The sequence below is a fragment of the Peromyscus leucopus genome, chromosome 4 (genome assembly GCF_004664715.2).
Source record: "Peromyscus leucopus breed LL Stock chromosome 4, UCI_PerLeu_2.1, whole genome shotgun sequence".
In the NCBI taxonomy this organism is placed as follows: domain Eukaryota; kingdom Metazoa; phylum Chordata; class Mammalia; order Rodentia; family Cricetidae; genus Peromyscus; species Peromyscus leucopus.
Window position 1 is genome coordinate 146,056,510 of NC_051066.1, and position 109,758 is coordinate 146,166,267.

Below are 109,758 nucleotides of genomic sequence, written 5' to 3' on the forward strand. Positions count from 1 at the left end.
AGCACCAAGGAGGCAGAGACAGCCTAACCTAATCAGTGAAACCCAAGTCCTAGTGAGACCTTGTCTCAAAAAGCAAGGTGGATAGCTCCTGAGCAACATCTAAGGTCAGCACACATAAGAAGAGAATGTAGAGTGCCAGGGCTCTTGTCCCCAGTACAAGGAGGTAGTCCTGAACAGAAGGGTGTATCTCCACACTAGACAGTTGTTTTCAAGACCTAGCCCTTGAGCATGGACATGGAGTACAGCACCTGAGCACAGCTCATAGGACACACCTGGGATTCTGAGAACTACAAACAAGTCATCAAGAAAGCAGAAAGCAGAGTTCACTTGGAACAGTGAACGCCTGTCTGTACAGGGCTGGGTATGTACATGGCAACCATGAGTCACTGCCAACCTGATCTTTGGGGACAGTCACAGGTCGACTTGACACCCTGCATTTGCTCTCTGATCAGCTAAACTGCTTCTGCTGTTGTTAGGCAATTGGACAGCTGCTGCTTGGTTTCCTCCTCCAAACCACGGCTCGGTGTCTGGTATGTCACTGTGAGTGAAGCGTTGTTTGAAGAAGCTCCTGGAACTGTCAGCAAATCCTTGTCTGGAAGCAAAGCCCAGTTCCAGCCATGAAAAGGAAAGGCCCATGCTTGGCAGGCATCCACACACAGAGGACAGAACTCACTGTGAAGGGGGCCCAGCCAAGCCAACTCATCCACATCTGGGTAGAAACCAGATGTCTACAGGGCTTAGAGGGCAGTTCCTCTGCAGTCTGGGGGCTTACTGGTAGAATCTGCACACTGTGTTTTTCAAGACAAAATCATTCCTCTCTTCAATGCCCAACCTTGAGGGTCCTGTAACATACTCAGCTCCACAGAGGAACACGTCCTTAAACTCAAACACACAAACACTGTTCTAAGAAAATAGTTGGTATTTCTGGAGCTGGCCCACTGGATAAGCATCTGGCAAGCTTCTGACACTCAGAACTCATGTCTAAGCCTTCTAAACCTGTGTCTCCTGTTAAACAGTGGCCCAAAGCTTGCCAAGATCAAGGTACAGACTGTATCCTGAGGCTTTGTCTAAGGATTGGCTGATGGATGGGAGGCTGAGAGTCACTGCCTGCAGCTGGACCAGCCATGGTCCCCAGCCTTCCATACTCACTAGATAAGGTCTCACTCTGCCAAACCTTAGCCAGTGAACATCAGTACCCACAAATCTTTGTGTCTAGTGACCCAAATCCATACCCAACCAAGAACATCACTCATGTATTATGGACAAGGAAACTGAAGTCCAGAATCTGGAACAAGTCAGTGGAAGAGGGGCCATCCAGAACCCTCAGTCCCTACCCTGTCATCCTTCACCCCTGAGAGGTGACAAGAGTCCCCTGCCAACCCTACCTCCAGCAGCGTTCACACAAAGGTGCATACTTTGTGGATGGAGAACACGGTTACATGGCAAGGTGGTCTGCCTCCCTCAGCACTGTAAGCGACATCAGAGCTTACTCTCCTTCCAAAATGGAGCCCACTAATGTAACTTCAGCCTTTAAAGGATATGACCAGGATCAGGGCCAGGGCCATCCCTTCCATCCAACTGCAAGGATGCACAGATGGCACGGAGCACATGCCACATCCCTTCTCCATTCTTTCACACGTCAATTCAGCCCTCATATGCTCGAGTCCAGCTGTTAGTACACTCCACAAAGTTCTCCAAAGAGCCCTTGGTTCTAAAGACTTGCCCATTTCCCTAGATTCAACCCTACAGTAAGTAGTGGACTCACTGTTCCCACTTCGAGGTACTGAGGAACACACCAGCCCTGCTTTCTCAATAACAGGGGTCAGAACACCTCACCCAGGGTGTAATGACATAGATCAAAAGGATCTACAAAAGCCTGTGTATTTTGCTCATTGGAAGACACTAAGTACCCCACATTCACCACTGGGTTCCATCTGTACTCAGACACTGTCCCTGGCTTCTTGAAAGCACTCCAGACTCAAGTACTTTCAGAATCAGACATAGGCCTCCTATCTACAAGGCCAGCACCTGGGAGCATTCCCAGCACCTAGCAGTCTCCATGTCAAATTTCTTCAGGCTGGTGGCCTTCTGAGTCTCCTTATAGATGACTTTACATATCTGACTCATGCTGGTGTCCACAAAAATGAGGTTTCTCTGCTCTCATCTGCAATGCTACCCAGACAGCTCTCTGCCTACTTGCTAATTCATTGTTTCTTTACAGATGCAAGGGTGTTTAAAGATTTACTCTATGCATAACCAGGGCAGAGGGACTGCAATTGTTCTATCTTTTCAGTGTCATTTAAGTTATTGCTGAGGGTTAGAAACTGTGAGCAGGCCTAGGAAGAAACATAGGTTTCCCTGGAAACCACAACTCTCTGAGGTATTCCCATCTTTTGGGAAATTTCCATAAGATTTTCTGAATCTCAATCAATGAGGCTGCAAGAAGACCTGCTACTTGAGAAAAGCTGAGCACATGCTACCATTCAGTGATCAGGGTTCTTCTCCAAATGCTACATACCATACAGTCAGAGACCAGACCTTGGGACTCCAAGTGAACACCTCTCCTGTCTGCCTCAGGTGAGGACTAGGCCTATATCTACTCCTCAAATGACCTGCCAACTCCAACTTCCAAGGCTCTTATCAGTCTTGGAGCTAAAAGTAATTAAGGGGGATGAGAAATAGCTACAAGACAGCCTAGATACCATTCTACTGGAGAAGGGGCCTATCTGGGCCCAAGGCACCCAAAGACCCTTGAACAAGGCCCTGACCCTGGATGTTGCTCTTTATGAAATGGGAGGTGACACCTAGTTGTACAGCCTCTGGCAATGACTTTGGGACTTCTAGGGCCCTAACAGAGCTATCTAGACACTGTGGACAGAGAGGCCTTGGTGATCAGCCCTAAGATGAGCCACAGGCAAGCCCAGAACCCACAGTCTAAACCCTTATGACTTGGTTTTCCACTTAGCTGTTTCAAATACCATCTTTTTCTAGCTGCCCACTGGCCTGGATGTTGGAAAGGCCAAGTTGTCTACACTGTCAGCTCTCAGTTCTAAGGCAGGCCACCTCTCTGCTGACACAGGGAAACCTTCTCAGTCTCGGTTTCCCCATCATGCCCCTCTGTCCATCAGGCAATAAGGCTAGCCTGTGGTAGGGGCATCATGACCCAGCAACCTTTCCCTACGTTCCTGAGTTACTTGGAGCTCCCGTTCAGCTCTCTTGAGCACAACAGATGGACATGATTCCTCTAAGGCCCCCACAATACTCCCATCTCTGCCTAGATTTGTCTTTGCTGTGGCTCACCCTTGAGAAGAGCTGGGCAATCCACAGTGTCTCTGTCTGGGTGATCCCCACCCCGCCTGGCTGAGTACAGAGCTGTTTCTGAAAATAATTCTCACAAGCAGTACATAGTGGCATCACTTCATAAAAGGCATACTGCAGAGCCCTGTGGATATTGGGTCTGACCAGGGTCCAAACCAAGGGTGGTCACCTCCCTCCTGACTCTGGACAGTGGCTGACCTTCAGAGATCCAGCATGACTGGCCAAGAGGCTGGTACAACTGGACCTCTCACAGATGAGGCTTTGATGGCCAATGGCAGAAGGAAAGTGGCCCAGGAAAACCCAGCACTGCTTAGATGAGGAACTCACTTCTATGTGCCTTGACTCTATCCCCCCGCTAGATCCCAGGAGGGGCTGCATCTTCTTTGCTAACTAGTGAACAAATCAAATACTGATTAACACACAGCATGCCTAGTACATGAGGGGTCAACTGTCAACACAAGGGCTGACCACATGCTCAGGAATCTCAAGCCACTGGACTACCTAAATCAGACAGGGGTCAGTGTGGAGGATTCCATGTCTTGAAACTGGGGGGATGGGTCACGAGCAACAAAGGCAGTCGGATCACTGTTCACAATGGGACTAATAGGCAGCCTAGAAAATATCAGTTGGTCTTTACAAAGTCCAGAGAGCCAGGAGTAGCTGTTACCACCTTACTGATGAAAAGATAAAGCTGTCAGGGGTTCTGAGACTAGACACGTGTGCCTGGCCCCAAGTTAGCAACCAGAGACTCTCTGTTCTTCAATGCTCTCCCTCCTGCCCCAAACCCCAAGACACCTCCCTGCAAGCCCCAGCCACAAAATAAAGGAGCCAAGGGACCTGCAGCAAGCTGAAGCAGGAATGCCTTCATGCTAAAGGTCTAAACCCTAAAATCTGGCACACTTCAGGGACAGGGGTTGCTCTATGATGAACTAGGGCTGACTTGGGGATATGTAGGTGGGAAGAAGACACAGAGCCCATAAAGCAAGGGCCTCCCACACTGGACTCTGAGCTCTGGATGCTGCTGCTTTTAGGAAACAGGATGTAGGCAGCAGAAACAGAGAAGCTGACAAGTCAGACCCAGGGACAGGACAGGGTCCCATAGAGGCTACAGACTCAAAAAAGAATCCTAGATAATGCTGCCAGTCTGGAGCCCTGTGGACAAAGGATTCCATCCTATCTGTGTCCCAGGAGTCACCTCGGGCCAGGATCTGGCTATCTACAGTCAACCACAGTAGAAACCCTTGGGCTCCAAAATAGGTACAGAGAAGGTGGGTACAGCAGAAGGACTGTAGGGGTACATGAACTCTTCCTTGGAGTAAAGAGAAACACAGGACCCTGGGCAGGGGAAAATCAAATCTACCTCTCTGGAGGGGATGGGGGCTGACACCAGGGCTGCTCCCCTTGGCAAGCCTATCTGGAAAAACCTCCACCCTGGGGAATCTCAGAACTGTCCACAGGAGCCCCCCACAAACACACACACACACACACACACACACACACACACACACACACACACACACACACCAGTTGTGGCTACCCCCAGCACATCATTCTGCAGGCAGCCCAGAATTTCCCCCTATGGACCTTCCCTTGTCCCCAAACCTATCCAAATCACATACAGAACATTCCCAGACACACAATGGCCCACTCACAGGACACATACCCTGCCAAGGCCAGGACTGGTGGGCACCTTGATAGGGACTTTTCCTGAACATGGGTCTCACTCCCATCCCCAAATGCTTCTCATACAAAATGGCCGAGTCTCAGTGCTCCTCCTCTGTCCCTGGTTCCACTGAAATGGGAGAGCCAGCGTACTTGTACTGGGAGGTTATGCATACTAACACACACACACACACACACACACACACACACACACACACACAACACAGGGTTGCCCCTTGCCAGCTTGCCTACTGAGGAGTCCCAGACTTGGGGACAAGGGCCAGCCCCTTCCAGGCCCAAAGCTGGCAGTGCTGGGGGACAACAGCGTACCTACTGCTGGCCTCCACTTAGGGATTTAGAGCCCAGAATGTGTAGAGGGGCCATCAGCAGGTGCAAATGGTCTGCTTGGAGTGTAGAGGACAAGGAAAGTGAGCCTTCAGGGATGGGTGCAGGCAGCTGCCCTCAGCCCAGGGCTGAGGTGATGTGATGTTCGGTCCCCTCCCCATTTCTGCAACCCGGAAGCTCAGATGGGCAGCAAGAGGTTAGGAGGATGGATGAGAAGAGGCCAGCCCTCTTCACCACCCTTACTTGGTCGTCGGGGAGACCCATGGGTGCAAAAGAGCGGATGAGTTCAAACCTAGAGCCTAGCCGCCCTCCCTCCTTGCCGGCCCTTTGTTCCGCGATGCGGGCCGTGGGGAGGGGCCTCTCCGGCTGAGGGGGGCTGGGGCACCAGCACATCCCGTCCTGCGGGGGAAGGGCTGGTACAACCCAGCCAGGAGGCCAGAAACCCCCCCCCCGCGCCAAAAAAAAGAACAGTGACTCCAGAATGATCTCCAAAGTCACTCTCTAATCTCTGTCCTTCGCTTTAACCAGAGACTGCAGTGCCTTGACCCAAACCCCACGCCCACAACGCGACCCTGGCGCGCGCGCGGACACGCACACCAAGGGCCCCTCAGTCTACCGCAGCTGCGCCCGCAATCAACCCCGGCCGGGCTAGGGTCTTTCAGGCCCACCGCGCACCGCATCGCTGGCCACTTACACGTAGGCGTGGTAAATGAACGCCCAGCCGCGGGGCCGCTCCAGCACGTTATAGAGGAAATTCTGCAGCTTGCGGTAGAAGGCGTTGCGCTTCGGGGGCTTCCCCGCTCCCGCGCCGCCCGCGCGCGGCTTGCTCAAAACGCTGCCACGCTTGGGGGCTTCGGAGCCCGCGATGAGCAGCGCGCCGTCGCGAGTGGAGTCTGGCGCGCCAGGGTCCAGCCCCACGAAGCCCACCTTGAGCTTCTTCTCCCCGCTAGTGCCGGGGTACACGCCACCGTTGCGCGACTTCTGCACCATGGTGCCTGCTGCGCCCAGTCGGGCGCGGGCTCAGCGGGGGCGGCGCGCGGGGGGTGGCGCGGGCCCCAGCCCAGGCCTCCGGTCCGGCAGCCGCATGGCCGAGGCGGCTGCGGCTCCGCGTTCCTACCTGGCCCGGCCGCGCGCGGGGACGCAGCAGCCACCCGGTTCCGCGCGCGCCTCGGTGCCTGGCCCGCTTCCGAGAGGGCTCCGCCCGCCGCCCCGCCCCTCATGGCTTAACCCCTACAACGCCATTGCAGAGGCTAGCAAGGTCCAGACAAGCCGTCACCAGGCAACCCTTCCCACTCTCCTAACCTGGTGATCCTTAACAGGGAGTCCAACCTGCTGTCACCTCTGAGAAGGGCAAAGCTACGCAAGAAAGCCCTGTAAGTCAGCTCCAGCAGTCTGAGGAATCCCAAAGTGGGGCCAGAGTCGACCTAGGGCCGAGAAGTGGATACTTTTCAGAGAGGAGGATACTGGCCATTGTCAAGTTCTGAGTTAAAGATCAGCCCACCGAGACCTTCTCTTAGCATCAAGTGGACCAGGCATCGGGCTCCATCTCTTCAATAGGTGTGCAGGGAAGTCTGTAGGTGCTCTCCAAGATATAGCCTGAGCAATACCTAGAGCAGAATCCTTGCCCACTTCAGGCCTACTGAGCCAACTGGTTAAGGGAGGAGGCACCAGCCCAACCCATTCAGTCAGAGGAGGTCTTGAGTATTCAGGGGAGAAGAGTACTGCCCACTCCCTGTGCAGACGGGCTTTATCATGACCTCTGGGTCATCCTCTCCATTCAAGTCTCTGTAAATGAACTACTAAGTCGGGCTGGACAGATAGCTCAGTAGTTAAGAGCACTGGCTGCTCTTCCAGAGGACCTGGTTTTGGTTTCCAGCACCCACATGGCTGTTAACAATTGTCTGTAACTCCATTTCCAGGGGACTCAATACCCTTTTCTGGCCTCCTTGGGCTCTGCAAACATGTAGTACACATACATACAGGCAAAACATACATACACATAACATAAAAATAAACATCTTAATACTTTTAAAAATAACTAGGCAAGTGACTACAGCTCATAGATGTCAACTGGGAAGGACCCAGGCCCAGCCCATCTCATCCCTCCTCCTGGATGTTTTTCCAATTAGAAGTCAAAAACCTGAGGGACAAAAGATCCTGGTTCCCAAGAAGCGAAATGTGTTCCAAGGGGAGGCACTGAGAGGAGGGCAAGGTTCAAGATTGTCTGGACTTCTGGAACATCAACAGAGACAAACTTGTTCATCTTCTCTTGCAGGAAAAAAAAATGGGGACATATCCTTGAGGTTATTAGGAGCCATCAGTTAGCCCTACTAATTCCCTGATGCTGCAGAGTAAGAACACACAAACACACACACACACACACACACACACACACACACACACACACACAATGGGAAAGCTCATGGGGAGTCAGCTTGGTGCAGATACCATTGCATCTCTGTTCTCTCCTCTAACAATGTTGCTTGTACCGACAGCTTTGTCACATTTTAGAAGATTCTAGAAAGTGACTCCTTCATCGTGGCTTATAACTCCCTGCTTTCTCTGCTTAGGATGTCTTCCCAGCAAGATGGCTCATTAATCATTTTTTTAATATCATACCTTGCATACCTGTGGGCCATGCACTGTCAGCAGCTCGGTTACCAGCATGCCACTTGGCCTCCCCAAGACCCAAGAAAGTGGGTCATGAACACCCAGTCAGGCAAACAACAGGAATTTCATTTGATTTAAAAGTAGATGGGAAAAGCTTACAGGCTCGGGCCATCTTTGCCAAGACTGCATCGACAGGATTCTAGAGTGCAGCGGGGGGAGGGGGTGGATGGAAAAATTCAGATGCACATGATACCCAGCTCCAGCTGAGGAGAGCTCTGGTCCAGGGTGCAGGCACCAGCAATGTCATCCTTCAGCCAGGCGCTGTCCCTTCAGCACCTCCTTCACAACCTGCCTGCTCAGCCTGTTCTCTCCTGCTCCTTCGGTCAGGAACGCTAAGGGGCGTGGCTTTCCCCTGCTCTGCTCTCAGTGAGCTACATGAAGCAGGCAGAGATTTTGGACCATCAAAACACGGCATCACATTGGCTCCTGCTATATCAAAGAGCAGTTTGAAGTTCTTGCCAATCCCCATTGCCCTTGAAGTTCCCCTTCACATTCCTTCCTGCACAAAACAAACGACTGGGGACAGGGGATGGTGATAAAGTGCTTTCTTAGCATGCACAAAGTCCTGGGTTCCATTCCCAGAACCTTTTTAAAATTAATGTATTTAGCCAGGCATAGTGGCTCACACTTGTAATTCCAGCACCTGGGAGCTAAGACAGGAGGAGCATCAAAAGTTTAAGGCCAGAAAGACTGTCTCAAGAAACAAGCAATAAATGGAGCTGGAGATATATATAAAAAATCTTAAATGAGAGAGAGAGAGAGAGAGAGAGAGAGAGAGAGAGAGAGAGAGAAGAGAGAAAGAAAGAAAGAAAGAAAGAAAGAAAGAAAGAAAGAAAGAAAGAAAGAAAGAAAAAGAAACAAGGAATAAAATCCAAGAGGCTATGGCCACATATTTTCTGTCTGGGTCTTCCTGAGCTTGTATCTTTGTCCTGCTGTCCCAGAGCCTGGCATGGGTGAGGGTCTATAAGCCATGGGTATTGTGGCTACTCATGATGGAAGCCCACCCACATATCACCTCTCCGGAGAGCTACACACGGCAATACAGGTCAGAGGAATCCCAGTGCTTTCTGAATGGAAACCTACCGCTCCCCGCCCCCTCCACCTGAGGTTGGGATTCTGGTCTCACAGATGCCAAGCACAGGGAATGTGAGTGGAAAGAATATTCAGCTTCCATAGTCTGTGCTGGCCACACTGTCAGAAGCTTCCAGCAAAGCCACAGAGAATATGTGCAGACAGTTGCCACCATCTGAAACCCCTGCTAGGAAGCCCAGCTTCATACTTTCGGCACACCTGACTGTTACATAATAGCATTCACACCCAGGAGTTTAGTCACCCTCCTTCTAAGGGTCAGTGATCACAGTTAACAGTACATGAGGATGCTCCCCACTGCAGCCTTCCAACAGAGACCTAATTCCAAGCAAGATCTCGGGAAGACAGAGCAGCTGCTGAGGACCAGAAGGGAAAATGCTGCCAGCCGGGAAACAGACTCAATTTGGGGAAATGAGAAGAGACAGGTTCTCAGTCACTCTGGCTGGGCAGAGCTGTGGTTGTTTTAATCCTATAATTTGGACAACAGGAAGTGCCTACCCAGGCAGAAAGGCCCCCCTCAAAGGAATTTTCCACTATTAAGAAGTACTGTTGGCTAGATCATGGAGAGCAATGGAGTGAGGAAAAGAAAAGATACGCAAGTGTTGTGCTTTTGTTTTTTTGTTTTGTTTTGTTTTGTTTTGTTTTTATCTGACAGAAACACTTACTGGTTGAAGTCAATAGGAATTTAATTTATAGTTGTTGCATTTTTTAAAGGACCAGAGCTCTCAACAAGCTGCCCTAGCCCCTGGCAAACTAGCTAATTACATGAGGAAGTGAACTTGTACTTCCCAGCCACTGATAATTTCACTGCGGCTGTCCCCACTGTGGTGACAGATAGAGATGGCCAGGGAATGGTGGCAGCTCTAGAAGTGTCCAACCAGGCCCCAAGACAAGCTTTCCAGGCTTCTGGAAAGCTCCGATTGCCCTCTTCTATGGCAGCCTTATGTCTTTGTATACCTCCTTCTTCATTTCTGGACCACAGAAACCTAAGTACAACCTACACACCCCTTATCACACCCAGACAAGCAAAGAAGCTGTGGCAACTTTTCCCTGTTCCATTGAAGATAAAAGGTGAGAAATACAGAGGCCCCTTGACCCAGTGATAGCGTGATACAGGCTCCACTGTGGAGCAGTCCATGGTACACTGCCAGGGCACATTTGTGCTGAGTATTTTCCAACTCATGGCCACTCATCTGTGAGACCAGCCCTGCCACTCCCTCTCAGAACCTTCCAACCTCTGTGCTCAGACACTAGCCAAGCACAGCACCCCAGTGCTATCACACAGTTGCAGGCCCTGTACTCTCAGTCTAAAATGCTGTTCCCTGACCTGGTATTGGATGGACAGTGTGTCAGGAAAGCCTTGAAGTCAGATATCCCCATTCCACTGCCTTCTCTCCCAACCCTAGTTCCTTGTCAGTCTGAAACTATCACTCATTTGCCTACCACATGCTCATCTTCCCTGTGCAGTAAGCTTGGCTCGATGCCTTATGGCCCTTCATAGTCCACAGCCTAATCCACAGGAGGGACTTGTCCACTTTCATCAGTGAATGGTCACTTTGGCCTAGGGCTGATGTCACTTCCAGCCACATGAGCCCTGGAGGGCAGCCCAGGAATTGCATGGCTTGGAGCCCTTGGAGTGTACCCTGGGAGGGTGTGGGTGGCTGGAACTCTGTTCTCCAGAGATGCTCCTGCTGGCAGAGTGGTCAGCACCTGCCCACGCACAAGTCATCTGCTGCTGGCTCCTGCCTACAGCCAGCCCAGGCTTGCTAGGGTGCCTTGCTTGACCAGTAGGCTTGAATAGCACTTTCCAGCCTGGGGAAGGGCTCATAGGCCTTTGAGGTTTCTTCTGCAACTGACTCTTACCCTTAGACAAAGTTAGCAAATGCCCCACCAGCAGGTGACTTGGGAATACTCAACAGGAGCTTCAGCCTTTTCCTGTGACCCCTGCGGCTACATCCCAGCATCAAGCTCACCTTCCTCTTTTGTCAAAGCCAAGGTGGTGTTAAGGGCAGGGCCATGCCTGTTACAGAGTGTGACCCCCAGGGGCCCTGTAGCTCTTGCAAGTTGGATGATCTTGAGCAGTCTAAGGCCTAGACTCAAGGCCTTAGATTTGTTTGAGCAAATCCTGGACTAGGCTCAATTTGTTTGTGTCTCCCAAATTGATTTGTTGGGTTCCTACCCCAAAGTGATGGTGTATGTTCAGGGCATCTGGGGAAGAGTAAATGGTGAGGATGGAGCCCCATGCTCCAGTCCAAGGCTAGGGAGCGAGCGGCAGCCTAAGCACCTTCTCTGCTCCCTCCCACATGAGACCACAGAGAAGGTTGCAGGCCCAGAGGCAGATCCTCCCCATACACCTCAGTCCTGGATTTGTGCCTCCAAAGCTGAGAAATAGACTTCTCTGTTTGAGTCCAGGCTTTGGGTGATTCTGCCACAGCTGCTAACAAAGCCCCCAATCTTCCTCTGGCAGAAGGAGAATCACAGCCTCCTCTTAGAACAGGACAAATGGCAACACAGCCTGACCTTCCTAGCTGTGTCCAGCTGCTTAATAACAGGAGAGTGGCCACAATGACCCAAGTACCCACCTCTCCCATGGCTCCAACACAGATCTTCCAATGGCTACAGAAGAAGAGTGAATGCTACATAACCCAAGGCTGGCTCTGAGGAGCAAGACAGTAAAATGTGCACTACAGAGAGGCTACCTGTCCCCAAAACTAGTGTAACACACTTAATATGGTGCCACAGTGTAAACACACTACCCCACAAGACAATTATCCAGCCCAAATGTCGTTGGTGCTAAAGTTAAGAAATTTGGGTTAACCATATTCTTCCTTTTTCTGTTGTTTTGGGTTTTTTTCTTTATTTTTGAAATTGTAATATAATTAAATCATTTCCCCCTCCTTTTCCTCCCTCCAAAGCCTCTCTTATAGCCCTTCTTGCTCTCTTTCAAATGGTAGCTTTCATGGTTCAAGAGAGCACCATGGCAGTTTCCAAAGGAAGCAACCAACAGTTAGTCCCACCCAGCTATGACGCCTATGAAACACAATAATGACCCTAGGGTGCAGCTGTAATAGTGTCATGCATGCCTTGGCGGTAACCAACAGCTCTCTTATTGGACTTAGAACCCATTCAACAAGAAGGGAATCGTGCTTGGTGTTGGAAACCTAGCCAGTTGCCCAGGGCTAGTGAAGTCATGGGCTTGGAGGAGCACCTACAGCAATCATTTTACTAAAGTACCATAATCCCTAGCTACATTCTAAATATTTGTCCTTATCCCCAAGGGTAAGTGCAGTTCTCACACTTCATCAAGGAAACATCTCTTTGTAACAGATGGACACCATTATGGAAAACCACAACCAATGAAATTGAAGAGTTCAAACCCCAGTCCCAGAGGAGAGTTCTACAAAACATTCCTGCACCTAAGGGTCAGGCAACATGGTGGAAAGGGGGTGAAAAGATTGCAGGAACCAGAGGAATATGGAGTTTTCCATGAGACTGTATCTCCTAGAAATGTCAGAAACATATCCTTTCTTTAAATGCACCTGTTTGTGGTATGTAACCTTTTGCAACCCAGCACGAAACAGCCAAAATAAACAGATCTTCTCTCAGCGCCCCTCTCAACATTGCTCTGAGCACACCAAAGCCAAGAGATGATAATGTTCTTGAGGAAGGAGGGCAGAGTGGAGGCACATGAAAGAAGACTACCTATCCCTAGGAAGGGCTTTTAGGACATCCAGAGTATTGGCATGAGCCCAGCATCCAGCTTCAGGGAAGCAACTTTGTTGTTTCTGTTCTCAGATGGTAGGATAATGCTCCTTTGAGAGTGCTGCAGGACAGTGGGGGTCACTGCCTGTGTCTCATCTGTAAGCTTAACTTCCAGGAGTGGGGAGGTATCTGAGTCTGTGCCTTTGTTTCTTTATCTATAATGGGAATAAGACAATCACACTGCAGGATTCGATGACAGTGGAATGAGATTTGTGGAGCGTTGAAACGATGCCGCACAGTGTTATATAAGTGTTAAGGTAAAAATAAATGAGCCGACTCCAGCGGGCTAGGCGCATCTCTGCCAGGCTTGTCTCTGCCAAGCTCATCTCTGCCAGGCTCTGCCTTCCTCAGCAATCAAGACAAAAACTGAGGCCGTCAGGGATGCATCAGGGAAGCAGTGAGAGGGTACCAAAAAGACAGCCAAAGGGCCAGTTGGAAGCAGCCTCAACCTTCTAGGAGGTGGGACTACAAGGAAGAGCCCTTCATGCCTATGACCCATGCCACACCCTGCACAGGCCTGGGCTGGAAGATTCCCTCCCACTCAGGATGTTGACACCTAGAGCAAGGCAGGGTGGCAGCCTTTTTTGGCATCTTCAGGGAGATAACCAGAGAATGTGAACTTCTCCCTGCTCCACAAATCCCTCCTCAGACTCATTATACAAGCTCTGCCTATAGCTGCATCTCCAGCTCCAGCCACACCCCAAGATCCTGCTACACCCCCAGTTCCTTCTGTACCCCCAGCCTCTGCTACACCTCCAGCTCCTACTATAGCCCCCAGCTGTGCTGTGTCCTACTCCTGCTACACCCCCAGCTCTACTACAGCCCCCAGCTCCTTATGCACCCTAGTTCTTGGTCCACCCTCAGATCCTGCTATTTGCCCCAGGTTACACTGAATCTGTGTTGTAGCATCTTCCAAAGAACGAAGTGAGCCAGTGCCGAGAAGAATAGGGAGCGGCCTGTGGCCAGATAGTGGCCCACCCCTACACTGTAGCCAGGACAAACGCCTCATCGCCTGCCCTCTTTCCAGACGCTTGGAGACAAAGAAGGAATAAATAGGGCCATATACTATCTCACACTATCCCAGTTTCTGTGTCTCCTGTCACTCAGACCCTCCATCCAAATTCTGACTCTGATTTGATGGGACTAAGTTGACCAACACACCAGCAGGAGCCATGACCAATGCCACACCTGAGCAGCTCTCAGCCTCATGCAGCCTCAATGGCCTTGTTGCTGCCCATGGCCCTCTTCTGCCAAACAACCCCAAACGAAACATCAGACACAGCAAAGGAAGCCAGAACTGAGCCCGCACCTCAGGCTCCCCAGATCTCATTTAGGGTCCTCATTCACCATCTCTAGGGAAGAGATTTCCCTCACACCAATAAACAGAGTCTAGAAGTGGCCACCAGTCCCGTGCATGTGCTAGTACAGTCCTGGTGATTAACACTTGCTCCATACATGACAGAAAGAGCTTCCCCGGGGCTGTTTTGGTCCAGCCACCCAGAAGGCCCCTCCTGGACAGTCAGCCCCAACCCAGCAGCAAGCCAGCAGCAGAGGCAGAGCTAAAACACAGGCATGAAACCAGTCTCTCTGTGTGTGCACACACATATATACAAAGCATATACTGGTAAGCAAGCACGTTCACACAAGCATATACATGTGCATATATAAGCTACCTCTAACATCTCTGAGACATTCCTTCAGGTTCTCTGCTACACAGCCCCACATGTGTGCAGTTCCACACCCAGGCTACACCCACACAGTCCCAGGCCTACATAAGCACACATTGGCAAACACTAATCCTCACACCCACAATCCCATTCAGAAGCTCCGATGGGTACCCACAGCTATCCTCAAAGAAGGTCATTACTATAACACAGAATGTGGAAAGCTCCAGGCTCCCAAAGCTGCCACAAGGCTCAGTCCTTAAAGTGGGCTCAGAAGCCACCATTAGATGACATATTGTCACCCTCAGGATCCCAGGGAAGGAAATAAAGTTCCCTCTACAAACATTTACAGGAGGGTGCAGCAACCCTGGGGAGGCCAGGCAAGAGACAAATCATATTTGGCCAGCTCAGCAACCTACTGTGACGTCCCACTGTTGATGCCTCATGAATCTTTCAAAGGCCTTCAAAGTATGTATGGAGGCTGCTGGTCAGCATTGGTGGAGTCTGCTGTAAATTATTCACTAACCCAGCATAGGGTGGCATTCCCTGACCCTCACCCCACCCCATACACTGCCTTCAGAAATGTGCCTCAGGACTGTGTTCCCTACCCTGGAGGCTGCCATCATGGACACCCTCCTAGGCCTGGGATCCCCTTCAGGCAAACAACAACCCCAGCCTTGATCCTGTCACCCCTGCCAGGCCCATGGGCATTCTCAGCTATGGTAATACATCATTAATCCACAACCTTCCTGTCTAGCTGCCTGCTACTCACCCCAAGCCAGTGTCCAGGGGCCAGCCTCCAGTCTCCCTGTGTGTGCTGCCTTTCCTCAGCTCCCACGTGCCCTGAGTTCTCTCTGCTCTAAGTTCCCCTCCATCTCAGCTCTGGCTCAGGCAACAGCAAAGGCACGTACAATGGTCACTGGGTGCTCATACTTCAAACCAGTGCTGAGCATTCCTCAGGCAAGCAGATGCATCTCTTACCCCTTTATCTTTCAGCTCTGATATGTGGTCAGTGGCTACTGTCCTCTGATGTCCCTCCTGGCCTAAGTGTGGGTAGCTCCTGGAACTCCCCAGAAACCCAATAGGAAGTGGAGAATCAGTCCCTGCCTTTGGAAGAGATATAGGTAGGATGGGCATAAGAAGCCCTAACTCAGAGGACAAAGGGAATGTCCTGGTGGTCTCAGAGGTGACTCTATGTGTTGACCCCACTGACTACAGACACCAGGAACTCAGTCCAGATTCTGTCTTCTCCAGTCTACCACGGAGTTCTGCCCTGAACTGAAGTAGAGACTACAGTAAGGTCCAGAACCCTTCAGGCCTCAGACCCAGGAATTTGTGCTTGCCTTCATCATCACTACACCCTTGAAGAGGGGCCCAAGGCTTAAAGACCTTCCCCAGAGGTTCCACCTTCTGGGCCGCCAGAGTCAGCAGACATTCATTTACCAATGACTCCAGTGGGAACCAGGAGTGCAACCCAGGGTATCCGTGGAATGTGTGTCTAGTGAAGGACAGTGTAGCCCAACACATGCCACTGTGACCAGCTAGCTGGGCAGAATTGGGACAACCTGTAGTGTTTGGGTAGCCAGGATTCCCAGAGGACACCAGAGTTTGCTACAGCAACCAGAGACAGGAGGATGAGGTAGGGTCTGCCTAGAGGGCTTCCTTTAATTCTAGCCAGGGGCTGTTTCTTTACATTTGTCCTGTCTCACTCAGGCTAATGAATTTTCTTAATTTGACCCCAATTCAAAGAGGACTAAGTGTTAAAACAGCTTTCTTAAAAAAAAACAAAAAACAAAAAACAAAAAAAAACCACTTCCTGAGCTAACAGCTAACACACTCTACCTGATCCCTCCTGCCAATAATGGTGACCCAGGAAAGACCCAGAATTAGCCAGAAGTCCAGGAGATACCTAGTGTCCTTGGATAGAGCCATCAGACAAAATACAGGACACCCAAATCAGAATTCCAGATAAACAATCAACTCATTTTTACTATAAATGTCTCAAATCTTTTATATTAAAAAGTATCTGCCAGGTGGTAGTATCGCACACCTTTAATCCCAGCACTTGGGAGGCAGAGGCAGGTGGATCTCTGTGAGTTTGAGACCAGCCTGGTCTACAGAGTGAGTTCCAGGACAGCCAGAGCCATTACACAGAGAAACCTTGTCTCAAAAAAAAAAAAAAGTATCTGATATCCATCTGAAGTTCAGATTCACCTGGGTGTCTGTATCCAACAGCCTTCCCTCAGAGGCCTGACATTCATTAGTTCAAACCCACCCTGTGTGGGTCTGCAGGCATTCAGCAGCCCTGAGGAACCACTTTCCCAAACACATCAATTCCCAGCCATGCAGGTCTTCTCCCTTCCTATCCTGCCTTCATGGATACTGAGGTGAGAACTCGGACTGTGTGCCCATTTCGCTGGATGTCAGAATTGCCCATCACAGCTGCATTCTCTGTCTTCATCTAGCATAGAGGCTGAATGTATTGAGGGTATCAGGAACCTGACACCTGAAACCTAGAACAGCAAATATGTGTCAGGAAGGATTTTGAAGATGCATTTGAGAAGGTGGAAGCTTATCCGGGTTCTCCAGATATACTCTGAGTACAGCCACAGGTGTCCTTACAGGAGAGAGATTTCACACTCTCAGAAAAGATGAAGCTACGTGAAAAAGCAGACTGCAGTAGTTGGGCCATTAGCCCAAACATGCCAATGAAGCCAGGAGAGGAGAGGGCTACAACATTTCACCTCTGCCCAGTGGTGCTGATTGCACCATTATCTGGCTCCAAACTCACACTGTGTGTGGCCATTTGTTACAGTAGCCCTAGGAGATTGACACAATGGGACCTTGTGGGAATACTAAGGACCAGAACCCTTGCCTGAGGCTCCAGAGAGCTTTACTTTGACCCTGTGGAGGGAATCTGCTCACCCTACCCAACCCCTACCTGCAATAACAAGAACAGACCTTGAGAGGCGGGAAGTGGAGAGGGCAGCTTCCTGGGACAGCAGTGAGTGGAGCATAGTCCTACCATCTGCCTTGCCTGGCTGTCAAAGTCATGACATGTTCTAGGACAAATGGACCAATCCCAAACCACCTGACAAAAACCATTGGCCTCCTGGCTTCTGGAGCAGGTGTTGCTGCAGTTTAAAGAGTGAAGATCTGGGGTAAGGGGCAGCATGGACATGGGGCTGGCTCAGCAGGCAGGAGCGGGAGCAAGGTGGGCTTCTGTCAGAACCTTTCCCCGGAAACCTAGGGGAAAGAAGTGTGTACCCACACTCGTGGGGAGGCGCTCTCAGGTCTCACGGTTCCTTAGGGGGCCCTTCAGAACACCCAGCCACAGTTTGGGTTCTACGGTTGGTCTTGCACATCCCACCAAGGCACACAAAATGGGTCGTTTCCATCCTCACCTAGCTGGGCCCCACTGCCTACCCACGAAGCTTAGGAGGGCAGTTGGCTAGGTCACCTGGCAGTGTGTCACCTGAAATGTGCCAGATTGAACACCTTGGGTAACGGGACTTTGATAAACAGGGCCCCAGCAGTAGGCACACACGGCTCTGGGGTCGCTCAGTTTATTGGGAAAACCGGCACTGAGCGTGCGTGGTGAGCGCTGGTGCGGAAGCCTGGGGCGGGGGCGCTTTTCCTCTTGAAGAATTTCCACTGGACCTTGATGGCGAGCATCCAGTCGCTGACGTAGAGCCTCTTACAAGCGGAGGTGCAGACATGCGCCTGGCGGGGAGCCGGGGGGGAGGGACCACGCCTGGGGCGGGTGAGGGGGCGGGGCCAGTGCCGGGGGCGGGGCTGGGGGCGCGGCGCGGCGCCGTCGGGGAGGGCCACGCCGCGGGCGCCCGCGCTTCACTTGCCCGCTTTCTGCGCCTTCTGTGCGGACTTGGTGACCTTGCCGGCGCCGCCGCTCTTCTTCTCCACGTTCTTGATGACGCCCACGGCCACAGTCTGCCGCATGTCGCGCACGGCGAAGCGGCCTGTCGGGAGAGATGCGTAAACTGTGGGGGCGCCCAGGATGCAATGCGCAGGTGCATTGGGCATCGCAGAACAGCTTAACGCCGCTTAAGGGGTGTAAGGGGAAAATCATTCGACTTGCTGTTGGTGCCAGGGAAATCCCTTAGGGGTTCTTCCAAATAAAAGAAGCACTATCCCAGATCTGTCTGTCAATCAGGGAGGGGCGGTGGTGTGCGTTCGTGCGTGCGTGCGTCTGTCTGTCTGTCTGTCTATGTGTGTGTCTTTGTGTGTAATGAGACCTCCTACTAAACGCTGCACTTTGCTCAGTAGTTTGCCATGGTAAAGGAACCCCTGACCCTGCCCGCCAGCAATGTATCGACCCCAGCTTGGATCAACCACCATCTTGGGTTACACCTTGGATCACCCAGCTCACCGAGGGGTGGGTACTGTGAGAAGCTCTCCACACACATGGGTTTTCCAGGGACCATCTCAACAATGGCGGCATCACCAGACTTCAGGGACTTGGGATTGTCCTCCAGCTTCTTGCCAGAACGCCGGTCAATCTTCTCCTTCAGCTCCGCAAACTTGCAGGCAATGTGGGCCGTGTGACAGTCGATGACTGGCGAGTAGCCAGCGCTGATTTGCCCAGGGTGGTTCAGGATGATGACCTGAGAGCAGAGTTGAAGACAGCCATGAGTCAGGTCTCCTGGAACAGGGCCAGTGTTAGAAGGGGTGGCTCCAGTCACAGGGTCACCTCCCGATCCCTATGATTTTGTGCAGGGAATGCTCAGGCCACAGGGACCCCACTTCTGGGCTCATACCCCAACGTCTTGCTAAGCATGTGCAAACATGAGGCAGTCAGCAGATAGCTGCACCGTTTGAAAGGACCAGGACTGCACAGGCTAACCCTGACCAGAACCAAGGATGCCAGGACAAAGCTGAACCATAATTATAGTATTTCTATTACATGTCAATAAAACCGTTCTAAAATTGAGAGTGTGCAATGAGAATGTAGAGGGAGGTCAGCAAAATCACTCTAGGACCAAGGTGCTTGCTGCCAGGTCCTGAAGACCTGAGTTCAATCCCTGCAAGCCACATGATGGAGTAGAGAACTGATTCCAAGTTGCACTCTGACCTCCACACATGTACTGTGGCATGTACACACACACACACACACACACACACACACACACACACACACACTAAAATAAGTAGATTGTTTTGTTTTTTAGTTAAGAAAATAAAGTGCTACAGTGATACCCCAGGCAGCAAGTTAATAAAAGCATTTTTAAAGGGCAGATATCCCAGAGTAGGAGCCTTGAGGCTCTGCTTACCTGCTGTAACTCTGAGCACCCTTTGAACACTGAGTGGCCTTAGGGTGAAATGGAAGGCTTCCCCCTTCAGTGCCAGGGGATACCTCAGCCCACCTCTCCTCCGGTTCTCAGAAGGAATGTCCACACACACTGGTACAGCCACCAACCTGGGAGGTGAACTGGGCAGCCTCCTGAGGTGGGTCAGATCTGCTGTCCCCACAGACATTGCCCCGGCGAATATCCTTGACCGACACATTTTTCACATTGAAGCCGACGTTATCACCAGGGAGGGCCTCGCTGAGTGCCTCATGGTGCATTTCCACAGACTTCACCTCTGTGGTGATGTTTACTGGCGCAAAGGTCACCACCATACCAGGCCGAAGGATGCCAGTCTCCACTCGGCCCACAGGCACAGTCCCAATGCCTAGGCCGAGAGAGGGCACTGTGAGAGGCAGGCCAGAGAAGGGCAGGGCAAAGCAAAAAGCAGAGAGCCTGGAAGTAGACAGGGCTCAGGACTTGCTTCTCTCTGAAGGGGGTCAAGGAAAACAGACTCATAGAGGGAGAAAGGAGACAGGGGTCCCCAGACAAGCAGAGAGTGAGGTGATAGCAGGAGAGTCTCCCCTAAAGAGACTAGATCAGAGTTGCCAGAATTGAAGGATAAGGGACAGGGCAGTGGAAGGAAGACGGGGTGTCTCCCTGGGAGGGGGGCACCACAAGCATTCCCCTGTCTCTGAGGATCTCAGCCAGGCAAGGGCCAACTCACTAGGGTTGCTCTTGCTCACACCGGATTCCCAGGTCCTGCTGTAGCACTGTGGTTCTACCACTGAAGAGGCATCTAGCCCCAGCACTCCTGACAGGCCTGCCCACACTGACAGTGTGGCTGCCACAGGGATACCCTGAAGAGCAAGTGGCTGGGAGAGAGAGCACAGCCCTCCACCATCTCCTGGAAGCTTGGAGGTGGTGGCATTATGGGTGACAGAGAAAGGGCAGCAGTTGTCCTCTGTTTGGAGTGAGCATCAGCACGATATTCTCATTCTTCCCCCTTTGCTTGTCTCATATTTGGCTTTGGTATCTATTGACTAATGACTTGCATTTCTCACTCCTGGACTAGGACTGCTCCCATGAGACAGGCACACCTCACCTGCAGGTGAAGTCTCGGTTCAGTACACCCATCTAATGTCTCTAGCTCCTGGCTGAGCGCTTGGGGAAGTGGGGAGTGGGAAAGGAATCCAATTGAATGCTGGGTGAACTGATGGATGGGCAGAGGTGGGTGGGAGGGGTGACTGAGAGAGGTAGAGACAACCAGCCTGAGGGTTCCTTGTTGATGTCCTGGCCAAGGCTGGAGACAGAGCCTGCAGGCAACAATGAGCTCCAGTACTGAGACCTCACTCACCACCAATCTTGTACACATCCTGCAGTGGAAGGCGAAGGGGCTTGTCAGTGGGGCGAGTTGGGGGCAGGATTGTGTCCAGGGCTTCTAGCAGGGACACGCCACTTGCATTTCCTTCCTTGCGCTCTACTTTCCAGCCCTTGAACCATGGCATCTGGGCAGCAGAAAAAAGGTACCAATTATAGGGCAACCCATCTGACCACACCCTCAGCCTCAGATCTCCAAGATTCTGGGGGTGGCACCTGCCTAAGGGGTAGCCTGGGGAGGGAGATTCATTGTCCAAGCTGAATATCTTGCTCTTCACCCCCTTCTCACCTTCCCACCCTCACAGGGACCCTGAAGAAACACACCTTAGAAAAGAGGGAAGGAGCAACAAACAGAAACACCTCCCCAGACTGTGCTGTCATGTCATCAACACTTACAAATGAGGCCCCTCAACCTGGCCTGATACCCTAATCCCTCAGGGACCTGGTCAGTCACAGCCCTAGACAGGGTAAGAACCAGGGGAACGGGGCTCAAGTCTAGCCAATGGCCACATCAAGGATAAAGTCCAGCCTCTGCCCCAGCCCCAGAGGCTCTGCCGTCTCCAAGATCAGGGTCTACCACCACCACCACCATCACCACAAGGGCCTTTCTGGAGGATGACTTTAAGCCCTCCTGACAGAACTCCTCATGGTCTACCTGTCACAGACAAGAAGTAAATCCACCCAAGGGACTGTGTGTCCCCCTGCCTTTGTCTTTAGGTCAAAGTCTTAGGCACCTCAGGTCAGCAGAGCCCCAGAGCACAATAGAGCAGTAGGGAGCTGAGGGGGCAGGGGAGGACCTGCTGATCAAAGGTCTCCAGGGGATTCTAAGGCCCTGATAATCACACATCAGCGAGAGCAAGATGGAGTATCCCCTGCCTGCCCAACTCTGTCCCCATACACCGGGGTCCCCCAGCTGTCTCCAGAGAGGCTATCCTCATGCCGTTTCACTCATTGTGGGCAGCTGCAAGGCTGACTAAAGCTGAGTGCCCACCTTTCTAGGACAGGGGTCTCCTCTGGATAGACCAAGATCTAGGTCCCAAGCTCTCTCTGAAAAATGTCCTCCTCTTCACCCCCAACTCAGAGGCCCAGAGCTGCAGAAGCTTCAAGCTTCCCAGATGACCAGCCAAGAGACATTCCTCCACTCTCCAGGCCAGCCCAGGGACATGCTTCAGACCTCAGGGGAGGCAACTGAGGAGGACCTTTGTTGGTTACACACAGTATCCAAAGCCAGGACAGTGGCTTGAGAGAACTAAAAACTGATCTTCCCCCATAGTGAGATCCAGGACCCAACAGGCAGTAGCCAGAGAAGGAGCCTCATCTTCCTCTTTTCACCTCATGGGGAGGCTGAGCTAGAGGAGCCCAAGTGCAGATCCCTTACTAAGAGGTATCCCCAGAAGGCTGATACTTATCACTACAGTGCTCACAGAAATTCAGCTAGACCAAAGGAAGCTTGGCCCACCCTGACTTAGGGTCCTGGAGCCCTGGGCTCTTGGGAAGGTCAGCACTGCCCTCACCATACCTATCTTCACTCACATTGGGTGAAGGCTCCAGCATGTTGTCACCATGCCAGCCTGAGATGGGCACGAAGGGCACTGTGGCTGGGTTGTAGCCAATCTTCTTGATGTAGGCGCTGACCTCCTTGACAATCTCATCATAGCGCTTCTCACTGTAGGCTGGTTCTGTAGAGTCCATCTTGTTGACACCCACAATGAGCTGCTTCACACCCAGAGTGTAGGCCAGGAGTGCGTGTTCCCGGGTTTGCCCGTTCTTGGAGATGCCTGCCTCAAACTCGCCCACACCTGCTGCCACGATCAGCACTGCACAGTCGGCCTATCCAACAGGTCAGACACAGTAAGCCCCTGGCCCAGCCTTTTATGTAGCCCTACCACCCACAAAATGGGGCCTGGGCAGTTATCCTGGGGAGAGACTCAGGATCTCTGCCTCAAAGGTAGCAGGGGACTCCTCCACCAGGCTCTGAGTCAAGGAGGCCCAGAACTGGCCATCAGCTCCAGCACCAACAGGCCATGTGCCCTAGGGGGAGTCATTTGGCCTTTGGTTCTATTCTGATTGTTTGGTCTGACTGATTTTCTACCCACATCCATTGTTCCTAGTGTGGCCTCTTCTACAAGAATTTGTCTGTAAAGGACATGTCCACAATTTCCCCCTCTGTCTGTCTGCTGGCCCTAACAGTGGTGGGGTAACCCTGCAGGCATCCCATCTAGCTGAGATATAAGCCCTGACTCAGTTCTTGAGGGACTCTGTGTCAAGCAGGATGGAGGTGACCTGGGTGGGGCTCTGTCCTGGCAGGAAGTACAAGAGACACTGACACTGCAGGAGAGCTCTTGGGCCAGGTGCCCTCCCTGCACACCTGGGATGTGCCGGTGATCATGTTCTTGATGAAGTCCCGGTGGCCTGGGGCATCAATGATGGTAATGTAGTACTTGGTGGTCTCAAACTTCCAGAGGGAGATGTCAATGGTGATGCCGCGCTCCCGCTCTGCCTTCAGCTTGTCCAGCACCCAGGCATATTTAAAGGAGCCCTTTCCCATCTGAAAGGGTAGGGGCACAATTCAGGATAGGACCCAGGACTCAGAGGTCACATCCACGTGCCCTGGGCCATGGAAACAGCCATGGGAAACAACCCTAAACAGCCATTTAGGGCTGGGCTAAAGCACCTTGAATCAGGGACCTCTGTACCATTTCTCTGGTGCTGACACCCAAACTCTGCTCTGCCACAAAATGAAGCCACCTAGATCAGCCAGCCCCATTCCCCTCCTAAATGGTTGTGGACACACAAGTCCCCCAGTAGGGGGCATGAGCATCTGGAAGTTGCCAGACCTCATTAAACTCCTGTCTCTGGCAAAGGGTTCCTCACTACCTGAGGCTAAGATTCCACACCCTAGTCAGTTATAGGTCAATTATCTCATTGGACTTGGGGCTATTAAATTTTTTTAAAAAAACTGAGTTATTATTTCAAAAAAAGGAAAACTTTAAAAATAAATAAATTGGTCAAGGTTTTGAGAAAAGTCTTGCCTTCCAGCTCTTTCTGTAGCTGATGCATACTTCCAAATAGCTGAGGCATCACCTTCCCCCCTTCCACCAAAACAGGAGAAGAACACCCCCACTAAGAGCAGGCTGACTGCTTTCTGCCAACTTGTGCCAGAGTGAAACTCCTGGTGAGACTCCTTCAGCCTGGACCACAACTGTGGCCATTGCTCAGCTGAACACAACTCCCTACCAGAATCTCACAGGACAGCCTTCTGCACTCCAGGGATGCTGCCCAGTGTGAAGGAGCTGTCCAGACAGAACCACACAAAACCCAGCTAGGACCTGACCCAGGTGACCTTCAGTCCCTCAGCTCCTCCTACCACCTCCCCTCAGAACACTCCGGAAAGGGTAAAAGCTCAGGCCCATACACACAGAGTTGTGGCTCGAAACCCATGTACACACTGGAGCAGGAGTTCAGCACAGAGTTGCTGCCCTCAGGCCTGGCCTTATCCGAGAGCCAGCTCTTCTGAGGGCAGAGAAGAGAATTCAGTTACAACCACTGCCCATTTGTAGGTCTCAGCCAGGAACAGACTGCCGAGACCACCCCCCACCCCCACGCCCCCATCCCCCACTTCCAGGCACCATCCTGAACCAGCAACCTTCCCCAGCGTATCTGGAGAAAGTGGAGCTGGCAAGACTGCTGCCCATCAATCGGCTATTAATAGCATCCTTGAGCCCTGGCTGTTGCAAGACAAGTGAGGGCAGCACCACATCCAGCACAGCTTCAGCCCTGGGGAGCAAAAGGATAAGGATTGAAGGCACTCTGGCCCACTGAGGCTGAGAGCCCTCTGGTGGACCTGGGCAGGCACGAATTCTCCCTTCCTCAGTATGAAGCAAATCTCAGAGGGAGGCTGCCCTCCTCACCTCCATCCCCAGACACCCACATCCTATGCACTGAGGGAAGAAAACAGAGAAATGCAAGCACCAGGCCCATGGTGCTCACCTCTGCCGCCTCCTTCTCAAACTTCTCGATGGTCCGCTTGTCGATGCCCCCGCATTTGTAGATGAGATGGCCTGTCGTGGTGGACTTGCCTGAGTCCACATGGCCAATGACCACAATGTTGATGTGTGTCTTCTCCTTGCCCATTCTGCCTGGTTGAGGGAGGGGCTGGCACTGTGGGGGCTCTGGCTTGGGTTTGAGGGTATGCTGGGCAGGAACTCTGTGGGCCAGTGACAAGGGAGACAGGTGATTAGGAGGCCCAGCAGAGACCCCACACCATTCCTGCATTGTTTCGAGCTTGCCCTCACCCAGTCACCTGAGGTTGGATGAGGAAGAATGGTTGCCCCCTGGTCCTAGCCCAGTCCAGCCAGGTTGCACTCATAAGCCACCTGTTCCTCTACCTTAGCCCAAATGGTTCGTTAGAGTGTAAATGTTTGGAGAGTTGATTTGGAGGAAAGTTCCTTAAGGAAGGGTTAATCCTGTCGGGACATCACAGAGCAGCAGGCTGAGAGATCCTCTGGAGCAGTCAGGAGCCCTGTGATGAGTCACTGTGCCCAGCTCTCCAGTGCCTTGTCCTCCCTGTCCTCGATGCCGCCACCCCCCCCCCCACACACACACAGCCCAGGAAGGGACACTGCCCTACCCCCATCTGCTGCCACCATGAAGAAAGGCCAGCACTCCTCAGCCCCTCCTCAAGCGAGGGCGCCATCTTCCTCTCTCTGCCCACAGGCTGGCAGGGGAGACAGCTGGATGGTGCCCAGGCAAGGGCCCAGAATAGCTCCGGCCCTCCCCATACTCAAGCAGGAGGACAGCCATCAGGGCTGAGAGGTGAGTGTCCTGTTCTAGCCAGAGGAATAAAAATCTCACCCTGACCCAGCCTCAGAAAGTGCCCTCAGAGATGCCCTCACCCTCACTCTTACCATCTGGTCCAGGCCCTGGGTCTCAGTATCTGCGCATGGCAGAGGTCAACGGAGAAGCTGGGGCCCGCGGGGGGCGCGGGGGGGGCGAGCATCCTAGGGTGGAAGCCACGTAGGGCGGGGTAGGGGTCCTCAGGTTTCACCACCTCCCCTGCCCTTCTCTGACAAATCACTGACACCCCCAGAGCCCCGAACCACGCCAGCACCTGTACGGACCAGCCTGTCCAGCCCTGTAGCGCCTGGGAGAGCCCCAAGGTCACGGTGACAGCGTGATCGCAGGTTTCAGGAGAAGGCCCCCTGCCACTGTCACCAAGTAAACAATCACTTAGGGGACACACCGCCCGACTGCCACAGGACCCACCATGCCCAGTGTGGACCGAGAGACCCCAACCCAGGGGTGTAGCTCAGCTAGGTGCCGCGTGTCCCCCTCTACCTCGGGTTGGGTTCCCAAGGAGGCGAACCCTCGGTGGAAATCTAAGCTAGGGTCTCAGACAGGGATGTGCGTCCTTACCCAGAGCCGAAGTCTCAGTCAGAGGGACTGGCGACGGCAGCGGCGGCGGTTTTATCTCTCCAGGAGGGGGTCCACCTATTGACGGTGCCGGCGCAATGCACTGCGCCCCTGCAGTACGGCAATGCGGTACCGGCGGGGGGAGGCGGGCTCCGGGAGGCTGGCGGATGGGGTGCGAGCAATGCACGGACGCAGGGACCGCGCACCCACGGGCGCGGGCCGGCGTAACAAGGATCCGAGGGGATGCAGCTGCAAAGGTGCACTGGAGCAAGCGAGAGAATCAGACAGCTAGAGCGCAGACCAGGAGAGAAAAACAGGCAAAAGGGCGGGGAGCGCGCAGAGGTGGGGGCAGGGAACAGAGCCAGGAAGGGAGGGGCAGGGATGGAGAGAAGGGAAAGAAGCAGCAGAGAGAAGAGCTGGGATAGCAGAGACAGTGGTTGCTGGAGAGCAGAAAAAAAGGCACATCCAACGTAAAGATGTCCCCAGGAAGGTGGAACACAAGACAGGGAGCCAGTGGGAATGGCGCGGGGGGGGGGGGGGGCCGCGGGGGAAGAGGCCCAGGCCCAGGTGACAGTCCTTGCAAGTCCTGATGTGGGCATCCAGTGCTGTCCCTGTTCATGGCTGAGTCTCAGTGAATATGAAGTTCAATTTCCAGAGGTTTTCCATGTTCTGATCCCCCGTACAGTGCCCCTACGCTTGTTTACATGAGCCCAACATGGCAGGCACTTGAAGCTCTCAGCAAGTCCAGCCCCGACCCAGCCTTGTTCTGAAGCCCTGCAAAGAGGCTTTTTCTACTTGTTCCCTTAGGTGTGGAGAATACATGGAGCCCATTAAAGCTCAGGCACACTCCTGATTGTATTCCTGGTCAGACCGTCTTAGCTAAGACCATCAAGCACATCCAAACAGAGTTAAGACACCCCGCCCCCACACTAGTCCAGTGTTGAACACCAGCCTCCTTCAGGACCCGTGGGTAGGCAGTAGGGAGCCCTTGAGGATTCTGGGGAAGATGAGGATAACCAAAATAGGCCTTAAGGGAGTTGTGACCACTGTGTGTCACCAGAGGCTTCTTCAGAGACCCCTATCTTGTCATCTCAACGCAGACATTCCTATTTTCCAATGCTGCCACCAGTCTTTGTCACTGCAGGGTATGGCAGGAAGCAAAGGTTCCTTGGGTGTTTGTGCTGAATGGCAGCAGGCCTACGCCTGTCCCTTCCACATAGAAGGCCCACATCAGGGCCCAGCACCTCCTACTGAGGCAGTGCTCACAAGGAGCCCCTGGAGTGGGTGCCCTGGAGTGGGTGCCCTGGAGTGGGTGCCCTGGAGTGGGTGCCCTGGAGTGGGTGCCCTGGAGGACAGGCGGCTAGCAAGTATGAAGAAGGAGTAAAGATGAAGCCTGAGGGTCTGTCTGGCAGAGGGCTGCCAGAGACTTAGGCAGGCCTCTCAGATGACCTGGCACTTCTGAAGACTGCTGATACTGTCAACTGGGAGCCAGGAATTAAAAATAAATTCCTGGCAAGACATTAGCATTTACCCTACCCGCTTGCCCAACTCATCTCTCCACTGAATGCCTTCCTTCTTACACGGAGATCAGGCCTGGTTTGGGATTCAGGAGGCTGGGTGGACGCAATAGAAGGGTCCAGAGTTCAGGATGCTTAGGAATAGCCACCAGTCCTTCAGCTTTGGAGTTTTCATCAGACACCCCTTCCCTGCATAGTCTTCCTCTGTGTGCATCTGACCCAAGGCCAGAAGCTTGCCCACCTAGAGAACTGACCACCGATGGCAAGAGGTCATATCCTGCCTGAAACACCTATACATTGACCTAGGGAAGGCAGGCCAAAAGTACCCCCCTATCATTAGGACATACTTTGCCTACCAGTACAAATCCCTGAAACCTCTGTTGGCATGGAAGACCCTGGGAATGTGCAGAAAAACAAGCCTTCAAGAGATAACAGTGCTGAGCAATAACACACTAACCCCACTGAGCAGCCTTGAGGCCAGCAGTCCTAAGAGACTCCTAACTCAGCAGCATTAAGCAATTGCCAGACACTCAATAGCTCCTGCAACTGAGAAGCTATTGTTTCCATCTGTATGTATCCCCCAAGTTCAGTGTTAGGACTGAATCCCAAGGCAATAGTGCTGGGATGGGACTTTCAGGGGGAATTTAGGTCCTGAGGGCTCTGGCCTTATCCATGGATTAAATGCTACCATAAAAATTGCCTATGGAGGACTCTCCTGCCTTCCACTTTCCAGTGTAGGGCCTGGTGAGCATCTTGCCAGAATTTTGGGCTTTTTTCTAGCCTCTTCAACTGCATAGTTAGTAGTACTTAAACAACTAAGAAGTTGGCAATACTAAATAAAAGAAGGTCCTATAAGTAGGCCCAGGGACCCCAAAAACTATGAGGAAACTGGGCAAAGAAAAGCTAAGTCCACTGCCTGAGATCACACAGCAAGTAGATGACTCAAAACACTAGAACCATGGGCAGTACGACTTCCAGATTGAAGACTGGATCTCACCTGTGGCCTGCTTCTCAGTTACTGATCACAGTGACCCTGAGAAGCTGCCAGAGGTGGGGCAGGGCAAGCAAGGAGAGGCTACAGGAAAATGGGATTCTTCCTAGGGGCAGTGTGGAGGATAGGATATCAGCTCTGTCCCTCTTCAGCTCCTCCAGAAGCCCTCAGGTGCCATCTTCAAGCTGTTTGGGGAGACAGCATCCCCCTCTTTGGCTGGCGGGGGTTTCACAAATGTTGGGAATGAAGATCCAGCTAAAATTAACCGTTATCAAGCTGCCAGCCCTGCAAATAAACCTGCCTCCCATTGGCTGCTGGTGATGTCACTGTCAGGTTAATAATAGCTGCAGTGCCCAGCTAACCACCTGTGTGGGTGCCTTCTGTGAGCCATGGCCAGGCCAGCCTCCTGGAGTTAATGTCCAACAGATGTGTGTCACTTGGCCCAAGGTGGCTTATACAGGGTCTTGGGGACAGGGTGAGGGTCTGGGGACATCTTCTAGCCAGAGAGTTTCCAGGGAGCTCCACCTGGTTTAGGCTGCCAGATGCCTTCTGGTCCCAAAGCACAGTCCTTGGGCTTGGAGCCCTTCACTACTCATTTACCTGAGCCTGAGTCCTGGGCAGCCACTGAAACAAGGCCCTCCTTTGAGATCAGCTACCAGGCAGGTACCAGGAGACTGAGTGAGCTCCTGAGGCAGCAAATAAACTGTCTACATGATGAGGGGAGTTCTGGGCTCTGGGGCCAATCTTTGACAAACATTCAGTACCTTCCTGACTTAGAGCAGTTGGGCAGGGGGCAGGTGAACTGCAGACCTGGAAAACAACTGGATTTCAGGCTAGCCAGGACCCCAAATATACTATCCTCCAAGGCATGGGGCCTGTAAGGTCTGAGACATCCTGAGTCTGTCAGGGAGCCCAGAGCCACAGGGAGCTGTTGCCATGGTGAGCAGCAGCTCAGCAGGCAGGAGGCTCCTCCTTCCTCCTCCGGGGAGCCCAGCCCTACATCATCCAAACAGCAGAGAGCTGTTCATCCTCTGGAAACCAGTAAGATTATGACGGACACTGTGGGACACACGTCACATTCCACCGATGCCTCACAGCAGACCCATTTCTGGGGTAAGGGCAGGGTGCTACATCCAGAAACAGAAGGGAAGACCAGAAGCGTCTTCAGGTCACAGAGCGCAGTCATTTCATTAAGAGGAAAGTACATCAGCCAAGTCACTCACCACAGCCAAGTCTAGCAGTAGGATGGAGGGGGTCCTGGGTATGTGGTTAGGTCTTCTCAGGACTCACTGGAAGCAAAGCTCACTTCAGTGGCCCTATCTTTAGTTCAGGAAAGGGCACCACAGCACCTGTGTATTTGACACATGTTTGTTTGTTTTGTTTTGTTTTGTTTTGAGACAGGGTTTCTCTGTGTAGCTTAGCGCCTTTCCTAGAACTCACTCTGTAGCCCAGGCTGACCTTGAACTCAAGATCTGCCTGCCTCTGCCTCCTGAGTGCTGGGATTAAAGGCGTGCACCACCACCGCCCGGCTCTTGACACATGTTCTTTAGGGCCTGACTACCCAAGGAACAGTGCTCACAAGTGCCTGTAGGAACTCTCACCCCTTGAAAAGAATTGCCTTACATTAGGCAGGGACCCTGCAGGGAACAGCCAACCTTAGGAGTAACCATGGTCTACATGATCCAGGAGAATCCCTGGGAGGCCATCATCCATGCCACCAAGAGTCACATCTGAGGGCAAAGGGACGCAGAGGAGGTACAACATGAAGAGGGTACAGTCCTTGATAAAAAAATTTTTTTTTAATTTTAAATTACTAGTCTGAGTGTGTGTCTATACATGTAAGTGCAACTCAGATGTTGAATCCCCTGGAACTGGAGTTACAGATAGCTGTGAGCTACCCAATGTTGGTACATGTTCCTAACTACTGAGCTATCTCTCTAGTCCCATGTAGATCCTTTTAAAAGAAGGTGAACAGACTCGGAATTGCACAGGGAAGACCATTTTTTTTTTTTTTTTTTTTTTTTTTTTTTTTTTTTTTTTAGTGTCCAGAGAGCAAACACACCCTTGGAATCAACATCCAGATCGCTCCCTTGTGCCCCTCCTGATAATGGCCACCTCTCAGCGGCCACCCCCATGAGGACCCCTGACAGATTCGTTAGAGCTCTTTTAAACAGTGCAAACTGGAGCCTCCAACCTTCATCCTCTATCTGACTCCCCTCCCTGCTCACCAGCTTCCTGTCACCATAACAGACACCTGATATGAGCTGCTAATACAGCAAAAGTATCATCTGCCTTCAGCTTTGGGGTTCCATGGCAAAATGGCCCCACGCCAAGGCAGCACACTGTGGCAGAGAACAAAATTGCTCACCTCCTATCCAGGAAGCAAAAAGAGAGAGAGGCCCAGGTCTCCCAATCCTACTCAAGGGCACATTCCACTATCCTAAAGACCTTCTCCTAGGCTTCTGCTCTAAAGAAACCACTGTCTCCCAACAGTCACACCTTAGGGTCCAAGCCTACAGACACATGGGCCTTTGAAAGTATTCAACATCCACACTACAGTACACATCATCCTGGCTGTGAGATTCGGCCACACTGTGCCAGATGCTATAATTTGTTTTTGTGGCTGAATATTATTCCACACAGCTTTAACCTGCTACATGCAAACCTGCCATAAACAGGTGTGTACACATCATATGTTATAGTTCTGAAACAGAGGGTCAAAGACTTTGGTGTACTGCCCCTGGACTCTAAATTCAACCCCTGTGATGGTGCGCAGGATGTATATCAATATCATCATTGGACCCAAATTCTCCAGGCAACAGGGACCAGTCAGGAGCATCTGGAAGCCCTTAGTGACTCGGTGACTGACTGACTTCCATCACTGTGGATGGCACTGCTCTCATTCCTCATGTAGCTGGTGTCCCTTCACTGTATACAGAACTTTGGGAAGTGGCTCTGAGTTCTATGATCTCCTCTGCAGATGGCTGGCCTTTGTTCAATTGACGTTCAGTTACCAGACTTACACAGACTGCTTTCCAAGATGTTAGAGCCACCCAGGTGACTCCTGAGTGCCATTCAGCCTTCTGCCTCCATCTCCCCTGCAAGGCTTCCAGTGGGCTTATATTGAACCTGCGCTGGGTGTATCTAGGGCAAGCTTACTATAAATTGAAGTCCTTCCTCAAGTAAATAAATAAACGAGGAGGCCCACACATGCTGGCTGGATCCATTGCTGCTCCGTGCTGCTTATTTTCTAGAATTCCAGCCATGTGGCAGCCTAGGCCTGGGTGAAGTCCAATGATGCACACCCTTGAATATTTCTTTGTCTTAGTTCACAGGACCCTGAGACTGAGCTGCTGGGATATGAGAGCAATGGTTACCTCCAGGCTCTGTCTTGTAGCCTACATGGCAGATGAGGCCAGGAGGGCACGGGCATTACCAAGGGGCTGCCAGGCTGCCAGCCAACAAGAAGAGCTACGTTTCCCTAGTGACCAGAGGCACTGAACATCTTCTCTCGTAATGATTGGCTTTCGTAGATCTCTGGAGAAAGGTCTAGTCAAGTCCTTGACCCAGTTTAATTTGAGCTATTTATCTTTTTGTGTCAAGTTTTGAGAGTTCTTTATAGATTGTGAGCACAAGTCCTTTACAGATGCATGACTTGAAAGTTTTTCTTCTAGTCTATAGGTTGTTTTTCAGTCTCTTAACAGTATTGTTCACCGTGTTTTTCCAGCAGGGTGGAGGACACTGCAGCTCCAGCAGCTCCAAGACTGTGAGACTCCCTTGACCCAGTCTCTTAAAAAGTAACATTAACAATATAAACTAAGTTTTTAACTTTGGTGTAACCCAGTGTGTACATATTCATCTGGAACGTCATGCTGTTTTACATTGACTGGTCCCAGTCACAGTCATACTTGCCTGTTACCCATTTGTATATCTGATTTTTAGCAATTTTTTTTTCCGGAGCTGAAGACAGAACCCAGGGCCTTGCACTTGCTAGGCAAGCGCTCTACCACTGAGCTAAATTCCCAATCCTCTAGCAATGTTTTTATTTATTCTTTGAGAAAAATTTTTTGGCTTTTTAAGACAATCTCACTCTAGGCTGCTAGAGTAGTACTGGGACTCACTATGTAGACCAGGCTAGCCTGGAATTCATAGAGATCTGCCTGCCTCTGCCTCTCAAGTGCTGAAATTAAAGGTGTGTGACACTATGCCTGGCTTATTCTTTGAAAACTTTATACAATATGTTTTGATCATATTCACCCCTCTGCCTCAACTTCTTCTAGATTCTTCCCCTCTTCTCTATCCACCCAACTTAATGAACTCTTACGTTCTCTCTCTCTCTCTCTCTCTCTCTCTCCTCTCTCTCTCTCTCTCTCCTTTTCTCTCTCTCTCCTCTCCCTCTCCCTCTCCCTCTCCCTCTCCCTCTCCCTCTCCCTCTCCCTCTCCTCTCTCTCTCTCTGAAAAACAAACAACAACAAAACCTGAGTCTAGTTCGTATTGGCCAACTACTCCCAGGCTCTGGAGTGTCTGGAGTATGGTCTATATTCAAGGTATCACTTCATTGAGAAAACTGACTTTCATTCTCCTAGCAACAACCAAATGTTAACAGTGCCTTACCAAGGGTGGACTACATGCCAACCTCTCATCCTCGATACTTGAATTTTGCCTGGCTTGAATTTACACAGGTCTGTAACCTGGAAACTATGACAGTCTTTGAAGGCTGTCACAGTCTTTGTGAGTTCATATGGGCAGCTGCCCGATTGTGTTTTGAAAACATTGTTTCCTTGAAGCCATCCACCACCTCTTGCTCTTACAATCTTTCTGCCACTACTTCCACATGGATCCCTGAGCCTTGTCCTGAGAGGTGTGACACAAACATCCTATTTAAGGTTGAGCATTCTAAAATCTCTGTATGATGACCAGTTGTGGGTCTCTGTGATAATTGCCATCTACTGAAAGAAGAAGCTTCTCTGATGAGGGTTGAGCAAAGCACCAATATATGGGCATGTCATACGTCACTGAGAGTCATTTTATTGCTGTGTTCATTTAGCAGAATGATAGTAGTGTGTTTCACCCTAGGTCCATGTCCTATTCAGCCTTAGTTGTGTGGTTGATTTGTTTGTTTGTTGAGATAGGGTCTCACTGTGTGGTCCTGGCTGGCCTTGAACTCACAGAAATCTGCCTATCTCTGCCTCCTATTAAAGGAGTATGCTACCATGCCTAGTTTGTAGTTGATTTTTGTATGAGGTGTAGATCAAAGTTTTTTGGATTTTTTAGTTTGTGGGGGTTTGTTTGTTTGCTTGCTTTGTTTTTGTTTTTGTTTTCTTTTGGATGGCCACTCCTCTCAGCACCATTTGTTGAAAAGACGACACTTACCTAGTCAGATAGCACACCCCTATGAATGATCCCGTAACTCAGACTATGGGCAAGAGGATAGCAAGTCTGAGGCTAGTCTGAATTGCATCATAAACCCTATCTCAAAAAAGAGGGGGGAAAAGATTCTATTTTCTCCATTGAATTGCTCCCATGGCTTTCTTAGAGCACACTTAAAGACATTTATCAGGCTTTTTCTACACTCTCCATCTGGTTTCATTGACTGATAGATTTTTGTTCTCACCAACACCTTCACTATCTTGCTAATAAGGTAGTATTTGGAAGAACACTGTGTAAAAAAAATGGACCCTTACACACACACACACACACACACACACACACACACACACACCATATTTAAAAATCACAGAGGAGCCAATGAGATGACTCAGCAGGTACAACACTTGAAATTTGACAATACAAGTCTGATGGCCTGAGTTCGATCCTTGGAATCCTCCCTAAGGTAGAACCAACTCCACATATGCACCATGTTCATGGCAGCAGTATTCCTAACAGCCAGAAGATGAAACAACTTGAATATCCATCAACAGATTGAGCTGTATTTATATACAGTTAAATATATGTAGCCATTAAAAGAAATGAATTTCTGACACTTACTACAATGTGGATGAATCTTGGAAACATTTTGCTGAGACACAAAAGTCACACTGTGTCTGAAATATTCAGACAGAGCAGTTTGGAGGCTGGGGTGTTAAAACTCTCTGTCTGAGCCCTTTTTTTCTCTTCCCAGATATGACAGTGGGCAGGTTTGGAGAGACTTCTCTTGTTCAGGCAATCCTGAACAAGTGCTCAGAGCTAGAATCCAGAGGCCTATAGACACAACCCATGTAGAAACCAGAGACTTACAGTTCTAGGCTCTCAGTTTGGAGGTTTATGGCTCTGGGCTTTACTCACCATTAGCCTGGTGTTTGGTAGCTTTGTAACCCTCTGCTTCCAGAAGTTAAATGGCTGCAGCAGGTAGCAATACAGTGGCACTAGGTGGCATCTTCTAGTGTGACAGCTGTCACACAGGCCTTGAGTGTTGGACTCATAGCTCCACAGCAAGCATTATACCTCTAGCCTAGGGTGTCAGTATAGGGTCTAGCTTTTGGTCTAGGATATCTGAGACCCTGGGCCCTGAAGACTTTCTGGAATGCCTGCAGCCACCCAGGCATTCTCTCCTTTCTGCCCTGTTCATCTTCAGTTCCTACCCTCTCTTAACTAGCTTTTACTTTCAACATCTTTCACAGTCTCTACCACCTCGTTCTCATTGTTTCTACCCTAATCGTTCTCTTGAACTCTTCTGCTAACACTCATCACAGTAAATGCCGTCACCAGCCACCCTCGGCTACAGCCACCTCTGCCACTGCCTTTGCACTGTTTCCAGCTCAGCTCTCTCCACCAATGGCGATCAAAAGTAGGTCAGAAAAACCACCAGAGAGAAGCATTTGGTTGGGCCCTGCGTTGTAACACCAGGGGGCAGCAAAAGAGGGCATCTCCCTGCCAGCCTACAAAATGAGCAGACAGTCTGCACCTAGGGCCTCAGAAGGGTTCTGGCCAGGGTGTGTGCACCAATCACAACATTCCTTCATGCAAATAAAAGACTGAGTCTGTATCATTTCCAAGATTATGCTGGGACACCAGGAGACGTGTCCACTTTGAGTCCCCGTGCAAAAGTCTAGCATCCTCCTCCTCACAGGATCTTAATCGTTTTCCACTTCTGACCCCTTTTCTTTTCTGTTTTTTTGAGACAGGGTTTCTCTACGCAGCCCTGGCTGTCCTGGAACTCGCTCTATAGACCAGGCTGGCCTCGAACTCACAGAGATCTGCCTGGCTCTGCCTCCCAAGTGCTGGGATTAAAGGCATGTGACACCAGTGCCCGGCTTGTGACCCCTTTTCATCTGAGAAATTTTATGTATCCCTTGGGATATAAGTATATGAAATAAGTATATAAATCAAATGGTCATTGATAATAAATAATAAAAAATGTTAGAAGTTTATATAACTTTACCATTTATTTATATAATATATAATTTTACCATTTATTAAGGAAAAAGCAAATTTTACTACTTATGAGATGAGTGTGCCTATTTGTTTTTACTTAAAGAATTAAATTTCTACCAAATATTGATACTGCAGGACACAGCATCTTCAACAGTTTTCAGAACTGATCAACATTTTGATTTTATAATCTTCAGTGCTTTGCTTAGCATGGCGCTCCACATAAATACATGGCACAAATGATAGAAGTGTGTATAGAGCTATTTCAGAGATTGTTGGTAAAGATACTTTTGACCGTGAAGCAGGACCTGACTTTAATTCCCACGTGGCAGAAAGAGAGAATTGGCTGCCAAAGTTGTTTTCTGTCTTCTGACTGTGACACAAGTGTGTACACATACAAAATAAATTAATGTAATAAAAACATATATAAGCTAGTTTATTTCTCTTAAAGAACTTTTTTATATTTATGTAGTGTGCATATGTGCAAATGTGTGTGCTCATGAGTGTCATGGATTGCTTGTGGAGGTCAGAGGTCAGGAGCTGGTCCTCTCCCACCACGTGTTATCTGAGGATGGAACTCAACTTGTCATGTTTGGCACCAAGCACCTATATCCACTGAGCACCTCTCTCTGCCTTCTAAAGAACTGTTTAAATATTTATTTTTATTTCTGTATGTGTGTGTATGAATCTGTGCCAGATGGTTATGCTTGTGATAGTTCCCTACTGAAGGACTACACTTCCCAGCTTCCCTTGCAGACTACTGGCTGCATCCCATCTTCTTCTGTAGGAATTTTGGTAATCCAAACACCTGACAAAGATACCCCTTCACCATGAGTAAACATAGTCCTGTCTAAGGTCAGACCAAGTCTCTCTTTCTTCCCACCTTCCATCTTTTTACAGTTGCCTTTTAATAATCTAAGATAATGGTGTTGAAAATTGAGATGGGAAATTTAAGCCTACTAGTGTAGATGAAGTTTTCTTGGTCCTGCCTGGCCCACGGTCAGGACAAATCTCTCTCACCCACCAGTCCCGCAGCCAAGTAAACACAGAGAGACTTACATTACTTATAAACTGTATGACTGTGGCAGGCTTCTTGCTATCCAGTTTTTATATCTTAAATTAACCCATATATATAAGATATATATATACACATACCTTGCCACGTGGCTCATGGCTTACCAGTATCTTACATCATGCTTCCTCTGTGTCTGGCTGGCAACTCCTGACTCAGCCTTTCAGTTCCCAGAATTCTCCTCTCTCCTTGTCCTGCCTATACTTCCTGCCTGGCTACTGGCCAATCAACACTTTATTTATCAATCAATCAGAGCAACACATTCACAGCATCCCCAGCATACTAGTGCCTCAAGCTCACTCATGGACAAACCTCCCTGGCTGTCATATGCTCCTTAGACCTGGGTCTAAGAGGTCCAGATGGGGCCACCAGTTTCTCTCAAGCAACCTTTTCTTCTCTCTCTCTCTCTCTCTCTCTCTCTCTCTCTCTCTCTCTCTCTCCCTCTCTCTCTCTCTCTCTCTCCTTTCCTCCCTCCCTCCCTTTCTGTACTTTCTCTCTCTCCTTACTGTAATATTTGACCAGACTATGCATGCAACATAGTAAGACACTGGGAAAAGGTAATCTGTTGGACCTAACTCAGAGGCACCCTAATTAGGTCTGGGAGCTGGTGGAGCTTTCTTCTCTCTTAAGACCTGATCAGCTGAAGGCACAGGGACTTGCCACTGGCTGCAGGAACTACTTCCACTGGCCCTGTGGTTTCTTAGTCCTAGAATTTTAACAGTCGGGGACACCCCCTTACTTTTCAGGCATATTTGGTCATTTCTAGACTTGGAGGACACTCTAAGCAACTGAAGATTGATCCCTGTTTTTGCCTTTGTCCCTCATCTACTCAAAAATTCTGTAAAATTAAAACCAGCAACTCTCCTTCACATTTCAATGAAAATCTGGCCTCAATATACATTAGATGAATGGCCACTGCAGGCCCAAGTTCAGAACTTTCAATTTTTAATATCTAACCCAATTTAAATAATACCATAAGATGAAATGGTGGCATGGTCTGAAGCCCCATAAAACTCCCAGCTCATTTAAATCATTCTTAAGGCTCTGGCTTACAACCACACCCAGAGCAAGACAGCCCACCATTTCTGGGCCTGCAAACTTCTATCTATTCCTAACTGAGCTAGCACAGAACTCTTGCTAAGCCCTTTGGGGCCCCACCACATGGGCAATACTACTTACTAAGACACTTGCTCCTCTCTGTAGGTGGAAGTTTCTGTTCCCTCCCCAGTCTCTCCCAAGGAACCACTCAGAGGCTTAATAGTAATTATAAATGCTAAACCAATAGCTCAGGTGTGTTACTAGCTAACTCTTACATTTAAATTAACCCATATGAACTCACTACCCTAAAATTAAGAGTCTTAGGCTCTACCAACTGAGTTAGCTGGATATTTACAATTAATATCAAGCCTCTGTGTGGTTATTTGGGAGTGGCTGCTGGAACAGGAAAATTCTGCCTACATCTCTCTCTCTATTGGAACCCTCACTTTTCCAAAAGCCACACTGGTGCACAAGGAACCTTCCTCACCTTACCAGGCCCCTATCATGTGAAAAGGGATGTCTCTCCTCTGTGATTTTGGACATTTCTATCTGACAAGTCTCTCAGTCTTCTTGGGGACATCCAAGATTGAAATTCTTGTTACTACAACGTTATCCCCTCTGTTCCTTCATGGTTTCTCTCAGATCCTTCCTGGAACTTCCTCATCTCCCCATAGGAGCTGCATAATAAGTTCCACAGCTTTTCTACATGCTCCTGGTTCTGCAACCCTTTCCTTGCCCCATTCCCTGAGAGCTACCTACTCTGTCTCTCCTTGTGCCCTCCTGGACCTGTACATTGTGAGTTTCCTTGCCTCCCCCTAGAAGCTGCCTGATAAGTCCCACAGCTTCCTTAAGTCTTTCTGGGCCTCAGCTCCTCCTGGAAGTCCTGCACTTTCTCTATGCCCTCGTGACTTCTGACATATTGTCACTCTCCCTCAGGTGGAGTTCCTACTTGTTCCTCCTTGTCCCTTATGGCTACACTGTTCTCTGCCTCTTAGCTGCCTAACCCTCTCTATGGCAGAGTTCTTTTAGTGACCCTTCCTCCTTTTCTCCTTGGACTCAATTCCTTTCTCAGACTCAGAGATTTTTCTTAAAGCTTACTGTCTTACGGAAAACAACTTGGCTTCAGTAGAGCTTGATGGCCGAAGATGGCACACTTGAGTTCCAAATTCTCACAGACTGTTACAGCTCCTACCACTTCACAAACAAATGATCCCAAAGCCTCTTATTGTAAGGTTTACAACTTTCCACTCTTAAATCTTTTATCTCTGTGATTTCTCTGTGCTCTGAACTCAAGAAATCATTTAAAATTATTGTGTAAACAGTCTTTACCTCAGAATTTGTAAAATCGTTGGGTGTGGTTAAAGAATCGATAAAATCTGTAACAAAATTTAGCTTAAAACTTTTAATAAACCAGGTGGTGGTGGTGCATAACTTTAGTCTCAGCACTCAGGAGGCATAAGCAGGCAAATCTCTTTGAGTTCAAGGACATCCTGGTCTACAAAGTGAGTTCCAGGACAGCCAGTGCTGTTACAGAGAAACCCTGGCTCAAAAAAAATTATAACAAAAGGCTTATAGTTAAAGCCTATACATAGGAATTTTAATTTGTTACAATATCCTATATATGTGATTCAACTCTGGTTTAGAATATACTGTATATGGCTGGGTGGTAGTGGCACACGTCTTTTATCCCAGCACTCAGGAGGCAGAGGCAGGCAGATCTCTGTGAGTTCAAGGTCAGCCTGGTCTACAAAGCAAGTTCCAGCACAGCCAGGACTGTTATACAGAGAAACTCTGTCTTGAAAAACAAAACAAAACAGAACAAAACAAAAAAGATAGATAGATAGATAGATAGATAGATAGATAGATAGATAGATAGATAGATAGATAGATAGATAGATAGATAGATAGATACTGTACATGTATATATAAAATGTATTCAACTCTGGTTAAAAAATAGATCTACCAGGAAAACATGTTTTAAACAGCAACCATGTGACTTACCTCCATCTTGGCTGATGACCTCATCAAGACAGAAGTAACCACGTGACTAGCAGAGCATATGCCTTGTGACTTCACCATCTTAAGATGACTACATGGCATAAAGCAACAATTATAAAACTTCTCAATCCTACTGAGCCCTTAGTTGTCATTGTATCTCTTTTTAGAATAAGGAAGCAACAACAAGTCTCCAAAATAATTTGGATTGGTATGGATTTTTGTATGATGATAAAAATTTAAGGTTGTAAAGATTAACAAAATCTGATTTAAGATGTATGTCTAACTACTTGTGTCTTTACTAACTATTTAACACCAAGCTTTTGGAAAATTTAGATAAGTTAACAACACATTTTGATAAATAACATATAATTTGATAAGTAAAATTTATAAATTCCTAAGGTCTACTCAGATTCAGAGTCTAGTTTCTTTGTCTTTTTATTAAGCTTTATCTATTTGGATAAACTAAGTCATACAAAAAAACCCTGTGATATTCTATAATGGTGCACTATAATTAAAAGTGTTTTTTATACTAAAAGTGCTTCAATTCAATATTCAATAAAATATTTTTTAAGGCTAAACCTAACAGGGATAAAATGTAAAGTCCTAATCTTATAAAAAAAAACCTACTAACTTATTATAAGCTGTTAAAGATAATTAAGATATGCAAGTTAATAGTCAGTCGCCTTATAAATAATCAAATTCTTTAATGTGTTCAGAACTATACTTGTTGTCATGCTAAATACTAATGTAATTAATTATAGGAATAAGATTTATTTAGCCTTATATATATATTCTCAAAGTTAAGCCTAAAATAAGTAACTAAAAACAAGCAAAGTTTGTTTAGTTTAGATATACTTAATAGATAATGGTCCTCAAAACTTTTCAGAGATCTGATGAATATGATACTTAAGGCTTTTAATGGAAGGGAGAAGTAAGAAAAGATAGAAAAGGCTCTCTGTGATAGAGAGAAGTGCCAGCTCCTGGTAGCAGCCCTAAGATCTCCTCCAAAGAAGATGTTGGGACACAGAAGAACCCCACCTGGAGCTTGCTTTAAATGTGGCAAAGGTGGCCGCTGGGTGAAAACGCCTTCCACCTTGCCCACCCCCAGGACCCTGTCCAAACTGTGGACAAGCAAGACACTGGGGAACTGATCGCCCCACTCTGTCTAGACACGGTAAACCAGCCCCCCAAGTCCCTCCTCCACAGGAAAAGTCTGACAGATCTTCTGGACCTGGTGGCTGAAGACGGACGTTGCCCTGGGACTTCTGCCCCAACAACATCAAGATTACCATGGAGGAACCTAGGGTGGCTATCTAGGCAGCCAGTAAGTCTGTCATTTTTAACAGATTGAAGAGTTGCTTGGTCTATGCTTCCTGCTTACTCTGGTGAAATTTCTCCTTCTCAGGTCTCTGATGGTGCTGACAACTAGACCAACGACAGCTTTGTCAGGTTAACAGCAGAAGCACACCAGCTGCTCCCTCAAGGCTGCTTCTCAGTTCTCTTCGTATTTAAAAATCAGGTCTCGAACCTCTCTTCCCCAGAGCTACTAGATCTCTGTCAGTTCTGAAGGTCTAAGAAAGTGTTTTAAGGTATATTTTAAAAAATGAAAAATGCCTCAGATTTTTTTCCCTCTCTATGCTATTGTTATATTAAGACTTCAGAAGTTCAGAATTTTAATAATCAATAAAGTTCTGATAAACTATTAATCTAGCTCTGGTAAAGTACTGTTAATATTATCACAGTTACAAGTTCAAAATTTCAAATTCCCTTTGATTGTCTTCTAAGTATAGATTTAAAAACTGCTTCTCATTATATCTCTTGTTAATCCCACCAGTTGAGAATAAAGCTACTACCACCATTTAAAGCCAAATTTGAAGCAAGCTTTAATTAAAAACTGGCCAGGTGGATGAGCTCTGGCCAGGTCCATCTCTGGGTTTCCAGAGTCATGGTTTTCAGGGGCTTAAAAGGCGAAACCCGAAATTCACATTTCCCCTCAGGTCCAATCAGGGGCAAGTGTACATCCTGATGTATTTCCTGCCCATGAACTTCCATCCTGCATGTGATCAAGCACATTCAGTGCAGAGGGTTCAAACAAGCTTGTTTAGGGGAGTGAAAATAATTGACTGTTATCTCACATAAACAACAGCCTCCAGCATTTCAGGAACTATCTGTTCTGGGTCAAGGGGCTTACAGATCAGAGGCATTTTTGTTTCAAGGATCTCTTAGGCATAGTAATTAAAACTTAAAATGCAACTTTGGTTCTCACACTCTGTCCAATCTATATATCCATCCCTCTGGAAAGAGTGTTCATGCTTTTAACCAGAAATCATTTTTGGGTTCCCAAGCTTTCACTGCCTTTCCTGCTATGTGGATTTCAGTACAGATTACAAACAGTGGGAATGCTAACATGTCTAAAACTTTATCTCTTTTCCTTAAAAAAAAATTTCTTTTTTGTGAGGGCAGGTTTTCGGGACATGGTTTCTCTATGTAGCCCTGGCTGTCCTAAAACTTGGGCCCAGAACTGCCCCCTCTGACAAAGGCCCTCCTCAGCAGAAAGCAGCTGTGACACTCAATGTGAATATGCATGGTCCTACCTCAGGTCAGACCAAGCCTCTCTGTCTGCCTTCCATTTCTCTAGAGCTGTTTTTTTAATAATCTAACAGTTTAGAGGTCAGAGAGGATTTAGATCTCCTGGGTCTGGAATTATAGGAAGTTGTGGGCTGCCCAACATGGGTGCTGGGAACCAAACTCTGGTCCTCGAAAAGAACAGAAATCAGTCTTATCTGCTGAATCACCTCTCCAACCCAAGAATTGTGTTGTTTATTTGTTTGCTGAGATTGTAAGGCAGTTTTATGAAGCATGCTGCTTAATTTAGGAACTAGCGGAGCTTTAGTAGTTAACCTGAAGGGCACACACATTCTGACCCCATGTAAACACAGTTTGTTGTTTTGACATCTCCTTTGAGATGTCCCTAGAACAGGCATTATTTCTACAATTTTGAGTTTACCAGTTGTGTTGAAACTGCTTGAAGGATTTCAGGGTGAGGGGCTTCTTTCCCTACCTGTGTTCTCATAGAGTCTTTCTTGTCTCTAACCTGCCCCAACTATCCCTAACAGCTGTTTTTAAAGTCAAGCATTCTAAAGCAATACAATCCATAAATTCGCTGATTTGATATGTACATGCTAAGAAATGACAGTACGAAAATTATAAGTCTTCCATTGTTTGCATCCTCAGAACTTAATAAAAGCTGGGCAGGCATGGCAGTCACTTAGCCCAGCACTTAAGAGTCAGAAACAAAAGATCCCTGAAGCAAGCTGGTTAACTAGAATAGCCAGAATTGACCAGCTCAGCTCCAGAAGCACACGCAAACACAGACATATACATAAAAACTACTTGGTTTTTTTACTCCAAATAAAATAATTGGTTTTTAACATATATAAAATTTGACCTCAGTATTTAAAATTGGAGCAGCACAGTTCTCTATATTCTACTTTAGTGATTTTAATTTCTCTTACCAACTTGACTTGAGCATCTGCTTGTTTCTGTCTTTAAAACACCTGACTGATTTTCTTTGGGAGTGCATGAAACCTGTAAATCATCTTGGAAGGGTTGGCATCACACACTTGTGATCTCTATGTTGGGGTTGCAGTGACAGGTAAATCCCTGGTGCTGGCTGACCAGCTAGCCTAGCCTAATCAGTGAAACCCAAGTCTCACCAAGACACTGTCTCTAGATAGAGCTCTCTCTCTCTCTCTCTCTCTCTCTCTCTCTCTCTCTCTCTCTCTGTGTGTGTGTGTGTGTGTGTGTGTGTGTGTGTGTGTGTGTGTGTGTGTGTGTTAGACAGAGTGTCTCTGTGTAACAGCCCTGGCTGTCCTGGAATTCACTTGGTGGACCAGGCTGGTTTTGAACTCATAGAGATCTGCCTGCCTCTGCCTCCTGAGTGCTGAGATTAAAGGTAAGCACCACCACTGCCTGGCCAACATTTCTCTTTTTGAAGACAGTGGACAAATTCTGAAGAATGACATCTACACACACACACACACACACACACACACACACACACACACACACACACTTTTTTTTCTGCTTCTAACTAGATGTTGCTGGTATCTCTAAGCACATTGATCTTTGTGTGTTGACTTTGTGTCTTGCAATCTTGCTGCCCTCACATATTTGTCCAATTATCTTCTTCATAGATTCCTTGAGCCCCTCTACAAAAACAATCACTTTCGTAGACTTCTTGTGGGTATGGAGTAATTGCGGTGAGAGTGAAGAGTCCCATCCTGCAACCAGGCCAATGCAAGTCTGGCTGTCAAAACTTTATCCACACTCCTTACTAGACTGAAGATGTTCCTTTCTGGTTCTACTTGGTGGAGAGTATTTGTCATGAATTGACATTGGATTTCATCCAGCCCTGACTCTCCATTATTTTGTAAGTGTTCATAGTTGCTTGTTGATGCACTTTTTGACAATCATTGCTTTAAAGTCTTTGTGAGATAATTGCAACATCTGTGTAGTCTCAGAGCCAGTGTTGGCTGCTTGTCACTTCCTGTGTGAACTGGAATTTTCCTGGTTCCTTTCTGCTGAGTTAGCAGGATAAAATCCAAAGATTTTATTCTGTAGTTCAGCATTTTTGATGAATAAATATCTTTGGTTGAAATCCAGAGCACTAGGCTATATGTGGTGGCACATGCCTATAATCCTAGCACTCAGAGGTAGAGGTAGAAAGAACAGGAGTTCAAGGTCATCCATGGCTTTAGAACAAGTTAGAGGCTAGCCTGGGCTACATGAGTTCCTGTCTCAAAAGAAGAAAGAAAGGAAAGAGAATCTAGAACACTGAAGTGGATGTTTGGGACAGTCTTGCTCAGGTTAACCATTGTATTTAGGGGACATAGTTTGTAGATTTCCCAGCCTTTATTACTGGAAATATTTTTTGCAAGTGTATGTGTTGGTGGTGTGTGTGTGTATGTCACATACACCACACACTGTGGTGGCTTGAAAGAAAATGGTCCCCAAAGGGAATGGCACTATTAGGAGGTGTGGCTTTATTGCAGTGGGTGTGACTTTGTTGGAGGAAGTGTGTCACTGTGGAAGTGGGCTTTGAGGTCTCATGTATGCTCAAGCCACACCCAGTGTTTCAGACCACTTCCTGTTGCCTGTGAGTCAAGAAGTAAGAACTCTCAGCTCCTTCTCTAGTGCCATGTCTGCCTTCATGCTACCTTGCTTCCCTCCGTGACAATAATGGACTAAACCTCTGAACTGCAAGCAAACCACCACAAATTCAATGTTTTCCTTTATAAGAGTTGCTGTGGTCATGATGTCACTTCACAGCAACAGAAACTCTAACTAAGGCACACACACATACAAATACAAGTTACCATTGTGTGGGTACAGGTTTTGTGTGTGTGTGTGTGTGTGTGTGTGTGTGTGTGTGTGTGTGTGTGTACGCTAGCAATGGATGTGCCTGCAAGTCCAGAGGTTGATGTAGATGTCTTCCTTGCTCATTCCCACCTTATGTCTTGAAGCAGGGTTTTTCACTTAAAACCAGAGCTTGCACATTCAAGGTAGTATAGCTAGCTAGCTTGTTCTAAGGATACTGTTTCCACATCCTGTGATTACAGGTAGGCTACCACACTCACCTGCATTATGTGGGTCCTAGAAATCACCAAACTCTGGTCCTCAGGCTTATGTTGCAAGTACTTTATTCACTGAGCCATCTCCTTGGTCCCTGAAATTCTTTAATATCACTCTGTAATGTTTATTTTTATTTTATAAACTTTTTGTTGAAAAACCTTGTAAATAAATTAAAGCATCACACACCAAAATTAATCAGATTCAAAGTCCATACAACTCAGTGAATTTCTATACAGTTAGAAAGTGCATTTGGCCAGGCAGTGGTGGCACACGCCTTTAATCCCAGCACTCAGGAGGCAGAGGCAGGTAGATCTCTTGAGTTCAAGGCCAACCTAGTCTATAGATCAAGTTCCAGGATAGCCAGGGCTACACAGTGAAACCCTGTCTAGAAAATTAAAAATAATAAGAAAATAAAATGCATTCAGAAGGGAAGTTGTGGAGCTTCACATTAAATTTTATGATTTCAGTATTGGATCTATTTTATGCATTTATCTACATGGCCCAAGTGGACGATGACTAAGGTTTCATAAAGGGTGAAAAGGAAAGGCTCTAAGTTTGCACTGTAATATCTGCTTGCCACCTGCCATTCATGAGCCTTGTCTCTTCCTCACAAACAGTTGATGGTGGTGGCTTGTAAAAGGCATTTGAGTTCACAGGCTTGGCCACTGTTCACTAATGGGGGTGGTACCTGTGGTTGCCTCCTGTATTCTACTCTACTTAAGGCCTACTACATGACAGATTCTACTTAGCTGCTAGGATCCCAGTGATGGACAGGTGCCTTATCCTGTATACTGCACTTAACCAGCAAATTAAAAATAAAGACAAAATATTGTGAACCATGATAATATCATAGTATTTGCCTTTTCTGTTCTTTAAGACAGGATCTCACTGCGTATTCTGGACCTTTTGATCCTCCTACCTCAACTTCCTAAGTGCTATGATTACAAGTATATGCTGTGTGTGTGTGTGTGTGTGTGTGTGTGTGTGTTTCTAGAGATTGAACCTTGGGCCTTAGGCAAGCACCCCTACACTGAGCTACTTCCCCACCCAATATCTAGCTTTCATTGAACACATACCACCATGTGTCAAAGATCTTAGCATTTATAGGAAACTTCCTATTCTCAAGATAGTCCATCTCATGAATAAGATACTTTTGCATTTTACAGAAAGGAAGTTGAGGGAATAAAAATCCATCTATACTGTAAGGCTTCATTAAACATTAGTCAATTTATTTTCTTTTGCAGTAGTGTCATCATCTAGATGGTACCAGGTCCTGCCATCAGCAAAGAGGTTGGAGTTGGGCCACTGCAAAAACAGCACCCACTTCTACCCCAGATGTCTGTGGCTAGAGTAGAGTACAGGCAATGAACACAGGCCCTCTCCCCATTGCTCAAGAGTAGTCAATCCTATATACCCATCTGTGAGAGACGGATAAGGTTCAGGAGAGGCAGGTGGCAAGTAGGCATTATAATGCAGACTCTGAGCACCAGCCTTTCCTTTCTACTCAGTGTGAGATCTTGGTCATCATCCACTTGGGCCATCTGATATGTTCCCACCAGTGTCATCTATACAGAGACAGCATCCAAGCAGCAATCTGGACCCAACCAGTCTCTGTGCAGCAAGCCAATGGTGGACTCGATTACACATAGTTTTCTGCCCTTGTTTCCTGTATCTAGAGAACAAAATTCATAACCTTTCCATTCTCCTATATCCTGACCCAGTGCCCAAACCTTGCAGATGCTGAAGCCTTCAAAATCTACCAAGCAGAGAAAGGCTGGTGTTCTCTGACCTCATTCTTTTTACTTGGATGGCATTCACTCTGCCTGTGATAATTCAAAGGAGAACCTGAGTCTCAAGTTGGCTGCTGGCCAGATCAAACAGCCAGTGAAAGGCCACACTTCAGGGTTCCTAACCTTAGCTTTCCAACATGACCCAGGAACAGGTCAGCAGCTGGAGCTTGACAGTGATGTAGCCAGCCTCACTAGGCACCTCAGAGAAGATAAGAAAAGGCTAGGTGTCTAATCTGAGGCCATAGCAAGCTGTCTGCACAGAGGCGGGGGACTAGCTGAGGACCAAGTCCTATAGTTCCTTTCCCCACACTGACTAGCATGTGTAGAGGTCAGAAGACAATTTCATAGAGTCAGTTCTCTCCATCCACCTTTATATGGCTTCCAAGGACCTAACTCAGGTTGCTAAGTTTGCAAGACAAGTAGCTTTACCTGCTGAACCATCTCACCAGATGGTATTTTTCCATTTTAAAGAAAGAACATCCCATTTTCCCTATGGCAGCACATATACTGAAATTGGCACGATATAGAGACTAACATGGCCCCTACACAAGGATGCCATGTAAATTCATAAAGCATTCCATATTTACAAGAAAAAAATAAAGAATATTCTAAAGCTGACACAGTAGTACATGCCTGGGACCTCTGCACTTGGGAGGCTGAAGCAGGAGGATCACTTAAGCCCAAAGGTATGAAGCCAGCCTGGATAGCAGAGTGAGACCTCATCTTGGATAGGAAAGAAGGGAGGTAGGGAAGGAAGGGAAAATGGAGGGAAAGGGTGATGGAATGATAGGGACAGATACACACAGAGAGAGAGACAGATGAAAGAGACTCACTTCAGACTCTACTACAGATGCTGATAGGTGGGACTGAGAATGAGGTGGGATGATTAGGCAGGCCCAGAGCGCAGCCAAGGGTGGCCTGGGAGATACAGAAGGCCTTAGTGCCCAGCGGAGGATAATCAGCAGGTCCCCACTGAAGGTCCCCGCCAGTCACATCCATCCAAGGGAGGCAGCTAGCTAGCTTGGCCCAATGTGGGAAATTCTCATGGTCCCTTTTCTTTCCTTTCCCAGGTGCTGACCCACAATCTACACCTTGGACCACAAACTCTGTTCCCAAGAGGATCCTATAGGGGGAGCTCCTTCCTAGTAGAAAGTGGGAATAGCATTTCTACAGTTTTAACCTGTCCAACCCCAGGAGAAGACTGCACCTCCAAACTGCCCAGCCCTGAGACATCCAGAAAGGCCCCAGGTGGGACACGACCTTAGTCCCACTGAGCAGATTCAGAGAAGCTGTATATCCCAGGACAGGACAACACAGGCTGTGAGGCTCAGTAAGTGACCACAAGCTGCACACATTCCCCGTTTTCTGTGGGAAGTAGTCAAGGCAGAACAGGAGGTGGGATCTGGCTCCAACCTCCTTAATGGACCAATGTACTACAGTCTCTGCTAGGCTCAGGACTTTTGCATACGCTATGCAGGTGCTGAGGCTGGTCTTACTCAACTTCCATTTCCTGAGGTGCCAAGGGCAGCAGCTGCTTCTTCAGTGAATGCATCTCTACATTCTGACCCTCCAGTGTGTACAGCACACATCAGGACCTATTTGATAAATAGATAGATCAGCCCTCTTCTCCCCTGACTGTCCTCTACCTCCACTCCACTCTGGGGCAGCACTATGTATGTTGCCTGGACCCCCAGAGGTGGCACACTTACATCTGACCCATCTGTGTCCCTGCTGAGTAACCATCGTGCCCTGAATCAGGGCAGATAAATGGACAGTGTGAGTCCCAATTCCTGACCTTATCTCAGGTCTGTGCAAGGTGTAGGACGCCTTCTTCCAAAGTTCTTTGCAGTTGGGTCCTGACAGTTCCTTCCCTCAGCCTGGTCTCTCTAGCCTTGGCCTGAACCACACAGGTGTTGCATTGCTTTTCCTGGGGAAAGTGAACAAACATCTGTTCACCCCAGTTAGGACATCAATGACAGATCAAAGAGAAAATCCCAAGTCTAGCTTGTGAACCAGTGAGTTTATTAGAATTACTGGCAAAAGCATGGGTGTGATAGTTAATCTTAACTATTAACTTGATGGAATTTCCAATCACCATGGAAACAAACCTTTGAGCATGTCTATAAGGAAGTTTCTAGATTGGAACTGAGATGGGAAGACATCTCCTAAATGTGGACAGTACTATTCCATGGGCTGTGTTCTTGAATAAACAAAAGGGTGTGTGTGCGTGAGCTGAGCATTTCTCTTTCTGTTTCCTAACTGCAGACATAAAGTGACCAAGATGCCTGCCATTCCTGCTGCCATGGTGTCCCATGACTGCACACTTCAAGTCCCTTCTGTCACATAGTTTGACATAACAACAAGAAAATAAACTATTAAAATGGATGAAGGGTGACTTACAAAAGTGTAGGTGGCCCAGGCAGCTGCATCGCCAAAGGCTCACATCAGCCTGGGTGACAAGTCATGAAAGCTGCATGACTTGGGTTCCCTGCTTGTAGGCAACTCTGCTGAAGCATATCCCCCATCTCCAGCAAGTGTTTTCTCTTTATGTAACCTGGAGGGAGTTGGTAAACTTCTTGTGAGTTCCTGTAACAGTGCTCTTGTATTCTCTGGTTTTTTTTTTTTAATTTATTGTTTATTTGTTTATTATGGATACAGTGTGCTGTCTGCATGCCAGAAGAGGGCTCTTAACCTTTGGGCCATCTCTCCAGCCCTTGGTTTTTGATTTTTCAAGACAGAGTTTCTTTGTATAGCCCTGGCTGTCCTGGAACTAGCCTGTAGACTAGGTTGGCTTGGAACTCACAGAGGTCCACCTGCCTCTGCCCCCTGAGTGCTGGGATTAAAGTCGTGCACCACAACCACCCCACCCCCCAGAAACTCTCTTGTTTTCTTGAGAGATTCCTTACTTCCTTTCCAGAGGGAAGGCTTCACTAGAAGAAACAGCTAATAACCATGGGAAATGCCCACACAGAGCCTGAAGCTGTGAAGCAATCCTGGTATGAGCAGAAGTCTCTTCTTCCTGATGTCACCTAGACTGGCCGATCCGCCTTATCAGTGGCCTTATCCACTTTTGCTGCTGTCATGTCAACTGCCTCACCTCTCTTTCATTATACCTTATCCCTCTCCCTTACTGCCTCTAAACCAGCACCCCTACTAGGTCGCTTCTTGTCTGGTTTCCCATGCCTGGCTCAATGTTTGCAGAGTAGGTCTCAACAAATCCAAGCAAAGGGTGTCAGCCAAAGCCTTCTTGAGACCTCGGGGACCCGAGAGCACTCCTGGGGTCCTACTAGTCTAGGTTCTCCCTGAACCCCCACGAAAGCAAGTCTAGCATCTTTGATTATAGGAGAAGCATGCTGCAAAAGCTGGCTCGTGGTCCTCCCAATCCCTGTGGGGGTCTGGCAGAAAACTGCCTGGGAAAGGAGGGGAGGCCAGGGTATGCTGGCCAGCCCCAGAGCTCCAAGCACTCGATTCCCCCAAACACAGGTCTGACCAATAGTGCAATAGTGCAGGACTCTGCCTGATGCTAGCTACTAGAGACTGCCTCTGTTCGCCGCTCTCCCCGCCCCCCGGCAACCTTAGCTTCCAGCGCTCTTCTCCAGGCAACAGAACACAGGCTGAGACTAATGAATAGTGAGAACCACGACTTGGAAGGGACACGGGTGACTCCTCAGCTTCCCAAAAGCAGAGTAGTCCCTGTAGGGCAGCTTGGGGGCTCCAGACACTATCCAGTGCGCCAGAATACGGAGATTGCGATGCAGGGACGCGTGCGGGGGCAGCTGCCCTTTGTGCTTACTTATGTGAGTTAGACAGACCCACTCAGCCGAGAGTCGGAGTGAGGCACTTGGAAAACAAAGCCTGCCGGGACCGGCGCAAGCAGCGAACAACAGCAAGTAAGGGGAAAAGAACACTAGAAAGGCTAGGCTACGTGAGGCCACGTCCGAGGGGGTGGCACAGACTGAGGGCACAGGTCCCGCAGGAGATTCTTCAACCACTTTTATCTGGGGCCAGGTGCTCCCAGTCCGAACAAAGAGGAAAAAGCAGCAGAGCTGGACTTTGCCTAGAGGTGGATCGCTGATGTTTGGTCAAGGCGGTTTGGGCCAAGGTGCAACCTGCATTGCAGAAGGTGGGGCGGATCTTCGCTCGGTTCGGGGTGGAGTCTAAAAGAAAGAAGGGCGGGACCTCATCGTGCTAGGGCGGATCTAATAGGGGTCAGGAGGGCTCAAAGATCTCAAGGATGGGGCGGCCGTGATGGAGGCGGGGCCTCGACGCTCGCTCCGCCCCACCGTGATGCGTCTGTTGCCTGCACAAGCCAGCGAGTAAGTATGCGCGTGCGCATCGCGCGCGGTTCGTGGAGTCGTGGTGTCCGGTGGGTTATCCCTGCAAATGGGTTCTGCAGCGTAGTGCCCCACGCATTACCACCCGTGATCGTGCACCGAGGTCCGCGAGGAGGGGTTGCCGCCGAGGTGAGGGCGGCGGTAGTTATGGAGGTGGTGGCCGCCGGTGGGGGAGGCGCGCGCCTTCTAGGGGCCGGGTGCGTACAAAGCGGCTTTGTCTCATCGCGCAGCCGGCCTGAGCTGGTTGGAACCACCCGGAAGCCCGGCGGCTGACAGGGCCGGAGGGCTCGGAGTCCACTCGGGTGTGCGGTAACCAGGCCTACATTTTTCTCAGGGCTCCACCGCGCGCGGGTCCTGAAGTATGGCAGCCATCCCTTCTAGCGGCTCGCTCGTGGCTACCCATGACTACTATCGGCGTAAGTAGACCCTCGCCGGCCCCGCCCAGAGCTGTGGGCCAGGGCCCTGTGGCTGACCCGCCTCCCCTCCCCAGGACGCCTGGGCTCCTCGTCCAGCAACAGCTCCTGCGGAAGTGCAGAGTACCCCGGGGACGCCGTGCCCCACCCCCCGGGTGAGTGCAGAACCATCCTGCATAGGGGCAAAGTTCACATCCTGAGGTGGGGGAAGCGTGGAGAGGGACAGCACCCCACTGGCATTGCAACATCCTGACCCTCCTTTGCTCCTCTCAGGTCTCCCCAAGGCCGACCCTGGCCACTGGTGGACCAGCTTCTTTTTCGGGAAGTCTACCCTCCCGTTCATGGCCACAGTGTTGGAGTCTCCTGAGCAGTGAGTCCATTTTCCATAAGGTTGTAGGGGTGGTCCCAGTTAAACCAGCTTCTGACCCATGATTTATGCTCTCCCTGCAGCTCGGCAGAATCCCCCCAGGCCTCCAGAAGCCCGATCACCCGTGGCCTGGCTCCTGAAACCGTGAAGCAGCAGCCCAACACGAGGGCCCCGTCCTGACCTAGCAGAACCACAGCAAACTCACTTAAGTGGTGCTAGGCCAGAGGCTCCCTCCACCCCCGCCCCCCCTCATGTAAACTAGGAAGGCTGTGGCAAGCAACAGACACCAGCAGGAGCTGGAGAGAGCCCCCCTCTTGGTTCACAGCACTGAGCTTTCCTAACCCCATAACTGTGCCTTGCACCAAGCAGAAAATAAACTCCCAGCAGCCGTCCTCCCCATGGTGTGTCTGAGATATTACTGAATCCAGCCTTTCTTCTTGCTGGGTGCTTCACTGCTCCCAGGTCTTCCTGCCAGCTCCTTTGAGACCCTTCCCAGTCATATCCCCAGATCTGGTGAGATGACCTCTCAAGTGGGCCCGGCCCAAGAAGCTGGGCTGCCTGTTTCTGGAGAGCTGAGGGCAGCAGTTAGCCACTAGGCAGACAGTACAGGGGAGGCTGGGCCTCTAGCTGTAGAGACCCTGTACCTACGCAGGAACCTGGTAGATGCATGAATGGTTCCCAAAGGTTGGGGATATTAGCACAGACTGAGAGGATTCTAGCCACAAGTAGTCTAGCCTCAGGGTAAGAGGGCATAGGGACCATGGAGGGCTGCTGAAGCCAGCAAGCTAAGGACTCTTAGGTGTGGCACAGCAGTCCTTCTGCCATAAACAAAGCACTCTCCCTAGGGGACTGAGGCCTGTGCTTCCGACAGCTGAGCCTCCCTCCTGCCTGCCCTCAGGGTATCCAGGTGGCTTGTGGGATGCTGCCCTTACTCCTGAACAAGTTGGAGGAGGAGGAGGCTCTTCCCACCTTTGATGGACTCAGAACAGAGAATGTGTCCTACTCAGGCTGAAATATCCAGACAATGCCCACAGAGCTCCTGATTGCATCTGCTCATTGTCAGAGCCGGAAGCTGGGGACAGCCAACATCTCTGGACGGCATGTAGCGTTGTTCGTCTTCCCACCTACTCTTCCCATAGTCCCCTCCCCGTAGGCTTTTGGTCTTTGGACTGAAGTCACAAGGGTTTCCCATCTTGAGGTTTGGTTTCTCGGAAGTCTCAGTCATGTTGTGCAGCTGCAGCTGGCAGAGCTAAGAAATGGCTTAGTGACTTCAGAAGGGTTAGAAAACATTTGGGGTACCGGATAAAAAGTGGTCCTAAGAGAATAAAGGAAAGAATTTGGGATCCACTCTGGATCTTGGATACTAAACCTCCGAACAGATAGGCCTGGTGCTGGGTACACTGTAGCTTCTGAAAAAAACCCTATGATTTCAGACAAAGTAGGCCAGATCTATTTACCAGTGGTCTGTTGGTTTACACCATGCAGCAAAACAGTACTGACAGGCTCCTGTGTGCGTGACACCAGGACTTTGTTCTCAGAATCTCAGGTTAGACTTTGAAAGTGTATTTAGACCAGGCAGCCACATCCAAGTTGTACCACAGATTTTTGCCAGCAGCACCTGTGGGTTTGGATAGCTCCCTCTTAAAAAGCCCTGACTTCGAAAGTCATACTTTGTCATAGTGAGGCAGCCACCCATATATTTAAGGAGCCAGGCCAGTTCTTCCCACAAGACCTTGCTACCATGGGATCACCCTTCGTTACTAAAGTTATTCAGTCTACCTGGAGCTGAGGGAATGGCTCAGTTGATAAAGGCTTACCCTGCAAATGTGAATACTTGAACTCCACCTTTGGAATCTCCGTAAAAGGCGGATGTAGGTAGTGCTTGCTATCTCAGTGCTGGGGATGTGGATTCTTGGGGTTAGCTAGCTATCTACCCTAAGTCTAATTGGTAAGAGATTCTTTTTTTTAAAGTGACACCTGAGGAAACTCTGGCCTTCACATGCAAATGCAGAGTACCATTATAGATTCTTGAAAAATCAGGAAGGAGAAAGATACATATTTTCACCTTTCACAAAGTAAGCTGGAGAAAGGGAAAAGATTTCCTTTAAAAAAAAAAAACAGCAAAGTTTAAAGTTGTTTTAAAGAATTTAAAATACCAGTTCACTCACAGTGAGTTCTTGTTCTGACTTATCTGGGATGGTGATAAGTGTAGAAGCACTAAGACAGTGATTCTAAGACTATGTGGACACCTGTGTAATGTAAACATCCTGGAAGAAGTAGTTTGAGACTGAGATGATAGATACCTTTTATCTCCAAGAGTCAAAGTAAACATTTGAAAAGAAAGCCTCAGCTAAGGCGCTGTTAATTTGCTGTGGCACATGTTTAAGTATAATACAATTATGACTGATGACATACCTGGATACACCAGACGTAGAGGAATCTTCTACAGCTCATATGAATAACACCTGTGACAAATACAAACTAAAGGTTTCATATTTTAGTATTTGACAAGGCTTCTCAGAACATCAAGTAAACCTAATTTAATTGTTCTCTTTTTTTATAAAAGAGAGATCCTGAGATTGCAAGGCCCCTTCTGGAAACTTAAAAGTTCATTTAAAGTTAGAAGAATTGGATCTAGAGCTTGGTTTCGGAATTGTCAAACACTTGACCTTAGTTATCTATTTAAGCAAAGTAGTAAGATATTTAAAGGAAACTAGGTTATGTGGTTGTGAGCAAAACTTGTCTTTCAATAATCAAAGACTGAGTCACACACAACATGAAGGAAGCATGAGATTGAACACAAACCCTAGGCTGATTACCTGAGTTAAACTAGCTTAAGATTGCAAGATTTTGGAACTTGTAAATAGACATCTCTCATAATGCTAGTTTTATATCTGTATTATTATTAAAATGATTCCTTTTTTTTTAAAGGGGGTGTGTGTTTAAGACAAGGTCTTGCGTAGCCCAGGTTGGTCTTAAACTTGCCATGTTGAAGAGGATGCCCTTGAACTTTTGACCTTCTTGCTTTCATCTCTCAGATCCGAAGATTTCAGGTGTGCACCACCATACCTGGTTATCAAGTGCTGTGAATGGAACCCAAGACTTTATGTTTATTAGGCAAGTGTACTACCAACTGAGCTACAGCCTCAACCCCTAAGCTAATCTAAAAGAACTCTAAATAAATCCTTTCAGTCCTTAGCTTTGACTACATGAGATAAAATTCCATTCCACTAGGCCTTTGAGTATCTGAAAAGTATCAACAAGCTGGATGTGGTGGTGGTGCATGCCTTTAATCCCAGCACTCTGAGGCAGGTGTGTCTAGGCCAGCCTGGTCTATAGAGTGAATTCCAGGACAACCATGGCTACACTTGAGAACCCTGTCTCGAAAAAAAAGTGGGGGAGGAGATCTGTCAGCTTTTTCTCCCTATTTTTCTTTCTCATAAACTGGAACACTCAATGATTATCTTCCTCTCTAAACGACCACCTTTCCACAAATGGAGTTTTCCTTGTCTGCTTTGCACATAGGTGGTTTTCCTTGTTATTTCTAGTGGTTCTAATTACATATATTATCATTCTTTTTTTTTTTTTTTTTTTTTTTTTTTGGTTTTTCGAGACAGGGTTTCTCTGTGTAGCTTTGCGCCTTTCCTGGAACTCACTTGGTAGCCCAGGCTGGCCTCGAACTCACAGAGATCCGCCTGCCTCTGCCTCCCGAGTGCTGGGATTAAAGGCGTGCGCCACCACCGCCCGGCATATTATCATTCTTAACTCTTAGGTTCTCTAGTTCTAGTGCAAACTAGGAAGTAAGCACCCATGACAGCATGCCACTGAAGAAAACCCTTGCAGGCACTGGAGCAGCATGTCCTTCAAATTATACAGCTTCTCATACTCACTACAGACCCAAGCACACCTAGCACATCCATCGTGTGTAAGATCAAGAGGCCACAAGCTTAAGTTTATGTTTCCTTAGGAATTACCCCAAAGTTGAATTAGTAACTAAAATTTCCCAAGCCTTAACAAACTTAAGGTTTTAAGATGACTTTTATTATTGAAAAGTTTATTTAAACTTTCACTCAACTTACATTCCTGTTCATTCAACAGTTATGGTCATGAAGGTTTTTCACAAGGTGTCAACAAAATTGCTCTTGTTTACAAATCAAGCAAATGTCACCAACACCACGGAAGCAAAGGCCATCTACCCCTCATGTCTTTCCTTTGTATGCTACTGTTGATTTTCATTCCTAGTCTCAGCATTTTAAATACTCAGTAGAATTAACAAACTTGTTTAAACCCTGGGGGCGGTGGGGGGGGGCTAGTTCAGTGTTTCTGAACCTGTGGGTCATGACCCCTTTGTCAAACCTCTATCTCCAAAAATATTTACATTATGGTTCATAACAAACAAAGTTATAAAGTAGCAACAAAAATAATTTTATGGTTGGGCTCACCACAACGTGAGTAACTGTATTAAATGGTTGCAGCGTTAGGAAGGTTGAGAACCACTGGTCTAGCTGTATTGTATTCAGTGTTGACATAGCTGAAAACATACCTGTTTTTTATCTTACCAACACTCTTAAAGATTATTCTAAATCATGATCTTTTGACCTTGTTCTGGTATTTCTGAGAGGTTTTAGGAATATTTAATGAGCACTCATCTCTAGACCAGTCTAAACAGAATTGTGAAGGTTTTTTTTTTGTTGCTGTTGTTGTTGTTTGTTTTGTTTTTATGGGGTTTTATTTTGTTTTATTTGAGACAGGACCTCTATGTAGCTCTGGCTGTCCTGGAACTCATTATGTAGACCAGGCTGGCCTCTAACTCAGAGATCTGCCTGCCTCTGTCTTTGAAGTGCTAGGATTAAAGGTATGTGCCACCAAGCCTGGCCCAAATCCTGTTCTTGGCAAAAATGAAAGGTTCAGTTACATAGAAAAATTTTTGACTAATGTCTATGCAAAAGACTTAGTTCTAAGAGTTTTAATTTGCCCTGTTTCCAAATGTTTTTCTGTATTCTCCCTATCTAGTGACAGTTATATGCCTGAGAACTATATTTTTAAAAGATAGCTTGACTTTACAGGAAGCAGTACAGAAAGTGTCATCTCTTGGACACAGAGAGGACATTTCCTCAAGGGAGGTTGGGGCATGTTCACCTGTCTTGAGAGGTTGAGAGGTCAGTCTGAAAACTGGTGGTAGATATGTGCTGAGAGGGTTATGCCCACTTCCAGTAAGGCAGCCTCTGGTAGATACTTTTGGGGGTACTCTGACCCCATCAGAACTGGGGCCCTAATGTATATAAGGTATATAAAGTATATAAGGAGCTGACATAGAGAGCAGATAGTCTGGCTGGACTTCAGGGAGTCAAACATGGGTTCAGAATCCTGGAGACACATGAGGAAAACAGCCTTGGACCAGAGCCATCTGGGAAGATTCAGGTCCCAACAGGAAGGAGGATGGACTAATGTCTATGCAAAAGACTTAGTTCTAAGAGTTTTAGTTTGCCCTGTTTCCAAATGTTTTTCTGTGTTCTCCCTATCTAGTGACAGTTATATCTCTGAGAACTGTATTGGAGGGTGAGGCAGAGCATGAGGTCAGTAGTTTTCTAGAGTGTTCTGTCTCGGGAGCTCAGGACAGAAACAGCTGTCTCTGAAGGGAAAGGACCTGAAGCTCTAAAACTTGTTCTGTAGCATAAGAGCCTGTAGAATTAAGGTGCCAATGTGTGTGTGTGTGTGTGTGTGTGTGTGTGTGTGTGTGTGTGTGTGTGTGCAGTTGAGCAGAGATGTGACCAAGGACAGGTATGCTCTGAAAGTGATATGCTGTTAAGAATTCTACAGGCCTGTTGCTTAGACTCTTGGCTTCTCTGTCACATGAAGTCTCCACAGGAGAAGGGAGGAAGAAGACAGGATGGCTGCCTGGATTTTGTGGACTGCCTCCTGGAAGAGGATAGATGGGAAGGTAGTCTGGCACCCTCTTCACTCTTTGCTTGACAGCATGCAGTAGCTGAGGTATGTTTGGCATGTTTCCTATCCGCCTCATCTCAGTAGGCTGAAGTATGGTGCACACCTTCAATGGAGGTCCAGAATAATCATGAAGCCTCTCTTCTGTGGGTCCTGGCCACGTCCAAGGAGCTCAAACCAGGTTCTCATACCTGGTGATGCCTGAGAGTTTCTCACACAGTTCTTTGAAGCAAGGTCTCTGCTTGGGATCCTGGCTCCAACAGCCGAGCATCAGCTTGTATATGTTGGGTGGGCATTCCAGGGGGCATGGCATGCGGTAGCCGGCATCCACCCTCAGGAAGGCCTCATGATTGGACATGCCTGTGGCCCATGGGAGGAGAGAAATGAGAGCTAAGAGGCTAATGTCCACCCTCCAATCCCTGGAAGCCACACCCAGCTGCCTTTGGTCCCTCCCTGGATGTTGTCTCCAACAAGAATGACCACCACCATGCTCTGGACATTTTCTAGCACACCGTCTGTGGCTGTGTATCAGACACTTCCCTGAGGACAGTGTCTCCAGGAGGTGATCTCAGCAGTGTGCTCCTGGATGCTCAAGGAATGGAACAGGGGTGGGGTCTGGTTGAGGCTCTGGAAAGCACCTCCTGTCATCTCTGTCAGCCATCCAAAACCTGCCCCCACTCCACCTCACTGCCAATCCATAGTTGGGGATATTCTTGGGGCAATACCTGGGTAGGGCATCTGCCCCCTGCTGAAAATTTCATGGAGGAGAACCCCAAAAGACCAGACGTCAGATTTGATGGAGTAATGCCCTCGGGAGAGTGCCTCAGGTGCTGTCCATTTGTAGGGGATGTTGTGGTCGTGGGAAAGGTAGATGTCCTCCTGTGAGAAGATGGCTTATGGTGGGGCCCTGACACTAGAGGGAGCTGCCCCTGTACCCTTCCTGTGTAGCATGGACAGGCATGGACGCCAAAGTCCTAGTGGGCACATGTAAACACACTGCCTTATCATCTGACCCACTGACACCACCCCACTGCTACCAGAGATAACTGCTACCAATGTTGTTAGAATCATGGCTAGGCCCTGTGGATCAAAAGTGCCAATTCACCAGGATTCTGGCAGGGAGGGGCATGACAAGGTGAGAGCTGCAATGTGTGAGGACAGGAAAAGCTCACTGTACATGGCTGTGTACAAGGTACCCAGAGCTGGCCCAATATGGCCATAAACAAGGCTGTGGCTGTATGGATGAAGCCATTCCTTGCCTGATAATGCCACCCTATCAAGAGCTCTATCTTGCCCATGGCTGGGTTCACCTCAAGACTTGGGAGATAAAACCCCATATCCTGTTTCTGGCGTCTACTTCCGAGGGTCCTACCTTGACAAGCCTGGCCAGCCCAAAGTCCCCCACTTTGCAGAGATTGTTCTCTGCAACGAGAACATTTCTAGCAGCCAGGTCACGGTGGATGTAATTCTGAGATTCCAGGTAGCACATGCCCTCAGCAACCTGTGATGCAAAGTCCACCAGCTCCGAAATAGGCAGGACTTTCTCATCAGAGTCTGCAGGGTGATCAGAGGCCAGAGTCAGTAGGCCAGAACTCAATCCTCATTTGCTGGGACTATGAAGGCTCCAGCAACGGGCAGCTGGTCTGGCTTATTTGGAAAGTGGACAGTCCTAGACCTTCTGCAGTACCTAGAGACAAAGAGCACATACATACTCTTTGTCCCACACCCCTTCTGGAAATTATAAAGCAATCTAAGGGCAGAGATGTTGCTGCAAGATATTCTTGGTATAGAACTCTCTAAAGGTTGTACATCAGCAAGTGCTCCACCTACAGGGGGCGTGCATTTCGCCTCTGAAGCCTACTTCCTGCAGAAACTGCTTATGAAGTCTGTAGACTATACAATTTTAATCTTCTAAAAGCTAGTGATATGTTAATACATATACCCCCAGGCATGACTGTCCTACACTGCCACATTCGCTTTCCCCTGTTGTATGAAGTTGGTGGCATCTTTGCACAGCATCTTAACTAGTAGAGATGGTCTGGTTTTGTGTTGACGAAAACAGACAGTGGTGTCCTCTTGTGGGTGAGATGAGTTGTGCCTACATGTGTGAGGGTGTGTCTGTGCCATGTGTGAATGTCTGTATTTGTGTATGTCAGTGTTTTACATGTGTTTGGATGTAAGTATGTATAGGGATGACTGAACATCAGGTCTCAGGAAGAGAGAGAAGCTGGTAGGCTGAAGCAGGTCACTAGCAGGCTACATAGAACCTATAGTATAGTGACCTCAGTTAACTATGGGTATAGGAATTGTGGGTGGGTGCTCTTCTCTGTACTTATCTGTACCTTTTCAAATTTTATGATTAGCAATTGGTAGATTTGTCATATTTTAAGTCAATGGCTTTTTTTCTTTGCTGTGTATGTATAATGTGTATGTATACATGTGTGTGGAGGTCAGAGGACAACCTTGGGTGTTAGTCTTTACTATTGACATGTCAAGGAGGGTTTTTGTTGTTTGCTGCAGAGCCAGATAAGGATTCTCCATTTCCTCCCATCTCACTGTTGGAGCCTTGGTATAACAGATGCATGCTTCTATGATTAGCTTTACATTAGTTATTTTATGTGTCTGATTATTTTGCCTGCATATATGTCTGTGTACCACATGCATGCCTGGTGCCTACAGAGGCCAGAAGAGAATGTCAGATCCCCTTGAGTTAGAGTTATAGATGGTTGTGAGCCACCATGTGGGTGCTGGGAACTGAACCCCGGTCCTTTATAAGAACAATAAATGACCTTAACTGTTGAGCCATCTCTCCAGCTCCCACCCCACCAACCACCACTTAAAAAAAAAAATAAGTAACTTCTTAAACAAGAAAGCAACAAGCTCACCTAGGAACTCCTGGCTGCTTTGTGTGGGTCAGGCATGGACGACTAGGATCTGCATATCTGTTGGCTCTTTTGTGTGAGTCTCCTGCTGCCTCCAACACTTTCACCTCAGGGAGAGGAGTGTGGAGCTTGCCACTTACCCCTTAATAGCTGCAGCAGGCTCCCCTTGGGCATGAGCTCCGTGATGATGTAGACGGGGTCCCCTGCAGATGCCACAGCATACAGTGCCAGGATGCGCTTGTGCCGCAGCCTCTTCATGGCCTGGATCTCAGACTGGAAGGTGTGCTGGTGCAGGAGGTTATCTGAGAGACACCAGTCTCAATGGATACAGCCCTTGGCCTGTGCCCAGGTTGGAGGCCCAGGCCTGAAGCAGCTCAGGAAATGTGGTCAGCCTAGGAAGACAAAGGCTAGCCCCCAACCTACGACACTAAAGCCTCCACAAGCAAGGCCTCGGTGCCCCAAGCCTGATGTGTCCATCTGCCCTCCTATGCCCTACTGGGTCACAACTGCCAAAGTCAACATTTGCCAGCTAGATGTTTACAAGGTCTTGGCTTACCTGATCCTTGAGGTATCAGGTATAAACCTGAGGGTGAGGCTGGGATTCTAGGTAAAGCTCAAATTTCCAGTGACTTGTTTCAATAAAAATGGGTACAAGTGAAAGAAATTACTCTCACCATGATGCTGTAGGTGCCCAGTAATACGCTGGGATACCCCAGCGGGGAGAGACCAGAAGTGCCCACTGGCAGGACTAGTGGGCAAGTAGCATGTGACCAAGTTGAGTTGGGCCTGGGCCTGCTCACCTCTAGAGATCACCTTCACAGCCACACGGACCTGGCCTTTCCAGAGCCCTTCGAAGACCTCCCCAAAGTAGCCGGCCCCCAGCTTCTTACAGAGTGTGAACTCCTCCCTTGGCCTCTCCCAGTCATCCCAGTGGGGCAAGGGCTCAGTTTTGTGCTGGAGAGACAGAAAGGCCGATGTTGGTAGAAGAGTTGGGTCACTCAGCTTGTCTTCAGGAAGGCTTTGCTCTGAGCCTGACAGGAGGAGCCCTATTTTAAATTTAGAGCTACATCCAGCATAGTAGTATCGGAGAGTCCTGCATAAAAATGCAGCTGTCTTCATCCACCAAGGTCAATAAGCCCCCTCAAGCAATTGGCCAGTGACCCTTGTCACTGGGCCTACCAGGTGTCAGGACTTAGCAGAACAACTGAGCTCTGGTGAGCCAGTGTAATAAGAGTGACAGCCAAGAGGAATACCGTCTTCTGAGCCCCTCCTGCCCCAACACGGTACTCCACCTGTCTGACCCCGAGCAACTCTGTCACAGAGGAGCCAGTGGCCTACCTTCCAGCAGGGCATAGTCAGTTGCAGGCCATGGGACAGGCTCTGGATCTTGTGGTAGTCCACAAGCTCAGTCAGGCTGGGGAAGGACACCGCCTCGTTCAGATGCAGCCGGCCCACATCGTCTGCCCAGATCCTGTAATGTCGCACGGCCTGAGTGTCCCGCACTGGGGTGGGTGGCCGGCAGAAGGAGGTGTAAGCAGGCATCCCACCTTGCATGTTCCCCTCTGCCTGCCCCTACTTCCACCATGGACACGGCTTGCACATGGCTACCTGGCACTCCTGTCATAAGCCTTGACTGTTCTGTTTCCTAGGTTATTGGGCTGTGTGTACAGTGGGACACCTGTGGAGCCTTGGTTTCCATGACACACATAGGACATGCCAGAAAGCACAGGGAAACAACCCAACCTGAAGAGTGTCTGGCTTTCTTTCTCAAAGGCTGAAAGTGGGTAGCTGGACCACAGGGAGGGGTCAGGGCTTCCAGTGGAAAAGGAAGATGTCCCAGACTTCACAATTGGAAGAAAGGCAAATCACCATGTGGTCAGGAAAGCCACAGAGCTAGCATAGGTGGGGGGAGGTCTGAGAAGAAGTACCAGAGAGAACATAGTCTGCTCCTGCCTTGTGGCTGACTCTGACCAGGAAGGCACCCTTTGAGTTGTCCTCAGCCTGCAACCTGTGCGTGGCCTCTAGGCGGGAGATATCACCAAAGAACCACCTGCAGGGAAGAAAGTCAGCCTCAGTATATTACCCCAGCCCCACATCCAGCCTGTCTCTCAACTATCTAACCCTTCCCTGTCTATCTGGAGTCCTAGCTACCCCTGACTCCTATCTCACACTCCCAACCCCAACCAAGCTGTCTCGCATGCTGCTCCCAACCCTGCAGAGGCCTCTCGGCCTATCATGGACCCTGAAAGTCCTAAATGGCTGGTTCTGGACACCAGGGAAAGTCCTAGTGGCCCAGAAGTGGGATGGGCAAGCACAGCCTACTGTCTGGTGAACGATGACCACCTGTGCATCAGCCCTCCCCCACACCCCGCAAAGGTCTGCAGTCCCATCATGTGGATGTCTCAGCAGGTTGTGGGACCAGAGCTACAGACATCAGCCCTCCCACCAGAAATAGGTGGGAGAGGGATCTCAACAGCAGCTCCCCAGTGCTTCTTCCTGGCTTATACTTCCATACACATGTTCACGTAATCACATAGCCATTTGCACATGCACACTTATGTGCACAGACACACATACCCATCCATGCACTCACATGTGCATACTTACACAAGCATGCACATATACTGATAAGCACACCCTTATGTACTTGCACAGACACAATGGCACACATGCACATACTCTCCCATTCAAAAGCATTTGTACCTACTGGCTTCCAACAGGAGGGACTGACATGCCTGAACTGAACTACAGGTGAAAGTCTGTGGAATTACATAGGTGATCTCTGCCCATGGAGTCTCCAACTCCCTCAAGAGCAGTTGGAACATGGGCTCCACATAGGAGCCTAACATTCAGCTCAAGCTCTTGAAGCCCACCTCCTCAAGTCCTGCAAAGCTAAAGAATCTCTCCTACTAACCCCCGACCACTTCGCCTCCTCTGCTTTGCTCCTCCTCTGACTTCATCTGTATTAGGTTTTCAGGACCTCAGGGCCTTTGCTCTTGCTATATTGGCCACATGACTCTCTCTCTCTCTCTCTCTCTCTCTCTCTCTCTCTCTCTCTCTCTCTCTCTCTCTCTCTCTCCCTCCCTCCCTCCCTCCCTCCCTCTCTCTGTCTGTCTATCTCTGTCTCTCTGTCTCTCTGTCTCTGTCTATCTCTGACAGGACCTCTCTATGTAGACCAGGCTGCCCTTGAATTTAGAGATCCATTTGCCTTTACCTCCTGAGTGCTAAAAACGTGCCACCACCTGACTCTTCTTAGTCTTTTATGTACACCACCCATGCCTACCTTGTTCCCATTATGAACCCCTATCTCTGGAACTGTCCTAGGTATCATTTATTACTCTTGTTTCTTGTCTCCTTGTGTGCTCACGATCTTCCATTGAACACAATTGCTGGGGGGATATCTTTCTGTATGCTGTGAATATATGTTGTTCCCATTGCTTAATAAATAAGCTGCTTTGGCCTTTGGCAAGGCAGCTTAGAGGCAGTTGGGAAATCCAAGGAGAGAGACAGGAAAGAAAAGGTGGAGGTGCGAGAGACGCCAGCTGCCCTCAGGAGAAGCAAGATGTGAAAGTACCAGTAAGCCATGGCTCATGGCAACTTTAAATAGAAATAGGTTAAGTTATAAGAGCTAGCTAGCAAGAGGTCATACAGTTTGTAAGTAATATTAAGCCTCTGAATGATTATTTTATAAGAAGCTGAGGGACCACGGGGCCAGGCTAGATGGAGAAACCTTCCGGCTACATACAATAGGTGCTCGTTGTGGGATGAGGAGTAGGGAAACAAGAAATCCCTCCTTCTGGATAAGAAATCCCTTCCCAGCCTTAGCCCAGAACAACCTATACAGCTTGGGTCCTTGGGTGGTTGTGGACATGCCCACACCAAGCACTATTGTAGTTCCTCAAAGCTTCTAAGGGCTCAGGTATGTGGGTGACCAGGACAATGGACTAAGGTGCTTGAGGGGCATGAAAACACATCACTGTTTGCACCATGTACCCCCAACAGGTGATATAGACAGGTGTGCCCCAGCAGCCTTCTGTCTCCCTTAACTAGGTCGCACATCTGGTTCTGGCTGTTTGGAAAGTGAACAAACTTCACACCCCCAACAGCTCTTGAATTCCCACACAGATCTTGTCTCTCACACCCTCCTAAAAATCTACACTGGGCCCTTCTGTCCTGTCCTATCTGGGTCCTAGCAAAACAGTACTTACGACTTTTTGGAAGTGGTCATGGGTGGGCTCCAAAGTGGAGGCCCCATTCCCCAGTGTCACGCAGAGGCATGGCCCCACCAGCAACCCTGCGTACCAGGGTGTTAAGGATCAGAGTATGACCAACTGAATGTCTAGCTAGGATCTTACACCCTCTGGCTGCCCCAGTCCAGCCCAAGGCCCACCCCTTCCCCTGTGCCAGCTCTCCAGGGCCACTCACGGCTCAGACTCCACAGTTTCCTTCTTAGCCAGGTAATTGTGGGGCACATAGCCCTCAGCCAAGGCCTTGCCTGCCGCATCCAGCAAGGTGGCCCACCACCATTGTTCCTCCTTCCTGGTAACATGCAGGAGGTCTCCTGCCTGAAAGCTCAGCTCCTCATCTGTTCGTGCCTTGAAGTCCCAGAGGCCCATGTACTTAGAGCCCAGGTGGTCCTTGTCCCACGATGACATGGCAGGCTCAATGGCAGAGCCAGCTGTGAGCTGTGTATGGACACTTGCTGCTGGGAGGGGTAGGCAGGGCTTTTCCCCGGTAAGCCAGTCACACCTACTTCCTCCTGAAAGGAGAGCAGCCACACCCAGTACCCATTGGACTATCCTGTCTCCACCCCAAAGGCCCTTCTGGCCCTTTACGTTCTTTTGTCCTCAGAATCAAATCATGTGAATGCTCACACTCATCTTTAGCGGAAGTCTGCCATCTAAATCACCCCTTGACAAGCCCCAGTCACAGTTACACGGACATGCCTGTAGTCCATAGACCTCAGCTCAAGAAGCAGGCGCTGCCCTGTCTTCCCAGATAAGGACACAAGAGGGCAGCCACAAAAGGTAATAACTAGAAGTGTCCACACTACCAGGGCCTCTGCAGCCCCACCGCCCTCCTTCCCAGGCTTCCCTTCTGCTCTGTGGCCCCCCCACCCCGGGGCCTCTTTCAACTCACCTCCCATGCTACCCCAATTCCTTGCAGCTTGTGACTGTTCCAGTCTTCCTGCCTGCCCCTCCTCCCATTAAACCTTGAAAACTCGAAAGATTCCCCCTCTCCAGAGCGGTCCCAACCACTTCCTCACTCTGGCTGTCCACTATGGGGTGCTCCTACACAGGGGTCTGGAGGACAACCACAAAGAGGGTGGGAAAGGGAACTGACAAGTCTGTAAGGATGAGTGGCCCAGGAAACAACACTGTATAAGACTACCTATTTGAATATTTTTGTTTTGTTTTGTTTTTTTTGTATTTTCAAGACAGGGTTCCTCTGTGCAGCTTTGGAGCCTGTCCTGGAACTCGCTCTGTAGCCCAGGCTGACCTCAAACTCACAGAGATCCGCCCACCTCTGCCTCCCAGTGCTGGGATTAAAGGCGTGAGCCACCACTATCCTGCTATTTTTTCTTTTTTTCTTTTTTTTCTTTTTCTTTAGGCAGGGGAGTGTGGTGGTGCTGCTGCTTCATGCTGAGAATCAAATCCTGGTCCACATGCATGTAAACAAATGTTCCATCAGTGTGCCAGGCCTTGAATTTTCTTTCATTGAAGAGATATAGCACTACTCACCTGCTTCCTATTAGGATTAAGAACAGCAACATGTATTATTCAGTAGCTTCACACCTACCCAGCCCAACTCAGTTCCCAACAAGGTGTGGGAAAAGGGCATCACAGGAATAGGAAAGGAATAAGGATGGCAGAGTTCAGCCTCAAGAACTCCATGGTTGCCTCCCCTGTCTGCTCCAGAGCCCTCGAGTCTTGAGCCTCTTAGTCCAAGCTGTGTCCCAGACAGCTACATGTCCCTAGATGAGACCTGTGGGCAGCTCTGTGGAAGACACATCAGGTAGCTCAAAAGTCCCTGGCCTCTCCCAGGAGGGCCAAACCTACTCATCTTTGGCTGAGTAAGCACACAGGAATGTGCCAGGACCCAGCCAAACCTGCTTCCACGGCTTGGCCACAATCCCAGCACCATCTTTCTCCCTATGCTGTGCCATCTACCTCCAGTGTCTCCTCGTTTGACTCATGGTAGCCCTTTAACATCAGAATGCTACCATCTGGTGCCACGTAAGCCCTTGCTCATACTGCTGTTCTGTGTGCTGGCAAAACAGGGAGCCTACGGCAGCCAACTGTCAGGTCCAGATTCTTCCCCTCAAGAGGTCAGAGCTACAGGCTGAGGCAGATGCAGGGCCATGGCTCAGTCCAATCCCACTGCCCCTTCCACCGACAAAGACCAGTGTTAGCACACTCTGTTGGCCTGGCCTCCACAGCTTCTAGGACCATTCTGTTCTGAACTGTGGTCAGGTTGATTGGGTCCCGTAGTGATAAAGCCTCACTGCCTCCATCCAGCCTCCCCATAAGAAAGCCCACGACTGGCTAAGCCCCAAACTCTTTCCTAAGGGGTCACTTCATACGTGAGGTCCAGTTCCCAGCTCCCTCTTTTGTTTTTCCACCTGTTTTTCTTTTAATTGAATTTGTAATAAAGAAGGTAGTGAGGGGTGGAAAGGAGACATTTAGAGTCAGACTCATAGACAGTGGGGAGAGAAAATTAAATTAAATCAACAAGTGGAGGAGTTGGGGAGAGCCCACCTTTAAAGATCAAATCAAGAAATCTGGGGGAAGCAAAGGATTGGGACAAAGGAGAACTCGGCACCTGTCTTTAGTCTGTCCTCCAGGGTGGGGAATGACTGCGCTACTGGGTCAGCAGTAGAGAGCAGCAGGCACCCCATCCTAAGCAGACTGGTCACTCTTCCCCATGGCCTCCTGAAGGAGGCCTTAGCCAACAGAGATAGGTAATGGAAGTGACCCAGCTCCCTCTTAGCCAACCCACAGATGTGGTCGGTGATCATGAGCAAATTGGCTTTGGTGGGTGCAGAGCTAGCCCCAAATTCCATCCCCTTTAGGGGACTGCCAGCCTTTCTGCCTTACAGCCTTCTGGAGACAGCTGCTAGGAGAGTGAAATGGCCTTGGATCCCTGAGCAAAGGCCTCCTAATCCCCAGTATACGGCTCCTAGTGCCCTAAAGTGTTGAATGATCCAGGGCCCAACTTCTCAAGGTGTCACACTCAAACACAAAAGTGACCCACGGGGGCTTTGCCCCAGAAAGTAGGTTGTCTGGTTGTCAGCATCCTACCTCTATCTGACTAAACCTGCCAACCAGAAAATTCTGCCTCCTAATCACTGCCCTTCCAAAGAAACAGTCTTGAAATGCCATCCTTTTGCATCTGGGAAGGCCTGGGAGTGCTGACCACCAAACAACCAGTCCACCCTTTCTGAAACGGAAGAACTTTCTGGCTTCAACACCAGGCCAGGGAGCTCCAGCAGTCTCCAACATTAATGTCATGGGGGTCCACACTGTAATGCAGCTCCGGCTCTGGGGTGTGGTTCAACTCCTCCTCCCATCTTTTAGAGCCTGCAGCACTCCATTCTGGGAACTGGTATGTGAATCCACTGGAGCATGTTTATTGAAGCTGACTCTGTGTGCCTAGAGTTTACCAGTACCTGTGGGGGCAATGGGTGTGGGCAGGGGATGCTACCATCCCCTGTGAGCACACAGCATGTACTGGTGAGGTGTGCTTGGGAGCCCTAGCACTGGATACTTAACCAAATCCACAGTCAGACTTGAGAGAAATTGGGCTTCTTATCCTTGATCCTAGAAGGGAGCTGAGGAAGCCAAGCCCAGAGTGAGGTGAGGGCAGAGAGGAAATTGCTGGCTCTGCTGGCACACTTCCTTACAGCTCCTCTTCTGTACTTGATCAACACTTTGGAGGCACCAGGGATTCAAACTGTGCCAGGAGGAGGACACAGCCTTCACCATCTAAGTAAGTGCTCATGACCAGACCCAGTCTGCATGTGTCCATCTGGTGTTGTGCACATGTAAGTACCAGCCCTTGTCAGAGAAGGGCCCTCAGCGTGGGGTTCTCTGAGGCTGTTGCCATTCCCAGTTGTGTGGCATCTCCCATGTGGGTTGGCGACAGGTGTTTCCTTGGGAGACACCCTTCGGAAGCAGTTGCCATAACTGCTGCCTGTGGGGCTGGAGACCTGGTCACGTGAGGCTCAGATGGAGCCGCCTGTGTATGGCATTCATCTTCTCCCTCAGTGCGGCAAAGGTGGGACGCTCCTCAGGGCTGCCCTTCCAGCACTCCACCATAAGCACATAGACCTCTGCTGGGCAGGCAGCTGGGCGTGGCAAGCGGTACCCTCGGCTGATCTGCTGTAGTGTCTCGTGGTTGGTCATTCCTGGTAAGAGGCCAGCAAGAGGGGCCAGGCAGCAGCTGCCTTGATTCTGCCTGGGTGTCACCAAGGAGATTCTCCCAACCCAGGCCTCTACATGACCAGTCTGTGCTCATACTCCAGCCCCTATCCTGGTCCCTTTGGGGGTCAGTGACTCCCAGGGCAGTGTATATCTCTTCCCCCAGGGTGGACCCCGGGCTACCTCCCTCAGACTAAACTTTCTCTGATGAGTCATGGTTTCCTCTCAGATGGCTCACCTTCATAGGGACACTGGCCATAAGTGAAGACCTCATATAGCAGGATGCCAAAGGACCAGACATCTGACTTTTGGGAGAAGACACGGTAATTAGCTGCCTCAGGTGCCGTCCACTTGACAGGGATCTTGGAGCCACTGCTTGGGGAGTAGACATCATCCTGGGGATGAGGGGTAATGGTGGGGAATTCAGAGTAATGCCTTCCCCTCTGCAGGGGTTAGGAGCCTAGAGCCCCACTGACCTTGAGCAGCCTGGCCAGGCCGAAATCAGCTACTTTGCAGGTGAGGTCATCACCCACCAGCACGTTCCTAGCAGCCAAGTCCCGGTGGACAACACGCCTTTCCTCCAGGTAGCTCATGCCCTCAGCTACTTGGCAGGCAAACCCCAGTAGATGAGGCAGGCTCAGGGCCTTTCCCTCAGGGCCTGCAGAGAGAGAGGTTGGGTGGCAGTACTCCTGAGGGCACAGGATGATGGCTGGCAAGCATGTGCATGTGCTTCCTCTGAGCCTTGGTTCCCCCATCTCTGAGGTAGTGAGAGCAGCACCATCTACTAAGGCCTAGTAGGCAATGAATAAAATGAAAAAGGAAGTCTTGCACTCACCACAGGCCTCAGTGCAAGCTGTTTCTCTGCACCTGCCTGGACCCCCAAGGGAGAGAGTACCCAACCTGGACTGGGTCCAAGGCAATATATCAGAGGTTGGTGACACAAACTGCAGCCCCAGCCTCAGAGCCACCAGGCTTTGACTATCCTTCAGCTAAATCTAGGCCTGGCCCAGACCCTTGGCCTCAATACCTCTCCTGATCAGAGGCCCAGTAGGACCAGGTGTCTGCAACCTGGGCCACATGTATCCCTTCCAAAGGCCTAAGGATTCTTTGTCGACCCAGAGCATGAACGTTATCATAAGGGTTGGCAGAGGTGGCTGCTACAGGTTGATGTCAGGGAGGGTATTCGCTGCCCAAGTGGAGGTTACTCACTGCCCAGGTAGACCTGCAAGTTGCCCTTGCCCATGAGTTCAGTAACGATGTACACAGGTTCACCCAGGGAGCATATGGCGTGAAGCCGAATCAGCCGCTCGTGCCTCAAGCTCTTCAGTGCCTCAATCTCCTTGGTGAGGTCTGCCAGTTTCATGTCAGCTGTGGAAAGAATGCTGCTCTAGGACTGTGCATGGCCACCACTGCCCCAGGCTCCAGGATCAGAGGGCAGTGCTGCCCAAGCCTGGGTGCAAGGCCTCACCTGATTTGATAACCTTCACCGCCACAGGCATAGAGCCCAGCCACAGGCCTTCCCACACCTCCCCGAAGAAGCCTTCACCCAGCTTTCTCCGAAGGACAAATTCTGAGCGTGGCCGTTCCCACTCGTCCTGAGCCAGGGGCATCTGTGGGAAGGGACACTCAATGTGCTGCCTGAGACTCCCCTAGCAGAGTGGGCAGGAAGGCTGAGCTACTGTTTGAACCTAGCCTCCCTGTGAGTCTCAGGAAGAGCCCCAACATCAGGTCTCAGCCTCTCCCTCCCCAGCACACCCTTACTCCAGGCCCAGGCAGGGACAGAGGAGAAACCATAGCTGACCTCCAGGAGGCCAAGCCCAGGGCAGGAAGCTAATTGCTTTGGGGACTTATATGGCCCCCTTACCAGAGCCGGACATCCGTCTACAAATACTCATTACAAGCTCTGGCTAGGCTGTCATTACAGAACCAGAGGAACCAGATTGCTGCCCTGGACCCAGTAATACCAGATACTGGGGGAAACAATATCTCCTCTCTTAGCTTCTGCCCTCAGGACTTGGAGCAACCTTCCCACACCAGCCTTAACTCCTCCTGGTGCCCTACAGAATTAAGAATCTTAATTCCTCAGGGGTCTCCAGTCTTCCAACAGCCTCAGAGGAGATAAAAATGGTAAAGGGGCCAACTGCACCAAAATAAAGAAGCCATTGGATACTGGATGTTCCCTGACCAGGTCTAGGCCAGAGGCTTGCCAAGAAACTCTAAGACAGGGTCCTCGGTATTCCCCAGATATGGGGAATATCTCAGGTCCACCTGGGGTATGCAGGGCTGCAACAGAGGGTTCTGTATCAGCTTCCAGTTGGTCTTGTAGTAATCGAGCAATGCATCCAGGCTGGGGAAGAACCGGCCCTCCTGCAGGTAGAGGCTGCCACCAGGTGCCATGCAGATGCGGTAGTGGCAGACTTTGGTTTGGGCCCGAACTGGAGACAGAGATGGAAAACAGTGCCTTGGCTACACCTGCCTCAGACACCCATACCCCAGTGTCCCAAGTGGCTTCACTCAGCTTGGCCATGGGGTCATTGAGGTGGACAATACTCTGTACAAGAGGGGACATGAGCAGCTACAGGCCACAGGACAGCCAGGGAGCCCTGGGGACAAAGAATGTTAAATAGGTACTTGTTGAATGAAATACTAAGTCTACTAGGTAGTGAATGGAGGAAGTAGGGAGAAAGAGAAAGGGAAGGAAGGGAAGAAGAGAGGGAGGGAGGGAGGGAGGGAGGGAGGGAGGGAGGAAGGGAGGGAGAGAGGGAGGGAGGGAGGGAACTTGATGACTAGCGTGTCTATATGAAGGGCTACCAGTATGGGGATCAACCACTCTAAGGTCAAGAAGGTCTGGCCTGGTAGCGCTGAGCAAGATACCCCACCCAGATATGAAGTCTTGAGGGGTTGTCTGAGTACCTGACAGAGAATATCCCCCGACGCTGCTTTCACTGGGCCGGATGAGGAAGGCCCCAGGTGCATTGGCGGGAGACAAGAGCAACTGCTGGGCCTGAGTCCTGCTGATCCCACTGAAGTACCAACTGTAAATCCAGGACACAATAGTCATCTTTCAGACCCAGCCATGTGACCCTGGCAAGGTATGAGGCCTCAGCTGTCTCTCAGGGAGAAAATGTGCCCAGTGCCTGAAGCTGGGGTCCCAGGTCATCACCATCAGGTGACTGGAATCTCCTTCACACTGGTATGACTGTCCACTAACCTGGGCTGTTACTCTAATATAACGCTCATGCTCCGCTCAGATTATGATCACCAGGCCTCACCAAAAACTAACAGCCCTGGACAAAGACCAAAACCCCAAACTTGAAAATGTGTTGAGTCCCTGTGGGGGTCCACTGGGAACCAAGGTCCCCGGGGCTGCCCCAGAAACACCCACAGAACTGCTAATATGACCAGGGAAAGAACCAGGGGTGTTATCTGTCTGAGCATGGCTCATCTGAGAGATTGGCTACATGGGATCTGGGGGTCCCAGAAGAAGGAGACTAAGGCAGGTTGGGCAGGATATTAGCAGAAGCAGACAATAGAAGTTTGGGGGGGGGTGCTTACTCTAAGTACCTTGTGCCCTCTGAAGGGCCGTGCCTAGGTGGGCCAGCCTCTGACAGCTAAGTCACATCAGGTATGGCTCCATTCACTTCTTTCTTTTCTTTTCTTTTTTTAAAGACAGGATCTCATTGTATAGTCTTGGTTGGCTTGGGACTCACTATGTAGACAAGGCTGGCCTCAAAGATCCACCTGCCTCAGCCTCCAAGTGCTGGGATTAAAAACACATACCACCATGCCTAGCTACTCCTTTCCTTCTTAGGAGCCAGAAACAACCTCAGAAAGATAAAGTCACTCCCAGATCTACTCCATTGTAGGCACCTCTGGTCCCCAAAGCCCAAACAAGTTTCCACAGCTGGCTCAACTTCCTATCCAAGCTTTTCCATTTCTGAAAACTTCCAGAAACCCAGTGGGTTGAAGACCACAGCAATGCAAGTGAGCTTAGTCCTTCCTTCAGATGGAGGCAAGGTCGTAGGGGACAATCGGTGTGACTCGTTAGTCCACAAAAGAGCAGACAGGCCAGTCCCTCTCCTAGGGATACGTGGGAGGAGAACTGGTGTGGCCAGGGTGTGGGCCTGGGCTGGAGCAGGAGAGGTGAGCACAGCTGAGACAGAAAGATGTTAGCAAATAAGGAGACAGAGGCCAAGCCTGAGAAGCAGGAGTTTGTATTGGCAGGCTGAATGGATGTGAGGGACTATCGAGGATACAGATGGAGCCTGGGCTGGGCAGCATGCTTAAGTCCACAAACTCGTTTCAGAAGCTGGAAGTCTAGACCCTTGAAGCTTCCTGTGTCTCTACTAAGAGCCAGAGCCCTTACTTATAGGATCTGTGGGCAGGAAACTGAGATCTTCTGGCAGGTGAAGAGCCCCTGGGGTGAGGTCCCTTCTCAGGACAACAGGACAAGACTGTGGAAAACCAGAAGTGTGAGTTTCTCCAACATAGCCCCAGCCTTTCCTTGAAGCCATGACAGGATACAAACCACTATGGAATATAGCTGGGCTTCTGTGACAGCCTGAAGTCTGGAGGATATGCCTCAAGGGTCTCTCCCTGGATTACAGGGCCAGATGTCTGGGACTAATGACACTGTAAGTGTGGTCAGTGCTTTGATCTCCAGGTCCAGGCAGTCATTAGCTCTCCCACTAGCAGCCCCGCCTCCAGGAACCCAGCCCTGCCTGTCATATCAGCAGCCTGCAGGAACTGTTCACAGGTTCTGTCTCCCACACCTGGGTGCCTGAGGGACCCCTCCACCAAAACAGCTACTTGACCTAGTCTACGCTCTGCTGGGGGCCAGCAAGCAGGTATGGGGCAAGTGCCTGGATCCCTTTCTATGGCTCAGTTTCACCTACCACATAAAACCTGATGGGAGGCTGTGACTGCTGAGGGGTCCTCAGGAGGCTAGAGATGGATTTGAGCACTTCTAATGCCTGAGGTTGGTATGTGGATGACTCGGGCCACGACCAGTTGAGTGCAAGACCAGAGACAGTTTCCTAGACAAGTTCTTGTGCTTTCAATGATTCCTGCCATGCCCCTGCTGCATCCTTGCTGGTATGCAAGAGTTGGACACCAAAACCAGCCACTCTCTGCCAGTGATGCCCAGCCTTGTGGGCAAAGAGTAGGCTGTCCCCCACACCCACTCACTGAAACAAATCAGGGCTATATCTGCCTCATATTTAGACTCCATTTGAGGTGGTTGGGTGAATACGAATAGATAAGATAGGCCCTGGCCTGGTTTGCAGTGCCTGGAAGTACTGGGGACCCTGCAGAGCCACCTGGAGGCTCAGGTGTGGCCCCCACATTTCCAAGCAGTACAACACTATATCACCTGTAAAGGCATCTCAGACCTCAGCTCCTGGCCTGGAAACAGCAACCACTCACTGCATTCTATTACAACCTCTATACGGAGGCAGGGTCCTGAAGTGACTATGCTGAGTACCTGGTCTATCCAGCAATTGGTTCCCTGGACTTGCTTACTACTGGGTTCCCCCTCGACAGTGCAGCTCTTCCTGTTTGTACTGCTTTGCCACACTTGTCTGCTCAGCCCAGTGCCAGGAGGCACTCAATAAGCCCTCACTGACTGTAAGCAGGTATTTCCTACTCTCAAAACCCTGACATACTCCACTGGGCCTGGCAGCCTTTCAGCCCTACCTCCCAAGCCCAGATACTTACGGTTGGTCTGAGGGCGTTTCAGGGGTGGCCTTGGCAAGGTAGGTGACTGGAACCAGTCCCGTACTGGGCGGCCCAGAGAGCCTTTGGGCAAAGATGTAGTCGCCCTCCTCCTTGAGGGCGTAGAGTCTGTCTCCGCGGCTGACGCTCAGTTCCTCTGCACACCGAGCAGTGAAGTCGTAGAGCGCGCGGAAGAGTCGCGCGCGTGGGGCGGGAAAGCTGCAAGGCTCAATGGCAGCGGGCTGCTCCAGCACTGGGTTGTCGTCAAGTCCCTGGATCCGGGGGATGTCTTCCTCCGACTCACTCGCTGGCCAGATCTTATCCCAGAAAAAGGACAAGAAAGTGAGCCGCTTCCGGAAGAAGGGCTCCATGCCTAGGGGGCCTGGCTGTGGACGAAGGCGCATGGAGCCAACTTGGGTCAGTACTCTCCCTCAGTGCTGCCGCTGAGAAGGCTGAGCACTACAGCCATGCACCAAGGAGCCCACGGTACGAGGGAGAAACCAGAAAGGCTGGTGGGGCAGTCAAGCTACCCCGTGCTTCCTGCCCACATCCCTATTTGGCACGGGATAGGGAAGTGACAGGTGACACAGACCCTAACCCTAACCCCGGAGGTCATTACAGAGGGCTCCTCAATCAGGCACACGGCACGTTTCAGCGGAGGGTGACATCCGGCCCAGGGCCACACAGGCTGCTCCTCCTATCCTTCCACAGCTGTGTGATCTGGTGAGTAGGATCTCGGCTAGGGTTAAAAGCAGCTGGGCTTGAGATTGTGCCGGCAGTAGGCTCCTAGGCTAGACGGAGTTGGGCGGAGCCTATGGGAAGGGGCGGGGAGAAGAGGGCCTACTGGGACAAGCAGCCCTTTAACTCCCCACTCCCAGGTACACTCCCTGCTCTGCTCTGCCAGCCTGGCATGTGCAACCAGCAGCTGCCCTAGGGAGTGGGGTCTACAGAGGGAGCAGCTTATCACCAGTGGCCATATGTCTTTGAAATACTATTTGGTTTCTTAAATGTTAGCTAATTCTTTAACATTACCGCCCCACCGCCCCATTCAGGGCCAGATGGCAGTAGGTATGGGCAGCCTGTCCAACTTAGCAGTGGCCTCTGGAGCATATGCTCAACACACAGTTAGCTCTTGGCATCCTGATTCCTGTATTTAAAAATGCTGGTAGCAATCGTAGGGGGATCAGTGAGGGTCCAGGTACTTAGGAAGTGTGGATGGAGTATGATTTCTGAGCCACTTCATAGCCAGGAGATACTTAATACCACTGCAGAGAGGAGGAGACTTAGATATCTAGGACTTTGGCTTGGGGATATGGTCAGCATATAAGGAAAGGGCAGTGGATAAGCCTCAGACAGGCTCTCATCTAATCCTGAATTCTCTTTCTGAAGAATGAAGCAAGCTGCCTGCCACCCAATTTTTCACCAAGCCCCAGAAAGCTTAGTTCTTGAACATGTGCCTATTTCAGTCTGAGGAGGGGGCCTTACCCGCAGGCTCTCTGCCCCCTTGCTGGCTTCTCTCTCCCAAGCACAACACTTCAGCTCCTGAGTGGTTTCTATTAAGCTTCCATATGTAATTGCTGCAGATCCTTCTTCCACTGCTTATACTTCCAACATATCAAACAGGTTTCTTCCCCCATCTACTCTAGAGAAGCAGAGACTTTTTTTCTGAAGCACCTGGGGCTATTTGCAAGTTCTGATGTACTAGAGATACCTATGTGTTCACTGGCTTTGGCCTTCCAGCATCCCAGATAGCAGAATCCCAATCCCCAGCTTGAGCAGCCTGGAAGGGACAGGAACCCTAAGGCACAAGCTCCATGTCATAGAGATACAGCCTGGTGGGTGTCCAGAAAAGGTAATTACAAATATAAAATTCAGGGAGTGCCAGAAGGGGCCTTGATGCTCACACCTGACTGCTGGGTATAAATGGAGATTTTCACACCAGAATCCTCAACATGAATGATGTACCTTCCTAGTAAGAAATTAAGCTTCCTATCTTCAGTCTGTGAAGCCACAGGGAGATCCCCTCTGCATTGATCATGGTGAGGTCAGGCTCAGGGCACTGAGTGTAGATTCCTCCTGAACACTCCCTTGCCCCTAAAGTCACTGGGTCCTGGTCTCAGGGACTTAGCACATTCTATGTGTAGCTGGAGCCCAAAGACAGACTGATGGCCAAGAATAGAGGACTCTGCTCTGTCCAATGACCTGTTCTCCAGTCCTGGTCCCCAGACCTTTTATCAACTCAAGGAAATGCCGAGAGACAGGAGACAGAACTGTTGTCAAAAAAGCTTCAAGGTAGAGGAGTCTTCTTTCTCCTCCTATAGATGAGGAGAGTTCAGTCCCTCCCCAAGATCAGAGCAGGGAGAGAATTTGTAGGATCCAGCTCTAAAATGAAAGAAAGAAAGAAAGAAAGAAAGAAGGAAGGAAGGAAGGAAGGAAGGAAGGAAGGAAAGGAAGGAAGGAAGAAAGAAAGAAAGGGAGGAAGAAAGAAAAAGAAAAGAAAGAATCCCATCCATTTCTAGGAGCTAGAACAGATAGAATTGTATATTCTGTGCCATTGTATGTTGCAAGCAGGTAATTTGCTTTTTGGTTTTAATTTAATAGGGGCTTACAATTAAGAGACTGCCTTGAGTCCTTTGACTGACTTTTAAACTGTGTTGAGACTCTAAAAAGACTATGAGGACTTTTGAAGCTGTACTAAATGCATTTTGCATTATGATATGACCACAAGCCTATGGTGGTCAGGAAGTGGAATGTGGTGGTTCAAATGAGAATGGCCCTCATAGGCTCACATATTTGACAGTTGGTTGCTAGTTGGTTGGATTATTTGGGAAGGATTAGGTTTGCCTTGTAGGAGGAAGTGTATCATGGGGAGGTGGGTGGACTCTGAGGTTTCAAAAGCCCATATCATCCCCAGTTAGCTTTCTCTGCCTCTATCTTGCAGATAAGAATGCAAGCTCTCAGCTACTGATCCAGTACCATGCCTGCCTGCTGCCTGCTGCCTGCTGCCATGCTCCCTACCATAATGATCACGGATTCACCCTCTGAAATTGTAAGTCCCAAAAAAACTCTTCTATAAGTTGGCTTGGTTGTGGTATCTTGTCACAGCAATAAAAAGTAAGACAAGGGATGACTTGGAGACGGGATGGCCCTGCTGGACTCCATGGGGTATCTCTGTAGTCACAGACCTACCTGTGTCCTGGTATGATCTGGTGCTTCAACTTTTCAAGAATTTGCATCTGGGAAAATGGATGAAGGATAAGTGGGATTGTAGGACCATCATTCTGTACAACTGCTGTGAGCCAGCTGTGATGGTGCATGCCTTTAATCCCAGAGTTTTGGAGAAAGAGGAAGGTGGATCTCTGTGAATTTGAGCCCAGCCTGGTCTACAGAGTTTCAGGCCAGTGGGGCTACAGGGTAACACCCTGTAAAAAGCAAACAAACAAAACACAGCAAAGCATGCATGTGGCTCTGCACACCTCAAAATGATTTTTTTAATTAAAAATAAGAGAGGCTGGAGAGATGGCTCAGAAGTTGAGAACTTTGTTACTGTTGCAGATGCCTGGGTTCAGTTGCCAGCATCTACACGGTGGATTAAAAATCATCCTTAACTCCAGTTCCAGGGAAACCAATGCCCTCTTCTAACCTTATTTTACAAAATAAAATAAATCTAAAAAATTAGGAGTGAAAAAAAGACATAGTGGACTGAGGAGCTTTCATAGCCCAGAACAAGCCCAACCCCCAAGAAGAACAGGATAGTGAGCCTTACCCACCTCCTTCCTGAGGAAGAGCTGGGGAGCTGGTATTTTTCCTGTGGTTTTTCATTCTCTTACCTCTCAGGGACCAGTTTCCCTTCTGGACTTTCAGATGGCATCCCTTTCACCAAAAAAAAAAAAAAAAAAAAAAAAAAAAAAAAAAAATCTAGTTCTTGTCCCTGGGACTCCCAAAACGAGTCACCATGGCTAGCCTAGATGAGCACAGAACCAGCACCCATCACTTCACCCCCTACAGGACCTCCAAGGCCTGTGGCCAATGTAGGTTGACAGGTAGGAAAGCTACTCTCTGGCTTGTCAGATGCCACCAGGAGGGCTGGGAGTTCTGTGGAAGGACAGTCAGTGTATGGAAATGAGTAAGCCCCTTTCAGGTGTCTGAGCCCCTGAGACCCTTGCTAGGAGTAACCTCAGGCTGGTTCTTAAAGAGGGAGGGAGGATCTGGGTAGTAAATCCAGGGGTCCAGAGCCCAGTTTGGAGTCTGAAGGTGACTTATACTTGGGGATTCCTTTGAGGATCCCTGGAGCTATGGAAACCCCATTTATCTAGACTAGAGGGGACAGAACATGAGCTTCCAAAGGTCTGGGAAAGCCAGCACCCTTCACCTGCAGGCTATAGCTTGGTTTGGAATGTCAAGCAGGCGCCCCTTCCCTGCACTCCATTGGCACCTGCGGGCTTCTTGGGCCCCAGAAGCCAAAGCTGTCCCTGCTCAAAGACACCAATTTCCTGCGATGCAGGAACCCCATTTCAAGCTGGGCTGTCGACCCAGCCACCATAGTGACTCCTAGATGGCTGGGAGGCACGAAGCTGCTGAACAGTTTCACTAGCACGTGGAACGGGCTAAGGTCGAGCTTGTTTCGAGTCCGTGGGGCCCTATACATAAATCGCTGCTGCCGCATATCTGAGCTCAGCCCTTAAATCAAAGTTCCCTGCACCTGGGCCGGTGCACAGCGTCACAAGGGCCAGTGGTTCCCATGGCAACAGGTGGGCCTGAGGCAGGGGCTACGCTGACCAGACAGTGCATCCTGCGGCTCCCGCTGGGCTCCGCAAAGGAGGCGGGCCCCAGGCACTTGCAGAGGGGGGCTGGGGCTCACTGAGGTGATCCGGAAGAGAAGTGGTAGGTAGATGGTTTTGGGAGGTGTGCCCAGGGGCTCGGGATGGGTAGTCTTCACAGGGGAAATGGAATAACTTAGATGGGAAAAATAGTTTTGGCGAGTCCCACAGAACTTTCTAGCTGCAAGGAACTGTGTTGGCTCAGAGTCCTGGGGCCCTGGTCTCAGCTTGCATTCAGCCAGGAACCATTCTCTGTTGTCCCTGATGCCTGTTTTAGCGCTCCTGATCCACACAAGTCACTTTGAATTGGTCTTTGGGAAGCGCAGCCAACTTGAATCAACCTTACTAGTAGGGACCTGTGTGGATGACCTTGAGCTTGTCATCCAGTCTCTTAGTTCTGTTTCTCATTCATCCAACCTCAGTTTCCACAACCTGAAATCTCCAAGTGAAGCCACTGGCCCAGTGCCAAGGACAGCTGGCAGGACATTGGTCCCTTCTCCAGGGAGCTCTGGCTGCTGGCCTTTGTGGCACATCAGCCTCTCCACAGACAGCCAGATTTGAGGACCAGGTATGGGAGACAAGGAGAGGAGGGCAGGCTCTGGGGTCAATGATTCCAACTTTGGGATGAACTGGATACAATAATATACACCCCTGAAGTCTCAAGAGGGTATGATGAGAAGATGGCTTGAGCATAGGAGTTGGATGGCAGCCTGGGCAACAGAGTGAGATGCTATGTCAAAATCAAAAGCAACCATGGAGGAAGACCAACCTACCAAGCTTTAGTCTCAGACTCCCTGTCTGTGGGAAGGTAGGATGGGTCTGCTCTGTTCTTGGGCAAACAAAGCCCCTCTCCACATGAGGATGATGTAGAGTCCTGTCTTTGGTTAGTCTTGTTCCCAAGCACTGTAGCAGTGCTGAGGTGTACCAGGTCTCTGGAGAGTATTGGGATGCATGGGCAATTCATCAGTGCCCCAAGGGTCACCCTAAGCCTCTCCACAGCCCCATAGGCACCATCCATTATCCATGATAGGTGAGGAACCGGAGGCTTATGACCTGTTTCACAACTGGTTAATATTCCAAAGCTTCTTTCCAGGCCACTCTGACCTTGTTTAGCTCATCACCACAAAAGACGATTGGCCCCTTGATAGAACTTTCCTGGCCATCATCTACTTTTGTCTACTACCCAGACTAATATTCTTCCCCTCCAGGGGTCTCTGCTCAGAAGGCTGTGGTCCAGGAGAGAGCAAAGGCCATTATGGGGCAGAGGCTGATGTGAGACAGAAGGCCTAGGTTAGGGGCAGAGCCAGTCTGATTATCACAGCTGATGCCTAGTCCTTACCCTCAGCTCCTAGACAATGAACTTCCAGGTGACAGGCCTGGCCCTGGACAAAATGAAGCTGGACAGTCCACATTCCTTTCTGGACTCAGAGGAGGTGGAGGAAGCAGAGGACCAGCAGCTGCTGGAGCCAGAGGCTTGGAGGACCTATATGGAGCGACGCAATGTGCTGCGTGAGTTTCTGACCACAGACCTGAGCCCCCAGTTGCTCAAGCGCCACCATGCCCGCATGCAGCTGCTCAAAAAGTGTTCCTACTACATTGAGATCCTCCCTAAGCACCTGGCCCTAGGTGACCAGAACCCACTGGTGCTGCCCAACACCATGTTCCAGCTCATTGACCCCTGGAAGTTTCAGCGCATGAAGAAGGTGGGCACAGCACAGACCAAGATCCAGCTCCTGCTGCTTGGGGACCTGCTGGAACAGCTGGACCATGGCCGAGCAGCACTGGATGCCCTGCTTGAGGCCCCTGACCCACGGCCCTTCCTGGCTGGCTGGGGGCTTGTGGAGCAACAGTTGGCAGACCTGTCGGCTGTCATGGACAACTTCCTGGCTATGATGGTACCAGGGCACCTGCATGTCAAGCACCGCCTGGTATCTGACATTGGAGCCACCAAAATTCCACACATCCGGCTTATGCTAAGCACGAAGATGCCAGTTATGTTCGACCGGAAGGAGTCAGTGGCCCATCAGGACTGGGTCAGCCTGCGCTGGTTTGTTACCATCCAATCAGCAGCACCAGAGCAGTATGAACTGCGCTTCAAGCTGCTGGAGCCTCGGACACAACAGGAGTGTACACAGTGTGGCATAGTCCCTGTGGCTGCCTGCACCTTTGATGTCCACAACCTGTTGCCCAACCGTACCTACAAGTTCACTATCAAGAGGGCAGAAAGCTACACCCTGGTGTATGAGCCCTGGCGGGACAGCCTCACCTTGCAGACCACACCAGGACCCCCTGAAGGGCCTGTCCCCAGTCGGCTGGGCAAGCCCAGCCTGCCCTTGACCACACCTTCTGAGAGATGATTTTCTAATATTTATCCACTAATAAAGAGGAGTATACACACACCAAATTAAAGACACAACTTAGGCCTTAAGACAACAGCAACCACATAGTGTTTCCCTGATGGCCCAGAATCCCACGAACCCCAGAACCCCTATGCCTTCTGTCTTTTCCAAGAGAGCCCCAGGCTGCACATTTCAGGACCACTGTCCACTGGAGCAGGAAGTGCTGGCTGCTGGTACTTGGCTGCCACCTCCAGTAATGAGAACTGTCCCTAGGGAACTCAGCTCTCTCAGCCTCAGCACCTTATATGTCTCTCACCCTCACAGCCATAACCAGATTTCTTTACCTGCTTCCTAGCTTGAGATCCCTGAGGAAGATGATGTTTTGGTCCTGTCTGGACACCATTGAGGGGCATCATAGCCTTGGTGTTAGCATCCCAGATGACTTGAAGCAGGGATGCCCAGGACCAAAGATGTCTTTCTTTTAAAATAAAGGTCTTACATTCTTTCCAAGTAAGCTGAAGTTCATGGGCACCCCAAGTGTGTGAGGGTCCCAGGAAGGAAGCCTGTCTGGGAACTTTTCTAAGACATTCAATGGTACCTAGGTTCTAAAGCGTGACCACCCCTAGCACTTATTCTCCTTGCTAGCTAGTTGATGGTATTCAGCACATATAGGTGACCACATTCCTCACTGCTGTTCAGGGCACCTTGACATTAATGTCTTCCATCCAGATCAACAGGAGCGCGCTCATACACACACACACACACACACACACACACACACACACACACACACAGAGGTAGATGCAGGCTTGGTCACCTTTGGGTCCAGAATGATAACACCTTGTACCCTGGGCAAAGCAGCAGAGCTGATAAAAGGAATAAGAGCTGACACAGCACACTCCGATTCCAGCTTCCTCTCCACCACACATACCATAGGTGATAGTCATTCTGAGACTACTAGGCCTGGCAGGAACAGGTGGTCAAAGACAGGGAATCCTCCTCCACTGGCAGAGGGGTCGTTTTCTGAGTAGGATTGGGGTGGGGAGTAATAATGATCCCCATTTCTCCCACTGGGGAAGTGCTCTGCCTATTGAGGCTCGGCCTGGGTAGCAAGCCAGGTACCTCCATTCACTGATGGACGAATCAGAATAGTCATTCTTTATGGCATCATGTGGTCAAAGTATCAATTGCTTATGGGTGTCTCACAGGATAGCGTCATCCTAGATATCTAGGATGGACCCACAATGGTCTGTGTGTTATGGGCGGAGACTGGGTATTGGTCATGGTAATTCTACCAGAGAGGGGAGGTCTAGAATAAGGGCTGGCTAAGAGAAGCATATATAGGTCTAGCAGCCTGGCATGCTGACTAACTAGGACCAGAAGACTCCTGCACCCAACTATGGCCCAGTCTTGTGCCCCATTAGGCCCAGAGAGATGTAACCTAGAGGTGGAGACACAGTGGAGTTACTACAGGCACTAGGTGCTGGGGAACTGGTTCACAGAGCTCATCCCCAGCCTGTGCACTGCCAGCCTGTGCACTGCCTGCTAGTGTCGATGCCTTTCCAAGGCTCATTGCTTCACCTCCACCACACTTGCATCTTTATTCCTGATGGGATCTGGGCTTTCTTCTCTTCTTGAGCTCCAACAACCCATTTAAAACCATTCCTCACTACTTCCCACCAAGTTCAAGGCCCCTTTAAGAAGCCCTCCCTGACTCTAGTTGGGGAGATCCTTCTGCATCTAGGAATGTCTTGCTTATTTTAGTACATATCCATCCCTCAACTCCACTATTTATTTATGGCTGCTCTTGAACTGCTCTTTGAGCTAGAGGTATCCCAACCTCTTGCTCATCTTCAACTATAACACCCCTAGCACTCTGCCACAAGCTGCCCCCAGGATCCCAGCCAGGACATTACATCCCTGCCAAACTCAACTGCAGACCGAGGTGGATGAGGGGGCAGGTGGAGCTGGTGCCCTCTGCTGTTCCTCCCTAACTCTAGCAGCAGACAGGCTGTGGGGACCTCTTTTCCTAGCCCTGTCATCCTCGTATCAGCTGTGCTAGGATAAGCTTGTTTGGCTACAAGCCAAAGGCAAAATGAATGCATGTCACAAGTTGACTTGGAGGGAGTGGTGGGGCCCAAAGTACTAGAGGACTGGATAAGTGGTCATTGAGGTCACAGTCATAAGGACTTTGGACCTGCTACAGCCTGGGGACTAAGAACAATCTGCTAAACTTACAGCAGGCAGACTTAGCTCTCCAGTTTCAGCCCATCTCTGCTAAATTACCCACTAGCTTCCTATGACTGTGCAGTTTTCTCAGTCACAAGATAGGATACCACTCCCTTCTCTCCCCATTCTCCCAAGTTCTGTACTCATCTCCTAGGTTCTGTATTCAGCTCCTCTGACCACTTCAATGGCTGCAAGACGAAGGCCAGTCCTGTTTACTCTTGCCCATACGACAAAACACCCATGAGAACTTTCAGAGCAAATTTTATAATAAAATTATCCAGTTATATAAAAGTATACAGTTTATATATATGTATATGAGAAAAGATTAAAAGATGGAATGTAGAAATTTAATTTGTAGAAGACACCAGATGTTATTCTCATAGGAGGTTCTGCAGCCAGGCCTTAGGAGCCTCACCTCTCCTGGTGTACAGCTCACTTGTAGCATCTCTGACCTCAGGAGAGGGAAGTCACACTGAGAGGGAGCTGGCTCCAGCCTTGTAACTTCCAGGAGGTGGGAATATAAGAGGGAGACATGAAGGGAGAGATTTCACCTGTTCAGTCCTGCAGAAAAAGATTTAGATTTAGGTTGTCTTAAAGCCCTGGATACAGGCATGAAAGCTTGGTGAAGAAGCATAGTCCCAGTGGTCCTGGGGTACCTCATTCTCAGCTGCCTAACCACAGGGCTGCTACTTCACATCCCAGGAGGCAGGGTTGTGATCATTTGGCTTGGCTCTGCCCTCTTGCTCCTATCCTAGCAGTCAGCCCTTCAGGACATAAGGCAGTGAGTAGTAAAAGAAAAAGTTTCTTCCAGGAAGGCTTCCTTGCTCACTCTGAGTGGACCAGTAAGAAGTGCTAGCTTTAGGTCATTAAGACTAGAAAATATGACAAATGAACACATGGTGCCCAGTGCAACCATAGATGGATCTCTGTGTCAAAGTACAGCCTCAGAGGAGTCTCATTCCTGTTTAGGCTCCCAGTAACAGCAAAGGTATATCTTGGGGTCCTTTGTGGCCACTAAGAGGTGTCCTAGTCACCAAATGCACCAGGAAAAGCAACACAGTAAGGAGCAAAGGGGCCCACCTCCAGCTCTTTCCCCTCCACTCAAGTCCAGGCACAAACAGGAAGGTCATCATTATTAAGCCTGCTTCCGGCCCAGGAAGAGGCCACCGCCCATAAGACTATCACTGCTACAAGACTGCAGCCAATACCAGGGCTGTTTCCAAGAAGATAGCAGAGGTGGTTGACTAATGTTCAGCTGGGACTGTGAGCAATCCACTGTATACTCAGGGGCTTGGCAGAGAAGAATGAGGGACATACCCTCAGCCGCTGGCACGTCAAAGGCTGGGCAGGTGAGAGCTCTTCAGGAAGATAAAGCAGACTTTCTCTGGACCCGCACCTTCTCAGCAGGCACAAGGCTGTGCTGGGCCTCACAGAAGTCTAGGAGACGGTGCCAGAGTGGGCAGCAGCGTAGCAGGACATGGTCCCCTGCAGGGAGAATCAAGGTGGCTCTTAGTTCTGCCCTGAGCATGCTTGACACTGCCGTGCCCTAGCCTTCCCCAGAAACGCAACCCCTCACCAATGAGGCACAGCCCCTCCTGGGCCCGGGTGATGGCCACGTTTACTTGGTGGGGATCCACAACAAAGCCCAGAAACTTCTTGAGCCAGCTCTTGGTTGGCCGCTGGTCCACATCACTCTTGGGGCATGTTCTGACTGTGCTCACTAGCACATAGCGCCACTCACTCCCTGGGAGATGGGGAGGGAATGGTAGATGAATTCACAGCTCTATACCCACTGAACCCCCTTCTGACCCCCACACAAATATGGCCTCCTTAGAGCCAGGCTCACCCTGGCTCTTGGTTATCGAGGTCACAGTCACTCCAGTGACCCCTTTTTGCCTGAGGCCCTTGCTGATTGCCGCAGCCTGTGCATTGTAGGGTGTAAGGACGGCGATGTCCTTGGGATCCACCGTCCGGTCCAGGGTCAGCTGCTTGGTGATGCGGACCTAAATAGAGGAGAGGGCAGATGGGGCTAGAACCCAGGCCTTCCGTCCTGAGCACAGAGGCCTCACTTGATCCCAGCCTTCCTGACCACTGAGGCTTTCCCTGACCCACCCAGGCACCCAGGAGAGTTGCTCTGACACTTACCACCTCTGTTACTTCCTCTGGATTGGCCCTGGAGTTCTCATTGCCATCCTCGGTGGACACCAGCAGCCTCTGCTCACTGCCCTGCACATAGCCAAAGATGACAGAGCAGCTCTCCTTGCCAGCATGGCCCAGGATGCTGGGTGGACGCTTCAGGTCAGACCAGGTCTTCAGCTTCCTCCCATAGAACTCCATGGAGGGAAAGGAGCAGATATCCTTATGCATACGGTACTGTGTGTCCAGCATGATGGCATCTCTGTGGTACCTCTCAAAGAGAGACCGGTCCATCCCCAGATTTCGCAACTGTTCATTCTTGACCACAGGCTGCAACTGCTTGTGGTCTCCAAGCAGAACCACCTGGAAGCACAGCTAGATATGATCTTGACATCCTTGTAGCCAGAGGCATCTCAGCTTATTGGCCATCTTCAACCAATAGCAATGCTCACTATTACACCCTTAGCACCCCAGCTAAGCTGCCCCCAGGAACCCAGGCAGCAGTTCTAGATCCCTTCCAACCTCACCTTCTCAATCTGTAAGAAGCACACCAAGGGAATAAGGGTTTCTGGCTCAGTGGCCATGCCTGCCTCATCGATAATGATCTGTCGAACCTTCAGAGTTTTCAGGCTTCTTGATGCCGCACAGGAGCATGTGCACAGGATGACCGAGTGCCGGTCAAGCTCATATTTGCGTGCTTTCCCCAAGACACTCTTGTACCTGTGTGAGGTAACACCTGTCATCCAGTGAGCTTGCCAATGGGCAGCTCCACCTCTGAGCCCACCACTTACACCGCAAGATCTTCCTTTGAGAATATTTTTCCTTCCCGAAGTTGGGCATCAAATTTTCTGATCTCTGTTGCATATGGATTGGGGGCCTGGCGGATCCGGTGGTGAAGGGTGATGCTCCTAGAAGGCAGAACCTTGGTGAAACCCTGCCCAGTGGAGGTCCCCTTGCCTCAATCCCAGCACAGACCCATGTGTCGTACCTGAGGCTCTGATTTGGCCTCCCTTCCTGGGAGGTATTGCTGAATAGACTCCTGCTACTCACTCCTGGAACTGGGAACTCAGTGGCCTCTGCCTGCTCCCCATACACACGCAGGGGCCTCAACTCTGTCTTCCTACTCAGGAGCAGTCCTAGGGCAAGGGCAGGTGTGAGAGACTGTACCTTAATGCCCAGCACCCTCTGGCAGTCCCACACTTTATCTGTAACACACCTCCCAGGACATCCACGGACTTGTTGGAGGGGCCACAATATAAGACACATGGGCCCCTCAGCTGTTCCTTTCCATTAATGCTGCTGCCAGTTGGCACCTGCTCCTGGTTTGACCTATGAAACCAGTATACAATGTGGAGGCCCACAATGGTCTTCCCGGTGCCTGTGGACAGAGGACAGTGTGAGTCCCTATGGCCACACCTGCCTGCCCAGGGCAGCCCCTGGCTCCTGCAAATGAACCCCACCTGGTGGGCCCTGGATGACTGTGAATTGCTTCTCCAGAGCACTCCTGACGGCTCTGTTCTGGCTAGGGTTCAGCTTATGACGTCCACCAGGGATGTTGTAGTTCTGCCGCTTCAAGAACCTGCTGGTAGGTGCTGGGGTGGGGTTGGAGCAGAAGGCAAGGATCATTTGAGCACCATGCATTGGGAAGAGGTGAAAAGCTAAAGAGCAGACCTACCCTTGCAGAAAGAGTATTGGTGAGGCCGGTGACGGTGCTCCGGAATGGGCCGGCCCAAGGCAATGCTGATGACCAGTGGCGATGCCTTTCCCAGTCTACGCACAGCTTCTTCCTTGCGGCTGGGATGAGAGGGGATATCAGAAAGTGAACAGGATTCTCCTAGGGAGGGAGCCATGTCCTCCCAGGAGAGGGAAGCCCAAGGAGGTCCTGGCGCTGGACCTCAGCCCAGGGACCTTCTCCCTGGCCTCAGGTGATAGAAACCACTCACAGATCAGGAAGCTGCTTAGATATCACTTCCACAGTGAACCGAGCACTAGGTTTCAGCACCTCTTCTGGAACTTTCTCCATGGCCATGTGGTGGATGAAGAAATGTACCTGCCTGGGAACATCCTGCCGATCCTCCACACTCTCCGGGTCCCAGTCACCAGCCAGCCCATGGTCCCAGTCACCAGCCAGCCCATGGGCCACCCAGGTATATGTATCAGGGTCAATGCTCAGGAAGGGGCCAAGGCAGCTGGGCCTAGGGAGTGGGCTGGCTGGTGGGAGAGGGAGCCCCTCAAGCCGAATGCAGAGGTAGCAACAGTTGAAGTGGATATTTATACATTTCTCCTGGAGAAAATCAGCGTCCAGCTGGAAGGTGCCCTGCAGTTGCCCCTGTGATGTCCTATCTGTGTCCCAAGAAATGTGCACATTCTGCAGCACAATGGAGTCATTTTCTGTAACAGCACTGGTAAGTGACTCCAGGGCACAGAGTGGCTCCCACACACCTGAGTACTCGCTTACTTTTTGGTAGTGGTCCTGCAGAGCCTGGTGCACGTGGCCTGAAAAGCAGTCACCTGGCCGTTCCATGTGCTCCAGACAGAGGCTGAAGCCAGGTGCCACAGTCCACAGCTGCAAGGATGGTGCCAGAAAGCCCCGCTGCAGGTTGGCACCAAGCTGTACTTGCAGAGTATCTCCTCTCTTCAGCTCACAAGCCACCTCTACAAAGTGTCCACAGCGACTCTGTTTTATCTGTACCTGCTCCCTTCGATGAGGGAGCTTCTTATCTTGCTCCTTGATGAGGGCAGCTACCTCAGGCCAGCGCTGCTCCTTCACCAGCACCAGCAGCCGAGTCCACAGGACTGCATCTATAGTCTGGGTGTGTGGATCAAAACATGTGCCCAGCAGTGGTAAAGGTGGCTTGGACACTTGCACTGAGTAGATACGGCGCCGCCATACTAGCCGCAGGCCTGTCTGGCTCACTAGCTCCTGGGGGTGCTCAGCCAGCTGCAGGGAGTGGTAGTAGACAGGGCAGGGGTCAGGCAGGGTTTCTCGGTTGGCAGGGAAAAGCAACTTGAAGCAGCGGGCACCCATCTCGACATCCACCACGAAGCCCAGCTTGTCCCGAGGCTGGGCCTTGAGCTGGATGGCCAGGTGCAGGCTGTAAGCCCGCCGCTGGTAGCTCTGGGCACATGCATACTGGCGACTAAAGTCCTGGCAGAGCCCGTCGATGTCCCTGGCAGAATAGGTAGAGTCCCTGTGGCCCAGCGCCATCAGGATCAGCCGCTGCAGCACCACATCTAGATACCTACGGATGGGTGAGGTGGCCCATGTGTACCAATCCACTTGCAGTGAGTAGTGGCCAGCAGGTTGCTGCTCACCCTGGCTGGATCGACCAAAAGCAGAGCGGCCTAGAGCCTTTCGGAAGTCCAGGCATGCAGGAGCCAGTGAAGGGTGCATGTCATCGGCAGCAATAAGGTCCACCATCTGGCTGTAGTCCTGAGTACCAGCTGCGAGCTGCACCTGTTTCCAGAGGGAAGTCAGGACACACAGCTGCTTGCTGGGGGTGTAGTTGGCGTTCAAGTGGTGGCACAGGGGCAGCGACAGGGACACCAGTTCTCTGTGCTTCTTAAAGACGCTGTCAAGCTGGTACCTACTGGGTGTGGGCTGCCACCTTAGTGGTGTCAGTGTCTGTGTATGCTTATTACCCACAAGAAATTCAGCCACATGGCTGTTAAACTGGATCATGTACTCTTGGACCATGATGTGGGCTGTGCGAAAGCCCAGCACACTGTCCTCATCTGGTGGCTCATAGTAGCAGGCAGCCTGTAGGCGCTGACGACGCAACATCCACGAGAAGTAGCAGGCAGCCACGACACAGGCTTCCACAGAGTCCAGGTGGGCTGGCAGCTCCAGGCCAGCCCCAGGGTGCCCCTTGATCAGTTCTTCAGCTTCCTCATATGACAGCTGGCGGTCAGAGCAGACTATGGAGGGCGCAAATCGCAGACTCTTGATCTGGCCACTGCCCTTCTCCATGGTGAGGAAGAGAGAGATGGTAAGGCGATCCTGGCCTGGCAGAAGGCTGAGTGCATCCTGGCACAAGCTGGCTGGCAGCATGAGTACTGGCTCCCTGCTCGGAGCATAGAACACAGAGCCCTGCTGGCGGGCTTCCGTGTCCAGTGCTCCATCCTTGGGCACCAAGCTGGCCACATCAGCAATGTGCACAGCCACCTCATACACTGGGCCTAGGTCCCGGACACTGAGAGCATCATCTAGATTGCAGGCACCCTGGGGGTCCACAGTGAAGGTCAAGAAGTGGCGGCAGTCCTCTCGGGGACCAGTGGCCATGTTTAGCTCTGAGTGGTATCTCTGCAAAGCCTTGGAAACAGAGGCTGGGTCTGGTGTGTGGGCCTTTAGGCCATGCTCTTGGGCAAGAATATGAAGGCCCTGCTCCCAGGTGATGGCCTTGGGCAGCACCTCCAGGACAATGCCTAGTGGGTAATAGAAACGTTCCCGCCAAAGGACAATACGGACCCGGAAAAGCCGGGTGCTCCGGTCCTCAGGCATGAGACTCTCATGCCCTACACGCTGCACTTGGCCTTGAACAAGGCGGTGGATGGGAACTTGCTGTGGGTCCTTCATCTCTGCCACAAAAATCTTGGTCACAGAACCATTGATGGGGATCATGATCCGGGGGTCCCACTCATCCATTCGACATACAAAGGCCAGTTCATGTCTCCTTCTCTTCAACACACCCATCACACGACCCTGCAGGCTTCCTGAAACACCCCTGTCATCAGCAGCTGGGTCCAGGACCTGTACTAGCACCTCATCCCCTGTGAAGGCCATCCCACAGTTCAGGCGACCCCTGACCTGGATAGGGCTAGAGGTCATGTCATCCAGTGGTGTGGCCAATGCTCTCTCAAAGGTCTCCTGCAGGAAGCTGCAGCGGCAGTATTGCTTGGGGTTGGAGCGCAGGAGCTTACGCAGCATAGCCGAGGGCAGGTTTGTATACTGTCGGGCTTGCTGTGGGGATGCAGGCCAAACCATGGTGTCCAGAAGCCCATCCTCCCGCACAGTCACAGTCACTTGCCGGCTTTCATCGAGGAGTTCCTTCAGGATGGCATCATCGGCGTTGAGCTCCCAGTCAGAGGGCCAGAAGTCAGACTCAGAATCCTCAGGTTCTTCAGACATCCCAGCCTCCAGGGTGGACACTCCTGCGGCAGCATCTCTAGAGGCTGAGTCTCCTCTTGTGGTGTCCCCTGCTGCCACTGCCTCCGTCTGTGCTCTGACTGTGGTCCCTTCAGCTACGGACCTTTGCAGGTCCTGTGCCAGAGCGGTGTGGTTTTCATCTGGGCACCCAGCTCTGAGTGTCAAGGAAGTCCAGTGCTGTCTCTGGGCCACACCCTGCTCGATCTGCCCCAGTGACAGGTCCTCAGGGAAGATGCTGTGATGCTCTATGCACTCACGGATGAAACTTTTCCAGAGCTTTCTGCAGGCTCCAGAGGAACAGAGAGCCACAGCATCTCCCACAGCCACCAGCTGAGACTGGGCACGGGTCATGACTGTGTTCAGCACACGAGGCTCAGTGAAGAATTCTGAGGTTGGTGCCCCAGGGCTGAGCAGACTATTGCAGTTGTGAACAGAGCTCAATATCACCACCCGGAACTCACGCCCTGTAGGAGACATGGATCGGATGGCCAGGTAAAACCAGCAGACTGGATAACCCAGTCCCACCCTACATATGCAAGTCTGAGGAATGGGCTGGAAGCTGCCTCCCTATTACTGCATTTCTGTCACCTACCTGGCAGAATCTCAAAGCTGCCCACAGACACCTCACCCAGGTTCCTCCTTCTTAGCTCCTGCCTCAACGCGCTGACCTGCAGACAAGTCCAGGATTCTGAGCGCTGTCACCCAGTTAAGGAACAGGTCCTCTTGCCAATCCCTATACACCCCTACCCCAGCATGGCCACATGGATCGGACTGGAAAAGGAACAAAGCAGCCCTTCACAGGTAAAGAAAGTAAAGCTGTGGAAGCCAGAGGAGACAGCTCACCTGAGCACCATGGGAGACAGCACAGATGTGTCTCTGCTCCCGGGGTCCCCAGCAGTGAGGCCAGGTGTTGTAGATCTCTTGCACTTTCTCCACTACCTGGGTGACCTCAGCTGAGTTAAGCCAGGATGTCATGGACATGTCCTGCTCAGGGCTGCCTGCCACATGGCAGAACATGAGAGGGTAGTTTTGGGGGTGACATGGGACTTTGCCACTGGCCTGGATGGGGTTGCCCTTGGCTACATAGAAATGATGGGAGACGAAGTTGATGATGGCTGCAGTTGAACGGTAGTTCTCATGGAAGATAATGCGGCTCTGCTGAGCGATCTTGTGTACCTCCTGCTGGTAGTACAGGAAAAGGCGGTACAGCAGTGTGTGCCCAGCTGCCTTGGCTCTGGGCACACTGAAGAGCCTAGGTGTGACCTGCATGTGGTCCCCTGCCAGTACTACACGGGTTAATGACAAGGCATAGGCCAGTGGGATGAGAGCCTCACACTCCAGCATTTGGGCTGCCTCATCAATGAAAATGTGGGAGAAGAAGCCGGCTGGCACCTGGAGCTCCCGAGCCTGGGAAGTGGTGGTAACCACCAATCGGTGATGTACCAATTCTGCTCCTGTGGGTGGGCGAAAGGCCTGGCGGTCCTCAGTTAAGCAGCAGTACTGCAGTGTGGTTGAGTCGGTCTGTCTCGGAGGGCGATCTGTGTACATCACCCTGAGGGGAGCTGCCTCTGGATGGCCACTGTTGACATAGCCATGGAAATACTCCCGGATATAGATATCTGCAGCACTGTAGGAAGAGTGAGGCACTGTGAGATGCTGCTTCAGGACTCAGGCTGCTGGCTAAAACATGTATTCAGCCTTGCCTGGATGCCAGAAACACTCATAAGGCAGACAAACAGGGCCTTGCCTAGGGACTCAAATGCCATCAGAGGGAACAAAAAGCAAAGACACGGGGAAGGTCAGAGCCTGTGTGGTCGGGTACAGCTTAGAGAAGGTGGTCTCTGAGTTGAGGCCAAGGGGAGAGCCAGCTGTGGCCTGAGACAGCCCAAGGTGGCTGGGGGCTGGCACTGATCCTGAACACAGCTCCTGGGTGCTGCAAGCTTTGGCAACAAGAACTGGTGCCCAGTCCTGAGGAGTAGAGCCTGAGAGTTGAGAGGCCAAGAAGGTGCTGCTTAGGATCTTCCTGGTAAACAACAGCCTTGCCCCTCAGATCTCCAGCTCAGCCTAGAATTGGCTCAGGCCACATGGCCATTGTTCTGGGCTCCTCCTTCTACCCCCTTCTCTGGGCTAAAGAAGGACTCTACGCCTGTAATAATATGTGGTAATAGGGAACTTAAAAAACCACATTAGTCAAAGAGGAACTTCTTGGTTGAATAGCCTGTTTCTATTAAATAAATACATGGGGGGGGGGAGTGGGCGGAAGGATGAGAGGGGGATCTGTGGTTGGCATGTAAAATGAATAATAAAAAGTAAGTAAGTAAATAAGTAAATAAATAAATAGCCTTGCCCAGGAAACATGGGGTAGGCTAAAACAACACCACTACAACTCTCTCCTTGGTCCAGGTTGTGGAAAGGCACCCACATCTATCTCCTTACCCACATAGTATATCCATTGATTCAGGGCACCCCAGTTGGCTTTGGAAGATGCAACCAGCCACCAGCAGCATCTTCATAAGAATCAGAAAGCTGGACACTCTGGGAGCCAGGGCAGTGGTAAGCAACCTGAAAGCATCTCTGGGCTCACCTGTTGGTGTGTGTACAGATGAGCACCTTGGTGTGGGGCTGCTGGACAACCTCAAGGGCAGCCATGGCCAGTGTATAGGTCTTGCCAGTGCCAAAGGGGCCATAGATGAGCAGTGGTGGAATGGGCTTTGTGCCCTCAGGTCTTCTGCCTGCAATGAGCCCCACAGCCAGCTTCTGTTTGTGATTGCCACGAAATGAAAGTGGGATGGGCCAAGGGTGGGGCAGGGAGCAGGTGGGCAGGTCAGGAACCACCAGGCGCTCTTCAGGCAGTGCATCCACTGCCTGGTGCCAGAACCGGAAGGTCAGAGGGTCAATCTGGAATTGCACCTCTAAGACGGGGCTGTCTTGAGGTTGCAGCCCCAAAGCCGTACAGCACCGAGCTGGCAACAGCAGCCATAGTGCATGCTCTGAGCTGGCCCGTGTTTCCAGCCGTACTTGGTATACAGTTTTGTCAGGTGCAGGCACAGGAGCCACAAGGGCTGTGCTGACTGCTCGGCCCAGCAGGAAGCCTTGGTCAGTATCCGGCAACAGAGAAGAGGGGAAGGGAACCTCGGCATAGAGGGCTCCTGGTGGTGCAAAGAGCATGCCAAGTGCTGGTGTCTGCAGTGCCGTCTTCAGAGATACCTGGCCCTTCATGGCCAGCCTGATGGAAAGTTATAGGTCAGCTCTCTATGCCATAGTCAAAGACCCAACTCCAACTCCAGACCTGGGTCACTCCTGCTAGCCCACTGCCCCACTTACTTGGCTACCAGCTGCTGCTGAGCTGCTTCCTCCTCATAGAGAAACGTGTGCATCCTCTGCCGGTAGTTTATACGAGAGATGGGGCCCCAGACCAGACCACTGTGACTGAACTCCAGGGCCAGGGAGGGTACCTTGTACTTGGCCATCAGGGCTTCCTGCTCAGGTGTCCAATCTACCTCAAGTACTACATGGCGGTTGCCTGTGTGCCAGCAGTCCAGCTCCTGGGGGTGTCTGGGTGCTGGCTTCCCATCAAGCTCCAGGCTGTGTGCCTGGCCCAGCTGCAACTTCAGCTTCTGGAGCAGCACTGGCCTGTGACCGAAGTCAAAGACCACCCATTGCTCAAAGCTGCCAAAGGAGGCAGCCTGTACATGCACCCCTACCTGGAACTGGGCTGGGGAGTTGGGCACACAGAAGTGCTTTCCCTGTGCATAGAGCTGGTCTGGTGGGAGACTGGGGGCCACCAGTGAGAAGGCTGCTCCAGGCTCTTGCTTGAGTAGAGCCACATGTAGCAAGGGGTCCTGGAGAAGGAGATAGGCCATGAAGTGTTGAATGGGCCCTCAGACTCTTTCAGGGCCCATGGTGACTCCTTCAGCCCTGTCATCCCAACCCTCCTGAGAAAGGCAGCTTGCCGCTTTCTGAGTGTGGGACCCTCAGATTGTTCAGTCTGCCCTGGTTTCTGTCTCTGCTCATGGACCTTGACTAAGGCCCAGCAGACATTAAAAAAGATGAGCAGCTGGGATTTTCAGGGTCCTGTAATTACAAGTCACATTCAGTCTCCAGGTGCCAGATACTGGCACACTTGTTTCTTATATTAATTAATTTACTCCATTGAGTGACCCCATAGGGTGAGGATGCCATGATCAACTATCACTGTAGGAGGAAACTAAGGCAGAGAGGCTACAGGGTTTTTCCTAGGTCACATAGATACAGAAGTACAGCCACTGGCAGCATCAGCTCCAAATCATAGGCTCTCTATATCTGCCTACATGTAGTAGTCCTTAACACCTTGGGAATCCCACCACCCACAGCAGGGTCTACCCATAAGATATGAGATCTCAGAGCTGTTGAAGCTTCACCTCAGAGTGGACGGTGAACATCCAATTGTGCTGGGTCTTCTTCTCCTGGGCCTGATGCACTAGTGGCTGGTGGCAAGTGACAGACACTCCATCGACAGTCTCAGCCATCTGCACAAAGAAGCCTGGCTTTCAGCAGGGCAGCCCTGGACCCACCCTCTGATTCTCACAAGCCTCTACTTACCACCAACACCTCTTTGCTGCTGCACTGGTACTCAGCTAGCAGTCGTGCCTGGTAAGACACCAGCCCATCCTGCCAGGCAGCCTGTTCTCGCAGCTCCATGGCCTGTGCCCGCTGAATCCACTCCTCCAACTCCTGTTTTGAGTGTGCCTTGATGCAGACATCTCCATACTCACAGAGGTCAGGCCTGGAGAGATGAGGAGGTCAGCAGGACCTCATGAAGGTACAGCCTCAGGAGCTAACCCTCTTAGCCCAACAGTGGCCTGTATGGGGAGCAGGTATGAATTCTGGGGTGGGGGTGGGGGTGGCATATGGGGGTTTCATTTGCTCTGCACCAGGGCAAGGGCTGGCACAAGGAACCATCTTCAGAGGCCACTGCAATACTAGCCTGACATGTAGAGGGCACAGCAGATGATAGGCAGGTCTCAGGCCTGGTGGGCCTCACAATCCCTGGTGCTGGCCTGAGGTGGGGGTTCTTCTCCTACCCTACTAGCTCCCACATAATTCCCCTTACCTAGGGCAGAGCTCAAATTTGGAGAGCCCCATTGGTGGAGCACGGTGCTTCCAGGGCACAGCCTGGTCAAAGGCCACCATCTGTGCATGCTCCAGGGAGGAACAGTGGTTCTCAAATGCCTCCTGAGAATTACAGGTGACCAAGCAGACATGGCAGTACAGTTGGCCCTCAGGGAGCTGACCACGGCTGGCCTTCCATTTGTCCTCTCCAAGCAGAGGACATGTGAGCAGATCTCCTCTCTGGAGCCCATCCAGCTGCTCAGCCTTCCACACAGCCATCTCCACAGCACTGTGTGCATACTCACAGCGTGAGGCCCCATGGCGGCATGGTGCTCCACGGCCCACAAACATGCAGTAGTTTAAAGGATGTTTTTTTTGTGGCTGTGGCCGCACCTCCACAAATTGCCGCTTTCGGCCCTCAGTTATAACGTGGATGAGGAGTGTGGGACAGGTTTGGTGCTTAGGGCAGTGGCCCCTGGGATCCACAGGGCGGAGGTATGAGGGACGGCACTTGAAGCAGAGGGCACAGAGCAGTTGGAAATGGCCACCAAACTCTGCTCGGATGGTGTCAGCTGGGGTTTGCGGCCTATCCGGGGCTCTGGTGCCCTGCACAGCAGCTTTTAATTTCAGGCGGGGAAGGTTGTGCTTGCGCTCAAATGTCCAGACCAGTGCCTCCTCCGAGCTGCTGGCAAAGGTGCATCTGTTCCGGTGGCGCCTGCAGCCCAGTCCTGGGCTGTAGTAGCGACAGACTTCATAACGCATAGGTCTTGGGAAGCTAGGCCGACGACCCACCTTACGCCAGACCTTGCCATTGGCGCCTTGCTTGTATCGGACCAGCAGGATCTCGCGGGGACAGTCATGATCCACTTCATGAAGGATGTAGGTGCTCTCGTTGAGGCACTGGGTGCAGCGGGAACAGCCCAGGTGAAGGTCTACCTGAGCAAAAAGTCCAGCCAAGGATGGCCCTTTGGTGGCCAACGTGCTGGCAGACCACAGACTGCACCCCAAAGATGCCATCTCAGATGAAGGCCAGGTTTGTCAGGGTTGTGGACAAGGCTTCTGAGCTGGTCTACTGGAACCGTTAGCCCTAAAGAGATGATAGGAAAAGAGAAGCAAGTCAGCCCAAGGCCAAGAAGGACCCACATATCCTCTGCCAGGTGAAAGACAGAAACTTCTGTCCAACCTTGCTGGGGAGTTCCACCTGAACCCCAGCTCAGCTTCTCCTCCTGAAAGGCCTCCAAGTCCTGCTCATAAGGAACTTAAGTGGCAGCTAGTAGAACGGAGCTAGGAGGCCAAAGAATCCTCCCTCTGGTACTTCTGGGGCTCCTTCACCCCTCAAGTTTTCAAATCTCCTGGCTCTCTAAAAATAGTACCCCCTTTCTTGAGAGCTGTTAGTCAGCTCCTGGGACTACCATAGCCTACTAGACTTGGTAACGGGAGCCTCAGGAGGGAAGGGCACAGCCTTGTCCTGCTCTACCCAAGTTGGATAGTCCTCCTCAGAGTTCTCACAGAGATGCCAGGAGGAAAGGTAATGTCCAGAGCCCAGAGTCTGAGTTAGTGCCACCCCAGCAGTGATGGGAGAGGGAGCAGCTAGCTCCCGGCAAACACCTAGGTCAGGTCTAAGGTCTGAGGGGAATTTTCCTTTTTTTCCTTTTTCAGTGTTGAGGATGAAATCCAGGCTTCCTACACATGCCAGGCAAATACTCTACTACTGACCTACACCCTAGCACTCTAAAAAGAACTTTCTAGGGAAATGTTAAGGTAAAGAGTGTATTTTAAAAGCAAAGAATGAGCAACAAGCAAAGCCTGTGGTCCCCCTCCCGGCACTCCTGTGGAGGTTTCTAAATCGTCAGAGCTAGAACCCCATACCCGGCAGCTGGAGAAGTAAGAGGAGGGGGCCCTAGGGCTGTCCGCTACTGGAGTCTGTCTGGGGCAGCTGGTCCTGCCCATTTGCAGGCAACGGGATGATCCTCACACCTTTCCGGGTAGCCCCTCCAGTCCCCAGCCACCACCCCATACTTACCCAGTGCACCAGCATCGACTTGGAGCAGCGATCAGTTTCGATTCTGCCCCTGGGGCGACTCAGACCTCTGACGACAGAGCACGGAAATTACCTCACTGCCCCCCCTGCCCTGCCCCCCCTGCCCCGCCCCCGCCCCGCCCTCAAGTGATAGCCTTCCTCCCAGACCTGGCGGAGCTCCCTGGACCTAGTAAGATTTCCCCCCACTCCCCACCCCCACAGTTTCCCTGGGGTCAATATTGCAGAATTTGACCTGGCCCTCTCCCTGTCCCTCCCCCTACTCACAGTTGGATGTCTGTAGCCTCTTGTGTAGAGGAGGGTGAGATGAGCCCCTGGGGAGACGGCTTTAGGATCAAAAGATGCCTATCAGGATTGGGAGGGCCCTTGCCTACAGAGTCCTGACAAACTTTGTGTGCTATGGCCAAGGGCTAGGGTCCCTGGGAGCAGGGCCAGAACAGGCAAGAAACTGAGAACTATGTGCTGGGACAGGACCTGTTCCTAGAGGCTCTAATGATTATAGTCAACCCCTTAAGATACACAGAGATGTTGGGATTATGCCAGAACTCAGAGAATTAAAAAACTTCTGGCCCCAAACCAAAGAGCAGGAAGAGCTGGGTGCAAGGAGCATTCTCATTTAAGTTGCATGACGTACTGAGCTCAGTGGGAAATGCTACCACCAGTCTCAAAGCACTTTGGTCACCCTAAAGGCTGAGTAGCCCACTGAACTAGGATACTATGGCACGGGAATCCTGGCCTCACAGGCTGCAAAGGGTTGATATGGGTACCCAGCAGAAATGACCAAATATTAGAAAAGACTCAGCTTCCTCCTTGCGGTTTGGGTCATTCACAACAGGAGTGGAGGGTGGGAATACTGAATGATAGCTCCTCCTCTGTGAGGGGTGGGGCTTGTGGGGGAGGGGCTGAAGCTGCTAACCCCCAGCTAGCAAAAAGAAACTCAACCCTCACTGCTCCCAACTGTGAAGTTGTGATCAGCACAGATGTGTTAGAAATAAGTTAGAGGCTGGGTGTGGTGGCAAAAGGCTTTAATAAAACAGAGGCAAGCAGATCCCTGAGTTCCAGAGTTTCTAGGAACTACACAGAGAGATCGGTCTGGAAGAATCAAAAAAGAAAAGAAAAAAGAAAGGAGAGAGAGAGAGAGAGAGAGAGAGAGAGAGAGAGAGAGAGAGAGAGAGAGAAGAAGAAAAGGTGTATTCAGAAGAAGAAACACAGAGTGACAGGAAATACATTTGATTTTAGTTCTAATTCAGGTGGTGTCTGTGTCTTTTCTCATTGGCTAGGGGTCTGACCTTAGTCTTATTCAATTGGCTAGTCTGAAAAGAATTGGTGCACAGAAAATAGTGGGGGGGGGGATAAGGAACTGTTACTGCTCCAGGTCATCAAATTCTTGGAATGCAGCTGGGGGATCTTTGTGCAAACAAAAGTTTAACTAGGTGGAGGAATTAAAACATTTGCAAGAAAGTTTTACACGGTAGGGAGGATTAAAAGATTTTAATTCCTTTTATATTTGGTAGAAAAGATTCGTATTTAATATTTCTTACAGATGGACAAGCAGATCTCTGTGTCAGGGTCCACAAACTGATCAGAATATGCATGCAGAAGTCTAATATGTGGTGTGAGGCAGCATCCACACTCTGAAAAAGATGGCTTGCTCTCAGGTTACTTATTAGCAGCTAGTTATCATCCTGAAGCAGAAATGACAGAACAGGACTAGCCTCTACCAATATCTTACAGCAGGTGATTGAAAGATTTTAACACAAAATCACAACAGCCTAAAAGAAACTCAGGTAGAATATGTTCACAGTTAGTAATCTTATCCTAGAAGTGAGACAAGTTTCATGACTCACCCCTACCGCAGCAGAAATGTTGAAGCTGGTTCCTCCCAACTTGGGTTGAGAGACTCAGTCAATGGCTTGAAAGGCCACAAAGGTCACAATGAGATTCTTTTCCTTTTCAGAGAACCAGTTGTTAAACATCTACCAGCACACCATTGATAAATTCATCAGACAAAACTGAAACAATTTTGTATACAAAAAAAAACCCCTCAGTATCAATAAAGCAAAAGCCAAACAAACTGAAAAAGATAAGTCTAATTTCTTTAATATAGTATATATTTTAAACTATAAATATTATAAATTCACAAAAAAACTCACAATCTATGAGAAAAATAAGCCAAGTATTTGAACCAATATTTGCTATACAAACAGAACATGAAATAGAAATCATTCCAAATATAGAGACAATGTTCACCTTCATGTGAGGAAAACACAGACCAGAACTTCCTGATTGAGTCTCCATTTTGAATCAGCAAGACCACGCTAAGCCCAGATCCACCTGGGTTCGAGAAGGAAAATAACTAGGTAGCCACATCTAGAATCACAGGGGCACCATACCAAGGAACAGTAACAAGACAGTGGTGGCTGGGCTTACTCATGACAGTCTTCCTGTCAATCACCACACAGTTCCAGGGCCCCAGACACAGCACTACAGTTAGACTCATCATCTCAACAGTGGTCCTACCTCTCATGCAGGGAATACTGGGAAGGCACTGAAAAGGGGTCTCTCAGTTCTGGACACTTTACTAAAAAAGAAAAAGTGTTCAGCAATGCATTTTTTACTATAAAAATAAACACACACACACACACACACACACACACACACCTCACAGCAATCTGTCCTAGAAATCAAGAGTAAGTCATAGCCAGTGTGGGATTTACTGTTCTTTCTCAGCCTTTGTGCCTTTGCTTTGGGGATCGAACAGATGTCTCCATGGGAATGAGGAGTAAAACATATCGCCTCTAGGACAACTTGGTCAGGCACCACCTACACACCAGGGATCCAGTTCTCTGGCCTTTCTCAGCTGTACTAAAGCCAGAGAATCTTCCAGACTGTTCCCATGCCAATCACACTTGGCCTCTAAGCCTAGACTCCTGGAACTAGGCACTGAGATCCAAGAGCCTCCTCAGCTTCTCTTCCTGAGTGTCTCACAGGTACCTAGCCCAAACTCCTCTTCTCTTACTCCTCTAGCAGCCTTCCCATTCTGATATTCTAGCAGCAAAGGATATCCATTCTCTCAGAGACCTAAGCTGAAAAGATATGTCCTGGATACCCCATTTCATCCATATCCCAACACAGCAAATGCTGATAAAGATCAGTGATCAGCTATAATCCCTCCATGGCCTCCTTATTTTTCATTCCTGTGATGATCACAGCTCAGGAATAAGTGCTGACTTCAGGGTCTTCAGAAACCACTACAGTGACTGCTTGGATGCTACTTAAACAGAGCAGTCAAAGTGTATGGTGATATTTTATTTGTACTAAAATGTGATTTGTATGTTCATAAATAAAGTTGCCCGGGGGTCAGAGCTATTAGCAAACCATAGCAGAAACTGGGCGGTGGTGGTACACGCCTTTAATCCCAGCACTTGGTAGGCAGATCTAGGTAGATCTCTATGTGTTCAAGGATACAGCCAGCATTGCCTTTAATCTCGCCTTTAATCTCAATACCAACCATAGAAGACCTGGAGGTCTATACAGACAGGCAGTAACTAGGAGGTCATGTGGTTGGGTTTACAACCAATGAGAAGGCAGAACAGAAAGTCTTTATAAAGACAAACACATAGGAAGTAGGTCTCTTTCGGAGAGGTAGGACAACAGCGACAGTGAAGGGTAAGGTTTTTAGCTCTTAGCTATTGCTCTGACCTCTTGGCTTTCATCTCTGTATTGGCTCTGTGTTTCTTATTTAATAAGATGGTTGGTTACATCTACAAAAGTGTGCATCACTAGAGATAGACAAATGGATGTCACAAGCCCTGTGATGAGGGATTGGGAGGACAAAGCCCCCTGTTTGATTACAAAGATTGAGCTCAACTTCATCACAATGACCCCCATACAGACTCATGAGAGATGTTCAGTGACTACCTATTCACTTCAGAGAAGTCCCCGGAGGCCAGGCTAGACTGAAGAGGCCAAGAAGGCCCAAGAACTGGTGTTACTGAATTCTAGAATTGGAATAAGGAAAAAAATGTATATACAAAATTATTAGATCATTAATATAACTTTAGTACAAGTTATAAATGCATATTTGTGTGTGCTAAAACTATGTCTTAATTCCTTTCCTATTTCTATTGCTGTGATAAAAACACCATGACAAAAGTAATTTATAAAAGAGTTTAATTTAGCTTACAGTTTCAGATGGTTAGAGGCCATGATGGCGGAGTACAGAAGTAGCTGAGAGATCATATCTTGATCACAATCACAAGGCAGAGGGCATGGGAATCTTTTGAAACCCCAAAGCCCGCCATCCAGGGACACATTCCTCCAACAAAGCTACATCTCTTAGTCCTTCCTAAACAGTTCTACCAAGTGAAAACCATTGAGAAAATTAAAAGGTAAATCGCTGTGGTGGTCTGAGTGAGAATGGCTCCCAGAGGCTCATCAATTTGAATAGGAGGAACTGTTAGGAAAGGATTAAGAAGTGTGACCTCATTGGAGGTTTGTCACTGGGAGTGGGCTTTGAGGTTTCAAAAGCCCATGCCATTCTGCATTAGCTCTCTTTACATCCTACTTATGGATAAAGATGTCAGCTCTCAGCCACTGCTCCAGCACCATGCCTGCCTGGTTGCTGCCATGCTCTCCACCATGATAGTCATGGGACTCTAACCCTCTGCAACCATGAGGCCCAAATTAAAATGTTTTCCTTTATAAGTTGCCTTGGCTATGGTGTTTTGTCACAGCAATAGAGAAGTAACTATGGCTGCAACAGCCACTGACTTAGAAAAAATACAGTAAAAAATATGCATGTCTGATGTACTTAAGCAGATTTCTTTTTTTTCCCCTCTCTTTTTTTTTTCCTCCAGTGCTGGGGACGGAAGCAAGCACTTGTGCATGCCAGACAAGTACTCTACCAATGAGCTATACTTCCAAACCACAATGTTTTTAAACTCCAAAGTATAAGTGCAGTTTTTGTTGGTTGATTGGTTGGTTGGTTTGAGAGAGCATTTCACTGTGTAGCACTGGTTTGGAACATACAGAGATCTACCTGCTTCTGCCTCCCAAGTGCTGGGATTAAAGGTGTTGGCCACCATGCCTGGCAAAAGTTTTTAAAAAAAGCTCTTTTAAAATTATTATTACTGGGGGTTGGGGATTTAGCTCAGTGGTAGAGCACTTGCCTAGCAAGCGCAAGGCCCTGGGTTTGGTCCTCAGCTCCGGTAAAAAAAAAAAAAAAAATTATTATTATTACTGTTTGTTTGTTATTGTTAACAATTATTGTTGTTAATAATCTGGGAGAGAGACTTGAAAAAATCTGATGAAAAGATCCAATAAAAGGCTAATATCTGCCCCTACCATCAATCTCAGCATGTGTGAGAAAGACCCTGAGTTTTATTCCCTTGCACTGCCAAAAAAAAAAAAAAAAAAAAAAAAAAAAAAAAAAGAAAAGAAAAAATAGAACAGAAGTCATAATTAACAAAATGGACCTAGTTAAAAATGGGTAAAAGAGGAGCTGGAAAGATGACTCCGTGGGTAAGAGCACTGGCGGCTCTTCCAGAAGATCCAGGTTTAATTCCCAGGACCCACATGGCAGCTAATTTTGTCTGCAATTTTGTGAGAACCTGACATGCTAGTGGTAGCACTCATAAATATAAAGGCTCATAACTAACAAATTAAAATAAGTAAATCTTAAAAAAAAATAAAATAAGTAAATCTTTTTTTAAAAAAAAATAGGCATAAGACCTGATACTTTTCTGAAGAGGATATATAGGCATATTTAAAAAAAAAAAGAACTTTTTAAGGACTTCCTGATTTTGCAAAGGACCTGAGTTTAGTTCACAGCACCTATATGGCAACTCACAAATATCTTTTTTTGTTTATTTTTTGTTTTTTGAGACAAGGTTTCCCTATGTAGCCTTGGCTGTCCTAGATCTTGCTCTGTAGACCAGATTGGCCTTGAGCTCATAGAGATCTGCCTGCCTCTGCCTCCTGAGTGCTGGGATTGAAGGTATAAAACCACCACAGCCCTGCTTCACAACCATCTTTATCTCTAGTTCAGGGAATCTGATGTCATCTTCTGGAACTGCAAACACCAGGCAGGGATGTGCTGCACATACATACATGTAGGTAAAACACTCATACACATGAAAATAAAAACAAATCTTTTAAAAATGTGTCCTGTATCATATGCCATTATGCAACTACAAATTAAAATTAAAAAAACAGGGAAGGGCAGTGAGATGGCTCAGTCTGTAAAAGCAGTTGTTGTACAAGCCTGACAACCTGAGTTCTATTTCTGGAACTCATATGAAGGTGGAGAGAGCGAACTCCACAAAGATGTCCACTGGCCTCCACATGCACATAGCACATGCCCCCCCATACATCATGTACATAATAATATAATAATTTTTCAATAGAGAAGTTGAATGTGGTGGCACATGTCTGTAATCCCACAGGAGAGAGAGGCGGGAGCATTACAAGTGTGAAGCTATTTTTGGCTACACAGTGCTAACATTTCAAACAAAACAAAAACAAGCAAAAATGCAACAGTGAGATACCACCATACATTTAACACAATGCCAAAGTCCAAAATGCTAGTATACTACATGGAGTGAGGATGTGGGTCAACAGGAACACTCATTGCTGGCAGAAATACAAAATGATACAGCTGTACTAGAAGACACTGTGGCAATTTCTCATAAAACTAAAAAAGTATTTCTGTATGACCTCACAATGGTTATTTACTTAAAAGAATTGAAAAAAAATGTCCTCTTTCAGTAGGTGAATGGGCAAAGTGCAGTCTGTCCAATGTGGGATATCACTCAGCCCATCCTCTGCGGACTCATGCTACAGAACACTGCAAGCTGAGTGGGTAGACTGCTCCTCTGCTCCCCATGTTTCCCTCTTGCATTCTCATCCATCAGTAGCCAGTGCTAGAACCTGTCTCTAGGGCCTTCTCAGTGCGGGCATAAGAGGTTAACTCTTCTGAGCTAGTGGCTTTATATTCTGCAGCCTGTGACTGCCACTAATGTCAGGAATAGGTGTTAAAAGGGCTCATGAAGTTACATACATTCCCCTTGCCCAGGGGCAGAAAAGGGTTCTTTGGTAATGTCAGGAGCAGAGTGACTATAGAGAACAGCAGTAAAGAACAAATGTGAATGCTCTTGACCTGAGAGGTGGAAGAGTATGGCTTAGCGAGGAGGGGATATCTGAGGTGAGATTGCAAAAAGGTGGCCTAAGCAACATGTAGCTGGTGATATCCTTCCCAGAGACAAGAAACAACAGGAACAGGTTCAGGAGAGAAAGTGAATTCTGTCTTGGACTCATTAAATCTGAGATGCCAACAGATTTTCTAGGGATTGTAGGTGGGCTGGAAATAGGAGGTCCGTGAAGCACAATGATAGGCAGGGCCCATGGCCCACCTACAGGTTCTATTGAAGCCCATCTATAGGCTCTATTGCAGTCCATCTATAGGCTCTACGCAGTCCATCTATAGGTTCTATTGCAGTGATGCATGCTCATGGAAGAACATCGAATCAGAGCAAGTCTTCAGATGCTAAGCAGACATTTGTTTAGGTCTCCACTAGGAAGTCACACATCCATCAAAACCCACCCTAAGGAAGTCTATGCCTTATCCAACTCTCATTAAGTGACATGACATGGTATCTGCCTCTCTGCTCTGTGGGATGTAGGAGAGGCATATACCTGTGGCAGCACTCCTGCTGGGCTACATCTGGCCTGACTCCAGAGAGTTAGCACCTACATGCTATGGGATATCTTTCTGTACGCTGTGAATATGTGTTGCTCTCATTGGTTGATAAATAAAGCTCTTTGGCCAATGGTGAGGTACATTCAAACTGAAGATGGAGATAAAGAAGGGTAGAGTCAGAAGCTGCGAGCCACCATCAGGAGAAGCAAGATGTGAGAGAACAGGTAATGCCATGAAGCCATGTGGCAAAACATAGATTAATAGAAATGGGTTGAATTAAGTTATAAGAGCTAGCTAATAATGAGCCTGAGCCATAGGCCATACAGTTTTTAATTAATGTAAGCTTCTGTGTGCTTACTTGGAACTGAGTGGTTTGGGACCCAGTGGGACACAGGAAAACTTCCAGCTACATCTGTTGTTCCAATGTGGGGCAAGAATTTCCACTTAAAACCAGAGAAGGCTTTAAAAAAGGGGTTCTAAAATGGAGCCAAGAGCAGCTTCCTAGTTTGTGTCTCTCATGCAGGCAGTGGGACAGAAACATTGTGGCATTTGAGCGTGAGCACAGCATGGCAGATTGCCGCCATATAGAGAGGTGTCTCCAAGCCAGGTTTCTGGGCTGGGCTACACGCTGCTTGATGGAGGCATAGAACCACTACTTCCCTGAGTTGGAGGTGAGCATAGCTCTCAGAGATAGCAGTAAACATACTCCTGCCATGTTGGGAAACCCAATAGGGTGGAGTCAACAGTCAAAGCTGCTGCCCAGCTTAGCAGTTTCAAATCTCTCCTGGTCAGAAAAGGATTACAGATACACAATAAGACAGATTCAGATGGAATAAACTTCTAAATGGTTTACAGTGTATGTAAAAATATACGTAGGCTTGGAAGAGAGAGGAAAATGAGTATAGGCAGTTATATATAGAAATACATAGTTTTAAAAAATAAAATCATAGCTGATATGTAGAACTGAATGGCATTGTAAAATAAAAGGAAAAAAATATAACATACTACTCTATTACAGTATGATTTAATATGCAAATTGTATTGCTATCCATAAAACATACTATAAAATAAAGCAAAATAAAAATAAAAAAATAAAAAATAAAATCTTTAAAGAGATAATAAAAGTAATATAAAAGAAATAGCTATGTAAAGATGGAAAATACACAGAGAGCCTGGATTATGTATATTGTGTTTTCTTTGAATTTTTTGACTGTTAATGAACTAACTACAGAAAGACATTTAATTATAAATTATAAGTTAAACCAACATATATATTTTAAAGGTATCTTGACTTCAAAATCTGAGTCTAAGGATATGTTGCTTTGGGAAAGAGGATCTGCTTTTGTTTCCACAGAGAATGAGAAACAGTGGATTCTTCCAGGTTAATATGGTTCCATCAAGGAAGACCCCTAAGAGGTCTCCAATTGGATCTATGGCCCAGATGATCCAACATCCAGAACAGCTTCAAGACAACTGGCTGAGATGATGCAGCTTCACAAACTAGACCTCAAGACTTGACCAGAGGCTGTGCGGTGGTGGAGCACTTGGGAGGCAGAGGCAGGTGGATCTCTGTGAGTCCAAGGCCAACCTGGGCTACAGAGTGAGTTCCAGGAAAGGTACAAAGCTACACAGAGAAACCCTGTCTCAAAAAAACAAAAAAAAAAGACTTGACCATAATTCTAAATTTTCTCAGGATCCCCATAAGATTGCCAGTGCCCCCAATCAGCAGAAAGTATTATGAAAAGCTGTGCCTAAATTCCCAAAATATTGTTTATAAATGTTTATTTTTATTTAAAGGGGGTTGATTATAAATGCAATTTCTTTCTAAAGAAGAAAAGGGGATACAGATGTGATAGGATAGCCCTTAGAGACTGGATCCCCCTGCAGCTAGAAAGGCTAGATTCATTCTTAAGGTGCCTCTGAGTCTTTTTTCCATGAATTTGAGTGAACCCACACCCGGGCTGTGACACATCACGGCACATACCTGTGGTCTCCTAAGGAGGGTAGCAGTGCTAAAGAAGGATCTTGAACAAGCTGAGCAAGGGAAGAACATGGTTAGCTTGACAGCAAAGGCCCCTCCCTATCCTCTAGAGAAAGTGCTTGGAACTCCAGCTTTGGGTCAAGGGGAAGAAGAGTTACTCTGACCTTATCCTCACCTTGTTCCATGTTCCTC

General features: G+C 49.5%; 7 protein-coding genes and 1 pseudogene across 25 annotated transcripts in view; 3 read left to right on the forward strand and 5 right to left on the reverse strand.

The window, feature by feature from the left end:
• Window positions 1–6,513, reverse strand: part of Kcnq2 (potassium voltage-gated channel subfamily Q member 2) — a 59,781-nt gene extending 53,268 nt beyond the window's left edge. For 10 of the 13 annotated variants that reach the window (XM_037205485.1, XM_028885296.2, XM_028885300.2 and 7 more), the window contains exon 1: window positions 6,020–6,497. In XM_037205485.1, coding sequence (XP_037061380.1) covers window positions 6,020–6,315 — 296 coding nt within the window. In that variant the 5' untranslated portion in view covers window positions 6,316–6,497. Of the gene's footprint in view, window positions 1–6,019 lie in introns of all 13 variants that reach the window. The other 3 variants (XM_028885299.2, XM_028885291.2, XM_028885294.2) reach the window with 1 other exon arrangement.
• An 11,547-nt stretch (window positions 6,514–18,060) lies between these two features.
• On the reverse strand, window positions 18,061–26,697 carry Eef1a2 (eukaryotic translation elongation factor 1 alpha 2). 3 transcript variants are annotated; one of them, XM_028885285.2, is made up of 9 exons: window positions 26,609–26,697; window positions 26,304–26,400; window positions 25,184–25,400; window positions 23,562–23,741; window positions 22,727–23,023; window positions 21,171–21,321; window positions 19,945–20,201; window positions 18,898–19,132; window positions 18,061–18,487 (listed from the first exon to the last, which is right to left on the reverse strand). In XM_028885285.2, exons 3-9 carry the CDS (start codon window positions 25,325–25,327, stop codon window positions 18,360–18,362), a joined length of 1,392 nt encoding a protein of 463 aa, XP_028741118.1. In that variant the 5' UTR covers window positions 25,328–25,400; window positions 26,304–26,400; window positions 26,609–26,697; the 3' UTR covers window positions 18,061–18,359. The 3 variants fall into 3 exon arrangements, with proteins under 3 accessions (XP_028741118.1, XP_028741117.1, XP_037061381.1); XM_028885284.2 differs by lacking the exons at window positions 26,304–26,400; window positions 26,609–26,697 and adding an exon at window positions 26,101–26,193; XM_037205486.1 differs by lacking the exons at window positions 26,304–26,400; window positions 26,609–26,697 and adding an exon at window positions 25,497–25,712.
• Window positions 26,698–48,502: 21,805 nt separating this feature from the next.
• Window positions 48,503–48,603, forward strand: LOC114704234 (annotated as a pseudogene).
• Window positions 48,604–52,236: 3,633 nt separating this feature from the next.
• Window positions 52,237–53,529, forward strand: Ppdpf (pancreatic progenitor cell differentiation and proliferation factor). Of its 3 annotated transcripts, none has more exons than XM_028885280.2 (5): window positions 52,237–52,332; window positions 52,685–52,766; window positions 52,841–52,918; window positions 53,037–53,133; window positions 53,214–53,529. In XM_028885280.2, the coding sequence occupies exons 2-5, from the start codon at window positions 52,712–52,714 to the stop codon at window positions 53,308–53,310; spliced, it is 327 nt and encodes a 108-aa protein (XP_028741113.1). In that variant the 5' UTR covers window positions 52,237–52,332; window positions 52,685–52,711; the 3' UTR covers window positions 53,311–53,529. The 3 variants fall into 3 exon arrangements, with proteins under 3 accessions (XP_028741113.1, XP_028741112.1, XP_028741114.1); XM_028885279.1 differs by lacking the exon at window positions 52,237–52,332 and adding an exon at window positions 52,339–52,479; XM_028885281.1 differs by lacking the exon at window positions 52,237–52,332 and adding an exon at window positions 52,339–52,453.
• A 4,377-nt stretch (window positions 53,530–57,906) lies between these two features.
• On the reverse strand, window positions 57,907–67,414 carry Ptk6 (protein tyrosine kinase 6). The gene is made up of 8 exons (XM_028885278.2): window positions 66,381–67,414; window positions 63,884–64,005; window positions 63,294–63,457; window positions 62,756–62,909; window positions 62,096–62,257; window positions 60,446–60,627; window positions 59,799–59,952; window positions 57,907–59,433 (listed from the first exon to the last, which is right to left on the reverse strand). Exons 1-8 carry the CDS (start codon window positions 66,608–66,610, stop codon window positions 59,246–59,248), a joined length of 1,356 nt encoding a protein of 451 aa, XP_028741111.1. The 5' UTR covers window positions 66,611–67,414; the 3' UTR covers window positions 57,907–59,245.
• Window positions 67,415–69,561: 2,147 nt separating this feature from the next.
• Window positions 69,562–78,286, reverse strand: Srms (src-related kinase lacking C-terminal regulatory tyrosine and N-terminal myristylation sites). Its single transcript, XM_028885277.2, has 8 exons — window positions 76,091–78,286; window positions 73,289–73,410; window positions 72,644–72,810; window positions 71,844–71,985; window positions 71,585–71,743; window positions 70,852–71,033; window positions 70,614–70,770; window positions 69,562–70,362 (listed from the first exon to the last, which is right to left on the reverse strand). Exons 1-8 carry the CDS (start codon window positions 76,489–76,491, stop codon window positions 70,169–70,171), a joined length of 1,524 nt encoding a protein of 507 aa, XP_028741110.1. The 5' UTR covers window positions 76,492–78,286; the 3' UTR covers window positions 69,562–70,168.
• Window positions 78,287–80,803: 2,517 nt separating this feature from the next.
• Fndc11 (fibronectin type III domain containing 11) lies at window positions 80,804–83,756 on the forward strand. 2 transcript variants are annotated; one of them, XM_028885369.2, is made up of 3 exons: window positions 80,804–80,971; window positions 81,330–81,475; window positions 82,253–83,756. In XM_028885369.2, the coding sequence occupies exon 3, from the start codon at window positions 82,263–82,265 to the stop codon at window positions 83,262–83,264; it is 1,002 nt and encodes a 333-aa protein (XP_028741202.1). In that variant the 5' UTR covers window positions 80,804–80,971; window positions 81,330–81,475; window positions 82,253–82,262; the 3' UTR covers window positions 83,265–83,756. The 2 variants fall into 2 exon arrangements, with proteins under 2 accessions (XP_028741202.1, XP_028741203.1); XM_028885370.2 differs by lacking the exon at window positions 81,330–81,475 and having other exon boundaries at window positions 80,816–80,971.
• Window positions 83,757–85,720: 1,964 nt separating this feature from the next.
• Helz2 (helicase with zinc finger 2) lies at window positions 85,721–99,957 on the reverse strand. Of its 2 annotated transcripts, XM_028885276.2 has the most exons (20): window positions 99,872–99,957; window positions 97,850–98,935; window positions 97,339–97,522; window positions 97,158–97,265; window positions 96,082–96,599; window positions 95,342–95,983; window positions 93,601–94,384; window positions 93,350–93,425; window positions 89,555–93,221; window positions 89,287–89,405; window positions 89,072–89,203; window positions 88,828–88,989; window positions 88,600–88,747; window positions 88,403–88,519; window positions 88,139–88,331; window positions 87,621–87,974; window positions 87,322–87,478; window positions 87,052–87,219; window positions 86,793–86,960; window positions 85,721–86,036 (listed from the first exon to the last, which is right to left on the reverse strand). In XM_028885276.2, the coding sequence occupies exons 2-19, from the start codon at window positions 98,863–98,865 to the stop codon at window positions 86,836–86,838; spliced, it is 8,670 nt and encodes a 2,889-aa protein (XP_028741109.1). In that variant the 5' UTR covers window positions 98,866–98,935; window positions 99,872–99,957; the 3' UTR covers window positions 85,721–86,036; window positions 86,793–86,835. The 2 variants fall into 2 exon arrangements, with proteins under 2 accessions (XP_028741109.1, XP_037061382.1); XM_037205487.1 differs by lacking the exon at window positions 99,872–99,957 and having other exon boundaries at window positions 98,641–98,719.
• Between the last annotated feature and the right edge of the window lie 9,801 nt (window positions 99,958–109,758).

Excerpts from the sequence above, each read along its gene's own strand:
- Eef1a2 (XM_028885285.2), bottom strand. The coding sequence starts at position 25,327 with ATGGGCAAGGAGAAGACACACATCAACATTGTGGTCATTGGCCATGTG. Across the intron at positions 23,024-23,561 it reads TGATCACCGGCACATCCCAG|GCCGACTGTGCAGTGCTGAT; the intron begins GTGTGCAGGGAG and ends CCTGTTGGATAG. Across the intron at positions 21,322-22,726 it reads TGCTGGAGCCTTCACCCAAT|ATGCCATGGTTCAAGGGCTG; the intron begins GTGAGTGAAGAT and ends TCTGCTGCCCAG.
- Ppdpf (XM_028885280.2), top strand. The coding sequence starts at position 52,712 with ATGGCAGCCATCCCTTCTAGCGGCTCGCTCGTGGCTACCCATGACTAC. Across the intron at positions 52,767-52,840 it reads TACCCATGACTACTATCGGC|GACGCCTGGGCTCCTCGTCC; the intron begins GTAAGTAGACCC and ends TCCCCTCCCCAG. Across the intron at positions 53,134-53,213 it reads GTGTTGGAGTCTCCTGAGCA|CTCGGCAGAATCCCCCCAGG; the intron begins GTGAGTCCATTT and ends CTCTCCCTGCAG.
- Ptk6 (XM_028885278.2), bottom strand. The coding sequence starts at position 66,610 with ATGTCATCGTGGGACAAGGACCACCTGGGCTCTAAGTACATGGGCCTC. Across the intron at positions 64,006-66,380 it reads GAAACTGTGGAGTCTGAGCC|GTGGTTCTTTGGTGATATCT; the intron begins GTGAGTGGCCCT and ends TCTTCCCTGCAG. Across the intron at positions 63,458-63,883 it reads AGCAGACTATGTTCTCTCTG|TGCGGGACACTCAGGCCGTG; the intron begins GTACTTCTTCTC and ends CACCCACCCCAG.
- Srms (XM_028885277.2), bottom strand. The coding sequence starts at position 76,491 with ATGCGCCTTCGTCCACAGCCAGGCCCCCTAGGCATGGAGCCCTTCTTC. Across the intron at positions 73,411-76,090 it reads GAAACGCCCTCAGACCAACC|TTGGTACTTCAGTGGGATCA; the intron begins GTAAGTATCTGG and ends CTGGATTTACAG. Across the intron at positions 72,811-73,288 it reads CGGGGGATATTCTCTGTCAG|TTCGGGCCCAAACCAAAGTC; the intron begins GTACTCAGACAA and ends CTCTGTCTCCAG.
- Fndc11 (XM_028885369.2), top strand. The coding sequence starts at position 82,263 with ATGAACTTCCAGGTGACAGGCCTGGCCCTGGACAAAATGAAGCTGGAC.
- Helz2 (XM_028885276.2), bottom strand. The coding sequence starts at position 98,865 with ATGGCATCTTTGGGGTGCAGTCTGTGGTCTGCCAGCACGTTGGCCACC. Across the intron at positions 95,984-96,081 it reads CAGCAGCAGCTGGTAGCCAA|GCTGGCCATGAAGGGCCAGG; the intron begins GTAAGTGGGGCA and ends ACTTTCCATCAG. Across the intron at positions 88,990-89,071 it reads AGTCATCCAGGGCCCACCAG|GCACCGGGAAGACCATTGTG; the intron begins GTGGGGTTCATT and ends CTCTGTCCACAG.